Raw genomic sequence first — 138,160 nt, 5'->3', positions numbered from 1 at the left:
CAGTGACAACATCTGATGTATGATTTAAAAAATCATTCTTAGCAATTTCCTGGCGGTCCAGTGGTTAGGCTTTCACTGCCAAGGGTGCAGGTTCGACCAGCGGGTTGGGGAACTAAGATCCCACGAGCCACGCGGGGCAGCCAAAAAATAAAATAAAATAAAATAATTGAAAATAAAAAAGGAAAAAAATCACTCTGGTTTCTATGTGAAGAACCTATCGGAAAGGGCAACAGAGAGCCCAAAGATGAGGTTCTCGTGTGGGTTGTGGTGAGGTGAGGTGGTCTGGTTTGGTGTGAAGCCCAAAGTACAGAAAAAGAGTTTTAGACACAGCAGACAAGACTTTCTGATGGACTGGCTTTGGCACAGGTAGGTTGCTGCTCTGGGGTCTCCTAAGAAGAGCTGCGTCTCTGCACTGAAAGTGGGAGGGCCCCAGTGGGAAGCTCCTTGTGACTGCAATTCCCAAAACCTTGACCTGAGTCTGAACCAAGAAGGCTGGCTCCCCAGCTGAGCAGCAGTTCGGTTTGGCTGGTGTGGAGTGTGGCCTGGCCAGTAGTACCTGTTTAGCTCAGAGCCCAGAGAGGGAGAAAAGATAAGGCCGTAGGGGACTCTAGGGTGGGTGATAAGAGTTCAAGGAAGTGAGCCTTGGGCTGGGAGGTCCTCCCACTTACCCTTAGGAGGAGAGCAGAGCCTTCTTCCCCAAAGCCCAGGCCTCCTGGAGAGGGCAAATCACCCGATCACTCTTTCTGTCTCCCTCTCTGTATCTGGGAAGCCAGCCCATGAGAAAGCGAAGCTGCTTCCAGTTACCCAGACCAGAAAATGTAGTCACCAGAAGTCTTTATCTGGCCTCTAAGAAACCTGCAGAGGGCTAAAAACTGCCCTATGTCCAACAGAAGTCCAGCTGTCTGCTCTCCCAGTAAGAATGTTTTACAGGAGGTAGAGTCCAACAGCTTTGGAAAGCTTTGGTCAGAACACTCCACTCTCAGTGGAATGGCTCAGTTTTCTCAGACACTCACCCCTCATTCCCAAACACATAGTCAAAGCAAACCCAGCTTTAGGATCTGTCCCCCTCTGCAAACATGGCACTGGAAGCCAGCACCAAGCGCTCTGGGGGCTGAGGGCAGGTGCTGCCCGGCCGCTGCGCACCAGCCCCGCTCTGCTCTCCATGCATAAGATTCATGGGCAAACATGAATGGCTAACAAAGTGAAATGGTGTTGGAACAGTGGGAATCAACAATTTTGCACAGGACGCTTTGGGAGATGTTGTTTACTGTAGTCTGCCTGAAGTTGGGACAAAACTGAACCAACAAGAGCAGTTTGGTGCTTTGGAAAGTGTGAGAGCTGCTAGTGAACTCTAGTTTCCTCTATCAGGAGAAGTAACTGAATGAAGTAAATGAATGAAGCTCTTGCAGAAAATCCAGGACTTGCCCACAAATGTTGTTATGAAGATGGTTGGCTGATCAAGATGACATTCAGGAACACCTCAGAACTAGATGAACTAATGGGTAAGGAAGCATATGAGAAATACATAAAATCTATTGAGGAGTGAAAATGGAACCCCTAAATAAGACAGTTTGAACAACTTAAAAAAGATCAGGGACTTCCCTGGCGGTCCAGTGGTTAAGACTCTGCGCTTCCACTGCAGGGGGCACAGGTTCGATACCTGGTGGGGGAACTAAGATCCCACATGACGCACGGTGCGGCCAAAAAAAAAAAAAGTTTTGTCCCCTCATGCCTCTGCCCAACCAGCTTACCACCTATAAGCCCTGCCTCTCATAATTCCTAAGATTTAGTGGGCTCTCACTACATGCCAAAGACCTTTCTAAAGTGCTTTTACATGTATTAACTAATTTACTCTTCACAATGAACCTCTGGGGTAGCTTCCATTACCTTGCCCATTTAAACACTGAAGAAACAGACACAAAAAGTAACATGCACGAGGTCTTAGTGCCATTAAGTGGCAAAGGGGGGATTTGAACCCAAACAGTCTGACTCTAGAGCACATACCCCGAAGACCTAGGACACACTGCTGCCTTATACAGAGCCAAGTGCCACCAATGTCCCAGTTTCAGAAGCCATCACATGGCAGCTCCTCCAAGAACTGCTCTTCCCAGCGCAATGCTTGTGTGCTCATGTTACCTGAGGGCAGAGGCTGTGCCTGAAACATTTGTGAACACTTTTCCCTAAAAAGCCCCCAGTGTCTGGTCTATACCTGAATGACTGGATAAACGTTTGACAGAATCAAAGACAGGCAGTTCCCATGGCCATGCTGGTGGCTCTGCCTTCTCAGATCTTTCCGATTGTGCCTGGTCACCTCCAGACCGGCTAGCTGGCTTTTAAGAATCAGGGCCGGACTTCCCTGATGGCGCAGTAGTTAAGAATCTGCCTGCCAATGCAGGGGACATGGGTTCAATCCTTGGTTCGGGAAGATCCCACATGCCGCAGAGCAACTAAGCCTGTGCGCCACAACTACTGAGCCCACGTGCCACAACTACTGAAGCCCGCGCCCTAGAGCCCGTGCTCCGCAACAAGAAAAGCCACGGCAATAAGCCCGTGCACCTCCCCCGCTCGCCGCAACTAGAGAAAGTGCAGCAATGAAGACCTAAAGCAGCCAAAATAAAAAAAAAAAGAATCAGGGCCGCCTAAGATGGAACATGGCTAGGGCTGCTGTTTGCTTTGTCAAGATTATTTTGTTTCTCAAGCAAGAACTGCCTGTGTGCCAGGGAAAACCCCTGTAGGGGGGACTACGCTCTGCCTCCCTCCTCACCTCCAGGCACTGGAGGTTTAAGACACCAGAAGGGCAGGCAGAGCCAGTAGAAGAATCTGGCAGGGCAGGCCTGAGACGTGCACTCTAGACTCCGCCTCTGGGTCCCTGTGTGACTCTGAGAACATTCCTTCCTCTCTCCAGGTCTCAATTTCTGCATCTGTAAATGGGAGTAGGGTTGGTCTAAGAGATTTGCCTGCCCCTTCCAGAGGCCTCCTGACTGCGCACTGAAAAGTTAATCTGGTTAAGCAGGTTCTTACCTGCTATCCCTTGCAGGGACGTGCGCACCGCGTCCACGCAGCTCTGACAGGTCATCTGCACCGCGAACTCCAGCTGCAAGGACGGGCCGATGAGAGCTAGGGAACCTTCTTGCGTGACCCTGTTTCACTACCTTCCCTGCGACCACCCCCAAAGGCCTGGAGTAACGCCCCACGTGACCCCTCCTCAAGCGCCTTCATTATCACTCACGATCATTCCAAGAGCAACACCCCTCAACATTAACGCCAAGGGCCCTGCTACTCTCACATTCCAGCCTGGATCCCAGGCCCCAACCCAGGTGTACGCTCCTTCCCCCATTCTCAAGTTAACGATCACCCCAGGGGCCGAAGCTCTCGCCCCTGCGAGGCTCCCACACGAGGCCTCGACCCTCACCGTGCAGGTAGTCCCGCGGTCCCCCGAGTCCGATGCCATCCCGAACGCAGTCACCACCGGAGGACCCGAACTGTCCAGGTCCTGTGGCGCCAACCCTGAGACGCGTCGGGAGAGGCGGAGCCCCGGAAGCCACTCCTTGCCCCGCCTCCCGCTGCGAGCGCACGCAAGGCTCTGCATCCCACCCACCCACCCACGGCCACGCTGCGGCGGGCAAGGGCTGCGCAGGCGCACTTGGGCCATCCGGCCCCTCGTTGCCTTAGTAACCGCCGGCGCCGCCAGCGTCGCCTGGTCTAAGATGGAGCCGTATAAGCCCGAGTTCCAGCGGTTTTACCACCGGTTGCTGCGTCCGCTGTCGCTCTTCCCCCGCACGACGACGCGCACAGAGTCTCAGAAGCGCCTCTCGCAGGAGGTCCTGATGCTGCTGCCCCTACCGGTCTCACGGCTGACGGTGGCGTCGCTCTGCCGCCAGGTAGCGGAGCGGCTGGCCAACAGCGGGCTGGAGGCGCGCGCGCCTCGCAAGGTACGACTCCGTTTCACCGAGGTCATCCTGGATGAGCTAAAGTGCAGCTGGCAGGAGCCCCCCACCGAACCTGGTCTGAGCTACTTGAACAATCAGAGGCTGCGGGAGCGGCTCCTGGTCTACGTGCTGCTCAGCAGCGAGCAGCTCTTCGTACGCTACCTGCACCTTCAGAAGATCATGTCGACCCCCGCAGCTGTCTTCACCGAATCAGCCACGCTCACCCGGTTGGCCGCCAGCCTCGCCAGGGACTGCACAGTCTTCCTTACCGGTCCCGAGGTCTACCGTGGCCTGCTCGCCGACTTCCGCGCCCTGCTGAAGGAAGGGCAGGTCCAAGTCTGCGTGTCCAGACTGCGCCCCCTCGGCCCCACTGCGGCTTTCAGGCTCTGCCCTATCCCGTGGCATCACAGCACTGGCTTTGCCCAAGTGCCATATTCCAACCTCAGCCTGAACTACCTCATCCAACTCAGCCGCCCGCGAGAGCTTGTCAGTGAGCCTGAACCGGACCCAGTGAAGGAATGGAAGTCCATTCCCCAGCTGAAGAAGAAGAAGCCTCTCCGCTGGCTGTCCACCATGCAAAAGGGGAGAGAAAGCAACTTCAGTTCACAGATTGCCTCACTGCCTGGGTCCTCTGTGGCTACCCCCAACCAGGTTCCCCCCACCTCCCACTTGCCCCTCTCCTCCCAGCTCCAGAGGGGCCAGTCCATGCCCTCTCTGCGTGAGGGCTGGAAACTAGCAGATGAGTTGGGCCTTCCTCCATTCTCTCCTCGCCCCTTAACCCCACTGGTCCTGGTTGCAGAGAGCAAACCAGAGCTGGCAGGGGACACTGTGGCTGAGGACCTGAAGCAGAGGATGAAGAACATGCAATTGGGGTGGTCTCACTACTCACCGCTGGACTCGGGCCTGCCCCCACTCTTGGGGGCCCTGACCTACCGCCCAGCTGCAGCACATCACATGGAAGAGCTGCAGAGAATGTTGAAGGGCCTTGAGGAGAAGGAAGCCTCAGAGCAGTGGAGCCCCCAGTCCCCCAGATCCCATCCACTTGAACCACAGCCAGTGACTGTTACTTTGAAGCTAAGAAATCAGGTGGTCCAGGCAGCTGCTGTACAGGTCTCAGCAAGAAACTTTTTGGATTCCTTCCACGTTGAGGGGGCCGGAGTCCTATACAACCACCTGGCTGGTGAACTGGAACCCAAACTTATCGAGGAAATGGATACTGATTGCACTTTGGGCAGTAGCATCAGGGAGGTGTACAAGAAGCTGATGAGCCATGTCTCTAAGGACCACTTCTCTTTTGACCAGGGGCCCCTGGTTGAGCCTGCAGCCAATAAAGACTGGTCGGCCTTCCTATTCTCAGTCTTTCTACGTCAAGAAAAACAGCATCGTTTCATCAACACCAAGCTGGCTGGACTTTCTTCCCTGAGAGCTAACACTTTACAGTCCAACCCTGATAAGATGTCCTCCTTCACATCACTCCAAGCACGTAAAAGCTGGGAGAAGTGGTCAAACAAGGCCTCATGGCTGAACTGGTGGAAAACGACTTTGTCTGTGGGTGACTACTTCAAGTACCTCACCACCCAGGAGACAGACTTCCTCCATGTCATCTTCCAAATGTATGAAGAGGAGGTTCCTGTGGAGATCGTGGCCCCTGTCAGAGAGTCCCGAAAGATTCAGCACCCACCTCCCTTGCTAGAAGACGACGAGCCAGACTTTGTGCCAGGAGAGTGGGATTGGGACACGGTGCTGGAGCACAGGCTGGGAACTGAGAACAACAGCCTCCTGGAAGACTCTCACAAAATCCTGAGCCTACAGAAGCGTCTGGAGCAGCTGTGGTCCATGCTTGAGGTCCCTGACAAAGACCGGCTGGACATGGCCATCAAGTACAGCTCCAATGCCCGCCTGAGGCAGCTGCCGTCACTGGTGAGTGCCTGGGAGCAGGCCTTGCAGCCCATTCAGCTGCGGGAGGTATTGCTGGGGAAACTGGAGTGGTTTGAGCGACAAGCCTCCGACCCTAACCGCTTCTTCCACAAGACCGACATGGGCCTGAGTCGCTTCCTGGAGGAGAATCAGATCCGCAACCATCTCCATAAGAGGCTCGGTCTAGTGGAGGCTCCTTTGGTTCCCCTCCTGGAGGAGATCGAGTTAGTCTTTGGTGAGCCAGTGACCTTCAAGGGGCGGCGCTACCTGGACAAGATGAAGCATGACAAAGTGGAGATGCTCTACTGGCTGCAGCAGTGGCGGCGGCTCCACCACCTGGTCTGGGCCAAGAGGGCCTCCCATCAGTCAGCCCTGTCCAGGAAGCTCAGCAGCCAGCCTTTAATAGCCCCTGGGAATACGCCCATTACTCTCTGACCAGGTCAAGTGCCCTCAGGTCCCTCCCTCACCCCCATACACCCAGCAGCTCACCCAGACCTCTGGACTGCTTTGAAAGAAGAAATATCTGGGAGTGCGGGGTTCAGGAAAACTGTGCTTCCAACTACCAGGGGACTGAAATTAGCACTTTATTTTGACCATGAAGTTCTCATAAAAAAATCCACAAGCCCAGTAGTCCCGTTTCTGTCAAGCCATGAACAGCACAGCCAAAAACTCATGCATCAATAGAGAAGGGCAAGAGGAAATAAAGTGTGAAGGATGTAGCTTTATTAGGGTGGTCTGTGTAGGCCTCACGGGGAAGGGGAGATTTGAACGGAGGCTTGAAGGAGGGGAGGAAGTGAGCCCCGTGGACATCTGGGACAACAGTGTTCCTGCCAGCTATTGGGAAGCGTAAGGCAGGTGGGTGCCTGGGGTGTTCCAGAAAAGCAAGGTGGCCAATGCAGGTGGAGCAGAGCTAAGGGGAAAGAGGGATGAGTCAGAGGGGTCGTGACAAGGTGCCAGGGGGCAGGTTAGATTATGTAAGGCCTGTAGGCCATTGTAAAAATGATTTCAGAGATAGCCTATGCATGTATGAACACACATGAATATGTTGTCTATACACATGTCTTTACACCAGCAGTAGCATGCTGTCCCCTGTTTTGCCCCTTTCTTTTTTCCCCAATGAGCTTGCCTCAAGTTCATTCCACGTCGGTACACATAGATCTGCCTTATTCTTTTTGATTGCTATCTAGTATCCCACTGGGTGTTTTTGGTTTTGGTTTTTTTTTTTTTTGGCTGTGCCACGCGGCTTGCAGGATCTTAGTCACCCAACCAGGGACTGAACCTGGGTCCCGGCAGTGAAAGCGTGGAGGCCTAACCACTGGACTGCCAGGGAATTCTCTGGGTGTATTTTTATTTTGTTTAACCAGTCTCTTATTGTTGGACATTTACAAACAAAAACAATGCTCTAAAAAAATCCTTGTTCATCTCTTTAGTATGTGCAGCTATTTCTGTGGTTTAAGTTCCTGGAAGTGGAATTATATCTAAGCATAAGCACTTGTAATTTTGATAGATATTACTGATTACCCTCCACAAAGGCTGTAACCATTTGCATTATTGTCAGCACTGCATGATGATAATAATAATTCCCCACTCTCATCAATAGTGTTATCAAAATTTTTAATCTTTACCATCTAATAGGTGAAAAAATTGCATCTCATTTGAGTTGTGTTCTCATCTGTCTTATGAGTGAAGTTGCATCTTTTAGATATTTAAAAGCTGGGTTATTTTCTGTAAAATTCTCATGCCCTTTGCCCACTTTTCAATTGGTTTTGACTATTCTTTTTTTTTGGCTACACTGGGTCTTTGTTGCTGTGCGCGGGCTTTCTCTAGTTGTGGCTAGCGGGGGCTACTTTTCGTTGTGGTGCGCGGGCTTCTCATTTAGGTGGCTTCTCTTGTTGCCAAGCATGGGCTATAGGCATGCGGGCTTCGGTAGTTGTGGCTCGCGGGCTCTAGAGCGCGGGCTCAGTAGTTGTGGTACACGGGCTTAGTTGTTCCGCAGCATGTGGGATATTCCCAGACCAGGGCTCAAGCCCGTGTCCCCTGCATTGGCAGGCGGATTCTTAACCACTGCACCACCAGGGAAGTTCCTTACTATTTATTTAAATTAACACTAATCCCATTATGTGTTTACAGAGATAATATATGTTATGAAAAACAACTTTTCTTTTTAAATTAGTGAAGAGTGGCTATTTTACTCTTTTGCAAATCTCCTGAATGTCTGGCTTAATAGGAGACAACTGGATTCTCATGTTTCTGCTGCATCTGTTGCGATATTGCACGTCATGCAGCCTCTGGAAAACACTGTACTCAGAAACAGGGAGGGTAGAAAAGGCAAATAACGTGTCAGCAGTATTATGAAAATGTTTTTTTTGTTTTTTTTTTTTTTTTGCGGTACACGAGCCTCTCACTGTTGTGGCCTCTCCCGTTGCGGAGCATAGGCTCCGGACGCACAGGCTCAGCGGCCATGGCTCATGGGCCCAGCTGCTCCGCGGCATGTGGGATCTTCCCGGACCGGGGCACGAACCCACGTCCCCTGCATCAGCAGGCGGACTCTCAACCACCGCGCCACCAGGGAAGCCCTGAAAATGGTTTTGATATCATGAAACCCCAGAAAGGGTCTGGGGTGGCTCTATTTGTATTTTTTTTGAAATAGAGGAAGGGGCACAGGTGGGAGCAAAGGCAGTAGTGAGGGTGGTGTTAAGGAGTGTGAGACATGATTCGGGGGAGTGGGCAGTTGCTGGGGCAGGGGCAGTGAAAGTGGGGGAAGGGTTGGGTGACCAGCTTGTTTGCTTATAAAATGTCAAGCCAGAGGTAAAATACAACTTGAAAAAAGCAATCGGCAATTCTGCAAATTGGTCATTTAGCTGCTGGACAAGCACATTGGCTTCTGGTGATCTGGCCACGCTGGGAAGCTGAGACCCACAGAGCTGAAGTCCAGTCCTGACGGTTCACCAGTGCTGGCGGGGACTGGATCTAGGCCCAGGTGCTTCTGACTTCACTAAGCCTACAGCCCCACCCCCTTGGTCTTGGGGTTTCTGTGCCTGGCCCACCTCTTCCTTGTACTGTTGTTTATCAAACCCTTTTCTTTATGTTGACTCCCTTTTTAAGAAAATTGTATTGAAGTATAGTTGATTTACCATGTTGTGTTAATTTCTGCTGTACAGCAAAGTGACTCAGTTACACACATATATACATCCTTTTTTATATTCTTTTCCATATGGTTTATCACAGGATATTGAATATAGTTCCCTGTGCTCTACAGTTGGACCTTGTTGTTTACCCATCCTAGATATACTAGTTTGCATCTGCTAACCCCAAACCCCCAGTCCTTCCCTCCCCGACCTTGGCAACCACAAGTCTGTCCTCTATGTCTCTGAGTATACTGACTCTGTTTTGTTTTTTGGTTTTTTTTTTGCGGTACGCGGGCCTCTCACTGTTGTGGCCTCTCCCCTTGCGGAGCACAGGCTCCGGACGCGCAGGCTCAGCGGCCGTGGCTCACGGGCCCAGCCGCTCCGCGGCAAGTGGGATCTTCCCGGACCAGGGTGTGAACCCGTGTCCCCTGCATCGGCAGGTGGACTCTCAACCACTGTGCCACCAGGGAAGCCCACTGACTCTGTTTTAAAACTTATTTTAAAAGGCAATTTTAATCACACTAGCTAATACTATATAGTGATTATTAAGTGCCAGACTCCATTCTAAACACTTTTCATGCAGTAATTCATTGAGTCCTCATGGCAATGCAGTGAGGTAGGCACTACTGTTATTTCAAGGCCCAGATGAGGAAACTGAGGCACAGAGTGGTTATGTAACTTGCCCAAGGTCACACAACTAGGAACATGGCAGAGTCTGGATTCAGACCCAGAGGTCTGACTCCAAGTACATTCTCTTAACCACTGTACTGTTTCTTATCATAAAATATAAAAAAAAACAGGTCTGCCCAGTTGAAGTCCATGGGGAGAAGCTGAATATTATCAGATTTTCGGCTTTCATCGTTACCTGTCCCCGGAGGAAATCAGGCTTTCGGACAGCCCACTTGATTCCCAGCAGTGACTCTGAGGCCCACATCATTCTTTTTTCAGGCCCAGAGCACTGAACTCCTCCCAAGTGGCAGACACTGCTTGGTGGGGGGGGAGGGGGGGATGGTGGGAAGCAGAGCCAGAGGAAACCAGAAAGAACCAGTCGCTGTCGCCGAGGAGTTTAAAGTTTAGTAGGGAAGATAATTTCAATAATATGGCAAGTGAAGGGTACGGTGGGAGCCCACAAAATGGATATTCAACAGAGCCGGGGCATAGGGGAAGGGTGATCTGGGAGAGCTTCCTGGAGGAGGCCACACTCAATTGGAGTCTAAATTCTAGAAGGTTGAGTGGGAGTCAGCAGGCACATGGTGGCAGAGGAGAAGAGGAGAGCTTTCCAAGCCCAGCGTGAGCAAAAGTACAGGAGAGGAGCATAGTGTATGGGGGAGAACTACAAGTACTTTGGCATTAATCAGCCTTGAAAAGGCCGGGAAGGGAGTGAGACTGGAGGCGGAGGCGGAGGCAGGGCCAGGTCCAGTGTGGGCCTTGTTCTGTAGGTGTTGGGAAGCCATGTATTCACCAGCAGATACCTACCGAGCACCTGCTCGGTGCCTGGGGCTGCTCCAGGTGCTGAGGACGCCACACTGCACAATACAGACAAGGACGCTTCGTGTTCTGGGGGAGGACACAACAGCCAGGCAGGTAAAACAAATGATACAGGAGGAAAAAGCCAAAATGGCAAGAGAAAATTCAGAGAAAAGCAATTTAAAATAGGGGATCGGGACTTCCCTGGTGGCACAGTAGTTAAGAATCCACCTGCCAATGCAGGGGACACGGGTTCGGGCCCTGGTCCGGGAAGATCGCACGTGCCGCGGGCCGCGGAGCAACTAAGCCCATGCGCCACAACTACTGAGCCTGCGCTCTACAGCCCGTGAGCCACAACTACTGAAGCCCGCGCGCCTAGAGCTGGTGGTCCACAACAAAAGAAGGCACCGCCATGAGAAGCCCGCACACCGCAATGAAGAGTAGCCCCCGCTCGCTGCAACTAGAGAAAGCCTGTGCGCAGCAACGAAGACCCAAAGCAGCTAAAAATAAATAAATTTATAAAATAGGGTATCATGGAATTCCTTGGCTGTCCAGTGGTTAGGAATCTGCGCTTCTACTGCAGGGCGCACGGATTTGATTCCTGGTCAAGCCGGGGCACGGCAAAAAAAAAAAAAGAAAATAGGGGATCAAAAGAGGGAATATTTGAGCAAAGGCTGGAAGGAGTGGAAAGAGAGCTGTGTGATACCTGGGAATGAACATTCTAGGCTGGGGCTAATGTAAGTTCAAAAGCCCTGAGACGGGTGTGTGCCTGGTGAGTCAGGAGGCCAGTGTGGCTGGAGTGGCACGGACCAGGTGGGGAATGCTTGGGAATTAGGTCAGAGAAATAAGGGGGTTTTATCAGGCTTTAGTCAGAGGAGTGACATTTGGCTGCCCCACGGGTGAGGGTTAGGAGGCTGCGGGTTGGAGGCTAGCAGACAAGGGTGGAGGCTGCCACGGTGGGAAGATGAGCCAGGACGGAGTGTTTAGGAGGCAAATTTGGCAGCGTTTGGTGAAGACTGACTGTGGGGAATGAGGGTAGAGAGTCAAGGGCACCTCCTCAGTGTCCTCCTGGGTGTCTGGCTTGGGCCTCTGGTGGAGCTCTTCATGAAACGAGAGGATGGAGGGTTTGGTGGGAGTGCAGTGGGGGGAGATGATGAGTTCAGCCCTGAAAAGGTTAAGTTTGCAAATTCCCTGGTGGTCCAGTGGTTAGGACTCCACGCTTCCACTGCAGGCTGGTGGGGTTCAATCCCTGGTCCGGGAAATAAGATCCCACAAACTTCATGGCCAAAAAAAAAAAAAAAAAGTTAAGTTTGATGTGCCTGCAGGGCATCCAAGTGGAGATCCAGAGGCAAATGTTTTTTCTTAGATGGACAGAAATTTTGCTAAAGATGGAAATCTTTAAACAGCATACTTATATCCATATGTCTTATGTCACTGCTCAGATATCACAAACTAATTTTCTAGGTCAACCTGGGGCCTAAAATATGTAAAAGAATTATTTTTTTACAATTTTACCAAAGCTAAACTTTTTTTTTAAAAGCTATTATTCACTAAATACAAAGTTCACCTAATACCACTGAGTTAGGCATTGCTATGGACTAAATGTTTGTGTCCCCCCCAAAACTCATATGTGATGATGTTCGGTGGTACTTTGGGAGGTATTTAGGGTTAGATGAGATCATGAGAGTGGGGCCCCAGCCCTTATAAGAAGCAGAAGAAACCAGAGCCCCCTCTCTTTCCACCGTGGGAGGATACAGCAAGAGAGCAGCAAATGACAAACCAGGAAGAAGGCCTTCACTAGGCCCTGGTCTGCTGGCACCTTAATTTAGGACTTCCCAGCCTCCAGAACTGAGGAATAAATGTTTGTTTAAGCCTCCAGTCTGTGGTATTTTGTTACAGCAGCCTGAGCAGACAGAGACAGGCATCATCAGGTATATCCCAGCCAGGGAGTCAGAAGTCCCAGGTTTCCCCCATCAACAGAGGGGTGGATAAAGAAGATGTGGTACATACATATTGTACAATGGAATATTACTCAGCCATAAAAAAGAACAAAATAATGCCATTTGCAGCAACATGGATGGACCTAGAGATTGTCATACTGAGTGAAGTAAGTCAGACAGAGAAAGACAAATATATGATATCATTTATATGTGGTCTAAAATAAATGGTACAAATGAACTAATTTACAAAACAGAAACAGAGTCACAGATGTAGAAAGCAAACTTATGGTTACCGGGGGGAAACGGGGGGAGAGATAAATTGGGAGATTGGAATTGACATATACACACTACTATATATAAAATAGGGAATTCCCTGGCAGTCTAGTGGTTGGGACTTGGTGTTTCCACTGAAGGGGGCACAGGTTCCATCCATGGTCGGGGAAGTAAGATCCTGCCTGCCGTGTGGCCAGAAAATAAAATAAAATGAAATGAAAAATATAAAATAAAATAAAATAAATAACATAAAATAAAATCCTACTGTATAGCACAGGGAATTTCTACTCAATGCTCTGTAATGACCAATATGGGAAAAGAATCTAAAAAAGAGTGGATATATGTATATGTATAACTGATCCACTTTGCTGTACGCCTGAAACTAACACAACATTGTTAATCAACTATACTCCAATAAAAATTTTTTTAAAAAAAGGAAGAAGAGAAAATACTTGTAGAAAGAACAAAACAAACAAAAAGAAGTCCCAGATTTCCCATTCATTGTCTGTGACCTTGGGCAATGAATTCCATCTCCTTTTCACCCATTCATTTATCGCATATTCAGTGAGCTATGGCTGTGCTTAGGCACTGAGGAGAAAGCAATGAATGAGCAAAGCTGACGGGGTTTCTGCCCTCAAGAGCGAGTAGAAGTAATGGAGAGGCCTGTGGATCACCCGTGACCTTGAGCCTCCCTTCCTGCCTTGAGAGACTTAGGAGCAGGTAGATTATGTTCAAGCCCAACCAAGCCCTGGGACCTGGGACCTGGGCTTTATGTGCCTCATTTTATTGTACTCTCATCTCGTCCCTGCAAGACATCTATATGCTTACCCTACAGATGAAGAAATGCTCAGAGAAGCAGAGCTATTCGTTGAAAGTCTTATAGTTAATAAGTGATAGATAAACATTTAGAACTTGTGCTTCCCTGGACACCATCGAGAGAGTGGAAGACACCCCACAGGATGGGAAAAGAGATTTGCAAATCACATATCCGATAAGGGAATTGTATCTAGACTATATAAAAAACTCTTACAGCTCAATAATAAAGACAAATAACCCAATTTATTCTTTTTTTTAAATTTTATTTATTTATTTTTGGCTGCGTTGGGTCTTCGTTGCTGCATGTGGGCTTTCTCTAGTTGTGCCAAGTGGGGGCTACTCTTCGTTGCGGTGCGTGGGCTTCTCATTGCAGTGGCTACTCTTGTTGTGGAGCACGGGCTCTAAGCGCACGGGCTTCAGTAGTTGTGGCTCGCGGGCTCTAGAGCACAGTCTCAGTATTTGTGGCACACAGGCTTAGTTGCTCTGCAGCATGTGGCATCTTCCCGGACCAGGGATCGAACCCGTGTCCCCTGCCTTGGCAGGTGGATTCCTAACCACGTGCCACCAGGGAAGCCCCTAGTTTCAGGTTTTAAATCGCGACACCTCATCTGACCAAACTCCCCAAAATAACAACTTGCTGGCTGATTAAGGCAGAGATTGAAGTGGGTTCCACTGAGGGAGTTATTAAAATGTCATCCTCTCCTACTTCAGGACCTTGAAGGCCTCTGGTCACTTGGAGATGACCTTTCTAAATTAAAAGGTAATTCCTATGAAGGGTGTAATATGGGGCACAGAGTAAGCACTAGCTATGCGTTATTATTATTGTTGTTGCTGTTATCGGATGATTCCTAGGAGTTATACAACAGTGAGGTGAGGTCATTCTGGGATTAGGGTGTAACAAGAATCTTCAGGGGGGCTTCCCTGGTGGCGCAGTCGTTAAGAATCCGCCTGCCAATGCAGGGGACATGGGTTCGAGCCCTGGTCTGGGAAGATCCCACATGCTGCGTAGCAATTGAGCCCGTGCGCCACAACTACTGAGCCCACGTGCCACAGCTACTGAAGACCCCGTGCTCCGCAACAAGAGAAGCCTCCACGATGAGAAGCCCGCGCACCACAACAAAGAGTAATCCCTGCTCGCTGCAACTAGAGAAAGCCCGCGCACAGCAACAAAGATCCAACATAGCCAAAAATAAATAAATAAAATAAATAAATTTATTTAAAAAAAAAAATCTTCAGGGGCTTTCTGAAGCTGCTGCAGCCTGAGATCTTAGCCACAAAGCAGTGAGGATATGCATCGATTTATGCATGGAGCTCTAGAGCCCTTGGGGGTGGAGGTGGGGAAGGTCAGTACACTAACCCTAGGCCTAATGATTCAGCCAGGGAGACCTGGAAGTGGACCAGAGCTGCTCATTCAAGGCTGAGAGATGTTCCCTGAGATATATTCACCTCTAGGAAAGGAGTCTGGGCTCAAGACTTTGGGCCCAGAATTTCCATCCATCCATCCATCAAATCATCGAAGAAATATTACAGTAAATCCACTAAGGGCCAAGGCAGGGTCATTTTTTGACCCTTGTTGGTCTTAGTCTGTCAGACTTTTGGGGTCCCCACCCCACATCTTCTCACATCTGATCAAATGCACCTATGTCCCACATCAAATAATATTTTGCTGTAAATTTATTTGAAAGAAATTTTATAGTTTTGCTTTTGAAATTATCTGACTTCATGTAACTTGTTTAAACTATGATTTGCTAGAAAAATGTAAAAATAAAGAAAAAACAAACAAAAAAACAGTCCAATGGGAATAAGCAAAGTAAGGACAGGGTATGATGGATGTTGAAAGATACAGTGTTCTGAGAGAGAGGGAGGGGGCTCCTTTAGACGAGGTGGTCCTTATTCTGAAGAAATAGCATTTAGGCTGAGACAGGAAAGCTGGGAAGGAACCTGCCCCCTACAGAGCAGGGGGAGTCTCTCCAGGCAGAGGGAACAGCCAGTGCAAAGGCCCTGAACCTGGAAAGCACTTAGCTTGTGGACAGGAAGAGGGTCATTGTGGCAGGGGCTGAGTGAGGGGCACGGGATTAGTTCAGACAGGAGGGCAGGGGCCAGGTGATGCCTAGCCGTACAGGCCATGGTACGGAGTTGAGATTTTGTTCTAAGTGGAGAGTGCCAGTTAGGTTTGGCTCCCTGGGGAGCAGATTCAGAGAGGGTGATTGGCGGGCAGGAGGTCCATTAAGGAGTGCTCTCAGGATCAACACGGGTGGAAGAGAGGGGAGGGAGGCAAGACTGAACAGAGGGAGAATTTGATCTGCGTGCAGTCTCAATGGGCACCTCCCCTGACCCAGCAGGGAATTCTGAAGCTGAGATGACCCTTCAGATTTGTCATTAGATGCAGCTGCCTGGGGGAGTGGGCATGACTCTTCAGCCGAGGCCCTGAGGGGTTGACAGCGGAGGGCAGTGAGCCAGTAGCTGGACACCAAGTCCATCCCTGAAGAAGAATCTGGTCTGTGCGTCACAGCCCACAACCTGATCCAGTTTATGTTTAAGGAGGCCCCTCTAGCTGCTGCGTGGAGAGAATTATTGGAGGGAAGAGTGGGTCCAGCCAGGCCAGCAGTGATGGTGGTTTGGCCATGAGTGATGACTGTGGGAATACAGATAAGTGGATGATTCTTGGAGACATTGGGAGGTGGAACCAGAGCACTTGAAGATGGATTAGATGTGAGGCATGCAGGGAAGGGAAGAATCAAGGACGCTTCAGGTCTGTGGACTGAACAACCGAGGGAACAGTGATGCCATATGCTGAGATGTGGGATTCCTGAGGGAAGTGGCTGGGTGGGAGGTGAGAGAGCAGGGAGAGAGCGCCCCTCAACTTCCTTACAGGCTCAAGACCCTGGAAGTGTCCAGGACCAAGCCTCAACAGCGCCATCGTGTGGTGGTAATAAGCCATAACAGCAGTGGACTCCAGACCTCAGTTGCCTGCAAGGTGGGGAAAGAGGTCAGACCACAGGAAATACCCTCAGAAACCAGCGCCTCTTTCGGACTAAATAAATCGCTGCAGATTTTGGACAACTCAGAGTGGGCGGGAGATGAGGAGCCTCAAAAGAAAGAGGTAGCTAGGCAACGGAGTTTGAGGAATTATGTGAGAAAGATAAAATGGTGTTACTGTACCTGTGCCATAAAGGAATCAATCAACATAATAATAATGTTGACAGCTACCATTCAGTGAGCAGATAGGAGGAGCCGCATGATCCCTTGTAATCTACACGCATCAATACAAGGAGGCTCAGAGAGGTGAAAAGATGTGTCCCAGGTTATACAATAGTAGATGGTGGTGGAGTTAGGATTAAAACCCAGGTCAGCCTACCAATGGATCTCAATTCTGTTAGATCCAACACGCCATTTTAACAGTAAATGTTTTACAATGCCCTCTTTACATCCCGACATCTGGATTGTGCCTGATGCATTACTGTGCACTCGGTCAATATTTGTTAAATGAATGAAAGAAAATTCATGGATAGTATCCTACCTAACGACATAATTTTTTAAATCAAGCAAAAAGAAAACGAAAGCAATTTGTGCTAAAGAAATCTGCATTTCCACATGTACATGCTCAGTCAGGATCACATCGGAAGACGTAACAAGGTGATTATTGTGAACTGGGATCACCCCAGATACTGATCTAGGCATGATCTTTTTCTTTTCTTTTTCTAAGTTAATTAATTAATTAATTTTAGCTGCGTTGGGTCTTCGTTGCTGCACGTGGGCTTTCTCTACTTGTGCTGAGCGGGGGCTACTCTTCCTTGCGGTGCGTGGGCTTCTTACTGCTGTGGCTTCTCTTGTTGCGGAGCACAGGCTCTAGGCGGCGCGGGCTTCAGTAGTTGTGGCACGTGGGCTTAGTTACTCCGCGGCACGTGAGATCTTCCCAGACCAGGGCTTAAACCCGTGTCCCCTGCCTTGGCAGGCGGATTCTTAACCACTGCGCCACCAGGGAAGTCTGAAACATGAGCTTCTGAAATGGTGAATGTAAGGCCAACTGGCCCGAGGCAGGGGAACAAAATCAGATTCACAGGTTGCATCAGACCGAAACTCTCCGGACCACCCAGTTCCAGAAACTGACCTGGAGACATTCCGGACCACCCAGTTCCAAGAACTGACCTGGGGACTTTGCACCCGGCCCAGCCTTCCCTGCCTTTCGAGGGGCGGGACTAACGGTCCCCCAGGATACCCGAAAAGACCACCAAATAAGGAATACCCTGCGCCCTCCCAGATTCACCACACCCCTTTCCCTTCTTCCCCTATAAAATCTTGCCCAACCCTCGCCCGGGTGCGACTTCTCTGGCCCCTTTCTCTCGGACCAGTGAACCTCGCCCGGGAGTGCTCCCTAATAAAGCTCACTTGAAGCTTTCCTCTGTTTCGTGGTGCCGTTTGTTAAGATCCGACCTTACAGTGAATGCCCTTTGTAAAGATTTGAACTCATACAAGGAAAATTCTTCCCTGGAGTTTCATTTTAGTAGACTTCCTGGAAAATTTAGTGTATGCTATAACTGCACGTAATATTACATGTTTACATATATAACAGAGTTAGGGTTCTTGGCGCAGATAATTATAAACAGGTTTTTCCTCTTACATAAATGACCAGTGGGACATTAGAAATCTGTGCAGGACACGGAACAATTCTGTTATGTGGGACTGTCCTGAACATTGAACGATGTCTAGCATCTCTGGCCCCTGTCTACTAAGGACCAGAAGAGCCCCTATCAATGGGAAAACAAAAATGCCCCTACATATTTCCAAGTTCAAATTTCCAGGGACAGTAGAGATCCTTTGAAACCTCTGGTGTATGTGAAAGCCTAGCCACCTAAGCTTTGCTTAACTGGCCTTCTCCTCTTTCCGAGCCCCCCCCTCCTGTCCCCCCCCCCCCCAAGGATCTGGGCTTTCACACTCTCACTTCTCATCCCACCCTTTAGGACTCTCTGCAAGTGTTTGTTTGTTGCTAGAAGACTAGAACTGAGGTAATGAATGAGGTACATTTCTATCTTATTTCTGCAAATAGGCTCAGAGAAGTAAAGTAACGTGCTCATAGCCACACAGCCAATTTGAAGTGGCTAAACCAGAATTAAAAGCTAGTCAGTCTGACTCTAAAGCCTGTGATTTTTCCCTCTTTTCTAATCCCTTCTCACTTTCTCCTACCTCTCAGGCTTCGGGAAACAAGTCTTAGGAAACTGAAGTATTTCACTTACTGGGTAAAATTTTTAGAAGTGTCCACCATTTCCAAGGGTCAGGAGGTGAGCTGGAGGGATCTGGAATAGATTCAGACCATACAGCTGTTAACTACAATTTTCATAAATCAGGTGAAATTCCCGGAAGGAAACCCTGCTGTTTGCCCTACCTTGTCCTAGAAAGGGAAGTTCCATTTGGCCAGGTCCAGGGTGTTGGGCCATCCCCTAGACATTTTCATTTCTGGGTAGCATTTGCTTCAGTGTAAATGCAGACCTTCTCAAACCCTAGTGGCAGAAGAGGGTGAAATCAACCCCTTATCCTGGAACCTAGGGATGAGCTGCAAGCAACTACCATTTCATTGAAAATTTAGGTCTTTAAAGAAGTGCTGCTGGAATTCCCTGGCAGTCCGATGGTCAGGATTCATTTGGTGCTTTCACTGCCACAGCCTGGGTTCAATCCCTGGTCAGGGAAATGAGATCCCTTAAGCCACTTGGCACAGCCAAAAAAAAAAAAAATGTAAATTTTACACACCATCCCTAATATTTGGGGGACATTCCAATAGAAAATAAATTTAAAATAAACTTCATCTCAGTGTAGAAATTGCCATATAAGGGCATACTTTTCAAACATAAATGTTTCTAAGATTCACCCACATATTCCAAGTTCCTTACCTAGACCTACTGAAGCAGAAGCCGGGACCATGCATTTTCAACTACTCCCCCATTCCTCACTCCACACCCCCTGGCCACTGGGTGACTGATCTTTTTTTTTTTTTGACCGCGCGGCTTACAGGATCTTAGTTTCCAGACCAAGGATCGAACCTGTGCGCCCTGCTGTGGAAGCACAGAGTCCTAACCACCGGAGGGCCAGGGAATTCCGGTGGCTGGTCTATTTAGTTCATTGAGCTTACTTGGGAGAACAATGCTCTGTTTATCCTCTGGCTTTAAATGGCACCCCTCCTGTACCCCGGGGTCTGCAGAGGCCAGTTTGAGAAGCAGAATCTCTATCTGTATTAGAACTGGATTCAAACCCTGCTTCCATCTTCACCCTTTCTACAGCTTGGGCAAGTAACTGAATCTCTTGTTGCCTTAGTTTCCTTATCTGCATCATAGCTGTTTTGTGGGGTTGTTGTGGGGTTCAGTGGGCTAATACATATGCATGTACTGAGAATGCTGAGTGCCTAGCATGTAGTTAGTGCTCATTAAATGTTAGACATTATTTTTACTGTTGTTAGTATTTTTGTGTACCGGGCTCTCTTCTGGGGAACACGCATGCAGACAGACCTCTCAGGTGGGCCCCATGATCCCCACCTCCTGGTGTTCACATCTTTGTGTAATCCTCTCCCCTCCCCTTGAGTATGGGAGAGACCTGTGACTTGCTTCTAGCCAACAGAAAACAGCAGAAGTGTGAGACTTCCCTGGTGGTCCAGTGGTTAAGAATCTGCCTGCTAATGCAGGGGACACGGGTTCAATCCCTGGTCAGGGTACTAAGATCCCACATGCCATGGGGCAACTAAGCCTGTGCACCACTACTACTGAGCCCACATGGTCTGGTGCCTGAGCACTACAACTAGAGAGCCTGTGTGCCACAACTAGAGAGAAGCCCACACTCCACAACAAGAGATCCTGGGTGCCGCAACTAAGACCCGATGCAGCCAAAAATAAATAAATAGTTAAAAAAAAAAAAACGGAAAGGAAAACAGCAGAGGTGATTGATACAAGTGATTACATGTGTGATTATATTAGCCAAGACTTTAATATCCTCGCTTTCCCTTACCTGCTTTGAGGAAGCAAGCAGCTGTGTTGGGAAGGTCCACATGGCAAGGAGCTGAGGGTGGCAGACAGCCATCAGCCAGCAAACAACTGAGGCCCCAGTCTGAGGTCCCACAAGGAGCTGAGTGCTGCCAACAGCCCCGTGAGCTTGGAAGCAGATCCTTCCTCAGTCCAGCCTCCAATGAGACTGCAGCCCTAGCCATTCATTTTGTGATAATGTTCCACACAGTGATAGAAAACTGATACACCACCCCTCTCTTTTCAAACTATTGGTTCCTACAATTCTCCCCTCACTCTCCTGAATCATCAATATCTCCCTTTCTATTCCATCAACTCATAAGCATACTCCAGTGTCTCCCATCTTAAAAACACGCTTTTTGGCTGTGCCCCAAGGCATGCAGGACGTTGGTTCCCCCACCAGGGATCGAACCCCGGGCTCCTGGCAGTGGAAGCATGGAGTCTCAACCACTGGACCACCAGGGAATTCCCAACTCACCACTCTTTTTTTTTTTTTGGTGGTACGCGGGCCTCTCACTGATGCAGCCTTTCCCGTTGCGGAGCACAGGCTCCGGACGCGCAGGCTCAGCGGCCATGGCTCACGGGCTCAGCCGCTCCGCGGCATGTGGGATCTTCCCGGACCGGGGCACGAACCCGTGTCCCCTGCATCGGCAGGCGGACTCTCAACCACTGCGCCACCAGGGAAGCCCCCAACTCACCACTCTTAATGAGGTCCTCCATGACCTACATGTTGCCCAATCCCAAGGTCACTTCTGTCTCCTCATCTTACTTGCCCTCTCTGTGGCATTTGACACAGCCAGCCACTTCCTCTTTCTTGAAATCCACTCTCTTCTACTTTCTTGACCTCATCCTCTCAGACTTCCTTCTCTCTCAATGTCCATTTCTTCCCAGTCTCCTCTGCTGCCTCCCTCTTTTCAGCTCAGCGCCTGGATGTTGCCATGCCCCTGGCTTCACTTTCCTCATGTGTAATTGTACGGTTTCTCTCTTGAAGGTTGTTGTGAGAATTGCCTGAGATAACATATGTGTGACTTAAAAAAAATTCCTCCCTTTCGTTTGTGAATTACAAGTATGCGCTCTTCCCTCGCTCTGATGAGAAAATGAGGCACCCTTTCCCCCAGACACTTGTTAGGTGGCTCCGGTGCCCAAGGAACAGACTTTGGGGAAGATGACTGTTTCCCACGAAGGTGAAATAAATACGACAGCAATGTGGATCTCTGGAAACCCAGATCTAAGAAAAGTCTCACTGCCCCAGCTGGGCCTTAGAAATTGCTAGACCTTTCAGGAGGAGGCAGTTCACGGGGCTAAGAGTCTAGGAATACAGAGGCAATGGTACTGAGCTCAACCAGGGGCAGTGGGGGTGAAACCGTGCACCTCAGATTGGGATTCGAACCCACACAGCCAGGACTCAAACCCGACCAAAAGCCTTGGTCTTCCAACTGAGGCCATACACCTGCTTTCAGGACTTAATGAAGCTCAGGTTCTTGATGTCTCACTGCAGAAAGAATTCAGTGAGAGACAAAGTGATAGGTAAAAAGTGGATTTATTTAGAGAGAAACACACTCCACAGACAGAGTGTAGGCCATCTCAGAAGGCAAGAGTGGCCCCAGGGTATGGGGTTGTCAGTTTTCATAAGGGTGGGTAATTTCTTAGGCTAATGAGTGGGAGGAGTATTCCAGCTATTTCGGGAAGGGGCCGGGATTTCCAGGAATTGGGCCACCGCCCACTTTTTGATCCCTGTGGTTGGGCTTGGAACTGTCATGGCGCCTGTAGGTATGTCATTTAGCTTGCTGACGTGTTACAGTGAGGTACACTGAGGCTCAAGGTCTAGTGGAAGTCGACTTGTCCACCATCTTGGACCCATTTGGTTCTAATCAGTTTATGTCATGTCCTTGGGCTGTGTCATTCTTTCAGAGGTTGTGCCTGCCCCCTTCCCTCCTGTTTCAGGGGTGGGTCAGGGACGCCTTCCTGAGGAATCATCCTCTAAACCGAGAGCTGAAAGGTGTCTGGGAGTTTGGCCAAGGGAAGAGCAACGTGAAGCTTCCAGGGTGCGCAAGAGCTCGAACTTCTGCAAATAGAGTGAGACTGGAGTGTCAAGTGCACAGCACAAGGTGACGGCCAAGGTGCTTCTGGACCTGAAGGGAGCCTTAGGAGCCAGATTAAGGACCTGGGACTGTCTCCTGCAAGAGAGACAAAGGGAGCCCCGAAGAGCTGCAACTGGGGAGGGCACAAGCAGGGGGAGATCAGCCACTGCTGGGCTCCCTCAGGCCCTTCCCTCTCAGACATCAGCTGGGAGCTTGGAGCTGACTCTGGTCTGGCTCCAGCACTAAGTTTTGAGTAGCTGAAAGTCACTTCGCCTCGATAGCCCTCTGCTACCAAAAGAAGTCAGGTGTGGACCGGATGATCTTTAGGACCTGCTCTCCCCACTCTCCATGCCCAAACTAACCCTCTACCCACTTTTGGGGCTTCCCCAACTCCCTTAAAAACTCTCTTCCCTGTTTCCTGTCCCACAGCTGGTAACATCTTGGAGGAAAATTCCTTTTACTCATCTCTCTCCACTAGACTGGGAGCTCCGAATAGGCAGCACTATGCCTAGTGTATCTGTTCATGCTTCTTCTTGCTAGGCCTTGAACACAGTGGTGAATACTTGGTGGAACAAAAGAACGGTCCCAACCCTGTGCGCTGTTTGCATGTTTGTGTTTGATCCCCATGACTGCCTGAGGCAGTACCAGTGCAGGGAATTTTAGCTGCCATTTTGCTGATGAGAAGAGGGGCTTCGAAGAGCTGGTGGAGCTGTGAACTCAAGCTCTGAAGCCAACTCTCTGGGTTCAAGTCCAGCTCTTTCACTTAGCAGCTGTTTGGCAAGCCACTTAATCTCCCTAAACCTGTATTTTCTCAATTATAAGTCGGGGATAATAACATCTACTTCACAGGATTGCTACAAAGATTAAAGGGAGATGGCATATAACATGTATAATAAGCATGCAATAAATGCTAGTTATTTTTATTCTCAGGCCGGCATCCTTTCTCCTCCCCAAACGTTACCAAGTCCAAGCTCGCCCTGCTCGCCGCACGACAGGCCAATAAATCGGGAGACGAGGTGTTGAGGCAAGGAATACGACTTTATTCACAAAGCCGTCAGACTGAGAAGATGGTGGACTAGGGTCCCCCAAAAAACATCGGGGTCTGGATGCCAGTTTCTTTTATAGAACAGAGACGGGGAGGAGGTGAGGAAGTAAAGTAAAAATACCATTTATCTTGCAAAATAGGAGGGGATGTGTTAATCTCTTCTTTTGTGCAGCCACTCACAGATGGACAAGGTCAGAATGTCTCTCTGTGAGCTGAACAAAGGCACTTTAGTTTAACAGGCAGAGGGGCAGGGTTCCCTGTGGCAGGATGCTCACAGCTATAGACAGTGATTATAATAACAAAAGCAACGAAAAGCAAAGGTTAAAGTAAAAGAAACAGATCCAACAGGGAGTCAGAACTGGCTCTTCCTGCTACACAAACAGCAGCTCCAAGACGTAAGAAGATTACTTCAAGGCTGCGGCTGGGGCCACCCCTCCTCAGACCCGGCTGGTGCAAGGATGCGTTATCAGCGCGGGACTAGCGCCGGGATGCCTGCACAGCCAGCGCGACCCATGAGCCTCACGTGAATAAGCGAGCGCGCAGGCGCCCCCAACCGGCGCCCATTGGCCGGCACCCCGCCGCCCTGGAGCTGAGGGAGGGACGGAGGGAGGGACCCTCAGGGCTCCCCCAACCCACCCCACCCCCCCGACCCCCCCGACTGCGGGCTGCTCAGCCCGGTCGGTTGGGTCGCGCGTCTGTCAGAGCCTGAGGACGGGACGCCGGCTTCGCCCTCGCCATGGCGCCCTGGCTGCAGCTGCTGTTGCTTTTGGGGCTGCTCCCGGGCGCCGCTCCGGCCCCCAACGAGCCCCGAGCGGCCGGCGCGCGGGCCTGGGAGCTGGAGTCCCCGGAGCTGCTGGAGCCCGCCCGCTTCGCCCTAGAGATGTACAACCGCGGCCGGGCTGCCAGGACGCGGGCCGCGCTGAGGGTCGTGCGCGGTCGCGTCCGCCGGGTGAGGACGCGCTGGGGGCGGCGGCGGCGGCGGTGGGTGGGGGCCCGGTGCGGGGTGAGCGGGACTCTCGTCCGAGGGCTGGGAGCTTTGGGGTAGACTTGGGGCGGGGGCGTTGTACGCCTGATTTGGGATGGGGGCGTTGGACCTCTACGGATTGGGAAGGGGAACGGCACGGTGGGGCTGTGAGCCCCACGAAGGCCGGACTGAGGAGGGAGTGGCTGTGCCCGCCTCACGGCGCCCCCCTCCACCCCGATCCAGGCGGGCCGGGGGTCGCTGTACTCCCTGAAGGCGACCCTGGTGGAGCCGCCTTGCAACGACCCCACGGTGTGCCAGCTCCGTGTGTCCAAGAAAACCCTGGTGAGTGATGGGGTTCCTGCGATACCCTGCCCCCAGACTGAGTCTGGCAGTAGTTGGGATGATCGGTCAAGTCCAGAGGGAGGGATCTGAGGCCGCAGCTACCCCACCGTGAGTCACTCCCCAGGCCTGGAAGGCCAGAGACCAAGAAGCTGTAAAAGGGAGGGTGTCTGGGTGCTTACTCCCGTACTGTGCCTCGCTCTCCCCTATGGGGATGGTTGCCTTGGAGGTGGTCCTCACTTGGGGACCCTCCGGCTCCATCTTGCCAAGGCCTTGCTCCTGTCCCAGCCCCCCAACGGTCTTCCTCCTCTTCCTCCAGCTTTGCAGCTTTGAAGTCCTGGATGAGCTGGGGAAACACATGCTGCTGAGGCAGGACTGTGGCCCAGTGGATACCAAGATTACAGGTGCTGGGATAGCCCAGGGATGCTGGGATAGCTCAGGTCAGACTTCCCTCAGGGGTCAGTCCTGATTCTTCTCTGTTCCAACTCTCTCCTCCAGATGACAAAAATGAGACTTTCAGTTCATTCCTTCCACTGTTGAACAAGGATCCCCTGCCCCAGGTGAGGAGCCTGTTTGTCTGGGGAACTGGCTGCTGCCTTATATTCCCTCTCTTCCCCTCACCCTGGCCTGGGGCTCCCGGCTCATTCTGAGAAGGACGCCTTGTAAAGACCCCTCTGCCTTTCCAGGACTTTTCTGTGAAGATGGTTTCAATCTTCAAGGACTTTGTCACCACCTATAACCGGACATATGAAACGACGGAGGGTGAGGACCTAGCCTTGGCTGTACCTGTCCCGATCAGATCAGGACCTTCCCCCCAACTTGGCACCTTGGTGTGGGAGAGGGGAAGGGCACAAGGGGCAGTGCATCCTTTCAAGGGCCCCTAACTCCCCAACTTCTTGCTCAGCCTCCCAGGACTTGGCAGCCATCTCAGGTACCTGGCCCCTTCTCCCATCTGATTTTCCTAGTCAGAAACCATAGGTCTCCATCATCCTGGGTAGAGTGGGATGGGGCAAAGGCCAGATTTTCTCTGCTGGAGGACCCCTGGCATGGTGGCCTTTTCCCACAACCTCCTGTGTCAGGATGTCCTCTGGAGCCCATTTCGGTTCTGCCTTCATACCTGGGAAGTCATCACCCCGGTTTGGCCCCATTGTCACTTGCAGGTCTGGCCCCCTACCCTCACCCACCCCAGGGTTCTGCCCTTCTTGAAATAAGCTTCAGGCCTGATCCAGAGCTTACCATTCCCCGGGGAAACCTCTGCCTCTTATCCCCAAGCACCTCTCCTTTTATGATCTGCCTGGGGCCCAAGCCTCTCTTCTACTCGTTCCTCAGAAGCCAGGTGGCGCATGTCCGTCTTTGCCAATAACATGGTGCGAGCGCAGAAGATCCAGGCCCTGGACCGTGGCACAGCTCGGTATGGGGTCACCAAGTTCAGTGACCTTACAGGTAGGGTCAGAGCCGTCATGGTACCTGGAAGAGACAGGGCCTGCTCCCAAGGCCCCTGGTCAGGACTGGCTTAGAATACTCTTTTCCCATCCCCTGCCCACAGAGGAGGAGTTCCGCACCATCTACCTGAATCCCCTCCTAAAAGAGGAGCCTGGCAAGAGGATGCGCCTAGCCCAGTCCATCCCTGACCTTCCTCCACCTGAGTGGGACTGGAGGAGTAAGGGGGCTGTCACCAAAGTCAAGGACCAGGTTGGACCCCCAAGAAGTGAGGGTGGGACATGAGGACTGCACTGGCGTTTGGAAGGGACCCAGCCCTGACTCTCCCTGTCTCTTGCAGGGCATGTGCGGCTCCTGCTGGGCCTTCTCAGTCACAGGCAACGTGGAGGGCCAGTGGTTCCTAAAACGGGGGTCCCTGCTCTCCCTCTCTGAGCAGGGTGAGCATCCCACTCTGCCCACCCTGTCCCCAGCCCAGCCCCTCCGGAGGGCTCCTCGGGACCAGGCTTCTGTCTCCTAGAGCTCTTGGACTGTGACAAGGTGGACAAGGCCTGCCTGGGTGGCTTGCCCTCCAACGCCTACTCAGCCATAAGGACTCTGGGTATGCATTCATGGGCTTCAGGAGGGGCAGCAGGAGCCCCAGCTCCCTCCACAGGAAGTCACTTTGGGAGGGGAGAGACATGAGCATGGCAGTCACCTGAACTGGGTTCGAGTCTTATTGCTGACCCTTACCGGCTGAAGACCTTGGGCAGGTCAGCTCTTTCAGAGCCTCAGTTGTCTCACCTGGGAAATGGGGCTCCTCATGCCCACTTTGTAGGATCGTCTTAAGTGTCAAGTGAGGAAATACATGTAAAGTTCCTGGTGCACAGCAGGGGGTCTCGGTATTTTCAGTATTCTCGGTATTGCTTGGCGGTCTGTATTTCTATAATGCTGCTAAACCAGGGAGCAGCACACCTCACCCCTGAGAGGGAGGCATTGTCCTAAATTGGCAGTTCAGTTGAGCAGTGGGTCGCAGTGGCAGGAAAATAAGGGCTGAGGGATTGAGGTGGCTGTACCAAGATTGGTGAGGGAGTCTGGCAGGGGTCTGGGCCAGATTGGGAGCAAACTGTCAGGGCCGGACAAGCAAGCCAAGGTCAGGAGTCCCAGGAACGCTGGGATGAGTGAGGAGTCAGAAGCTGGGAGCTGGATTCCATCTCTGCCACATTTCTCACTGGGGGCTCCCCCATCCCTCTGGGCCTCAGTTGTGTCACCTCTAGAATGAGGCCTCCCTCAGAGAGGATGGCCTATAGCTGGGGGTGGATAGAGAACATGAGGCCTTGTGGAGGAGGGGCTTAGCACAGCCCCTGGCTGGGAGCAGATGAGTGTTATGAACTGGGGCCCACGTTTTCTCTAACCCCCAATCTGCCCCCCGCCATTCCCCAGGAGGGCTGGAGACAGAGGACGACTACAGCTACCACGGCCACTTGCAGGCCTGCAGCTTCTCTGCAGACAAGGCCAAGGTCTACATCAATGACTCAGTGGAGCTGAGCCGGAATGAGCAAAGTGAGTGAGGGAGGGGTGCGGGGGTGAGGACAGGCCAGGTGGGGCTGGGGCCTGGGTGCCCCTGACACTGCCCCTCCTCTGTCTTAGAGCTGGCGGCCTGGCTGGCCAAGAAGGGCCCCATCTCCGTTGCCATCAATGCCTTTGGCATGCAGGTAGGACCCCAGCCTCACTGCTGCTCCGGTTCTTGCTGACTCTTCCCCCACTTCTCAGAGCTGGCCCCCTACTCGTCTTCTCCCCCTCAGTTCTACCGCCATGGGATCTCCCACCCACTGCGGCCCCTCTGCAGCCCCTGGCTCATCGACCACGCCGTGCTGCTCGTGGGCTACGGCAACCGTGAGTTCCGCTGACCCTGCTCTGCCCATCCATCCACCCCAGGTCACAGGCAGAGGCTGGACCACAGCATCTCAGGACCTCTGGAGGGGGCATCAGGGGAACACCAAGGAACCTTGTCCTAAACTCTGCCTCGGTCTATGGGCCAGGCAGGATCATCCATCCTCTCTATGAATGGGAAAGCCAAGGCGCTGGGAGGTTGAGGTGTTATGAATGGATACCCTGCTAGAGGCGGGTGGGGGGTGTCCTCCCCAAACCCCAGAGCCGTACCAGGTCTCCAGGAGCGTGGTAGGTGGGCCTGTCTTGCTTTCTGCTCTTTTCCTAGTACCTGTCACACAGTAGGCCCACAGCAGATGTTTGAAGAGTGCAAAGTGCTTGAGGCCCTGACTCCCTGCTCTCTGCACTGCTCCTCAGGCTCTGCCACTCCCTTCTGGGCCATCAAGAACAGCTGGGGCACTGACTGGGGCGAGGAGGTGAGTCTCGCCCGCTTGGCCCCAGCCCTCCAGCCCCCATCCTGCCCCGGTGCCCTCACCAACCCCCCCTGTCTCCCAGGGTTACTACTACTTGCACCGTGGCTCCGGGGCCTGTGGTGTGAACATCATGGCCAGCTCAGCAGTGGTGGACTGAGGCATACCAGCTCCGGGCCTGGTGCTGACCAGAGCAGCCCCTTCCCCTGCCTGACCTGCATGACCAGGCCCCTCCCCAGGAGGCACAGCTGGCTGAGGGACGGGCACCAGGTACCTCAGGGTGAGCAAAGGCCACTGGGCTAGGGGCACAGCCCCTACTCCCACCCTGAAGTTCCCCAACTGCACCTTTGTTGAATTGTGGTAGCTAGGAGGATCTTGGGGTGAAGGATGATGTCTTGGCAGCCAAAGCTGGGGCAAGAACCCTGGGCTCGGGTAAGGAGCAGGGGGAAGAAAATATTCTGGTCTTAAAGCCAGCTTTGTCCTCTGTAGGCTCAGGCTTCCTGCCCCGGCTTTCCTCTGATGCTATAAATTTTCTGGTCCCCCCTGGATCTGGGGACAGTGTTGCCTTCCATGTCTAGAGAAACTGTTGTAACCAACCTTTTCTAACACAATAAAGAGGTGTCCTAGAGCCCAGTGTGGTGTGAATGTCAGACCCTGAGGGCAAGGAGGGGTGGTGGGGACCCCTGGAGGAGGGTCACGGTCGGGCAACTGGTCCTGCCCAGAAGACTGAGGGCCCAGCTTCTGCTTCAGGAAGCAAAAGGAGATGGAGAGGGGCCCACTATGGCTTTTTATTGAGAAACACTTGGCCGGTCATTCTCTAGGGCCCTTGCTCCGAGGGATGGATGGGATCAGCCGGAGGAAGCATCCTCTCTCTGGACTTGCATAGAGAACCTCAGGGGTCGAGGTCAGAGGTCACTCTCCCCGTAGAGGGCGCTGGAGAAGGCCACATAGTCCAGGGCTCCGGCTGGAGCCCCGGCCCCCTTGTAGGGCGCCATGCGGCGGATGCAGTACTCGGCCTGCTCAGCTGGGAGTTCCTGCCGCAGTTCCTCAGGTGTGATGTAGTTCTGGGGAAGAAGAGGGATTGAGGGCCCACAGGTCCTGTTCCCTGCCCCCGCCCGCCAGCCCCCTGCACCACCAGGGACTCACCTTGTCTCCCGCCAGGATCTTGAACGAGGCCACAACCTGCTCAGCCGTGTCGGTCTCGGCTGTCTCTCGGGTCATGAAGTCGATGAAGGCCTGGAAGGTCACGACCCCGGCTGCGTTGGGGTCCACCATGGTCATGATTCGAGCAAACTCCACTTCCCCCTGCAGGGTTAGAGGCCGGGCACCGTGCCCGGGGGTGCTTAAGCCAGGAGGGCTCCCAGTGTCCCCCTGGCCTGACAGCTCCAGTGACAAAGTGCCCCCTTTCTCCATAGACCATCCGCTGCAGCCTTAGCTCTAGGTCTGGGAAATCCTTTCTGCTAGGCTGTGCTCTGCTTCCTGCCCGCGGCAGTGCTTCCTGCTGCCCGTCAGTCCTGACCTTTTCCTGGGTCTCTGTAGTGCCGTTTCTGTGATGTAGAAACGTTGCAAGCTCAGGCTTTGGAGTCACACAGAACAAGGTCCAAATCTAGTGTCTTTGGGCAAGTTAATTTACCTCTCTGAGCCTTTGGTAGCCCCTGTGTGAAATGGGGTAATTCTCCTCAGCCCCAGCGGGTGGGTGAGGAGGAAATGAGGTCGTGTGTGAGGTGGGAGGGACACAGGCACAGGTGGGACGGCTGGGACGCGGCTGGGGGACACTCACCAGGTCGTAGCCCATGGAGATGAGGCAGGCCCGGAAGTCGTCGGGCTCCATCATGCCATTCCGCTTCTGTAGTGAGGGAGCAGATGTCAGGCTCAGTCCCCAACACCCGCCCCCCCGCTGCCCCTAAGTCCACCACCGCACAGGGCTAAACCCCTGCTGACCCGGTCAAAGTGGTTGAAGGATGCCCGGAACTCGTTGAGCTGCTCCTGGCTCAGGCCCTTGGCATCTCGGGTCAGTATCTGGTTCTCCACCTCGTTGATGGTGCGGGCAATGGAGGTGAGCAGCTGCTCCCAGCCCACACGGATGTGCTGGGAAAGCAGAAAACAGGCTGGGTCAGTGGGTGGCCAGTGCCTGGCCACTAGGTCTGGCTCCACCCCCAATTCACTGTATTGACCCTGGGCAAGTCCTCCCCCTTGCTGGGCCTCTGTCCCCATCTGGAGGTTCCACAGAGTGACGTCCAGTGGCCCTTCCTGCCTTAAAGTTTGATGATTTATTATGTATTATGTATTGATCAACCAGCCATGGCCAATCCAGGCCTGGGTTTAGACTGCTCTGTGACTGGCCAGGTCACTTTCACTCGCTGGGTCTCAGTATCCCCACAAGTACTTTGGGGGACCTGGCCACGCTGAACTGGGGCACCCCTGGGGCAGATGTGCTGTGTCCAGCTGTGGCCGCCCCAGGCTTCCCCAGCCAGTGCCGCCTCCCCTCTGTCCTGAGCGGGTGTGATCCCACCTCCATGCTGTAGACGGTGTGCTTATTGTCGAACACCAGGTTCTCCTGCAGCAGCTGGTGGTCACCCTCCAGCTGGTCGATGTTGCTCTTGTAGTTGATGATGTTCTGCTCCTGCTGCCGCAGCCCCGCCATCTGCTCCTCCAGAGAGCCGGCCATTCCCGCTGCCAGGCGCCCCACTTCCTGCAGGGAGAGCCGGGCAGAATGAGGGCTCCCAGCTCCCGGTGGCCCAGCCTTGGCCCTACTCTCCCGGGCTGGCTCCATGATCCCAGCCTTACCTCCACCTTCCCCTGGATCCAGGGCCCGACAGCATTGGCCTGGGCTGCAAACTGCCGCCGGAGCCTCTCGTTCACCTGTTGCCTCGTCAGCTCCTCCTGCAGCGTCTGGTCACGGCTGGGTACCAGCTTTCGGACCTGGGAGGGAGGCTGGTTGTGCCGGGGCAGCTCTGGGAGTGGGAGATGGGCTCCAGCCCCTCACACTGCTCCCGCCGCTCTGAGCCAAGGCCTCAGGGCTCTGTAGGGGCCAAGCTCTGAGCACTCAGCCTCTCTAGGCTCGTTTCCTCATCTGCAAAATGGGGCCCATGACATCATTCTTAATGAACTTAGATTGTTTATAAAGGATGTCCACACACCAGATCTAAGTTTGCTTCAGTCAGGCCTGCCAGGGGCTTCCCTGGTGGCGTAGTGGTTAAGAATCCGCCTGCCGATGCAAGGGACACGGGTTCGAGCCCTGGTCCGGGAAGATCACAAATGCCGCGGAGCAACTAAGCCCATGTGCACCACAGCTACTGAGCCTGCGCTCTAGAGCCCGCGAGCCACAACTACTGAAGCCCGCGTGCCTAGAGCCCGCGCTCCACAACAAGAGAAGCCGCCTCAATGAGAAGCCTATGCACCACAACGAAGAGAAGCCCCTGCTCGCTGCAACTAGAGAAAGCCCGCGTGCAGCAACGAAGACCCACCACAGCCAAAAAAAAAAAAGAAAAAATCACACCTCACAGGAAAATGCTGCTGTTATGGCCATTTTACAGATCAGGGTGGTTAGAATGCATCTGAGTGGGGGGAGGCAGGGAAAGGCCACAGGTGGCACTGACCGTGTCCCACTTGGTGTTGATGTCCTGCGGGCTGAGGGCGATGTAGGGGTTGGCGGAGCTGGGCCGCAGCCCATATGTTTGGCAGATCTTCTGGATCTCACCCTGGATGCCCAGGATGGCACCCCTCTCTCGGTCGGCCTCGGGCAATGTCGCCTTGAACTGCTCGTGTGCTGTCACCAGGCTCTGGGGAGGGCAGGCAGGAAGCATCAACCAGCGCCCCCACTTCCTGCAGCAACAAAGGGCAGCAGCGTGCTCCGGGCCATCCAGTGGGGCCAGGGCAGCACTGGCAGGAGAACCCAGGCCTTCCGTCTCCCAGCACTCGGGAACTGGTGTTTTTCTCTGGCCCCCCATTTCCCAGGAGCCCAAAGGGGTGGCTGACAGAAACAGGCCGCTTCCCTGTCATCCCCTCCAACTGCCCCACACCTGGAACCCCTGCGCCCACCTGGGTCTCCTCCACCGAGTGCACCAGCCACACGTCCTGCAAGTCCTCCACAGCGCCATCCAGCCAGTTGTTGAAGGGCGCTACCCGCCTGGCAAACTCCAGCTGCAGCTGGTCGATGGTCTCTAGGAGCTTCTCCATCCGCTAGGGCCACAGGGATGGCCAGTCAGCAGCCTGCCCAGCAGGCCCTCTCACCTCCTCCAGTGTCCAGCCTCCACCTCCCTGGCCCCCAGCCTCACCTCTAGCGCATCCCGCCTCTTCTGGGTCAACGTGCCCAGGTTGTCCCACTGGTCGCAGATGGCCTGGCAGCGGCTGTTCACCGAGGCCGCCTCGTGGTAGTCTAGCTCACTGGGGGCGGGAAGGGGGGCAACTTTGGGGCCAGACTCCAGCCCAGATTTCTTCCTGACTGCCCTCCAGGGGCTGGAACCTGGGCATAGTGGTGGTGAAGGCATAAGGGAGCCAGGGGAGGTGGGGGCAGAGCGGGGCTTTCCTAGCGCAGGGGCTTCCCAGCGCATTCCCGGGAGAAGGGAGTCCTCAGCTCCAGTCCCTGGAGGAGCTTGGGTGGAGGGGCAGGGCCTGGAGTTTCGGGGGCCGGTTTCCAAGAGGTGGCACAAGGCCCAGGCTGCTGGTGAGGATTGGGCCTGCCTGAAGCTGAAGGGAGCCGCCAGGTTGGGGGGCAGGTCGAGCGCCAGTGTGGGAAGAACGTGGGTAGCAGAGCGGGCTCCGGAGATGGGGAGAGGGTTACAGGAGGAGGGCAGAGTAAGTGGTGACGGGGAAGGACATGGGTGCCAAGGCAGGGTTACCAAACCAGGGAGAGCAAAAGGTCTGGAGGGCTATGGGAGCGGGGAGAGGGGGTGGGGCCAGGTAGGGGCGTGGTCACCCCGGGCTGCCCCGCAGCAATCCACGCCTACTTGAGCTCCTGGGCCAGCGCAGCGACGTGCTCCACGCGGTCCTGGTGCGCCGCCAGGTCGCTCTCAAAGGCCTCGTGGCGCCGCAGCAGCGCCCGCACCTCCTGCAGCGAAGCCGACTCATAGTCCCGCTGGCTCAGCATCTCCTCCTTCCCTGCTCGGAGAGAGGCCCGCCTCAGGTCACCAAGCAGCAGCTGCGACAGGAGCAGGGGGTCCAAGCCGGGCTGTGTGACCATGGAGGGTCCTCATCTGTGAAATGTAGGTGATCACACCTGCCCAGCCTACCCTCGGGGTTTGCTCTGAGACACTAGTATGATGAAGTTAAGTGAAGCTCCTGTTCCAGGGCATGGCCTGTGAGTGATGTCAGGGTCCCTTGACCCTGCACGATTTGGGGTGGCCCTTGGTACACTTTTGGTATTATTTGATCGCAAAGTGCTTTCCAATGACTCTGTGAACCCAGTGAGCCCTTGATCCATTTTCCTTTGCTTACCCAGTGCCCGGCACTTGGTAGACCCTCTATGAATATTTGTTAGATGAATGAATAATGAATGTAAAAGTGCTTTGAGAATGACAGTTACCATAATTATGCAGATAAGACCACAGTCACAGTAATTGCAGCAGCAACCATTTATTGAGTGCCTCTGCATTTTGCAGAGAAGGTAACTGAGGTTTAGAAGTTCAAAGACCTGTCAGGATCACATAAATGGCCGTATATTTAAGGAATTATTCTGTCAAACCATTGCTATCCAATATGTCCATAATCCATTATTAGCGTTCATTATTTTTTTCAGCAGGACTCATTCAGTTATAGGATTAAAATCCTTGATAGAATACAGAGCGAATGTTTGCACCCAGTGATATATTTGATTCATGCAATATTTTGGCATCAGTATACTTTGGGTATAATGTAAGTGATGTTAGTGGAGGGACTCACCTTTGGACACCTGCCACATACACAAATAAAGTGCTTAATGACAAATTAATCAGAGCAGACCTACAGAAGACCAGAGCCAGGAGAAAGTTAGGGGCCTGAGTTTACAGATAAAGAAACTGTGGCCCCAAAAGGGGCAGTGACTTGACTGCACAGCAAGTCAGGGTGGGACTAGAAAACAGATCTCCAGCTTCCTTGCAGAACACCAGGACAGAATCAGGCCCCAGAGGTACCTACCCCGGGTCCAGGCTTCGTGCAGGGAGGCCTTCTGCTGGAACTTCTCTGCCAGGTGCTGCAGCCGCTCCAGGCGCCGGATCTCCGAGAGCAGCCAGTCCTCATAGCCCTTCTCCGCTTGCTCCAGCCCCCGCCATGCGTTGGCTATGTCCTGTGGGGCAGGCAGAGGTGCCCGCCATCACAGTTCACCCGTTATACAGACGGGGACAGAGAGTCCAAGGTCACCCGGAGGATGTGGGCAGGGCCGGGGTCACCACCTCCCCTGGCCCGGCTCACCGAGACCAGCTTGCCCTCAGACGGCATGAAGGCGGGCCGGTGGCTCAGCCGCAGCTTGGTTTGCAGTGTGTTGAAGTTGATCTCCAGCTGGCACTTCTCCTGCACGCGGGGCGGCTTGTGCAGGCGCCGGTAGTCCCGGAAGTCCTCCAGCTTGCGCTGCATGGTGTTCTTGCTGGGCTCGCCCGTGCGGTTCTCCAGCCACGGCACGGTGCGGCGGATCCATTCCAGCAGCTGCGGGGCCAGGCAGGGGCAGAGCAGAGAGCGCTGAGTGGGCCTGCTCACCTCGCCCACCCCTCTCCACCCACACCCAAGCTGTGGCCTGAAGGCCGGGCCTCAAGCAGAGTGGGGGTCCCCGCTCGTCAGGGCAGGGGCAGGACGGTTAACTTCTGAGTCCAGGGACCAGTGTAGGTCGGCAAAGCACAAAGGGCCAGGAGACTGCCTAAAGATGAGTGAATGGAGAAATGAACGAGTAACTGGATGGATGATGAGTGGATGACAGGAGCCTGGGTGGGCGGAAGGGGGCCGGGGGTGGGTAGAGATGGCAGGAGGAGGCTGGGAGAGGCCACGGCTACTCTGAGGAGAGGTAGGCTCTGCAGGTCCAGTCCAGGGCTCAGCTGGGTTGGGAGAGCACAGGTAGGGGAGAGGGGGAGGTCCTCTCAGCCCCAGCCTCACCTCACTGGCCAGCTTCTCGTACTCCTCCATCAGCTTCTCGTTCTCCTGGTTCACGGCCAGCACCTTGCAGATCCTGTTGGCGGCTGTCTCTGCCTGTGGTGGGAGTGGGCGGAAGGGCTGGCGTTAGAGCAAGCTGCCACAGACACCCCCGACCCAGCCTCCCTCTGTAAACCCTTCAAACCTGGGCCCATGCAACAGAGGAGAGGATGAGGGGGCACATCTTGTAGGGTAAGGATGGGCTCCCAGGCCAGAAGCCTCTGCGCCTGAGCTCCCCCAAGGATCGAGTATGTGCGGCTGGGACAGTGGCACTCCCACCCACATGGGGCCTGGCACCTCCAAACGTGGAGATGCCGCCAAGCTTGGGCCCCTGGGCCCACACGCCCAGCCCAGACAGCAGCAGCTGAGCCCCTACCTGCTCCGCCCCCGCGAAGGCGTGGTAGAAGCAGGAAACGTAGGTCATGACGGCCTTCTCATCGGGCTTTGGGGTGTTCACGATGTCTGCGGGATGGCAGCGAGGTGTTGACTGGCCGAAGCCAGGGGTGGGGAGTGGGCTCCTGTCCCCACCCAGGCAGAGAGTTCCCTCGGGACGGTAGGGTGCACAGACATCTAGTCATGGCCACCAGCTGCCAGGTGCTCCAAACCCAGCTCTTCCCTGGAGTCCTCTCGGATCACCCCAGGGCCTAGCAACCTCCCCCGCTATGGGGTGAGGAGAGCATGAGGGTGTGGGTGAGTGAGCAGACACTGTAGCCCTGATGAGGCGCCAGTCCGCACTGCCTGGTGTCTCTAAACATCCCATACCTTGGTCTGTCTGCCTGTCTGTCTTTCTCCTAAGTTCACATCCAGGGTACCAGGCACAGTAGGTGCAAAGAAAATGTTTGCTGGTTCAACTGACTAATGCCTTTACGGGCCCAGGGACAAGAGGCAGGACCCACCGGAGAGCAGCTCCCAGGATGGGTGACCGTCATGCCGCCAGGTGACCCAGGTTACTGGGATATGGGGTAGAAGATGGAGCCATTACATAAGGCAGAGGCGGCAGAGCCTGGTTCCACTGGGTGGAGAGGGATGGGGACCGGACACGGGCTCCTGGAGAAGGGGGCCTGTTGGCAGGGAGGATTCTGCCCAGGGAGCAGGGTGAGGGGCAGAGCATTGCAGGATGAGGGAGGAGCAGGGACAAAGGTGTGGAGGTAGGACCGTGCCGACTGGTGCGTAAGGGGAGTCCTCGCCCAGGCGAGGCTTACTCTCACCTTCTGCATCCAACATCTTGGGGATGTCCAGGTACTTCTCTGCCACCTCGAAGGCAGTGTTCAGGTTGCCGATGGGGTCATCCTAGATGGTGTGCGGGGTGGGAGGGGAGAGGTGAAAGGTCAGCTGAGGGCAGAGACTGGGGAGTCGGGGCTGCGGGTGGCGGAGGCCTACCTTGCGCAGTTTGGCGTAGTCAATGAGGTCGGGGCGGTGCCGGTGGATGAGAGCACAGAGGGCCAGGCCATCCTTCCAGCTGCACAGAGAGAAGGGGGGTGTGGGCGTCAGGCCTGGGTTCAAGCTGCAGCCCTGTCCTACCCTCGTCCCAGGAGCACCCCTATCAGAGCGGCCTCATCTGTAAAATGGAGTAAAGTCCAAACTCCTTGGCTTGGCATTTAAGGCCCTTGATTGCCAACCTGGGACCGTTTCCTCCAAGCTCATCATGGTTCCTTCACATCCTTGTGCTTAAGCTACACCAATTTCTAGGTGTTTTTGGTCTCCAGGTCTTTGCTCACAAGGTTCCCTCTGGCTGGAACACCCTTCCCGCGATGTCTCCTGTGCTCCCTCCTCCAGGAATTTCCCCCTTGCCCTCCTGGATTCGATTCAACATTGACCGAGTCCTCCTATTTTCAGACACTGTTGCAGGAAGTTGGCTGTGACCTCTCCTGCCCTGTGGCTTATGCCAGGGCCCAGAGCCCGGCTAAGGCCCCACACGCTGATGGGCAGACGGACCTGGTGTGGAAGTTCTGCACGTTGACGTTGCGGTATGGCGCTGTCTTCCGCTGACACCACAGGAGCAAGCCCTCCTTGGCCGAGGTTTCTGGGCGGGGACGGGGGTGAGTGTTGGTTGGGGAGGGCTTTGGGCCAGCCCTCTCACCCTACCTGCCTCCTTGCCGCTCACCTTCCACGGAGATGTCCTGGATGGCGAAGCGAAGGATGATGGTCCAGATCATGCCCAGGGTCATCTTCAGGTTCCCGTCGACAATCTCTGCAGGGTGGGGGGGTGGAGACACACTCCACCTGGCACTTGAGGCCTTGGCTGCCCTCCCCCTGCTCCGCCCTCTGGCCCTTGTCCCCATCCCAGGGCCGGCACCTAGTAGGTAGGTGCTCAATCATTTTCCTTCAAAATGATTCATTGAACACCTACTGGGCGCCAGGTCCTGAGCTGGCACTTTGGGTACCTTCGCTCCGGACAGTCCCTCCTGCGAGGCACGGACGGTTATCCCCATTGTTGAGATGAGGGACCGCACCCCCGGCCCCTGCCCAGGCCTCCTCCTGCCACCGCCTCACCTTCGGCACCGATGGACACCAGCTTCACCCCCTTGCTGGCAATGAAGTCCAGGGCCTTGTTGACATTGGCGATCTTGTGGAAGCGCATCTTGCCTTTGTCTGGCCTGGGCAGCCTCTCTCCTGGGTGTGAGGAGAGAGGTCAAGGGTCAAAGGTCATGAGAGGAAGCTGAAGACATGGTCCTCAAACTTCCCCCTCCCTCAGCAATCCCCCTCCAGCACTCTGATGCCACTACTCCCCCAGCTCTCTGGGTTTTCCCCTGTGTCCTGGGGTCCCCGTGCACTGATTTGCACCCCTCACCTGAAATGACCTCCAGGAGCAACATGAGTTTGAGGCCATTGCGGAAATCCTCCTCGATGTTCTCGATCTGGGTGCCAGCCTTGCGCAGGTGCGAGTTGCACCAGGCAGTGAAGGTCTGGGGGCAGAGAACAGTGCTCAGACCCTAGTGCTGAGGACAGCGCCCTGGCTCCTCTGTCAGGGCAGATCTCAGAGCCCAAGGCCCTGGATTCAAGTACCGGCTCAGCCACTGACTTGCTGTGCATCTGGGGCCAGCCCCTTTCCCTCTCTGAGATTTAATTCTCCTGGAAAAGGAGAAATGGGGTCTGGGGCCCATTCAGGTCCCAGTTTGGACTTGGGGTGCCTCACTGCCGGCACAACAAGCACTGAAGGGGGAATTAGAAACCTGTAAAGCAGACACTCCAAAGTGTGGGGCTCTCTGAGGCACAAGAGTCAGTGCAGGTGATACTGCCTCAAATCTGAAAAATTCTGTGTTGAAGGACAGATGGCTCTGAGGGACTGTGCACCCGTGTTTTTATTATCTCAGGCTCACCGATCCCTTAAGGCTGCTGTGAACTGGCCTTCAAGCAGACCCTGAGGCTGCAAGAGCTTTCTGCAGGCTGTAGAGGATCAGCTGGACACTCAGGCCCAGCCTGACCTAGTTCCTGGAGGAGACTGCCCTCCCTCGCCGGCCAGAGCGTGCTTCCGCCTCAGCCTCTGTCTGAGATGGGAGGGGTGGTATATGGCTGCGTGTCTTTGGGGGATGGCAGTAACCTAGTAGTGCACAAGTTTCTACCAACCTACCAAGCCTCGAGGCCCTGGATTCTGCCATCAGCAGTCCTTGGTGGAATCCATACTTGGGCTCCAATCCCAGCTGAGCTACTCACTCTCTGTGACCTGGGATGTGCCCCTTGACCTCTCTTGGGCTCAGTCTCTCCATTTGCACAATTAAGGGTTCAGACTCAGTGATGTCTCAGGTCCTTCTTCCCCTGACCTTGCAGGATTCTGGAATTGAGAGCATCCCGCCGCCACCGCAAAGCAGATACTCCAGGGAGGTGGCCCTGGAAATCATTTGGAATTCTTTCCCTCCGCTGTGTAAGTGGGTGCTGGGTCGAGATAGGGCAGGAGGAAAGGCAGGACTGGGTGAGGCCTCCGTGGTGGAGGAAGGGGCATTTTTCATTTGACAAACATGACTTTTAATGAGATTTGCTCCTTGCCCTAAAGGAACTCACAGTCAGTCAAAGAGTCCTGTTGGTCTGAGAAGTGCTGGGAGAGACTAGTATTGGGGAGACTAGGGGAGGAGTTCTTCATATCAAGTGGGGGACCTCTTGGGGAAGGTTAATAATTGATCAGAACTGTGATGGAAGAGTGGGAGTTACTCAGGCAGGGAAGGGCAGGCAAGGGCATTCCAGGCAGGGGCAGCCACACGGGCAAGTGCTTGGCGATGAGAAACAGTTACTAGGTTTGCGGAGCTACAGCTATCTGGGCACTGCTCTGGGGGTGTTGGGGTATACGTGGTGAGAGGCAGGCCGGAGGGGCGGCAGAGGCCAGGTCACGCACGATCTTGAGTGCTAAGCCAGGGAGTCTGAACTTGATCTTGAGGGCAACAAGGGAAGCTTTCAGGCACAGGACAGGGAGGGGCAGCACTGCGTTTTAGAAAGCTCATTCTGGTTGCAGAGGGGAGACAAATGGCTTCGCAGAGCAGAAGGGAGAAGTGAGGAGGTGCCGACTGAGACCAGGGTGAGGGAGGAAAGGTGTCAGTGAGTGGGACAGGGCAGGATCAAGTGGATGAGATGAAAACATTTGTCCTTGCTAGAATATAAGCTCCCTGAGGCGGTGTCTTTAATTTTGTCCCCTGCTGAATTGCTGGCACCTAAAACAGTGGCTGGCACATACTAGGACCTCCCTAAGAAACAATGAATGAATGTTTGCAATGAGGTTGAATGAAGAGGACTCGGTTATCAGGTGGGAGAGGCAGGAGGGCTTCAAGACATGGAGGAGAAGTAGGCATGGGGGTGGGACCAAAGCTGAGCACAGAGATGTTCATTACATTGTAATAAACAATGTTAGATGAGAAACAACCGGAATGTCCAGCTCCAGGGGGTGCTGATGAATTTACAGAGCGTCTACTCTGTGCAATCATTGAATGAGTCAGTGAGGTGGGTGGCTGTAAGTTGGGTTGGAAGGATGCTCCTGATATTTTAAGTGATGAAAGCAAGTTACAGACTAGCCTGTATCTTATGAGGGGCATGTGGACCTGGATCTGGGAGAGGCCTGGGTGGGTGGGTGGGGGGGATAGGAGTTGTTGCAGAGCAGATGGCAGCTGGAGCCAGGGGCAGGGATGACATCACTGGGAGATTGCTGGACCCAAGGACCACAGCCCTGCTTGGAGACAGGTGCAGAAGGAGCCTGGGGGGAGGCGTGTCACCCCGGGCACCCTAGCCGAGTCAGCTGAGCCTCCCAGCCCCTGGGGTCATCTCCTATCAACTAACCCAGAGGAAATGCTCTGATTCTAAATTCTGGGATTCTCAGATCCTGCAAATTCCACCAAACACCCCTGTTCCCCTGCCCTTTCCTGGACTCATACACTGTTGGCAAGTGCTGAGCAGGGTCTAATGACCTCGTGGTACACTCCTACCGCTGTCCTGCCACACTCCCCAAAGTTTCCTCACTCCAGCCTGGATCATTTTCTCTTTTGGGTCCCCAGGTGTCCTGCCCCCTCCACTTGGGAAAGTCTGCGAGTGAAAATAGATCGGGGAGGGGAGGCCCGAGTGCCTTACAAGGCTGGGCCTGGGCAGCAGCTGCCCATGTGCCCCTCTCAGCTCTCCAAGGTGCTGCCTCAGCACGAAGTGTCTATCTGGCCAGAGAGTCAGGTTACCTACCTGAAAGGGAACCCAGGGCTCCCCTCCTCCCTGACCTTGTGGCCTTTTCAGCAGATTTAGGGCCCCTGGGGTAAAGAGGGGTATCTTGGGAAAGAATGGGGGTGGGGCAAGCAACGGGCAAAAACCCTCAGGTTGCGGGGCGTCCTGTTTTCTGACAGCATATGATTTGGCTCCTATCTCAGCCCCAGTTTCCTCATTTAACAGTTGGGATAGAGTGACCACGGACACGATGCTGGAGAGAACATAGAGAGGGTGGGGAAGGGGTCTGCGACGGTTACCCCTTCCCCACACTCCCAAGTCCTCTAGCTGCCTGGCTGCAAGTCCGCAGGTGGGGTCTGGGAATATTTCACTAGAGAGTGGGGTTGTGGAGACAAAGATCATTCTTCCCAACCCCACCCACACCCTGAACTTGGATCTCCCGGGCTTTGCCCAAACCATATTCCTTAGCAGAAGTGGAGCAGTGGGCCCAGGGGAATGAACCCTGTGGGGTGGGGACCCCTGAAACTCTTCTTGTCCTCCTAAACCCCTCGTGAGGGTCTCCAGCCCTCTCTTCGGGCCCTGGAGGACAGCAGAGGACTGATGGTCAGAGCCTGGGCGAGGAAGTGGCACTGAGGGTTAAGACAGGCTCTGCCCCTGATCTGCTGAGATGCCAAGGACAAACCGTCTGGCTTCTTAGGCCTCAGTTTTGCCATCAGGAAATGGGCTAGCACTCACTTTCCGCTGCTGCTTCTCCCAGGCCGGGTCCAGCAGCAGGTCGCGGTCCCAGTCCTCCTCCTGTTCCATGTACTCGCCGCCCCTGCCGCCGCCGCCCGCGAAGGGCCCCTCCCCGGTCCCCAGACCCTCGGGCTGCATAACCATCATCATCTCGCTCGGGCTCCTGGCTCCGCTCCGTTCGGCGCGCTCCAGAACACGGGGGCCGCGTTAAGTAGCACCCGGCCCAGCCCCGGATCGGATTCCTGCTAAATATGGGAGAGAAGGGAGGGGCCGGATGGGGGCGAGGCCACTCGGGTCGGGACCAGGCAGCAGGTTGTCCTGAGGCTAGGAGACTGCAGAATTTGGGGGCACTGGGATGTACCCCGTGACGGAGATCCGGGGTTCGCGTTCCGGCTCCGCAGCTTGGGCGCTGTGTGACTCTTGCGAAAGCCACGGGGCCTCTCTGAGTCTGTTTCCTCACATGTACAACGAAGATGACGATAATAGTGGCTGCACACTGCTCTAGAAGCTACCTTTTGGGCCTCATGACCCTTTTCCTGCGTCGCGCTGGTGGGAAACAGGGAGCACTATTCCCATTTCACAGTCAGAAACACCGAGGCGCCGAGCTGTTTTGAATGTTTTCTGGGGTGATGAAGGGAGACACTAGAGCATGGGGAGGGGCTCCAAGCCAGCTGGATGGGCCGAAACAGGGCTATTAATATCGGGGCGACTAGAGGGAGAGGGGGAATGTGCTGAGCCGCGAAACACCAACAGCACCCAAACTGCAACTCAATCCTCCCGGAGTGCGGGCCAGCGGGACCAGCGTGAGGAGCGTCTGCGGGAGGGGCGGGGCCTGCGCGGGTGGGCTGTAACCGCGCTGCCCTACCGGCTCTAGCGCCAACGAGATTCCAAGCATCTCTTTGGCTCGTTCGGCCGTTCAATCACATCTCCGTATCTGCGGGCCCTCCCCGTGAACCTCAACGCTCGCTCACCCCCTTCAGAGCTCCTATTGGTCGTAGCAGACATCCGTTTGCCACTCTCCCCGCCCCAATACGGAAGCGGAGGGGTACCCGGGATCCGACCGCTAGTGGGTCCAGGCCATGGGGCAGCCCAGGGCTGTGGGGAGCGCGGAGGCGGCGTCCGCGCGGCTTCCTCTTGTGCTCACCGCGCTGTGGGCCGCGGCCGTGGGCCTGGAGCTGGCCTACGTGCTGGTACTGGGTCCCGGGCCGCCCCCACTGGGACCCTTGGCCCGGACCTTGCAGCTTGCGCTGGCAACCTTTCAGCTGCTCAATCTACTGGGCAACGTGGGGCTCTTCCTGCGCTCGGACCCCAGCATCCGGGGTGTGATGCTGGCCGGCCGTGGTCTGGGCCAGGGCTGGGCGTGAGTGGGGCACGGGATCTGGCGGGGGGAGAAGCGGGAGCTTTGGGCAGGGGGAGGGCCTCAGGACCTGAAGATGTTAGAACCAGTTTACAGTAAGATCCGCTTGAACCAGACGGCAGAAGGAGTATCATTCATCCACTTACAAATATTTGAGTACCTACTACGTGCAAGGTACTATTCCAGGCACTGGAGGTACAATAAAACATATTCCTGATTTCAGGGAGGGGGCAGATGATAAACTTTAGGCGTAATAAATCAGAAAATAATGTAGAATGTTAGAAGGTGTTGGTGGTAAGGAAACAGAAAGAGCAGGATAAAGGAGACTCAAATTGCAGTTTGAAATAGGGTGGTCAAGGTAGGCCTCATTGAGAAGGTGGCATTTGAGCAAAGACTTGGAGGGGGGAGAGTTAGCCACAGTCATCTGGGGGAAGAACGTTCCAGGCAGAGGGAACAGATGATGCAAAGACTCTGAGGCATTTGTTTGCCCAGCATGTTCCAGGAACAGCAAGTGTGGCCAAAGTGGAGTGAGGGGGGAGAAGTCAGAGACATAAAGACCTTGTTAAGACCTCGAAGACTTTGCTTTTTACTACAAGTGAAACGGAGAGCCATTGGAGGGTTTTGAGCAGAGGAGGGACATGACTTAGATTTTATTTACTTGATTTATTTTTTTCTTGGCCGTGCCAGGGATCGAACCCGGGCCCTCGGCAGTGAAAGCGCGGAGTCCTAAGCCCTGGACCTCCAGGGAGTTCCCCTGACTTAGATTTTAAAAGGATCAGTCTGGCTGCTGGGGTGAGACTACACCAGTTGGGACAAAGGTGGAGTCAGGGAAGCCAGGCAAGAGGCTGTTGCAATAATCCAGGGGGGAGCTCATGGTGACTTGGACGGAGGTGGTAACAGTGGAGGACAGGAGAAGTTTGCTTCCAGATGTTAGAGACCAGAGAAAGGCCTCAGTACTGGGGCTCTCAGAGCTGGAAGAGCCCTCAGACCTGCTGTGCCAGGAATGGAAGGGCCTGGGAAGTGGTGTTTAGCCTGCATTTACCTGTGAAGAACCTGAAGCTTAGAGAGGGCAGGGGCTGTGCCTGCTTCCCCAGGATGGGCTCAGGGGCTGACCGGGCATGAAATGGGGCACTCAGAGCTGCTGGGGGAACTGACCCTGTGGTTCCTTCCCTGCAGTTACTGCTACCAGTGCCAAAGCCAGGTGCCACCGCGCAGCGGGCATTGCTCTGCCTGCCGCATCTGCATCCTTCGCCGGGACCATCACTGCCGCCTGCTGGGCCGCTGCGTGGGCTTCCACAACTACCGGCCCTTCCTGTGTCTGCTGCTTCACGCCGCAGGCGTCCTGCTGCACGTCTCTGTGCTGCTGGGCCCTGCCCTGTCGGCCCTGCTGCGAGCCCACACACCCCTCCACACCGCCGCCCTCCTCCTGCTGCCCTGGCTCATGCTGCTCACAGGTGGGGGGCCGGGGAGGCCTCCACAGAGAGGCAGAGGCCCATTCTGGTAGGCGATGGGATTTCCGCCTGGTTCTCCAGGCAGCGCCCTGGGGACCTAGTCCCCACGTCAATTACGGGAGGTGAAGGGAGCCTGGTATTCACTTGGGTGTGCCGTCTGGTAAAATACAGGGCCTCAGCATAGGTACAGAGTTCTGGCTGAGAGACTCAGGGGAGGAAAGACTAGTGGGATTTCACCTAGAGGGGGATGGGACGGTGAGAGAGCATTCTAAGTGAGGGGCATTCGGAGCTAGGGGAGCAGTGTGAACAAAGGCTTGGAGGTTGGGCACGGAGTAGTGAAGGCATTTGGTGGGAATTGTGAGAATTAAGGCTAGGGCAGTAAGTGAGGACTGGATGGTGGAGGGCCTTGAATGGAGTGTGAGGAGTTGGTCCTTACTTGACTGGGCAGTGGGGAGCCAGTGAAAGTTACAGGCAGGGGAAGGGCCAGTCTTGGGAAGTGGGGAGGGGATGTTTTGAATCAGGAGACTGATTGAGAGGCTGTGTTCTGGTTGACACTTTCTTCTGACACCACCCAAGGTAGAAACCCCACTGTTTTTTTTTTTTAAACATAATAATAATTATTATTATATTTTTGAAGATGTTGGGGGTAGGAGTTTATTAATTTATTTATTTTATTTTTGCTGTGTTGGGTCTTTGTTTCTGTGCGAGGGCTTTCTCTAGTTGCGGCGAGCGAGGGCCACTCTTCATCATGGTGCGCGGGCCTTTCACTATCGCGGCCTCTCTTGTTGCGGAGCACAGGCTCCAGACGCGCAGGCTCAGTAGTTGTGGTTCATGGGCCTAGTTGCTCCACGGCATGTGGGATCCTCCCAGACCAGGGCTCGAACCCATGTCCCCTGCATTAGCAGGCAGATTCTCAACCACTGCGCCACCAGGGAAGCCCCCCACTGGTTTTTTATACTTTGTTCTCTGCCCCCCAAAACACTTCGGGCTTGCTTTTCCCTGACTCCTTCCTCCTGACCTGTCCACGGTCCTCTCTGTAACCTTGTCCTGCAATTACTAAACTCCCTGACAACTCTGAATAGTGGCTCTGTCTCATCCTATCCAAGCCCGGCTCTGTCCCCAGGACCCCCTCCCTGCAGCCCAGGGGGCGTCTTGGGAGGCCCAGTGGGGCTGTCAGGGTTTTCCTGTGCCCACACTGGCTTCCTGAGCAGCGCTCTGCCCTCCTCATGACCCCCCTGCCTCCACTGAGACTCAAGCCCTCCAGCTGCTCCTGTCTGCACGCTCCCAACCCCCGGTCATCCACAATCTCCCACTCGCTCCCCGCAGTCACCGAAGACTTGGGCTCCGGCCCCTCGTCTCCCTCTCAGCCCTGGGCCTTGCTGAAGGCATAGGTATCTGAAAGCGTGGGTGAATGGCCCCAGTCGCTCAGCTTCTTGACCTTCTCCTCCCCTCCTCCCTTCCCCTACTCCCACATCCCCACCCCAGTCGTGTCACCTCCCAGAGCACCCCATGTCACCCCTCTCTCTGCCCCCACCGCCTCTCCTATCTATCTCTCATTCTGTGCTCCGCGACCCCCCTCCGGAGCTCCTGGCCCTCACCTTTCTGTCCATCAGCAGCTTCCCCCTTCACCACCCCAGGTCCAGCGTAGGGCCCTCATTTCCACCAGCCTTCCGCAGCATCTCATCTCAAGACTTTTTGCTCCGTCTTCCTTCCGCTGTGCCTTCCTGGCTTCTCTGTGTCTGCCCTTGGCTGCGGAGAGCTGCCAGAGATGCCTGGTACTATGTGGCAGTCGGTGTCATGTCACGTTCATGGCTGCTGACCTCAACAGGCCCTCAGCGGTGCCTGGCTGCCCTGGTTTCTCATAAGCTTCCTCCCCTAATGGCTGCAGCTCAAATCTTCCCACTTTCCTGTCCTCCAAGCCCCAACCTCTCCTGAAAATACATCACAGAGGAAATTAGTCATCAGATGGCACGTCCAGAATTGGCTGTCCCGTCCTGGAGGCAGAAGCTCACTGCCCCGCCTTCTCCTGGTGCCCGACCCCTCCTCCCTGCTGGGAGCCCTCACACCGTGGGTCGCTTCTCCTCCTGACACTCCAGGCTCCCTCCACTGGCTTCCTTTGGGTTTTCCCAGCTGGTACAAAGCCTCTCTTCACCCCACGTCCTCCTCTTCCAGCTCATGCCTTCGGGCTCTTCCATCAGCAGCCAAGTCAAAGGACTTGCCTGGGCTATAGGCTGCTTTTCCTTGCCTCCCACCCATTCCTCCACCTGCTCCAAACTGGCTTCTGCCCCCACCCGTCCTCCGAGACTGCCACAGTCCCCAGGCCTCTGTCTCCACAAAACCCGGAGGACCCTTCTGTGTTCTTTTCTTGCTTATGAGACCTTTCAGCCTCATAAAACTGCTGGCCTTCAGCCTCCTTAAAGGGCTCTACGCTTGACGTCCCCGACGGCTTGTACTTTGGGGTTTCCTCCTTCCTTCCTGGTTTCCCTATATCTGATCCCTAAGGACCTGGTTTCCGGGCTGAGGTCGAGACGCCATTCTCATCTCCCTACACACTCTGTCGGGTCTCGGAACCGCCCGGGTACCAACCGCTCACAAATCTACGTATCCAGCCTGGGCTTCTCTCCTGAGCTTCCAGAACTGTCCACTCACTTGTCTCGCAGGCACCTCTCCATCCTGCCTCAGGACCTTCACACAGAATGTGTTCTCCCCTCTTCACTTAGCAAATACCTCCTTAACCTTCAGGCATCACCCAAAATATCCCCGTCAAAATAGATGAAGTTTATTTCCCTGAGCCTCTTAATAAGTTGCCATGTCATCTCCCCACCAGTAGGCTCTCTTTTTTTATTGGAAAAACATTCACATAATATGAAACTCATAATTTTAACCATTTTCAAGTGCACAGTTCAGCTGCGTTTAGTATATTCGCAGTGTTGTGCAGCCATCACCACCGTCTAATTCCAGACCCTTTTCATCGCCCCCAGTACCCGTTAAGCAGTCACTCCCTATTTCCCCCCAGTGCCCCCAGCCCCTGGCAACCACTAATCTTCTGTCTCTATGGATTTGTCTGTTTGGGACATTTCATATAAACGGCACCATACGATACATAACCTTTTGTGTCTGCCTTCTCTCGCTTGACATCACATTTCATGGCATCTTGTAGTTCATTAGTTCACCTGATATTTACTACCTTCTGTGGGTCAAGATGATGCAAGATGCTGTACTTTTGCATTGTCACACACATCACAGCTGTAATTAAGTAACTGAGACATGATCTCTTGAATGTCTGTGAGCTCCCTGAGGTCGGACATGCTACCTGCCATTCATCCTGGTATTCATAGGAGGTGCTCACAAGTTTGTGATGCATGAGTGAAAGTCGCATCTAGGGCAGGGGGCTGTGTCTGCCCGTTTCACTAGTGTGTTCCCATCAGCCGGCATGGGTTGACCAGGGAGCAACAACTCAGTGTTTGCTGAGTGGAGGAATGCGCCCTGCTTCATGGTGGAGTAGGGGACGGGAGGAGGGCAGAAGCTGGGCTCTGGGACGGCTGGGGCCTGCTGCTTCTCCTTGACCCTCTCTGCTCTCTCCTTGCAGGCAGAGTGTCTCTGGCGCAGTTCGCGCTGGCCTTCGTGACCGACACGTGTGTGGCGGGTGCACTGTTGTGCGGGGCTGGACTGCTCTTCCATGGGATGTTGCTGCTGAGGGGCCAGACCACGTGGGAGTGGGCTCGGGGCCAGCGCTCTTACGACCTGGGCCTCTCCCACAACCTGCAGGCGGCCCTGGGGCCCCGCTGGGTCCTTGTCTGGCTCTGGCCCTTCCTGGCCTCCCCGTTGCCGGGGGACGGCATCACGTTCCAGACCACAGCTGATGTGGGACTCATGGCTTCCTGACTCCAGGAAGAGCCTGAGCTGTACAAGGAGTGGGGAACAGGAGAGGGGACTCAGATAACTCATTTCAGGCCCACCCCCAGCCTCAGAAGGGGCGGCAGGCTGGTACGCTGGTACTTGATGCCTGCTTTCGGCAACTCCAGCCCCGCCCTTAGCCTTGCCCTTGCCCAGCTTGGACTCCTAGTGTCCAGGGCTTGGGCCCTGCGGCTCTGCCTCTATCAGTGGCCCCTGAGTACAGCGAAGGGTCTGGCAGGGGGCTGCTCGGCCTGCCCAGCTGCCCCTTTGCCAGGTTAATAAAGTGCCCACTTGGTTCTTGGACTCCCTCCGTCTCTGTGGGTTTCTGGACCTTCACTGTTTCCAGGGTTGCTGTTTTTGGTTCCTCTGATTGGCAGGCCTGGGAACCACAGAATGCCTGAGGGTGTGAGCAGCCAGGGCTCTGCCTCCTGCGGCCTTGGGGCGGGGGGGGGGTGGCCAGCAGCTTACGGCAGAATGTAGTGTTCCAGGGTATGAGAACCCAGAATTCTTCCCCAGGTTCAGTGCTTTATAGTTAGGAACATTTCACAGCAACAATTTCAGTGAACTTCTCTCCAGCTAACCTGGTGCACTGGGCAGCAATTTTGTGGGTGATAAAGCTCTGAGAGTTGATGTGATAAGATCACGTGGTAGTAAATGGAGGAGTCCAGATTTGAACCCAGACCTTTGTGCTTTCTCCTTCACCCTTGAACAGCCGAAAAAATCAAGGCAGAGAGATCAGGTGGGGCTGTTCAAGCATCTGTGCTGGCTGGGTGGTGCTGAGACTGCTAAGCTCCTCCTCTCTGGACGCTTCAGGAGCTACTTGTTAAACACTTCTATTTAAATATAGTAAATAGACATTTCCAGTTAAATGTGGCAGGTTTAAACATGTGAGTTTGTTTCCTCTTAAAATCTAAAATGATAGTAAAGAAATTAAAAATGATGTAAATTTACAAAGACAAAGAAAATAGGAGGGAGACAGCACTAGACCAAAGAGCCTGACAACATTCTGAAAGATGGAAAGTGGATAGAGGCTCATTTACTCTCTTAGAGAATTAGAAGTTGAAATTAAGCGTTCCCTTCTTGGAGGGGCCAAGAGGCAGCCCGATTACCCCCAGGAGTCCTGGAGAGGTTCACCGTGGAAGGCAAGGTTTGGGGCTGACAGAAGGGCCGGGACTGATTCAAGGTCTCTATGAGAAGCAGCTAGGTTGCCCTGCCCCCCAGGACCCACCTGACCCCTCGCTACCCCACTGGGGTGGAGGTGGGGGCTTTTCGAAGAAGCTTTGCATCTCGGGGGGCCCTGGGGAGGGTGGGGGTGAGGGACTGGACCAAAAATGGAGTTAAGTGAAAACCTACAAGTGCTGCTGGGGGAGGGGGGTAGTCAGTCCTTCAGTGACATGGCAGGCTTGCCTTCCAAGAACCCGCAGAGAAGCCCACCCTTCTGACAGGCCCCGCCCATGCCCACAAAGGTTTGAGCTGCTAAGACTTCTTTGTTTTTCTAAACAGCATGCTCTATTACTATTTTTTAACTCTGTTAGGAACTTGGTGTACCTATCACTTTGTGCCGTACATAAGCATTGGAAGACTTCTGTTTCCTCTACTGCTTTACCCCTCACCCTCCAGAATATCTTTTCTTGTTGTTTTTTTTTTATAGTGAAAAGATAAGGAAATATTTATAAAATAGAAACAACACCCTCCCCACCCCCATTTAAGAAATGGATACTATTTCCTTTGAGGTCCCTGCTGTGCCCCTCCCTGGTAGAGGAAACACTGTGCTGTCTTCATCGTCCCCTTGCTTTGTCCTGTGATTTTATTAGCTATGTTTGTACTGGTTTTGCATGTTTTTGAATTTTATATAAACGGAGCCACGCCATGTTTATTCTTCTGTGATTTGCTTTTTCCTTCAATATTTCTAAGATTTATCCAAATTAACGTGTGTGGCTGTAGAGCACTCCTTTTCCTTGCTGTATAGTGATCCATTGAATATACCACAATTTATTTTTCTCTCTTGTCCCACTGATCATTTTATCTACCCCTGTGTATGATCTCCTAAGATCTACTTGGCCCTTGCTCTTCCATATAAATTTTAGAATCAGCTTGTCAAGTTCCACCAATAAACCCCCCCCTTGAAATTGTGACTGGAACCCAACTGAATCTATAGATCAGTTTGGGGAAAATCAACATCCACATGAAATTGAATTTTCCAGTTCGTGAACATGGTGTATCTCTCCATGTAATGTTTTCAATAAAGTTATGTATGTTTTCTCGTAAAGATCATGCCTTTTTGGGTTAGATTTATTCTTATGTATTTGATATCGTGATGCTATCATTCATAGTTTATGAAAATAATTTTATGTCCAGCAAATCTAAAACTTATTTATTTCCTTGAAAATTCTTCTGGGTTTTCTGTATTTATAATCATATCTATGAAAAATAGTTTTGTTCTTCCTTTTCAATTTTTATATCTCTTATTTTTAATTTTTTTTTTTGGCTGTGCCACGCGGCTTACAGGATCTCAGTTCCCCGACTAGGGATTGAACCCAGGCCGTGGCAGTGAAAGCCCAGGATCCTAACCACTAGACCACCGGGGAACTATCTCTTATTTTTCTTGCCTCTGTCTGGGTGGAAGAAAGGGTGGCTACCCTTGACTTGTTTCTCACAATAGAGGGAATGATTTCAATATTTCACCATAAAATATGTTTGCTGTGTTTTTTTATTTAATAGATGACTTTTATTAGGCTGAGAAAGTTCCCTTCTATTCCAAGTATGTTGAGTTTTGATTCTTTTACTTTCATTCTCTGCCTCTTAAGAATGGCCTGTAGACGGATTGTTTAAATCTTTGTCTTCTAATAACTGAAGTACAGTCCATTCTTTTTGGCCACGCCACACAGCATGTGAGCTCTTAGTTCCCTGACCAGGGATCAAACCTGTGCCCCTTGCAGTGGAAGCACAGTCTTAACCATTGAACTGCCAGCCAGGGAAGTCCCAGTATTTAGTCATTTTTATCTATTGTAATTAACGTTCTTGGATATATTTCTACTCCTTTATTTTGTGCTGTTGTCCTATCTTGGCTAGTGTTTTACCCTTTTAAGTTATTTTTTTGCTGGGTGTAGAATTCTAGGCTAATAGTTATTTCCTGTCAATATACTGAAAATTTTATTCTGTCTTCTGGTGTCTATTGTTGCTGTAAGTCAGCTGCCATCTATTTCATTGTTTTGTTGTTACTGTTCCTTTGAAGATACTTTCTGTCTCCAACTGCTTTTAAGATTTTTTGTCTTTGGTATTCTACATTTTACTGTGATGTGTCCAAGTGTGGTTTTCTTTGTATTTATCTAAATGGGATTCCTTAGGTTTCTTGATTCTATGAATTGATGTCTTTCATCAGTTCTAGCACAGAGTCTTAGCCACTGGACCACCAGGGAAGTCCCCCTCCTTGTCTCTTAATAGTGCCTATTTTCTCTGTTTCTGGCATTCTGAATAATTTCCACAAATCTATCTTCCAATTAAGTCTTTCATCAACTGCTAAACCAATCTATTGAAGTTTTTTTGGTTTTTGTTTGTTTTTAGTGGTTGTACCAACTCATCGAGTTTTATGTGTCAAATGTTTTATTTTTCATTTCTAGAGGTTCTGTTTGGTTCTTTTTCAAGTTTGCCTGCTCATTTTATATACTCTTGCTTACATTTTAAGTTTTTTTTTAAATTATTTATTTATTTGTTTGTTTGCTTATTTATTTATTCATTTATTTATTTATGGCTGCGTTGGGTCTTTGTTGCTGCCCACGGGCTTTCTCTAGCTGCGGCGAGTGGGGGCTACCCTTCATTGCAGCGTGCGGGCTTCTCATTGCGGTGGCTTCTCTTGTTGCGGAGCACGGGCTCTAGGTGTGCGGGCTTCGGTAATTGTGGCTCGCGGGTTCTAGAGTGCAGGCTCAGTAGTTGTGACACATGGGCTTAGTTGCTCTGCAGCATGTGGCATCTTCCCGGATCAGGGCTTGAACCCGTGTCCCCTGAATCGGCAGGCAGATTCCTAACCATTATGCCACCAGGGAAGCCCAAGTGTTTTTTTCAAATTATTATTATTTGGCCATGCCATGAAGCATGTGGGATCTTAGTTCCCTGACCAAAAATGGAAGAATTATGAAAAAAGACATGGGGGTCCAGGAATTAGGGAATCTAGCCCAGAACATGGCAAACAGAACTCCCAGGAGAAGTGCTCGCTGCAGTTCTAGAGAGCCAACAGCATTCACTTAGGCGGGGGATGAACAGAAGTGTACAGAAAAAAGAGGAACCGTCGGCCTGGGAGGAGGAAGAATTAGCAATCGGTATAATATAGAAAACTAAGCAAATGAAAAAAACAGGGCAATTATTAACTCCATGAAAAATAAGTACACAAAAAAGGTAATTTAATTATAGCCCAATTCTTGGCTCTGTAATAATAAGCAGATAACTTTCACACAGTAATCCAAACAGTGAGTATGAATTTACCTAAAAACTGGGGAGAAAAGGAGAGGGCAGGGTGCTCCCACAAGAGAGCTATAAGCCTCATCTATTACGATAGGGAGCCAAGAAATAATGTCTAAGCATAAACATATTTAAAGAATAACTAAGAGAACTGTAGCATGGGGGCAGTACTGGGGAATGGGGAGAGGCTTGCAGGATCTTAGTTCCCTGACCAGGGATTGAACACGGGCCGCTGCAGTGAAAGCGCGAGTCCTAACTGCTAGACCAGGAAATTCCTGAGAGGCTGTTTTCTTGTTATAAACTGCCTAATTCCATAGTACCAAGTAGGTACATGTTTTTAGATACTTAAAAAAAAAAGGCAGCACCACTCTCCTCATCCTTAATGTACAGTTTCTTGGAGCTCTAACTGGTGAGGGCATTGGGTATCATGCACAGTTTCTTGCTTTGTATTGCTTTATTTACACTGTCCAGACCAGTACAATTCACATATTTTTTAATAATAGGTACATTGTATTATATCATATAAATTCACGTTAGGTTGGGCTTAGGAATAGTTTCTCCGCTTTCATCATCATGAATAACTATGAGTTGAACCCAGATCAGACTTCTTTGTTCACACAGTTCATCACTTCACTGGGGTGAAAGGGATTGTGAGGTCATCTGGCCCAGCCCCAGTGACACAGCTCCAGTGACAAGGGGCCCAATACCTGCTAGGGCAGGCCCTTCCATCTCTGATAAGCTGTCTCAGAAGACTCTTCAGGTTAAGCTGAAATCTCTCTGACAGCGACACTCGTTCTACCTGTCTTTCCATTTCCAGACAAAACGTCCTGCTTATTCCAACTGTGCCTCAGTCAGCTCGATCTAGAAAGTCTAGACCACCCTGATCCAATTGGTTTGTTTGCGAGTGGCTGGACTCTGCAGAGAGGAGGGGGATGGGGCTCTTTCTCTGGTCCAGTCCCCTTGCTTCTCTTAACCTGGCCCCAGAATGCATTGCCTGGGGAGGACAGGGGGTGACTGTGGGCTGTCCCTCACTGTCTCCGGCACAGAGGCTGTTGCCCGGCAGAATCAATCAGCTTGGGGCCCTTGGTCTCAAGAGCAAAAGCTCTGCACTTACTCCTGCACTTACTTTCTGGAGTTGACTCCTTGTTTCCTCTAGAGGGGCTGCCAACTCTAGGATGTTAGAGCTGAATCTGGTCAAACTGCCTCATTTTACGCTTGGGGAAACTGAAACACACAGGGATTTGGGTACTTCCCACAAGCCTGAGCTGTCTGCCACATGCTAGCCTGTACCTGGTCAGACAGAAGATATAGGTCCTTCCTCAGGCAGTAGGGTTCCTGGCTCACAAATGGCTCAGGGCGGCCCTGGTAGCGCTAACTCAAAAGAAGACTGTGAGGCGGGCCAGGCAGACTAGCCAGGGGGTTCCAGGAAGCACCAAGGGCCCAGACTGTGGGTCTCTGATGCTTAAGGTCTAAACATGTACTTTCATTCAGTCTTCAACCTGACTCAACACCTATGGTCCATGCCTTTCCAGTGAATCTCACACTGTGGCCACTGCCCAGTGAACCTGCCACTCACCTGACCGATCTGGGCTCCGGGGCACAGAAGAGCAACTTGACTGGCAGTTCTAGGCTTCTGCCTCCCAAAGCCCCTCCCCAGGACCCCAGAGACGCCCCTCCTGTGTGCCGCGGCCCCACCTCTGCTCTGTCTCTCTGAGCCTTCCTCTCCTGGGATGCTTTCTGGGCACGAGCATCCAAGTCAGGAGCAGCAGCTGTGTGGTCTTCAGAAGCCTGGTGGGGGCTGGGGCCACTAGCTCCTGCACGGCGCTCTCTGCCCCCCGCAGCAGCTTCTCCCTTGGTGATCTTCACAGAGCATCACAGGCCTGAGACCTTGGCTGAGCCCAAGACTTCCGGTGGGAAGGCAGCTATTCCCAGGGCCCCCTGCTGAGGTCACGAGGGGAGATCAGAGCATGTGTTTTGCCTGCAAGCTGAGCTGGGAGGAGCCAAGCCTTTGGAACCCCAGGGAGCAACAGGGGGCTCAGTCTCACCCAAGAAGAGCCTCTGATTGTCTCAGGCAAGGCCCCAGCCAATTCTGCAGCAGCAGTAGAGTGACATGCCTAAGGGAAGCGGCAGACGAGGAGGCTGGGCCTATGCCCTCATCTCACCTTGAGCACTTCAGAACTCTGCCTTCAGACCTGGGAGTGGCTTCTGGGGAAAAGTGGGGAGAAGAGAGAGCCCAAAGGGCCAATGCCTGGGTTTCCCTGAGGAGGACGGAGCCCAACCTCCTGGGGACTCACTGACCTGCTGCTACAGGTCACCCAGTGGTCAGGGTGGTGAGAAAGGGGCACTAGGAGAGGAGAGGGAGGCTGTTGCCCAGCACACTGCTGCACTGGAGTGGGCCTGGGGCCGTGGACTCTGCCCGGCTCAGTGGGAGGGGCTGGAACTCCCTGGTCCTGATTCCACAGGGGCTTTAACACGGGCTCAGGCGTCAGGCAGCTGCCAGCCCCTCACTCACAGGCATGTTGATATGGGCGCTGAGCAGGGGTGCGCTCTGGCCTTCTCGGAGCACCAGCACCTATGGAGAAGGTGCCCCAGGTAGTAGCGGGCATTCCCCCTTTACCCCTGCTCCTGCAAAGGCCAAGCACGGTCTGGTCTGCACTGGCCCTAGTGCAGGGCTCTGTCAAAGGGGAGGGGGAGGCTGGGAGGCCTCTACTGGGCAGACACCCACCCCATCCTGGCAGCCACCCAGGGGCCTTGTCCGCACTCACTCACACTGACCTCCCCAACTAGTACCAACCGGCAACCTACCTTGATAATGTCTGAGATGCCCTTGTCACTAAGACTCTCCACAAAGGTCTCCAGGGGGTAGTTGAGCCCTGGCACCAGCAAGGGGACCTAAGTTTGGGGACAAAGAGGTAAAGAAGTCAGCCCTCACGCCTAGACAGTGTTTGGTAGATTCCAAAGCACTCTCATACCTGTTGTCCCAGCTGAACTTCAGTGTGCCCTGGCAGGGTGGGCAGGGATGATAAGCCAGTTTGAGGAGGATGTGGGCTCAGTGGGGGGAGTGAATGCCACAGGGCTGCATGCATGTCCCTAATTAAAGCTAAACCTTTTTTTTTTTTTTCTTTTGGCCACACCGCACAGCAGGCGGGATCTTAGTTCCCCGACCAGGGATCGAACCCGTGCCCCCTGTAGGGGAAACGTGGAGTCTTACCCACTGGGCCACCAGAGAAGTCCCTAAACCTAAACCTCCAACCAAGTCCAGGGCTATTTCTTTCACATCCCAAAGTCTTTCTCAGTTTCTGGTCCTTCCAACTCAGGGTCAAACCTGGACCTGGGGGGAAACAAGGCTCTTCACTCTGGAAGAGTCTCCGTGGGGCTCCCATTCCCGCTGCAGGAGTGGCTAGAAAACAGGGCGGGCTCTGGGACCCCAGAGCACCAACAGGCTTCTGAGAGCAGCACCGGTGAGGCCTGGACTCTCACTGTTCTCCCAGAACCTTCGGTGTGCCTCCCTGAGACCTCTCACAGGCTGGGAGAAAAGCAGCTGAGGCAGGTCTCGGGGGCTCTCCCCAGGGCCCCTGCTGCACCCTAGTCTGGTCTGTGGCTGTAGCCACTTGCCAGCTCCCTCACCTCTGACCTGCGGACATCTAATCCGGCCCCGCCCACCCTTTCTCACTCCAGGTCTCAGTAAGGTGGGTCCAGTACCTTGAAGAAGGCCCGGGGCAGAGCATAGAGCCCCTCGTTGTACAGGAAGCAGACCAGCAGCCCCAGGATGGGTCGGGCTGTTGAGGTGTTCTGCAGGTGAAGGGTGAGCTTAAAGGTGGGGCCCAGGCCCTGAACCTGTGCAGAGGGTGGGGTGGGGAGAAAGCCCGTAGGACCTAGTGGCCTTGGGGGCCGAATACGGCCTACCCCGGCCCTGCCCGCCCGCTCCCCCATCAGCGCCCTCAAGTCACCTTCCTCGAACCATTCTAATGCACTGTCCATCCGCCCCTAAAAAGGCACAGAGCTCAGAAGCTTGGCTCCGTGTGCAAGGAATGAGCAAAATCCCAGAGTGGAGAAGGGGCTCGACCGAGACCACTCAGCAAGTTGGTCGGAGGCACAGTTGGCCTGGGGAAGCCGGCCCTGGCTCCCACCTGTGTCCGTGCCCTGCCCCACCCCGCTCTTCGCAGGGCCTGGCCCAACCTACTCCTCTCGTCCTCTGGTGGCTGCAAGGATTTCACTTTCCTCCCTCTTATCCTCGACTGCTCTGCAGCCGCTTCCTCTCTGTATCTATCCACTTTCTTTAAGGAAAGAGATATCAGAAGCCCAATTGGATCAGACAGCACACCTCAGGGACCCATTCAGAGCCGGCTGGAGCACTGACGACCTTGAGGTCACTTGTGTCTGAGTACAAGGGGCCCTCATCCTCCTTGTGCCAGTGTAAGTCTCAGGATGGCCCCTTCCCAGTACTGGGCAGTCCCAACTCCTTGGGCTGCCGGCAGTTACCGAAATGAACAGGTTTCTTCCCTGTACCACAGCTGTAAGAGTCCCTCAAGGCTCCTGGGAAGAAACAGCCCAAGGTGACCACCTGTGTGCCCTGCCCCAAGTCTGGGGGCTCATCTGAGGCACCGCATGGAATAAGGGGGCTGGAGAGCGTGCCCCACTCTGCGGCCAGCCAAGGGGAAGAGGCAGCACAGGAAAGAGGTGAGAGCGCTCTCACAGAGGAGGACGTGAGCCTTGGGCCCTGGGCCTGTGGGAAGGTGAGAAGGGGCACGGGGCCTAGTTGCCTTGGGATCCGCTCCTGGGCCGAGGGGTGCCCGCACAGCCCTGACCTCTGCCCTTCTGGCCCTGAGGTGGCCTGATGCCCCCCGCCACGTGGGTGCTCACCACAGCGTGCAGCTTGAGCGGCTCCCGCGCCGTCGCAGACACGGGGCTCAGGCTGGACTCGAGGGCCTGCGCGTAGGCACGGGCGGCCCGGAGGCGCAGCAGGTAGAGGTCTGCCTGGAAGGTCCGGTGCATGGCTGAGGAGGCACACAAAGGGCCGATGCTGGACGTGAGCATGCTGGACGTGAGGCAGGAGGAGAGGCAGGGCTGGGGGAGAGGGTGCTGCTCAGGCGGCCGTGGGGAGAGTGCGAGAGGGAGGCACAGTGGGCAGAGGCTGGGAACGTGGGCAATGGGAGGACTGAGGTCCCACAGCCAGCCTCTGGTGACACTGGACGCTGCGGACCACTCCCTGCTCCTCCTTCCTGGTTCTCGCACCACCTGGCTGCCCACACAACCGCAGCCTCCTTTGCTGGCTCCTTCTAGTAAGGGCTGGGGTTCCCTCGAGTTTTGTCCTTGGTCTTCTCATCCTCTGTCTTCCTCGCTGCCCCATCCATGTCCTGCCCCGGCTGTGACCACCCCAAAGAGGAACAACCGCGAGCTCCTGAGGGCAGGGGTGCATCAGGGTCTGGCCCGCATCTGCACCTGGTACTGTGCACTCATCTTGGGCAGCTCGGCGCCCGGCCTGCCTGCTGCTTCTAACTGCCTGATGGGCACCTCCACCTGGACGTCCCATCAACCCCTGGAGCTCAACGCTGCGGAAACCAACCTCATTTCCCTAACTCCGTCACTGCATCCCCATCCATCAAGTCACCCAGGTTCACCCCTCACAGCTAATCATTGGCCAAGGTCGGATGACCCTTCCTCAGGGCCTCTCCAGAGCCCGCTCCCTCCCCTCCATCCCACTGTCCCTACTTTCCAGACTGAGCACCTTGGTCAGCCAGTCTGTCCTTGCTCCTTGTGCCTGCGAGGAGCCTTCTGCCATTCAGAAGCTTTCATCTTTATGTTACCCCATCCTTTCATCTTTCCTTTTTCCTCTAATACGTTCACAGTTTATTTTAAATTTACCCAGAATTAACTTTTGTGTTTGGTATGAGGTAGAGTTCTAACTTTTTTTCTAGAAACAAGTTGTCCTAATTATGTTTCTTGGACAGTCTCTCCTTCCCCCACTAATTTGAAATGACACATCTATCATATACTGACTTTCCACGCGTACAAGCGTCTGTTTCTGGACTTCCTAAACGTGCCACTGAGCTGTACCAATTCCCATACTGATGCCACAGCTGCTAATTCCTACAGCTTCATAGTTCATTCTGCTATCTGACAGGCTGAGTCTCCTCATTCTTATTTTCCCCAAACTTCTTAGATTTACTCTTAGAATCAACTGGTCAAGTCCTCAAAATAAAACCCATAGGGATTTTAACTGTAACTTTGCTATGTTTCTAGATTAATTTCAGAAGCTGTTAACTAATCAACAGCTTTACAACTTTAGGTCTTACTACCCTGAGACTTGGTAAGTCTCATCATTTAAATATTCAGGTGGTCTTTCCTGTTCTTTAAAGCAGTTTTATAATTTTCTTTATTAGACTTTGTATGTTTTCTTGTTAAGTTTACGTCTAAGGATTTCTTTGCTATTGTGAATGGAAACTTTCTCTTCTCTAACTGGATACTGTTGGTATATACAAAAGCTATTGATTCTTGCTATTTTCATTATACCTTAGAGAACTTCTTAATTATTTCTCTAATATATCAATTGCTTCTCTTGGGTCCTCTAGGCTACAACAGCCTGCTAGCTATTTTCTTTATCCTGTAATTTATCCTTTAAACTGTAAGCCAGATTCCTTTCAAAGACAGAGGGGGTTGAGTTACTGTATTTTTCTGCTTAACATCTTAACTTTGCATTCCAGACCCTTTCGGAGCCAGCTGACCTGCTTTCCCAGCCTCCCCGCTGGCCACTGAGCCTTCCTGCACTGCACCCGCAGCTACATGACGGATGCTGCTTAGATCCACGTAGGGCCCTGCGCCTTTTCCCAAGCCTCTTCCTAAATCGCCCTCCCCTCTCCCTCTCTGGCTGGTAGGCTTATAATCAGCTTTTGGGGTCAAATCCAGTATCATCTCTCTCTGAAGCCTTTCCCAGGCTCCCAGGCAAACGCACTCCCTTGTGTGTCTCAACAGCCCTCTGCAGAGACTTATTCTACACCTGTCATGCAACATGAAGTTAGCAAGGTCTACTGAGCTCTTTAGGTAGGGACTGGCCTAATTCTAGGCACCTGGCACAAGGCCTGGCATAATCATAGGTATTAAGTGAATGTATGAATAAATGAACAAAAAGAGGAGGAAAATCAAATAGGATAAGGAAGAACCTCGATCAGATTCTACTTCTCTCATGAGAATTCCTCCATCTAAAAGTGGCTGCTCCCTCCTCGAGTTCTAAGGGCTCTCGCCCTCACCCACAGCACCTTCCCCCTTGAGCTGTAGCTCTTTGTTGGCAGGGTGTACCTGCTAGGCTGTCTCTGGGCTTCCAGAGGCATGAGACCCACCCGGTTCACCCAGGTCTCCTCCCACTGCTCAGGGCACCCAGGCGGCATTCACCCAGTTCCTGCTGCTTTAGCGCAAGGGAGGAGGAAGAGGAAGGAGCCAGCCTGAATCTCACCGGTGCCGGCTTCCCGCTCTCGCAGTGTCTGATCCACGTAAAGCCGGGTCTTTCGGGGCATGTTGAGTTTCATGGCCTGGGCTGGTGGGGGACCTGCTTCACCTCCCCCCTCCACAAACACTGCTGTGCGCTTCAGGATCTTGATAATCAGGCCACCACCTAGGGAGGAGGACAGGCAGAAGCAGATTTGTCCTCCCCATTTCTACCCTACATTCCCATTCTTTCTTCCCAGACAATCTGTCTCATATCGACCCATTTCAGTCTTCCTGCTGAGACTCTGAGTTTCTGGAAGGAATGAAGTGTGTCCTACCATTAATTCAAACATTCATTTAGCAGCTGATTTACTTGTTTATTTTTGGCTGCGCCACTCTGCTTGCGGGATCTTACTTCCCTGACCAGGGATCGAACCCGGGCCCCCTGTAGTGGAAGTGCAGAGCCCTAACCACTGGACCGCCAGGGAATTCCCTAGTAGTTATTTATTGACCACTGTGATGTTCCAGTTCCGCATTGTGGCGGATACTGGGGTGAACTGGAGACACAGCCAGGGCCTGGCCCCCAGGTAGTGACATCAGACTGCTGGTGAGCTGTCCCCAGTGAAGGCCCAGCCCAGACAGGACGTGTCTGCAAGCCCTGCTTTCCAAACCTAGGCCCACCAATGTTCCACATCCGCCTCCTCTTCTTTCCCAGGATCTGGCCTATCTCACTGACTCCCAACTTTAAAACCCCTGCCAGGCCTGACTTGTCTCACCTCGTGTAGTCATGATGAGGGTGTGATCTTCCCGCCCGTAGCGGCCAAAGCAAAGGCTGGTCACTGCATCCTACGGTGGCGATGTCAGAGTTTAGCTGGGAAAATGACTCAGTGAGGAGAGCAAGTCTGGGGGGAGGGGGATAAGGCTTGGAGACCCCAGATATGATGTAAGAGGTGAGATGTGAGGCGAGGCCTGGAGCCACGCTGCCTCTAATCCCAGCCCCCTCCTCACTGCCACGGCCACAGTTCCAGACTGAACATCACTGGCTTTGGGGTCAGCTTTCTAAGAGGTCTCCCAGCCTAGTCTTCCTCCCCAGTGTCTTTCACACTGCTGCCTCTGCTGCCTTTCAAAAATATAAATATGACCACACCTATTCCCTGCTGAAAAACCTCCAGTGGCTTTTGCCCTCCTTGTCAGGACATTCAAGGCCTTCCGCATCTGACGCCAACTTGCCTTTTCTATCAGTTCTCTCCCTGCCCTTTCCCCAACCCACACACCACACCGCCTGCCCTCCCAGCAGCCTGTGGTCCAAACCAGCTGCTTTCCAATTTTACATTGTGACATATGACACTTTATACATACAAGTACACAAAGTTTCACATGTGATATATTCTGAACTTCTTTTTTCTGGTTCTGTTGCTGGCCTATTAAATTGATTTTGTTTGAAAAAGTCTGGTCCAGATTCATCAAACTACCTGGACTCCTTTAAAGAACACTCATGCCTCTCAGCCTTTGTTCATGTTATTTCCAGTCTGGAATATTCTATCTCCATTTATCCACTCCATTTATCGAAGCAGACTGCTTCGAGGCCCAGCTGAATTGTGGTTTGCCCTGTGAAATGGCCCCTGAGTTCCGTCCCTATTTATCCTTCACCCCCCCCCCCCGCCCCCAGTCACTGGGCTGCCTCTGTGCTTTTTCAGTGCTTTGCTCTGCTTTAGTCTGCCTTGTATTTGAATCGGCTGTGTCTCTAGCTGGCTATCACTTCAGACTGTAAGTTTCCCAACAGTAAGGATTCAGTCACTGATTTATCCTTCTAATACAGTGAGTTGTGCATATGGGATGCTCAACGAATGTTTTCAAAATGCATCAGAAGTTAAGGGTGGCAGGTGGAGTGGGGTCAGGAGAGGCAGCGAAGGGGCCCCACAGGCGGGAGCGGGGCAAGGAGGAGGCAGCAGCTCACCGGCGTGCGGACGATGCTGAGCAGGGCCTTGTCGCGGTAGATGCGGACCTCTCCGTTGGCCAGTCCGGCCATGACGGCCTGCAGGCCCCGGGAGCGCTGCTCCAGGAGGTTCATGGTCAGGATGGCCGCGGGCATCTGCACTGTCCACAGCCTCTTACCCTGCGTGGGGAGCAGGGGACGGCTAAATGTCTGCAGGGGGCTCAGGGCTTAAGAGTGGAAAGAAGGGGTGGCTGGAGTTGCTGGGAAGGGAAGGCCGGAAGGGCTCGCCTGCTGAGGGGGACTGAGGAGGCACGGGTGGAGGGGCTGGGGCTGGTGCTTGCCCAGAGGCCACACCTTGTGGGTGAAGCCATGCAGGCTGTCTTGGTTGCTGCCCACCACCAGGACCTTGTGAACCCGGACAAGCCCCACAGGCTGGGCACTCAGCTCGATGCAGTACTTGGGGCGCTTGGAGTCTCTGTGGAATAAAGACACACTCTCCCAGCCCCAGAGGAACCTCTCTCCTTCCCCGGCTGACCCTCCTCTTTCCAAGCCCCACAGACTCTCCTGGCAGGAACCTTGGCCCACAAGCAGATGACTGCGCTATTAGTTCCACCTCTGTGACTTAGTAGCTGCACGACCTTGGATAACAGGAAGTGTGTCTTCCCTCCTAGTCTTCCTCTCAACTTTACCACAGTAATTTGTGTGATAACCTGGCACTTACCAGTTTACAGTGAGCGCACTGCAGGTTAGACAAAGTAACGGACTGACGCAGTTTAGTAATTCATCAGAAAAGCATGAGGAGTTTATTCTGTGTAAATGCACTGTTCTCAGTTTCCTGGCCTCTGAGTCTTAATTTCTCTTATCAAGAAAGTAGGGATAATTCCTGTCTGTCCATCACAGGCTCTAGCCCACCTTGCTTAAGTCTGAGCCAGAGTCATCTCCCACCTAATGACTCCTCTGAGAGCTTCCCCACTGGTCTCCGGGACTCCTTCCAATCTACCCTCCACCCAGCACGGTAATCTTTAAAAAATGTAAACGGGTCATGTCATTCTTCTGAGTAAAACCCCATAATAGTTTTCTACTGCACTTCGGATAAAATCCAAAATCTTTACCATGTCCCACCAGGTCCTGCATGAGCCGACCCTGGTCTCTAGGTCATGTCTTGCCACCGAGCTTGAGTGGCACAAGATAATGTCTTTCCCACCTAGAGTTCGCTTAAATTTCCTCTGCCTGTAACACTCTTGCTTCACTTTTGCGGAGCACAGGCTCCGGACGCACAGGCTCAACGGCCATGGCTCATGGGCCCAGCCGCTCCGCGGCACGTGGGATCTTCCCGGACCGGGGCACGAACCCGTGTCCCCTGCATCAGCAGGTGGACTCTCAACCACTGCGCCACGAGGGAAGCCCTTGCTTCACTTTCTGAACAACTGGCTCCTTCTTAACCTTCAAGTCATCTCCCCAGACAGACATTCGCTGATCACCCTGACCCCATTGTTTTTTCCCGTTGAGCCTATATTTTTCCTCCATAGCATGCATCCAGTTTGCAATATTACCTTGGTTTGTTGACTTTAATATCTATCTTCCCACAAGGGCAGGGACTTTGTTAATGTTTTGTTCAGCAATATATCCCCAATACCTTATACAATGCTTCATACATAGTAGGTGCTCGAAAACATTTCTTGAATTAAAAAAAATGACTGTTGAGAAATATCAAACTAACGCATAAGGAAATTTCACATACCTATAAAAGCAACAGAACAAGTATGAGAGACTATTTTCATTTCTTCTAATATCTGATTGCATCACTCGTGTTACGGCCACCCGGCCCAGTCTCTCACTTTGCCAGGCCCCATCGGACGAGCCTCCACATGTCCCCTGTGCTCAAGGGCTCTGCCTCCTATATGAAGTTCTCAGCTCTTTCCATTCCCACATTCCAGCCCCAAAGCCCCCTGCTCATCTTACAAGCCCTCAAGACCACCAGGTTTCTGAGATGTTCCTCTAGCCCCAGAGACCACGGATGTGGCTACCTTCTCAGCATATAGATGTTCCCGTTGCGGCAGGCAGCAGCAAGACGGAACTCCACATCGAACTGGCCAGAAACCTCCAGGAAGACGGGGACGCTGGGTAGGCTCATCTGCAAAGAACAGACTCAAACATCCCGATTTCCCTGGAGCCCCAGCCCTTCCCTGACCTGAAGTAATTCCTCCAAGTCCCAATCTCCTCACTCACACCCTGCTGGTCACAGTTTAAACTTGTACAATTTTTCTGGAAGGAAACTCGGCAACATGTAGCCCTTTGACTAAACTCGGCCACTTCTAGGAATGCATCGTAAGGAAGCATTTAGATAAGCACGCAAAGATGTTTGGGCAAGGAAGCCCACTGAGGTGGTGTTAATAATAGCAAAAAACTGCAAACCAATGTACAATAGGTGACAGGGTACATCTATATAATCGATGTGTGGCCTTTGCAAAGGCTGATGTGGTTTTATATAGATACGGAAAGATATTGATAAGCTTCTGCTACATGAAAACAGTAGCTTACATGATCCTATGCCAAGAGGCCATATTTGTAAAAAAAAAAAAAAAATTACGTAAAGTTATATATCTGTGTCTAAATATGAAAATGTCTGGAAAGACTTATGCCAAAGACTTATCTGTGGGTGGTGGGATTTGGGGATATATATCTTTTTCTTTTCTTCTTCTTCTTTTTTTTTTTTTTTTTTGTGGGCCCATCACATGGCATGCAGGATCTTAGTTCCCCGACCAGGGCTTGAACCCGTGCCCCCTGCAGTGGAAGCGCAGAGTCTTAACCACTGGACCGCCAGGCAAGTCCCTATATCTCTTTCTTTACGCTTATCTACATTTTATAATTTTCCACAGTGAACACATATTACCAAGAACTAACTGGGGGGCAGGAGATATTGGGGAACAGGGGAGGGAATGGAGCCTGGGCCACGGGTGTGCCCACGGCCAGGCCCCACACTGACCTTGGCCAAAACAGTGAAGGCTTCTGGGTCCAGCACCAGGAGCTCCTTGTTCTCAGTGCCCAGCACCAGGCAGGACACAGCGTCCTCGTCAGCCAGGTTCTTCTTTAAGGTGGTCATGGTGGTGATGACTGTCTGCAGAGGGACTCCAGGGGTCACCCAGTAGCTCCCCTCACACCATCCCCCCAGAGACTCCCAGGACGCCCCAGGAAGAAAGAGGGCAAAGGAGGAGGAAGAGTATCAGAGATGTGACAGAAGATTTATGTACAAAGGTGTTTACTGCAACAAACCTAACTTTCTAACAAAAGAGGATTGTCTAAGTCAATTATAAACTATCTGTAGGACAAAAACCCGTGCAGTCATTTACAAAAATCACATTTTACAAGAAGACTCAGTGACAGGGAGGATGCTTCTAACGTGTTAAGAGAAAACACAGGTAAAAAGTTATGTTAGTATTATCCCAGTTTAAAAAAAATATATGAATAAAAAAACATGCTGGAAAGCTAAACCCTTAAATACAAACACTGGTTATCTCTGGACAATGAGATCATAGGTGATGTTTAATTTCTCCATTGTGCTTTCCTACAGTTTCTACAGTGGGCATATGTTCTTTTTCTAATTGTGATTGGAGAGAAAACAAAAGAGAAGGGGATGATCCCTTTTTTAGGAATTTCTCCTATGGAAGTAACTTAGCGGGACTAAAATGTTTCTTTGGATAAAGCTGTTCATTGTGTGACTATCTTTAAGATTAAAAAAAAAGGAATGATCCTCAATGCCTAGTGGAAGGAGAAAAGTTATAGAAACATGGACATTAGTGGCTCCCAATCATGTAACCATGCACATACTTGGAACGATGGCCTCCCCAAAACTGCATCTTCTAAGCAATACTTACTTCATTTACTTCCTGATTTTAAAAGTACTCAATGATAGTGACACCTGTGGACCTCAGCTGCTGCTCGGCAGGAGAGAACAATGTTTCTCACAGAATTGTCTAAGGCTAGCCAAAGGCTGAGGTACGTGTTGGTCAGTGTGTTCGGCTCACGTGGCCTCTACAGGAAGTAGCCGGTTCCCCTGCGGCTTTCTGAAATGCAGGGACAGCTATGGGAGCCCATCCCTGGGCTAGGGTCAGGAACCCCTAGGTCAGGAACCACTGGAGTTCATCAACGAATAGGATCATCAATAAAGCCATTAAAAGCATAACTAAGAAAAATATGAAGTGCATAAAAAGGAGACATTTCTTCTCCAATGACCTGCATGTGAATAGTTACATAAACTATGAATGAAATAATGAACAATCAATGAAATAATCAAGGGGTCACTTGATTAAAAATGGAGTTCTTCAAGACTAATGCTCAAGATATATGTTATGTACTCAAGGGAAGCAGGATATAAAAGCATATTTATAAAGGAAATGTACCAAACTGGTAAGAGTACCTCTGAGTAGTGAGTGTAGTCACTTATATTTCTCCTTTGTATTTCTCTTTATTTTCAAAGTTTTCTCTAATGAAAATATATTACCTTTACCCCCGAGATGATAAAAGTTATATAAAGCTATATAACTGTATATCAATTCAAAGCTGTCACTGTGGGGCTTCCCTCGTGGCGCAGTGGTTAGGAATCCGCCTGCCAGTGCAGGGGACATAGGTTCAAGCCCTGGTCTGTGAAGATCCCACATGCCGTGGAACAACTAAGCCCGTGCGCCACAACTACTGAGCCCGCGCGCCTAGAGCCCGTGCTCCGCAACAAGAGAAGCTACCGCAATAAGAAGCCTGCGCACCGCAACGAAGAGTAGCCCCCGCTCACCGCAACTAGAGAAAGCCCACGTGCAGCAACAAAAACCCAATGCAGCAAAAAAATTTTTAAATGAAAATAAATACATTTATTAAAAAAAAAAAGCTGTTACTGTTAACTAGAAAGTAGAAGCCCTGCAGCTTTGTGACTATATATGTGGAAGGGTAACTGCAAAGTAAAACTAGTCGCATTTGGCTGTAGAATTTACCACGAACGTTACATGGTCTCTTTAAAAAACTGTCCATATTTTTTCTAGGGAAATAAGAAGAGAGGGGCAGTACCTGCCGCCTGATGGACTTGGACTTGTGCTGGTTCACAAATGCCTCCATTTCACTCAGCTCCATCTGCAGAAACCTGGACACACAGAGCACTGACACCTGCATGCCTTGGGCCTGGCTGCCCTCCCCAGGCCACTCCAGGGCCGCTCCCTCCCCGCTGGGAGCTTCTGGAGCCCTGGCCCTCCAGAGGGCCCTTACCTGAGTGACTGTACAGACAAAGGCACCTCTGCCTTCTCCCTGTAAGGAGAGGGACCATCATGGCAGGTTTAGTTAAGGAACAGGGCCTGGGGTTCAGACTGCGGGCTCTGGGATGAAGGCGTAGGGGTGGGGGAATGAGGGAGGGGTAGGAGGCATACGAAGGGGGAAGTGGGATCTCACCGGATGCCCTCCAGCATCTCCTTCAGGGTCAGGGGGTCAATCCGGTCCTGTGCCAGCATGGGAAGAAGGTACAGCCTGTGAGCACCAGAGCCAGGCAGGGAACGAGGACAACCCCAAGGCTGCTACCTTCGCCTTCTTGTTCTCATCCCGCACATCACTCACCTCTTTGGCCTGGTTCCAAAGGTCCTGTTCCAGGGGGTTTGGAGGCAACTGGGGCAGGCTGAACTTGAAGTAGGGCCTGAGATTCTTATACACATACACACAAGGGCCTGACGCGAGTGCCAGCGCTGGTGTCCGGGGTTCGTGTTGCTCCATGAGGAAGGTGGCAGCAGCGGCTGGCAGGGCAGGTAGCGGGCTTTCGCTCAGCACTGTGGGCCCTTTAAGCACCTTCAGGCGGGGCTGCTGCCCACCTGGGCCAAGGTCCCCCACCACCAGCTGTAGAGAGAGGCGGGCCGATTCCTGGCTCAGGGTCTAAAGACCACCCCCGCGACGCCCCTCTTCTTGGGCTTAGCTTTTCGCTGGTGCGCATTCATATACGCTCACAATGCACCACGGGTGGGTGGGGGAAGGGCAAAGGCTTGGCAAGAAGGCTTGTAAGCTGTGTGACCTTGGGAAAACTGATGCAACTTCCTGAGCCCCAGTTTTCCCACGTGCAAAAGGGGAATACCTACCATACGACACTTGTAGTGAAAATCAAATGAGGTAATCAACTAGAGAACCTAGCGAGGAATAGGTGGCAGCTCATGTTTTCATTGCTTGTTCAGTAAACGTTTCTTCAGGGCCTGCTCCACGCCAGGCACTGTTCTAGACACTGGAACAGTTGCTGAGGTCAGTGGGGGGCCTGAAACTCATATCTGGGCTCTGAGGCCTGGCTTCCAAACGGGAACAGAGCTAAAGATGCAGAACCAGTCACGCAGAGCAGGATGTGCTCTACGGACCCAGAGAGGAGAACCAAGCTCCTCAGCCTGTCTTTTCCACCCTCCAAGCCACCGTAGCTGTCATGCAAACCCATTCTCCTGAGTGAGGCCTTCAAGGCCCCTCTGATCTGGTTCCCAACTTGTTTTCTAACACCTCCCTATCCATGCTATGCTCCAGCCAGAATGCAGGCTGCCACAGAATGCCCGAATTCTGCGCATGTAGTGTGCTAGGAGCCACACCAGTAACTTCATGCATCCTTTCATTTAATCCTAGCAACAACCTGTGAGGTAGGTATGATTATTAGCCTCATTTCACAAATGAGGAAGCTGTGGCTTAGAGATGTTAGGTAAAAGTCACCCGGCTAGTCAGTGGTAGAGCTAGGACCTGAACCTAGGTCTGTCTGGATCCAAAGCCGGTGGTCTTAACTATCATTTCATATTGGCCTCAACTTTCTAATTTCAAATTTGCTCTTTCCAAATATGCTGTGAACTTCCAAGCCTCTCTGCCTCTGCTTGTGCTGTTCCCTCTGCCTGGAATGCCCTCCTCTCTTCCATGCCTTCTTGGGACACTTCATTCATCCTTCAGCACCAGTTCATGTTACTGCCCTCTAGTGCCTCCTGATAGAGTCACTGTTCTTTCATTGGTGCTCCCGTAATAATTTCCATATATTCTATTTTAGCATCCACTCATCTACCCCAAAAATATTTATCAATTATCTAATTTGTGCCAGGCACTGGGTTAGATGCTTGGAATCGACAGTAAGCAAACTAGCCATTGAAAAAGTTATTACACAAAAGCATTACCATTTCACATTAGTTATTGGGTCTGTGATTTCTCCACCCTTCACTGCTGTCAGCCCAGCGCCAAGCATACACTAGGTGTTCAGTCAACATCATGGATGAATTAAGGGCATTGTCTATATCTCCTCTGACTATGGACTGGCTCATTTCTAAGTTTAGTGTGTGCACAACACCTGACACACAGAAGGGGTTCACTGTATGCTTGCCGAATTGTTGAATGATTTACGGATAGGAATTTGGGGGCCAAAGTCACCAAATCCGACTGCACAGTCCATGTAGGGTATGACTCCCTTCAAGCTTCCCACATAACACACCCATTGTGGGTTCACTGCCCTTGCTGAGGGCTGAGCTGACAGACCCAGGTCTGCCACCTTTTACAAACTCGGTAAACTCAGCCTCTCAGAATCTATTTTCCCACTAATAAATAATATCTATGTATGTGAAACTGCCTCAAAGAGAGTCTACTCCAGACATGTTAACTTCCTTTATTTAGCCCAATATATATCTCAAACTTTTAAAAACCTGTGCCTTCAAAATTTTTTATCTATTTTTCTTCTTTTTTTTTTTTTTTGCGGTACACGGGCCTCTCACTGTTGTGGCCTCTTCCGTTGTGGAGCATAGGCTCCAGACGCGCAGGCTCAGCAGCCACGGCTCACAAGCCCAGCTGCTCCGTGGCATGTGGGATCTTCCCGGACCAGGGCATGAACCCGTGTCCCCTGCAACGGCAGGCGGACTCTCAAACACTGCGCCACCAGGGAAGCCCTATTTTTCTTCTTTTTTTAATATTTTCTTGACTACCCCGTGCGGCATGTGGGATCTTAGTTCCCCGACCAGGGGTTGAACCCACGTGCCTTGCATTGGAAGTGTGGACTCTTAACCACTGGACTGCCAGGGAAGTCCCCCAATTTTTTATTTCTTTATTTATATTTTATTTACTTACTTTTATATTTTAAATTAAATTTAAAATTTAACCTTTTTATTATGGAAAATTTTCAGTCATATACAAAAGTAGAGAGACTCATATAATGAACCCCCAAATACCCATCATCCAGCTTCAACAATGATTAGCTCATGGCTAATCTTAAAATCTATACCCTTTTCTTAAAAAAAAAAAAAAAATTATTTATTTGGCTGCACTGGGGTCTTAGTTGTGGCATGTGGGATCTTTAGTTGGGGCATGTGGGATCTTTAGTTGAGGCATGTGGGATCTAGTTCCCTGACCAGGGATCACACCCGGGCCCCCTGCATTGGGAGCATGGAGTCTTAACCACTGGACCACCAGGGAAGTCCCTATGCCCTTTTTTTTTTTCTTTTTTTGCTGTACGCGGGCCTCTCACTGTTGTGGCCTCTCCCGTCCTTTTGATAAACATAAAACTCTCACTCTCCTCCCTTCTACTTTCCCTCCAGAGTAACGCCCCACCCCCAACCAAGGGATGTGCCCTTCCAGTAAAGAATTACTTCAAGTTAACAAAATTAAGATGCTTTATCTTAGTATAATTTCCGGCAGCATTTTGCTCTGCTTTACTTTCCGCAGTCTGTACTGTGAAATCAACAGGTTCTCTTCACTTTCCACATTAAAAATAAAATTTAACCCTAAATGTGCTTTTTCAAAGTACACGTTAATTCCAGATTATGCTGAGCTTCTTTGGAGCCATCGGGAAGTCTCACCTCTGGGGTGATATGCTTACCTTGTACTCCCCGTCACCATGCAAATCTGCCAGCTCTGGAAAACATAAAACAGCCATAAGCCAGGGTCTCAGAATTCTAGAGGCTTCCCTACAGAACCATCCGACTCCTCCGTCCCCCAAGAACCGGGGTTCCTGGTCCCAGAGACTCACGCAGGCAGGCGGAAAAGGTGTGGATGTTGGCCATGGGGTCGTAGTGTGCATCCAGCCATTTCGAACTGGCTTCACTGCTGGGAGAAGAGGGAAAGAGTTGCGGGGGGCGCGGAAGATGAATCCCAAGGAAGGGGAAGAAAACTTGCCGGAGCTGGTTTCTGAGAATGAGGTGTGTAGGCAGCTTTGAACTAGGGGTATAGAACATCTGGGTCCAAGTCCAGGCTCCACCACCGGCGCACAGTGACCTCGAGTCACCCACACGCACCCATTCACTCCTTGGGCCTCAGTTTCCCCACTTGATCTCTAAGAGCCCTTCAAGGACCGCCAGGGCTGCTGAGAACCGCAGGAGCCCAGATCCCGGGGACCAGGGCACCCTCTTTACATAGGTAGGAAAAGAGGCCTCAAGGACCCCAGCCTTCACCTCTCAGCTCTGCCGCTGTCGGAATCCGACGAAGACGCAGCAGCCATCTTCTCAGGCGTCACCCTGGCAACCAGCTCCGGCAAGCCGCCGCGCAGCGCCTAATAGAGCCCGGGTTCTGGAAAGCTCGCGTATAAAGGTTCCGGGTGCTCAGCTTTCCGGCCCGGGACGCAGAGGCCAGCGAGCAGGATGCTCTGGCTTGTGCCGGGTTTCTAGCTACTGAGATGCAATCCCTCATTCCAGCTCATATCATTTATCCTTGATCCTTCCAGTAGGAGCTTTTGGGCCCTGCAGCTCAGAGTCAGCAGCAGGGCCCTCTGGCTTTGAGCCCTGGAAACGAGCCCCTGTAGTGTTTATGAACAGCAAAACTAACTCCTCCCCTCTTCATCCTCATGGTTAACCGGGTGGAAAAGAGGCCACTCCTTTTCTCCCTCCTTACTCTAGAGGTCCAGGCTCAGAGAAAAAACACAAAGGGTAAGAGATTAAATCCTAGGATTGTGGCTGAAGTTGAGGCTTTCCAGGTTTTAGGTTCCTGGAATATTTTAAAATAGAAGAAAAGCCACGAAGGAGGACGGCAAAAATTGTGCTACGTTCATCTCTTGACTCTTTGTATATCCACATTTAGAGGTGATGTCAAAATCCCGTTGTGGATGGGAGCCTAAAAATAACCCTCCTTCTCCCTCCGCAGGCCTTGATCCCAGCACCTTGCTGGGAGCAAATGAGAAGTGAGGTAAAGGCAAGGAAGAACCACACAAATTGCAAAGATGGTGGTGGTTTCTAATATTTATTTTTCTGGTTATAAAAGTAATACATGAAGAGCACTGGACTGGGAGAGGTTTTGAGTCCTGCAGGATGCCAGGTCACTTTCTCAGAACCTGCATTGCCTCATCTGGGAAGCCGGATAAGGAGTCCTGCCTTGCTCACCCCACAGAGGGCAGTGCAGATCAGATGAGATAACACAGGGGAAGCACTTGGTAAGCTGGAAAGTGCTGTCAAATGGAAGGGCTTAGTGTCGCCACCCTCGGCTGAGGTAGCACCAAGGTCCGAGCTCCTGCCCCTCCCCTAGCCCCTAAGACACGGACAAAAACGGGGCCACTTGCAGCCTTGGTTTAGTGGAGTGGGGGAAGGGCCATGCAAATCTGCCTCAAGCCTGGCCAGATGGGGTTTCACTGGGGCACTTCCAGAACCGGGCATCAGCTGTGGCCAGCTGGGTGAGGATCTCCTCCAACTCGGGCCCATCCTCTGGGAAGCGCTCAGAGAAGGATCGGATGAGGCCAGCAGCTGAGGCCTCATACTCAAGAAGCTGTACTTCTGAGCCTGGGGAGGAGATGGAGAAAAAGACAGCAGCAGGAAAAGGTCTTAATAGGGAAGCAGAATCACAATCATAAGCATAGGAGCAGCTAGTTCTTCCTGAGCTCTTACCATGTGCCAAAAATTGTGCTCAATATTTCTTTTTTTTTTTTTTTTTTGCGGTACGCGGGCCTCTCACTGCTGTGGCCTCTCCCGTTGCGGGGCACAGGCTCCGGACGCACAGGCTCAGTGGCCATGGCTCACGGGCCCAGCCGCTCTGCGGCACGTGGGATCTTCCCGGACTGGGGCACGAACCCGTGTCCCCTGCATCGGCAGGCGGACTCTCAACCACTGTGCCACCAGGGAAGCCCCTCAATATTTCTTTATCTAACTGAATCCTTAAAATAATCCTATGAGATAGGAAATATTAAAGGGGGGGTATTCAGTGAATTGCTGCACTCATTCATTCACTTAATAAAGATTTACACCAGTGCCATGTTAGGTAAAACAGACACAGTCCTTGGCCTCCAGGAATTGCCTTATCTCTGTCTACTGCTGGGCTCTGGGCAAGTTTCTCATCCTCTCTAAGCCTCAGTTTCCTCATCTGTAAAGTGTGGGCAAGCACAGTGCTTGTTGTCTCAAGAAGCTGTGGTGATTAAATACAAGAATGCATTGAGGGAATGCTCACCAGGCGCCAGCTACCACGAGCATCACGACCCCTGAACCTATTACTCACCTGTTAAGTGAGGCTGTTCCCAGGGTACCCATCTCACTTATGGGGTGTTCCTGAATACTCCTGGGAAGCACTTCCCTCTAACATCCCTCCACTGCTCTACCCACTCACAGCACCTTGTTGTGCCCTGTGGCATCATGGGATGTACGCAGCTAAGAGCACAGGCTCTGAGTTCAGATGGCCCAAGTTCAAATCCTGGTCCCGCCACCCACTAACTGTGTGACCTCAAGCAAGTACATTCCCTTCTGTGTCTTAGTTTCCAGCTGAAAAATGGGGATAATAACTTCCTCATTGAGTTGTTGGGAGTTGATCCATGGAAAGTTTTTACCCAGACTCTGGCACATGGGAGCCCTCAAAAGTCGGCTACAATCATCATCAGCATCTTCATCAACATCACCACCACTACCTTAGAAAATTCAACCTGTTCTTCAGGCCTTAAAGTTTTACCCCCACTTCCTCCCCAGACCCTTCCCTGAGTCCCTCAAAAGTAGAGGTGATCTTCCCTTCTCTAAGTGTTCAGACCACTGTTTGTGTCTCTTGGGCACCCATGAACACTTCCCTTATAAGATCATTTCTCTCTCTGGCTCACTCCTAATGGGCTGTGAACTACTTGAAGTGAGTAGTCCAACCCCAATGCCTGCCCAGGGCTGGACAGTCAAAGCAATGACGATATTGTCCATGTAATGAGCACTGACTATGTGCCCGGCATGATCCATTCTCTCACTCATTTGACAGGCATTGAGAGGCTCCTGTGGGCCAGGCCCTGTGCCAGGTGTCAGGGATGTGCTGCTCTTGCTGCCATGGAGATGAGCAGACGAGCAGACAGGAAAATGGCAGAGTGACAGCCGTTTGAAGAAGAGGAGGTTGGGTGATAGCTCAGGGGGTGTGCCTGTAGGGTGGGGAGCCGGGGAGAGGGTTGCCAAGGGGTGGGGGCCAAACTCCTCTATTTTATTTTTTAAATGAGGTGTATTTTCATTGTTATTAATTTTTTCTTTTGGCCGCACCACGCGTCTTGCGGGGATCTTAGTTCCCTGACCAGGGATTGAACCCATGCCCTGGCAGTGAAAGCGCCGGGTCTTAACCACTGGGCCACCAGGGAATTCCCCAGAGTAGAGTTTAGAATAAACCTTTTAAATGCTTTTTCCACACCAGGAGGAGGTAATTATTTCATTTAACCCTCACAACTGCCCATGACTATGGCAGTGAGGAGCAAACGCTCTTAATACAAAAGCGCCTTTAATACAAGAGGTACAAGCGCAAGGCAGACGGGGCCAGGGATTCTGGCAACGGCATCATTGCTTGAGGAGGGAGAAGGACCACGGGGGTGCTGATCTCTCTCCGGGCTCTGCCAAGTCCTGCTGTCCCCTGGGCTCAACTCGGCCTGCTGGGTGCCAACTCTCTGCCTGAGCTGACCTCACTCCTGGGCCCCCGACAGGCCTGATTCTCCGGTATGATGCCTGGCCTCCTCACAGGCCCGGGGTCTGCCTGTTCTACTAGCCCCTGCTCTGCTGGCCTGCCTCAAACCTTCTGTTGCCGTCTGAGAAGCAGCTTGACCCCGTGTGTGTGGGGGGTGGAAGATGCCAAGGTGTGGGCCTGAGGGTTGGCATGGGGAGGAGGGCCACCCCAGGTAGCCTTTCCTGAGCCCGCGTTGGTTCCAGGCCTTCTCTGTGCTCCCAGAGGGCTCTGCACGGCCCCCATCAGTGAGGGCTCAGGAACCCATTACCTTCGAGGCGAGTGTTGGGCTGAACGATGAGCTTCCGGGCTTCCTTACGGAGCAGCACTGTGTCCCTGAGGGAGAGGAAGCACTCGGGGGGTGCATCGGTGACCGCCGCATACCCCTCATACAGGGCCCGGCCTCCAGCCACGTCCCCTGTGGACTTCAGCACCTGTGGGAAGGCAGCAGTTAGTGCCTATCATGGGCGCCCTCCCGGCATCCATGGGGCTTTGCCAGGGGCTACAGCCAACGGCGCCCAGCCCTGGACTACATCTGCTCTCTCGCAGCTTTCCTGTGCTGAATACGCGAGGAATGCGGATCACGTGCTAGCACAGAGTAAGTGCCCACACTAAAGTGAAGCTAATTGTTCTCCTCTGCGTGTCTCACTTGAGCTGTAGACAAGGAAGGTATTATCATCACCCTCTTTTTTTTTTGAACATTTTTAGGGACTTCCCTGGTGGTCCAGTGGCTAAGACTCTGCGCTCCCAATGCAGAGGGCCCGGGTTTGATCCCTGGTCAGGGAACTAGATCCCACGTGCCGCAACTAAGACCCGGTGCAGCCAAATAAATAAATAAATATTGGGCTTCCCTGGTGGCGCAGTGGTTAGGAATCTGCCTGCCAATGCAAGGGACACAGGTTCGAGCCCTGGCCTGGGAAGATCCCACATGCCGCGGAGCAACTAAGCCTGTGCACCACAACTACTGAGCCTGTGCTCTAGAGCCCGTGAGCCACAAGTACTGAGCCCACGTGCCACACTACTGAAGCCCGAGTGCCTAGAGCCCCTGCTCCGCAACAAGAGAAGCCACGACAATGAGAAGCCCGTGCACCGCAACGAAGAGTAGCCCCTGCTCACCGCAACTAGAGAAAAGCCTGTGCGCAGCAACAAAGACCCGACACAGCCAAAAAATAAATAAATACATTTATTAAAAATAAATAAATAAAAATAAATAAAAACAGTTTTATTTTCACCATGACAAATGTTCAGGCAATTATCCTTAGTGTTCAACAAATACTTCTCCTTGGCTGCATGGCATGCGGGATCTCGGTTCCCCAACCAGGTACTGACCCTGCGGTGGGAGCTCGGAGGCTTAACCACTGGACCGCCAGGGAAGTCCCCACCCTCTTTTTTTAGTAAAACATTTCACACACCCAAAATATATAGTATGTATGTTATAAAGAATAAGACACCCGTACGACCACCACCCAGCTTAAGAGTCAGTCCAGTCGCCCCCTCCTTGACTGCACCCTGTGGTCTCCCCCATCTGACGAATCAGCACTCGACCTGGTGCTCATTAGTCCCTTGTTTTCCCCGAGTTCTACTCTCAACCATAAATTTCGCCCACATCCTGTGACGTGCTTTTTCTGCTCGAGTTACATCTGAGATTCATCTGTGTTTGTGCGTGTAGTTATAGTTCACCCTTCTCAAAGCTGTACGTATTCCACTTACAAACACGCCACAGTTTCATCTCTTCCACTGTTGCTGTGTAACCTGTGCTTTTTGCCCTTTGGGGCTGCTGGGGACATCCTGTACGTCTCCTGATGCTCAGAGGCAGGTTTCCCCAGAGAATCAAGGTCTGGAGGTCAGATGAATGCTCATCCTTAAAGGACGATGCCCACATTGTTTTCCAGAGTTGTTGCACCTGTTTACATTCCCAGAAGCAGGGGCTGGCAGTCCGTCCTGCTCGGCACACCAGGGTGGCGTTGACAGTTTTTCATTTTGCCAAGATGGTGGGTGGAAATCTCACGTTGTTTAAGTTGTGCTTTTCTGATGACTAACGAGATGGAATAGCATCCCACAGGTTGGTGGGCTACTTATTTTCCTCTTCTGTTCATGAGTTTTGCCTATTTTTCTGTTGGGTTGTCTTTTCCTCCCTTTTTTTTTTTTTTTTTAAAGTTCTTTATATATTTAGATGCTAACCTTTTGTTAACACATATGTGGTAAATACCCTATCCTAGTTTAAGACTCATCTTCTCACCTTCTTTATGGTAAGTTTTGATGAATAAAAGTTATTATTATTGTTATTATTTTGGCTGCGCCGCATGGCTTGCGGGATCTTAGTTCTCTGACCAGGGATCAAACCCAGGCCCACAGCAGTGGAAGCACAAAGTCGTAACCACTGGACCACCAGAGAAGTCCCTAAAAGTCATTTTTAATGTAGTTAAAGGGATCGATCTCTTCCTTGATGGCCTGTGCTTCTTGTATGGGGAGAAATTCTCCTCCACTCTGAGGTCATAAAGATATTCTTTTCTCAGTTTAAAACTTTGCCATTCATGTGTAAGCCTTTAATCTCTCTGGGATTGAATTCTGTGTGTGGTATAAAGTAGAAATCCAGAGTGTCTCTCCATAAGGATAATCTATTGTCCCAAGGCCACTATTAAATGGTCCCTCCTTCCCCAGTGGTCTGCAACACCACTTCTGTCATATACCAATCAAAGCTCTTGGTTCTGTTCCACGGGTCAATTTGTCTATTCCTGCCCCAGTGCCACACTGAATTTAGAAGTCTCAGAATAAACTTTGGTATCTGGTGGAACAAGTCCCCAGCCTGTTTTGCTTCAAGCGTGTTGTGGCTCTGATTCACGGTCCTTTACGCTTCCATCTAGATTTTACCATCAGCTTGTAGAGTTCCATGAAAAACCCTCTTGGGCCTTTATTCAACCTTGCTGAACTCTTTTTTTTTTTTCTTTTTTTGCGGTACGCGGGCCTCTCACTGTTGTGGCCTCTCCCGTTGCGGAGCACAGGCTCCGGACGCGCAGGCTCAGCGGCCATGGCTCACGGGCCCAGCCGCTCCGCGGCATGTGGGATCTTCCCAGATTGGGGCACGAACCCGTGTCCCCCGCATCAGCAGGCACACTCTCAACCACTGCGCCACCAGGGAAGCCCCTGAACTCTTTTATTACTTTCAATAATTTATAGATTCTTTTGGCTTGCCTACGTAGACAGTCATATCATCTGCAAAACGATGGTTTTTTTGTTTGTTTGTTTGTTTTTTGCGGTACGCAGGCCCCTCACTGTCGTGGCCTCTCCCGTTGCGGAGCACAGGCTCCGGACGCGCAGGCTCAGTGGCCATGGCTCACGGGCCCAGCCGCTCCGCGGCACGTGGGATCTTCCCGGACCGGAGCACGAACCCGCATCCCCCGCAACGGCAGGCAGACTCCCAACCACTGCGCCACCAGGGAAGCCCAAGGTTTTTTTTTAATTTTTAAAAAAAATTTTTGCTAGCCCACATGGCATACGGGATCTTAGTTCCCCGACTGGGGATAAAACCCGTGTCCCCTGCAGTGGAAGCACAGTCCTAACCACTGGAACGCCAGGGAATTCCCAAAACGATGAGTTTTGTTTCTTTCTAATGCCTAAACTTTTTACTTGTTTTTCTTGTTTCCTTCTAAAAGCTAGGACCTTCAGTACACTGTTGATCAGAAGTGGAAATAGAAAGTATATTTGTCTTCTTCCTGATTTTAAAAGGAATGTTCTAGTGTTTCAACAAATGACATTTACTGTACTTTCTTTTTTTGAGACACTCTTGGTCGGGAACCAGCTGCAAGCTGACAGTTCTTGCAGCTTAAAGCATGGCAAAGTCCTGCTTAATTCTTGACAGGACCCGAAAGATTATTAGAGAAGATATGAGTCTTGGCCCGTGAGGCTGCTTGCGGTTTCTCTAACTATAGTTTGTCCTTGGCATGTTTCGGTAATCACAGTCTGTTCTCATGCATGTTTATATTCTGGTTCGCAAAATGTTTTGTACTATAACTTCAACACTAAGGAAATACTGTCTGATGATTCTGTCTTGTGATTTTAACAAAAACATGTATTGCCTACTGCAATATATAAAGAGTTTTGATAGGAAATAAAGTGTGTGTGTGCTTGTACACCACCCTCCTGACCTCATCTCTGCTTAATCCCCTCACCTGCTCTCAGGACTTGTTCCTCAGTCTAACAGCGACTGACAACTCTTATCGGTTAAAGAAATTCTTTTTGACTCTGAGTTTCCTGAGCGTTTTTTATCATAAATAGATATTGACTTTCAAGAACTTTTTCTAAATCTATTGAGATGATCATGGTTTTTCTCCTTTAATATGGTGATTTTCATAAATATATTTTATGATGTTAAATAAACCTTTCCTTTCTGGGATTAAACCCAAATTGATATTTTCTGGGTTTGATCTAAGATTTTGTTTCAGAATTTTGGCATTTACATTTTCCCTTCCTGAACTATCTTCGATTTTGGTATCAAGATTAAACTGGCAACTTACAAGGAGGTAGAGAACATTCTCTCTTTTTCTATTGTATGGAAGAGTTTATATAAAATTGATACCATCTGTTACTTGAATATTTCGTAGGATTCATCTGTAAAACTCTGTGAGCTTAGCATTTTTAAAAAATTAATTAATTATTTATCTTTGGTTGCGTTGGGTCTTCGTTGCTGCACGTGGGCTTTCTCTAGTTGCGGCGAGGGGGGGCTATTCTTTGTTGTGATGCGGCAGGCTTCTCATTGCGGTGGCTTCTCCTGTTGCAGAGCACGAGCTCTAGGCACACGGGGTTCAGTAGTTGTAGCTTGTGGGCTCTAGAGCGCAGGCTCAGTAGTTGTGGCACACGGGCTTAGTTACTCCGCAGCATATGGGATCTTCCCAGACCAGGGCTCGAACCTGTGTCCCCTGCATTGGCAGGTGGATACTTAACCACTGCGCCACCAGACAAGTCCCAGCTTAGCATTTTTTGTATGAAGATTTTAGACCACCGATTTAATTTCTGTAATGGCTATAGGATTATTCAAGCTATCTATTCATGAGTCAATTTTAATGTTATTATTTTTCTAGGAATTTGTCCATTCATCCAAGTTAAAAAGTTATTGCCATAAATTCCTGCTATATTTACAGTTATGTCCCCCTTTAAATTTCTACTCTTATTTTGCCTTCACTTTTTTTTTTTGGCTACGTAGTATGCGGGATCTTAGTTCCCCGACCAGGGACTGAACCTGGGCCCCCTGAAATAGAAGCGCAGAGTTCTAACCACTGGACCACCAGGGAATTCCCATTCTATGATGTTTCTAGACAGGGGTTCCAATTGTCATTCTTGGTATCTCTAGAGCTTCCTGGATTTATGAATTGGGTCTTTAATCAGTTCTATAAAATTCTCAGCCATTATCTCTTCTAATATTCCCTCTTTTACCTTTTCTCTCTCCTTTCCTCTTGGAACTTCAGTTTATGTACATTAGACCTTTTCACACTATCCTCCATGTCTCTTAATCTCTCTTTTAAATTTCCTAGCTTTGTGTCTCTGTGCTACATGCTGTATAACTTCCTTTATCTTCAGCTGGATTTAAACCCTGTTTCAGCTGCCTATTTTTAGTTTCAGTGATTATAAAGATTATTGCTAGGAGGTCTATGTAGCTCTCTTCCAAATATCTGACATTTTGTGGCTCTGATCCTTACTTCTTTTGCCAATTTGCAGGTGGCAAAGTAGGATTCCTACTAGGGCACCCTCCAGGTAAGCCTCCCCCTCTTAGACCCAGGGTTAGAATGATTTTCCCTAGCTTTGGAGTAATTAAAACCGACTGGGAACTCCTGGGGGAAGGTTAGAGAGAATACCTCACCTTTCTCTCTTCTGCATGATATTCAACACCCAGAATGTGAACACACATTCATCAGGTCGACAGGTTAGACCCCAGGAGCTTAAACCAAAGAGTTGGCAACAGGGGTGCTGACGGGACCCAGGTGTTATCATGAACAAGTGAGTAAGGCAGGTAGGTAGTGGACCCGGCAAACTGGAGAGTCACGCCATGTCCAAATGTCCAAGTGTGCAAACGCAGTGGCTGATGCTCAGTTCCAGCCCATCGTTCACGTGGGAATTACGTCTATTGATGTCAGGCCTTCAAAGAAGTCAGAAATACACATTTGTGTCTCACCTCACCAACTTTTATAATACGGGTGGGCCAAAGCTATGACTGTGTTTGTGACCCATGGCTGAAGCCTTTCCCTATGGAAAAGACTTCATCTTCCCTGGGGCTGGCTCCTTGCTCTGCTCTTGGCTTTTCCTGGGGGCTAATAAAAGAAACAGCAACACCAAAAATGCTTCCATATTCCGTATCTTCTGTAAAACTACTGCTGCAGACACTGTCCATTCTGCTGAATGATTCCTCTCGTACAGAGACCCACCTGCTTCAGTCTCTAGAACGGAATGCTCTGCGTTCACTCCCTACTAAGTCACAGTTCGATACTGGCTGGAGATGTGGCAGATTTGACTCCTTTATCTAGTGACTTATTATTATTATTCATAGACTGTTTTGGAATAATTTTAGATTTACAGAAAAGTTGCCAAGATAGTACAGAGAGTTCCCGTGTGGCCCTGGCCCAGTTTTGCCTGTTGTTAACATCTTACAAAATTGGTACATTTGTATTAACTAAACTCTAGACGTTATTTAGATTTCACTAGTTTTCCCACTAATGTCTTTTATCTATTCCGGAATCTGACCCAAGACACTGCACTGAGTTTTGCATCTAATGATTTTTAATTTCTAATTTTATTTTACTTTAATGGCCAAACATATCTTTTTAGGAAAAATGCCTAACATCCCTTCTGGAAATAGGTGGGAGTACAATCATAAAGAGATATTTGCTGAATTGAAGGCTGGGCCTTCTTCAGGTTGAAAAAGCCAGCAGGACCCTGTTCTGATGGAATGCACTTCCCGGTAAGGAGTGGGTCACCATCGGTGGTCCTCCAGCTTTGTTGAGTGTCAGAATCACCTGGCAGGCTAGTAAACGTGCAGGTTCCGGGGCCCCGCACTCAGAATTTCTGAATCAGGAGCCCTGGGGTGGTGCCTTTGAATCTGCATGTCCTGGGCAATGCTGCTGCTGGTCTCTGGATCACACTTTGTGTCACACTGGCTTGGATAACACGACATTCTATCGCTCAGTTCCACATATATGTTGTTTCATTTAATTCCTACCAGGTGAGGCAGGTGATGTACCTCATTTGACAGATGAGAAAAGTGGAGGCCAGCAAGGCAAAGTATGTTACCCCAATTACACAGCTGGTTAGTACTGGCACCAGAACCCCAAAAGGTCTACTGACTCTAAACATCCCTACCTGGGAGGGACGTCAGGGCTGCAGTGACCACTGTCCCTCCCTCCTTCACTCACCAAGCTCCAGGCTTCCTCCTTCTGTCTCTCAACCCACCAAGCTCCTTCCAGTCCCAAGACCAGGCTTTACGCTTTGTTTCTTCTGCTATCAGATCTTCTAATAGCTGGTTCCTCCTTGGCACTCAAATTCCAGCTTAAATACCACCACCTCCAAGAAGCCTTCCCTGTTACAGGGTGGGGAGACAGGGTGAGGCTGGAGGGGGCCTCCAAGGTGAGAGGCCCCTGTTTACCTGGAGTCTCCGCAGGAACCTCTCCAGGGCGGGCTTGCCCACGGTCCGGATCTTGTTGCGGTCAAGGTGGACCTGGGCATCTGGGCGCCCATCGGAGCCTGTGGTGGGAGTGACGGTAACAAGTCCCTCGCCGGCCTCCAGCAAGACCCTCAGGATCACAAACCGGGCCTGCATGTGGGCCTGCCGGGGCCAAAGAGAAAGGAATCATTTGCAACCCCGAGGCAAGAAGTATCAAGAGCTCATTCCAAGGTCTGATATATCATATGTGCGCACTAATTGTCAATTATTATCGTCGTTTTATTCTTCCCCAGCCTGTGGGTCCTTTTGTGCCTATTCCTCTCCCCTCAAATGCTTCCCTTCTCCTCTCACAAGGGAGGGCAGGCTGCCCTGGTAGACAGGAAGGCCATTTCCAGGCAGGACCCAGAGCCCCATGTTCCCCCTTGTCACCCACCATCCCCTCTGCTGCTCCACAGCCCACCCTCATGACAACAGTTACCCCCAGAGGGCCCCTCGCCACCAGGACCCCGAGCACTTTCTTCTCCACAATCCTGTTTGCATTCAACAGTGGGATCAAGAGGGCACCGTTATCCACAGTTTACAGATGACAAAACAGAGGCCCAGAGAGGTGAAGTGACTTGCTCAGGGTCACACAGCTCGTAGGAGAGAGCAAGGACTAACCCAAGTTTCCTGACTCTAAAACGTGTGTTCAGGGCTTCCCTGGTGGCGCAGTGGTTGAGAGTCCGCCTGCTGATGCAGGGGACAGGGGTTCGTGCCCCGGTCCGGGAAGGTCCCACATGCCGCGGAGCGGCTGGGCCCGTGAGCCATGGCCGCGGAGCCTGCGCGTCCAGAGCCTGTGCTCCACTACAGGAGAGGCCACAACAGTGAGAGGCCCGCGTACCACAAAAAAAAAAAAAAAAGTGTTTTTTTAAAAAATAAATTTATTTTAAATTTATTTTTGGCTGTTTTGGGTCTTCGTTGCTGTGCGCGGGCTTTCTCTAGTCGCAGTGAGCGGGGGCTACGCTTCGTTGCGGTGCGCGGGCTTCTTATTGCAGTGGCTTCTCTTGTTGCGGAGCATGGGCTCTAGGCATGTGGGCTTCAGGAGTTGTGGCACGTGGGCTCAGTAGTTGTGGCTCACGGGCTCTAGAGAGCAGGCTTGGTAGTTGTGGCACAGGGGCTTAGTTGCTCCACGGCATGTGGGATCTTTCTGGACCAGGGCCCGAACCTGTGTCTCCTGCATTGGCAGGTGGATTCTTAACCACTGCGCCACGAGGGAAGTCTCCGTGTGTTCTTTTGATGACACAATATTGCCTCCTCAAAACAGACTTACTTGACTTCTTAAAAGATTTCAATTGCTTGCCCTATCTCTAAAGTACATCTCATCACCGAACAGTGTAGCCTAATAGCTCTGGAGGCAGGCTGCTTGGATTTGAATTCTGGTTCTGTTACCAGCAAGTTACTTAATCGCTTTGTGCTTCAATTTCCTCATCTCTAAAATGAGGGTAATAACAGTACCTACCTCCTGGGTTGACACTGGGGACAAATGGGTTAATCACATAAAGCACTTAGAACTAAGTGGCACAGAGTAAGTCCCATGCAAGTCATCTGTTAGTGATCATAGTAAAATCATCTCATCTGATTCACCCTCAAAGGTGGGCAAGGAGATTATTACTCCCATTTCACAGACAGGGACACCGAGACTCACAACAGTGACCTGACTTGCCCTCATATGCAGTGGACTCTGGGATCAACCCAGTTTATGTGCCTCGTAGGTACGGTTGTCCCTTCCCTACACCCAGAATCCTGATCTTGGTCCCCACCTAAGGCTCTTCCCTCCTGAGGGGTCCCCTGGCCCCCACCTGTCTCCAGCTGGAGGCCTCAGGGGTGTAGAACTCCAGAGCAAGCAGCCCGGCCCGAACCATGTTGAGCCAGTTCACGTAGACCACATCTTCTGCATCAGCCCCCTCAAAGCCAAAGATCCTGGGGGAGGGAGGGGAAGTGGCAGGGGGGAGGGGGGCCAGAGGCTACCCGGGCCCTGCCCTCCCTGCCAGCACCCCCTCCATCCACAGAGGAGGCCCCCCCACCCAGGCCTGCTGCTCGTACTCCAGCACTTGGGGGTTGAGGCAGAGGTAGAGGCCCACGCTCTCTGCCCGGCACTCTTCATAGCTGGAGGCAATAGTGCTGAACTTGCTGTCCCAGGTCTCCCCGCTCCGGTACCAGCTCTGAATCTGGGAGGGGAGGCCCAGGAAGCAAGCTTAGGGGTGCCTGCCATCCCCCTGGGCCGCCCCAGTCCCAGCACCCCAAGGCTCCGCCGAGGCCACCCTCACCTGCTCCCCTGTCTCTGGGTTGATCACTGTCTCCTGGTCAAAGTTGAATGTTCCTTTCTCATCCTGCAGGAGAATGGTCATGAATGTGGGGCAGGTGAGGGCAAGGTGCCCCTGCCCTGGGCCAGGCCTTCAGCCCTGGATCCAAGTGGCTCAGAAAGGTGCCGGGAGCAGTGAGTGGATGGCAGGAGCAGCAGGTCCACTGACACACTGCCGCCTCCAAACCTGTCCTGTGACACATCTCAGAAGCCCCGGAGGTAGGAGAACGTCAGGCACCTACCCCTGCACAGACAGTGACACTGCAGGCCAGACGGGGAGGCACACGCCCAAAGTCACATGAAGACTTGGACTCAGTATCTCCAGAGCCCAGCTGGAGATGTCCCAGTGGGTGGACCAGAAGGCCTGGCCGCTTCTCACCTTCCTGGCCCCTCTGCTGGCAGAGGAGGTCACAGCATGTGACTCTCTGCCTCAGAAGCATCACCCTCACCGTCCTCTCCATGTGCCAAGTGTCTTTCGTGCACCATCCATTTCACCCTTGCAACCACCCTCCAAGGAACATTCTATTACTACCCCACTTCACAGAGGAGGAAACTAAGGCTCAGAGACTAAGAACCCCAAAGCCGAATCAGAGCACATAATGTCTGTGCACACTGTCTCTTAACAATAACACCCATTTTCAGAGGGCCTATCGAGTGCCAAGCAAATCCCAGGGCTTTGCCTTTATTCCTCACAAAAGCCATACCATAGGAGTCAGGAACCCCATTTTACAGATGGGCCAACTGAGGCTCAGGGAGGGGAACTGTCTTGTTGTGCAAGGCCATCGAGGGGCCACATGTGTCCCCGCTTCCCTGGGACTTCAAAGCCTGGACAAAGCCCAATGCCAAGCTGTGCCCCCATCAGCTGCTCTCTGGATCCTCCTGACTTCCAGGCCCAGCCCATCCCCATTTGGAGAGGCAGCTCCACCCCACAAGGAGCAGGCCCAACGCTGCACTCTCTGACAGCCCTGCCCCACCCACCCCCAGTCATGTCATCCATGCAGCTCCGGGCTGGGGGTCCACAATGGGCTCTTCCCGGCCTGCCAGAAAGGCTGTCTGTCTTCTCATATTCCCTGAGTGGGTGCTGAGGACGCTCCAGTCACTCTGGCTGGCCAGGAGGAAGGGGCAGCTCTGGGGAGAAGGGGCCCCCTTCAATACCTGGAAAGGTACAGGCTCCAGGGAACAGCAGTGCAAAGACAGACAGTGCTGCAGCCTCAGGACTAGGGGCTCCAGACACTGCCCCCTCCTGGCCTCTCTAGCCCTGGGGCTGCCTGGGTCACACCCTCAGGGCAGGCTTCCCTGGCCTGAACCAAGCAATTCTTCCTGTGGGGGGACCTTAGCTGGATAGTCCTGCAGGTCCCACTCAATCCTGGGACATCTTGGGGGAGGCTGAGACACTGAGGGCCAAGACTGGAGCAGCTTCACCTCTGAGGGGCTGACTGTGGAGGAGGGGAGCCGTAGGCCTGGCTCTGCAGAGGCTCCTGCGGGCACCACGGCCAGCCCCGTGTTCTTACCTGCACAAAGAGCTTGCCGCTGCCGTGGCCCAACAGCTCGTGCAGCCCCACCTGCACGTCAAAGGAGGGTCCCTTCCAGCGGATGTACAGGTCCTGCCGAGACAAGCAGAGACCCATGCTGCCCACTGTCCCACCACGGTCACACGGCCTGCCCACACCCCCCGTGCCAGGCCGAGGGCCCATCGTGATGCACACATTTGCTAAAGGCCTACTACACTGGGCACCGCAAAGCCCATCCCATCCTTGCAGCAACCTGCGAAGAAGGGTCTGCCTCCACTGTTTGCCAGCTGGGGAAACAGGCTCCAAAGACACAAGGTCAAAGGTCACAAGTGGGGAAGCAGCAGAGCCAGGCCCGAAGCCACGTTCTTTCCTCTCCTCTGCGCTGGCCTGTCCGCCTTCCTGCATCAGCTGAGGTCAGGCCAGGCCCAGCGCCGGCCCTTGGGCTGCCGGTGCCCACCTTGTCCTCCTCCTCCAGGAAGGTGAGCTTCTCCCGCTGTGTGGCATAGGCCACGGCCAGCACGTTCCCCAGCGACACGTTCTTAAAGCCTTCCGTCTGCCTTAGGTCGTCATCTGGAGAAGGTGAGGGTGGGGACCAGGGAGAAGGGGCAAAGGTCAAGGGTCACAGACGAGGAGTCTGGACAAGAGGGACAGGCCGGGATGGTGAGCGGAGCAGGGTGATTTGTGGTCAGGGTGAGTGTGTGGAGGCGGAGGGTGCGACTCTCAGTGGGGTCTCCTGGGGGTTTGGGCCATCCTGTCGTGTTCGAGGGGCAGGGCCCACGGAAGCTCACAGTTGGGGATGTTGATGCCGGCAGGGATGCCGGAGCCGGCGAAGGTGAGAACATCCAGGGAGGTGAAGTCGGGGGTGAGGAACTTGTCCTTCTCGAAGGCTGGGGGCCAGGGAAGCTCCTTCAACAGCTGCTCCGCACTTGCCACTAGCCACTCAAACTTGGCACTCATGGCCTTGTTCACCATGGCCACGAAGCCTGTGGGGGGACAGAGTGGGCTGTGGGTTGGCAGGGTTTGGAAGGGATCTCACACCCTCCTCAACCCCTCTAACCCTCCAGCCGTCATGCAGGTATTGAATGCCTGCTGTGCACAGTGACCCTGTGCTGGCCACTCGGGAGGACGGTGACCCAGGCCTGGGCCCTGCCTCCACGAGGTCACTGTTTTGGGATGGGTGGGGAACAGAGAGAAGGCTTCGCTGAGTAACACCTGAGGTGGATCTTAAAGGAGATTGTGGGGAGTACATAGGGGATGATGGGGAAAGGATCAGATGCCCAGTGGAAGGGACGACGTGAACAAAAAAAGATGCTCTCCTTTTTGGGGGAACTGTGAACTGTCCTGCACGGCTAGTGCACCTGGCTTATGCGGTGGTGAGTGAGGCTGCCGCACAGGCGGCTGGGACTGATCCTTTCAGATTCAGTGCAGTTAGCGTTCCTGGCTCAAAGCAGTACAATTTCCAAAATTGTACTCCATAGAACACATTTTCTATGAGAGCCTTCATAAAGAAAGAGCTCCCTGGTCAGATAATTTTGGGCAAAACTATACACTCTACCTCCATCTTCTTAAAGGTTCGCAATGCACATTTGCACGTTAAAGAGTCCTGCAAGCAGAGACTCCCTGCTGCTCAGCAACAAACCCTTCTTGATGTAATTCCTGCTAACCCTACAGGGACTGTGCGCTGGAAAGGCCTGACCTAGACCGAGGAAGGGGTCAACCTTAACCTGGCCGAGGGATGGGCTTGGCAATGCCTCTCCATCTGGATTCGCTCTGTCTGATGAAATCCTCACACCAGGGCAGGAAGAGAGGATGATTAAAATAGCAAAGAAGGAAAAGCGACCTAAATAAATGTCCAATGATTGGGGATTATTAAATAAATCAGGGGGCAGCTATGTGATGGCATGCCATGCAGCTGTTAGATATGTAGTACAATATCAAATGCTGTGGGGAATTATTTATGATATATTGTGAATACTATACACCTATTAAAAAGAATGTGGTAGGTCTATATATACTGATAGGAAAAGTATCCACTATACATGATTAAGTGAAAAAACCAAGTGACAGAACAATACATAGAATATAAGCTCATTTACCTAGATGAGTTAAAAGGAATGTGTGGGGACGTCCCTGGTGGCGCAGTGGTTAAGAATCCGCTTGCCAATGCAGGGGACACGGGTTCGAGCCCTGGTCTGGGAATATCCCACATGCCACGGAGCAACTAAGCCCGTGTGCCACAACTACTGAGCCTAGGCTCTAGAGCCCGCGAGCCACAACTACTGAGCCCACAAGCCACAATTACTGAAGCCCGCGTGCCTAGAACCCGTGCTCCGCGACAAGAGAAGCCACCGCAATGAAAAGCCTGTGTGCCACAATGAAGACCCAACGCAGCCAAAAATAAATAAACTTATTTAAAAAAAAAAAAAAAAGGAATGTGTGTGTGTGTGTGTGTGTGTGTGTGTGTGTGAATGCTTCGACAAAGGCCTGGAAGGACCTGTACTCAACTGCGAGCTGTGGTGATCTCAGGAGGGGTGTGACATAGGAGAGGATAGTAAAGGAGGGATTTCACATTTTATCCTACATACGTCTGTACTGTTCCAATTACTTGCAACAAATGCAGATTTTAAATCACACACACGTTTTTAAGCACAGCACTATATAAAAACAGAAGACAAAAAGTACATTCCAAATTTTAACCTTGGGGTGGGTACAATCCCAGTTGATTTGTTTTGGTCTGTATTTTCATAATTTTTGACCACGAACAGAGACTACTTTTCTAATAATCACAATGAGTTGTGTAAAAAGGGGGGGACCTCTGAGACTGAGGCTGCTGAGGAGGCCCTGGGGTCTTGGCCCTCAGAGCAGGCCTGGCAAATCAGGCAGGAAACCTGTCTCACCCTCCGGCCCCTGGACTGCCTGTCCCTTCTGCCGTGTCCCTGGGCCTGGATCTCTGGGCTCAGATCCAAGCCCTCATGGGCTGTCGGGGCTTTCCTCTCTCCTCCAAGGCTAATCTCGCGGGCTTTTGGCAGCTGGATGCTCCAGACTCTCCATCCAGGGGCTGGGGAGGATGAAGCTTGGCAGAAACAAGTCTAAATCCTCAGGCTGGATGCCCTGCCCTGCACTAGTGGTTCCCATGGGGGCTTGGACACAAGGGCCGAGGCAGCCTGCCACCTGTCCTGAGATGACAGCAGCCGAGTCAAGTTCACAGTCCCAGTGTTAATTCTGCTCCCATCAACTCAGCACCATTTCCACGCCTGGCATTGTGCTGAGCTGTCTGCATATAATACCTCACTTCCCACGACACCCAAAAAGGAGTGACGGATGCGCAGAGGTGGGGTTAAGTGGCTCAAGGTCACACAGCCATTAAGTGACAAAGCTGGAGCCTATGCCTGGACCAGACATGAGAGGCAGCACAGCAAAGTGGCTCAGAGCCAAGGTGCCTAGACTAGGCCACCCACGACCTATGCCTCAGTTCCCACAACTGTGAAGTGAGGAGAGACATTCTCATAGGATGATGGTGTCAAAATGAGCTACGTGTCCAGTACATGGCAAATCATCAATGGCTGTTGTCATTGTTATTATTACTGCTGAGGGAGGAGCGGGGAGGGGAGAGTCCTCAGGGGACAAGGGTAAGGGTTTCCATCCGACCGCCCACCTCCCAGAAGTTACCTTCAAACTCTCCGCGGGAGCCAAAGGGGTCTCGGTAGCTCTCGATGAACCCGATGTAACTGGGGGAGAGAAGGGCTGAGATGGAGGCGGGGCGGGGGGAGGGGGCAGGGTGGGGTGAAGGCTGGCGCCTCACCTCTCCACGATGGGGGCTTTGTCCTGGATCCAGAAGCGAGAGCCCTTCTTGTGGGCCTCGATAGAGCCGTGGGTGAAGCTTTCTATGTACTGGGCCAGCATCTGCTCCTGGTGGCTGGTGGCTGCATAGGCCTGGGGGTGAGCAAGGGTTGGTCAACCTCAGGCTACCCACCCATCCCCATACCCACCTCTGCTGCCCAGAGGGGCCTGGAGAAGCACCTCAACCCCTAGCCAGCCCTACCTTGGCTTTCTCCAGGTGCTCCACTACCTTCTGGAGGATGGGTGCATAGTCTCCCCGGGTCACCCGGAAATTGCTTCCCTGGAATTCATAGCTCTTCAGCTTGGAATTCATTTCGGAGTCCAGAATAGGCTCTGAGGGAAAAAGGATGGCTCAGGGAAAAGGCTAATACAAGACACCCCAGCAGGCTTCTCGCTGTGACACTCCTTTACTCGAAGATCTTCAATGGCTCCCCACTGCCCACAGAAATTAGTATAAACTTTCATCTTCAAAAATATAGATATTGGGTTGGCCAAAAGGTCGTTCGGCTTTTTCCGTACCACCTTACAGAAAAACCCAAACGAACTGTTTGGCTAACCCAATGTTATGTTACATGAAATGTTCTAAGTGATTTACATGTTAACTCATTTGAGCCTTGTATCAGCTCTGTGGGGAGAGGGAAATTATTATCTCTGTTCTACAGATGGGGAAGCTAAGGCACCGAGAAGTTAAGTCAGTTTTTGAAGGTCACACAGCACCAAGTAGCAGAGTCGGATTCAAACCCAGTGTGGCAGATTGTATTTAAAAAGCTAGCCATACCCTAGATGTAATCACAAGAGTCCTTATAAGGAGGAGACAGGAGGGTGAAGGGAGGTAGGAGATGTGATGAGAGAAGAAAGAAGAGGGAGAGATGTGAGGAAAGGGCCACAGGCCGAGGAATGCAGGCAGCTTCTAGAGACAGAAAGAGGCAAGGCAACAGACTTCCCCTGAAGGCTCCAGAAGGAACTGGAGTCTTCTTTTAGACTTTGGACCTCCAGAACTGTAACAGAATAAATTTGTGTTGTTTTATGCCATTAAATTTGTGGTGATTTGTTACAGAAGCAATGGGATATTTTTTTTTAAAGGATTTTATTTTTTTCGCTGTGTTGGGTCTTTGTTGCTGCACTTGGGCTTTCTCTAGTTGTGGCCAGCCTTCGTTGTGGTGCGCGGGCTTCTCATCGCGGTGGCTTCTCTTGGTGCAGAGCATGGGCTCTAGGCATGTGGGCTTCAGCAGCTGTGGCTCGCAGGCTCTAGAGCGCAGGCTCAGTAGCTGTGGCGCACGGGCTTAGTTGCTCCACGGCATGTGGGATCTTCCCGGACCAGGGCTCGAACCCGTGTCCCCTGCATTGGCAGGCGGATTCTTAACCCCTGCGCCACCAGGAAGTCCGCAATGGGATATTAACACTGTTGTATTTTGCCTGTTGTCTCTGATCCATACAACATACTTCTAGCTTATATTTAAGAAAAAAGAAAAGATGGCCACAGTATCTCCCATCTCCCAAAGTGACTTCTCCTATCAGGACTTCTCCTCTTGAAGCGGGGCAGGCAGGCTTGTGGCTACAGCAGAAGTGACGCCATGTGACTGCCGAGGCTAGGTCACAAACGGCGACACGGCGTCTGCCTGGCTCTCTTGGGGTGTTCGCTCTGGAGCCCAGCCACCACGAGCAATGTGAAGGTGCTGTGTGAGGTGTCCTGGTTGACAGCCCCAGCGAGGTCCCAGCCAACAGCTAACATCTACCACTGGACGCGTGAGTCGGTGAGCAGGCAGAGGACGCAGCCCCTAGCTGTTGAGTCGCCCCCCACCTCTAAGTCTTCCCAGCTGAGGCCTCAGACATTGTCAGCCAGAGACATGCTGTTCCTAGCGTGCCTCATCCAAATTCCTGACCCACAGAGCCCAGGAGCATGAAAAGGTGGCTTTGTATCACTAAACAAATGGGGGCGCTTGTTACGTCAGGCAGCCTGGCTCCAGAGCCACACTCTTAACCACTGTCCTCTGCTGCATCCTAGAGGCCCAGCTCATACTCCCGTGCGATCCCCTCCTATTCCCTGGAACCCTTATCCTCTTCCCTAGTCAAATCGCACTACGTACGTGCTGCTCCCTAAACCTTCCCACCACCTTGCTTTGGCTCATGCTGTTCCCTCCACCAGGAGTGCTGTTCCCGACCTGTCCTCCTTTGCTTGGTATCTGAGGATCAACGAAGGGAGAGCTGCTGGGAAGGCACCGGTGAATGAAACACAGAGTTCCTCCTCTCAAGGAGCTTGAAGTCAACAGAAAAATAACTGGGAAATTACTGGGCGTGCTGATGAGCAAAGAGGCTGTGGGAAGACAGGGACAGGTCCAGGGAAGGTGAGGTCCAAGCCTGGCCTACAGGACGATTAGGGTTCATCAGTGGAACACCTAGAGAGGAGGAAGGACATTCCAAGCGGCAATGGGGAACAGACCGTGCAAAGGCCTGGAGGGGGTAGGTGAGAACATGGGGTTTTCAGGGAATTGGAAGCTGCTGAGCGTGGCTGCAGCCCAAAGTCTAAGTGGGATGCTGGGGCTGGGAGGTGGGAGGTGGGTGTGGAAGGGAGGACGGGGTTACAAAGGTCCTCACAGGGGCCTGGATGCTTCTCTTAATGCTGCATCTGTATCCCCCTCACCTGGTAACAGACGCCAGTTTTCTTTTGAGAACCACCCCCTCACAACCACCCCGAGTCCAGGTGGTGGGTCCACCTGGCTGTGAGTCCACCTGGCTGTGAGGTAGGCTTGGGACCAGGGTCCCTTAACCACAAGGACCCGAAACAGAGAAACCTGAGCCACTCCCAGACGTTAAGACACTACTTCGGGGAGAAGAGGGCTCTCTTTGCTGGAATGGCCCAGCTGGTGGGCCAGGCTGTGTGTTTTGGTTGACAGCCCCAGCCGAGGCCCCAGCCAACAGCTAACACCTACCACTGGACATGTAGATGGGAGCAGCCTGCTGTGGGTGAAGTCAAAGAGAGCTGAGCCAAGAGACAGAGAGAGAAATTTCTGAGAATACTGTCTGAGCAGCTGGATCCAGCTGTGCCTGAAGCTACTATATTCTGGGCTTCTTAATTACTCAAGCCTACGAAGTCCCCTTTGCTGTAGGCAAATTTGAAATAGGTTTCCTCACTTATAACCAAGAAATTCCAAATGATGGAGCCCTTAGAAGTGCATCTGGGCTTTGCCTTGAAGGTACTTGGGGAGATATTTAGGAAGTGGATTTTAGTAAGTTCACCACCCCCACCTTTCTGTATTGTCCCCAACCTCCAAGACACACGTGGTCACCTTTTTTTTTTTTTGCTGTACGCGGGCCTCTCACTGCCGTGACCTCTCCTGTTGTGGAGCACAGGCTCCAGACGCGCAGGCTCAGCAGCCATGGCTCACGGGCCCAGCCACTCCGCGGCATGTGGGACCCTCCCGGACCGGGGCACGAACCCGCGTCCCCCGCATCGACAGGCGGACTCTCTGCGCCACCAGGGAAGCCCAGGTGGTCACCTTTTCCATTAAGCCTTCACTGATGTGCAGTTTGGATTTCTCCTCTAGGCTGTCATGGGACATATGGTCCAGCCTCTACTTCCATTGTTTACATGGATTGGTATCTTCTGCGCCACTGCCTGGAGGATGAGGACCATGGCCAACACGTGGCCCCTGTCAGAGGCTTGCAGCAGTGATGTTCGCCAGGTGGAACAAAGGCCCTTCCCCTGCCCTTGAGCCTCCTCTTAGGTTTACATCACCACCAGCAGCACCGGGGCTGGGGACGCTCACCTCACAGGAACACCATTTGCTGAGCACTAGGGCTTGCACCTAGCAAGCCTTCGATCAACGTGTGCCGTAACTATTACAACTGTGGTTACTGCCTGCAGCTACCATAGTCGGCTAACCCTGTCCTGGGTTCTGGCCCCCTCCACGCTGGTCCAGGAACACAGGAAGGAGGAGAAGGGGCGTGAGCTCACCTGTGCTCAGCACAGAAGCCAACCGCACCTCGTAGCAGGGCTTCCCATCCTGGCCGACCTCCTTGAAGAGCCGTGTGTTGTAGGCACTGAGGTTCTGGAAAAGACCAGGGCAGGGGTTTGGGGGAGAGTAAGTCCAGAGCGGGCTGTGGGGTGGGGGGAGGGAAAGTGGGTCACACCAGAGAGAGAAGATACACAGGTAAAGCAGTCCGGGGCCTCCGGTGGACGTGCCTGAGTTGTCTGCGAGGGGAGAGAGCAGGGGCAGGCCAGGGCAGACTCTCGCTCTGCTCAGTACACTAAGCGCTAACTTTTACTAAGCGCTGTGCAAGACACTTCGTGACCTCAGCTAACCCGGGGTACAGGAGGCAGGTCCCATTCCACAGATAAGGAAATGTCGCTGTGCGGCTGAGCTGGGAGGTCAAAGTGACACATGGATGCCCCAGCCCAATCCAAGCAGCTCTGATGTTCTGTGTCCTCCTGCCCTGAGGCTGTCACAAGGCCCTTCAGCCCAGGGTGGGGCAGGGGCAGCTCCATCAGGGCACACACGGGGACATCTTCATTCACGCCAGGCTGACCCTTAGACGAGGATTCCCAAGTCTTCTCCACCTCAAGGACCCAAGATGCCCATGCCTCTGGGCCCAAGCTGAGACACAGGAGTGAGCGCCAGTGCCAAGGGGACCCCAACAAACCACCACCCCAAGTTCCCCAACCCCCAAACCTGTGAGTCCAGAAAGTCTTGGGCTAGTTTGGCATCTTCCATGGTACAGTTCCCAGAGAAATAGGTGGTGATTCCCTGTCGGGGAAGGGGCAGATGGGAAATAGGAGTTGCTGAGTTGGGTTGGGGAAGCTGGTGAATTCCTTCCCAGCCACCCTCTCCAGCCTCTGGCTTCCTCCACTTCCTCTCAGCAGCCTCCACTGTCCCTCTCCAACTCTTTCCAGGGGGAAAAATTACAACACAAACAACAAACAGAGGCCCAAGTCCAGCCTTCCTGAAGCTCTGTGCCAGCCTCTTGCGGGCCCGCCCCTACGGTTTGCTGCATCCCTCACCCCACGCAGCTCCCAAGCAGCCTCCAGAGGTGGGAAGCTTTGGCCCCCTCCTTTCCCATGCCCCCTCCTCAGCTCCCTCCAGCTCTCAGCTTCTCTCCTTCCTTCCTCCTGCACATGGCATCCCAGGATGTCAGAACTGGGAGGGCATTCAGAAAGCATTCCATCCAACCTGCTTACAAATGATGGCGCTGAGGCCTGCAGTGGAGGGCAGCTTGGCCTCAGGCGTGACGGACAGCCCGCTGCCTCCCCATCGGGTGCCCCTCCCTCCATACCAGGCGGCCCCCAAGGATGCCCTCCACTCCCCAGTGTGGTTGGGGGGGCCTCACCTCCTTCCCCAGCCCGAGGTGTCGAAGCCTCGATTCCAGAGAGAACATGAGCTCCCCGCAGGTCTGCCAGAGGCCCCCGACTTCCTCCGGGTGCTGCTCCGCGGCCTTACTACCCAGGATCACACGTTCCAGCTTCTCCTGCAGGGGAAGGGAGGCCCGTGGCCTGGCCATACCACCCGAACCTGCCTCCTGGAGTGCCCCCCTCCCTGCCCCCATCGACCCCCAAGCTCTTCTCCCACAGTCTAAGACCTTCTGGCCCAGAGTGCAGTTGACAGACCGGCAGCACTGACTTTGCCCGAGAAATGCAGACCCTCACGCCCCACCTGCTCAGGCCTGCTGGGTCAGAAGCTGCATTTCAACAAGCTCGCCAGGCAATTCGTGCACTCAGCAGGGGCTGAGAGCCCTGGTGTAAGAGCTGCCTCTGCCCCAGATGGGCCTGAGCCCCGTGGTCCCAGAGAGGGACTCCTCATGCCCAGGCTCCTCCGCTGTCCTCAGTGGTGACAGGCAGGCTCCACCTCTGCAGCACCTAACAGCGCACAGAGCCCTTTCACAGCCTCCGCTCATTCGTCCCTCGGGTCAGCAGGGTCAGGAGGTGGCTGCAGCACCCAAGGCCATGCAGTGTGGTAGTGACAAGGTCAAAGCTCCTCTCAGGGCCCGACTCCCACTGGGGCTCCATCTGCTGCATGCCCCGCCCCCCCATCCCACCAGCCCCAAACTGCCCACCTTTCCCAGCCGTCTTCAGCTCACCTTGGGCAGGTTGGGAACAAACTTGGTGTCACCAAAGGACTTGTAGTTGCCCATGTTGGAGTAGACACCTGCAGTGTACACCAGGAACGCCTGGGGGAAAGGGGGTCAGAGGAAGCACAGTCTCCCTACCCCACGGAGGTTCCCTCCTGGGATATTAACACCCCAGAGGAAGCAGTATGGGTGAGGCTGGGAGACTGGCGGGGCAGGACCCACATCCTGGGAGGCCCCAGTCTGGCCACAACATGCTTTCACAGCCCAGTCTTCACACACTCATCGTCCAGCCAAACTGGTCTTTTCAACAGCTACCAAATACATCCAAGCCCTCATGCACCTTGTTCCCTTTACACCAGCACCCTCCCAGCCACCTGCCGCCCTCTCATGTGACCCCCGAGGCCCAGTGCAAACACCACCTCCTTCTGCAGGAAGGGCTGTCCACAGCCCTCACCTGGCAGGCAGCCAGCACCGGAAGCATCAAACGTTAGGGCTGGAGGGGCCTTGGTCAACTACTCTGTGGTTTTTGCCGGCCCCAAATCTAGGCTCCCTTCCTCTGGCAATAAGGCCTCACATTTTCCTTTTGGGATAGGGCGAAATCTCCCTTCCCCAACTCCAGGGCTGGACACAGGCCCAAGGTGGCCAATAAGAGCCCAACCAGGACATTTCCCAGTGGCAACGAGCCTCCGGTTTATACCAAGACTCATCAGGCCTGAGTCCCCTGGAGGTGACGGAAGAAAGCAAAGCTGAGAGATGAAGACTGCATCACCATGGTATCACCGAGCCCCTGAATCTGGTCGTGCCTGAAGCCTCCCTAGCCCTGGACTTTTCAATTATGTGAGCCAGTAATTCTCTCTTTTTTTAAATAGACTTTATTCTATAGAGTAGGTTTAGGTTTCCAGCAAAACTGAGCGGCAGGCACAGAGATTACTCCAAAGTCCCCTATCCCCACACAGGCACAGCCTCCCCCATTTTAATAGCCCGCACTAGACTGGTGCATTTCTTACAACTGATGAACCTACATTGACACCTCATCACCCAAAGGTCATAGCTTACATTAGGGTTCACTCTTGGCGTTGTACATTCTATGTGTTTAGACAGATGTATAATGACATATATCTACCATTATGTATGATACATTACTCTGTATTATACAGAGTAGTTTCAGTGTCCTAAAAATCCTCTGTGCCCGTCCTCCCTCCCAACGCCTGGCAACTACTGATCTTTTTACTATCTCCATAGTTTTGCCTTTTCCAAAATATCATATAGTTGGAATCATACAGTGTGTACCCTTTTCAGATTGGTTTCTTTCACCCAGTAATAGGCATTTAACTTTCTCCATGTCTTTTCATGGCTTGATAGCTCATTTCTTTTTAGCACTAGATAATGTTCCATTGTCTGATGTACCACAGTTTGTTTATTGAGTCAGCTACTGAAGAACATCTCAGTTACTTCCAAGTTTTGGCAGTTATGAATACAACCGCTATAAAAATCGTGTGCAGGGGCTTCCCTGGTGGCGCAGTGGTTGAGAGTCCGCCAGCCGATGCAGGGGACACGGGTTCGTGTCCCGGTCCGGGAAGATCCTACGTGTCGCAGAGCGGCTGGGCCCGTGAGCCATGGCCGCTGAGCCTGCATGTCTGGAGCCTGTGCTCCGCAACGGGAGAGGCCACAACAGGGAGAGGCCCGCGTACCGAAAAAAAAAAAATCGTGTGCAGGTTTTTTTGTGGACATAAGTTTCACTTCAAGTTTTCACTTTGGTAAATACCAAGGAGCATGACTGCTGAATCATATGGCAAGAGTACGTTTAATTTTATAAGGAAGTGCCAAACTCTCTTCCAAAGTGGTTGTACCATTTTGCATTCCCACCAGCAATGAACAAAAGTTCCTATTTTTGCCCATCCTTGCCAATATTTGGTGTTGTCAGTGTTTTAGATTTTGGCTGATCTAATAAGTATATAATGGCATCTTGTTTTTTAAGTTTGCAATTCCCTAATGACATACAATGTGGAGCACCTTTCCATACGATTATTTTCCATCTGCATATCTTCTTTGGTGAAATATCTGTTAAGGTCTTTGTCCATTTTTAAATCAGGTTGCTCATTTTCTTACTGTTTTGTTTTTTTTTTGCGGTACGCGGGCCTCCCACTGCCATGGCCCACGGGCCCAGCCGCTCCGCGGCACATGGGATCCTCCCGGACCGGGGCACGAACCCGCATCCCCTGCATCGGCAGGCAGACTCTCAACCACTGCACCACCAGGGAAGCCCTTACTGTTGAGTTTTAAGAGTTCTTTGTACATCTTGGATAACAGTCCTTTATTAGACATATATTTGCAAATATTTTCTCCCAGTCTGTGACCTATCTTTTCATTCTCTTGACAGTGTCTTACACAGAGCAGAAAACTTTAATTTTAATAAGTTCAGCTTATCAATTATTTCTTTCATGGATCATACTTGGTGTTGTATCTAAAAAGTCACCTGCATACCCAGGGTCATCTAGATTTTCTCCTATGTTATCTTCTGGGAGTTTTATAGTTTTGTATTTATATTTAAGGTTGTGATTCATTTTGAGTTAATTTTTGTGAAGGATGTAAGGTCTGTGTCTAGATTCTTTTTTTTTTTTTTTAACATATGGATGCCCAGTTGTTGTAGCATCACCTACTAAAAAGACTATTTTTATTTCATTGTACTGCCTTTGCTCTTTGTCAAGGATTTGTTGACTATATTTATGGGGGTCTATTTCTGGGCTCTCTATTCTACTGCACTGATCTATTAGTCTATTATTTTGCCAACAGAACACTGTCTTTTTTTTTAATTAATTAATTTTTAGTTTTGGCTGCATTGGGCCTTTATTGCTGCACACAGGCTTCCTCTAGTTGCGGCGAGCGGGGGCTACTCTTCATTGTGGTGTGTGGGCTTCTCACCGCAGTGGCTTCTCTTGTTGCGGAGCATGGGCTCTAGGCACATGGGCTTCAGTAGTTGCGGCACGTGGGCTCAGTAGTTGTGGCCCACAGGCTCTAGAGCACAGGCTCAGAAGTTGTGGTGCACGGGCTTAGTTGCTCCATGGCATGTGGGATCTTCCGGGACCAGGGCTTGAACCTGTGTCCCCTGCATCAGCAGGCGGGATTCTTAACCACTGCGCCACCAGGGAAGCCCCAGAACACTGTCTTGATTACTGTAACTTTATAGTAAGTCTTGAACTAGAGTACTATCAGTCCTCCAACTTTGTTCTTCTGCTTCATTATTGTGTTGGCTATTCTGAGTCTTTTGCCTCGCCATATTAACTTTAGAATCAGTTTGCCGGTATCCACAAAACAACTTGCTGGCATTTTGACTGGGATTGCATTGAATTTATAGATCAAGTTGGGAAGAAGTGACATCTTGACAATATTGAATCTTTCTATGCACAAACATGGAATTTCTCTCCATTTATTTAGTTCTTCTTTGATATTTTTCATCAGAGTTTTGTAGTTTTCCTCATATAAGTCTTGCACACATTTTGTTGGATTTACGACTAAGTATTTCAACATTTTTGAGTGCTCTTGTAAATGGAATTCTGTTTTAAATTTCAAATTCTACTTGTTCATTGCTGGAATATAGGAAAGCAATTGGCTTTTGTGTATTAACTTTGCATCCTACAAACTTGCTATAATCACTTATGAGTTCTAAGAGTTTTGGGTTGATTCTTTCAGATTTTCTACATAGACAATCATGTCATCTGTGAACAAAGACAGTATTAAGTCTTCCTTCACAATCTGTGTACCTGTTATTTCTTTTTCTTGTCTTATTGCATTAGCTAGGACTTCCAGTACAATGTTGAAAAGTAGTGGTGAGAGGGGACATCCTTGCCTTATTCCTGATGTTAGTGGGAAAGTTTTTCACCACTAAATATGATGTTAGCTGTAAGATTTCTGGTTTTCTGACAGTTTTTATCATGAATGGGTGTTGGATTTTGCCAAATGCTTCTTCTGCATCTATTGATATGATCGTGTGATTTTTCTTCTCTAGCCTGTTGATGTGATGATTTACATTTATTGATTTCTGAATGTTGAACCAGATTGGCAGGATAAATCCTACTTGGTTATGGTACATGATTCTTTTTATATGTTGTTGGATTCAATTTACTAACATTTTATTGAGGATTTTTGCATCTATGCTCATGAGACATATTGGTCTGTAGTTTTCTTTTCTTTCATTGTAATTTTTGTCTGATTTTGGTTTTAGGGTAATACTGGCCTTACAGAATGAGTGAGAAATTATTCCCTCTGCTTTTCTCTTCTGAAAGAGATTGTAGAGAATTGGTATGTTTAGTATCAATTAAGTTAGTACTACTAACTTAAATGTTTAGTAGTGAACCTATATTGGCTTGATGTTTTCTGTTTTAGAAGGTTGTTTATTAATTATTGATTCTATTTCTTTAATAGACATAGGCCTATGTAGATTATCTATTTCTTCTTGTGTGAGTTTTGGCAGATTATGTCTTTCAAGGAATTGGTCCATTTCATATAGGTTATCAAATTTGTGGGCATAAAATTTTTCATAGTATTCCTTGATTATCATTTGAATGCCCATGGATCTGTAGTGATGTCCCTTCTTTCATTTCTGATATTAGCAGTTTGCGACCTCTCACTTTTTTTCTTAGTTAACCTGGCTAGAGGTTTATCGATTGCTATGATCTTAATGTTTGTGTCCCTCCAAAATCAGTATGTTGAAACCTAACGTCCAAGGCCATGGTATTAGGAGATGGGGCCTTTGGGAGGAGATTAGATCATGAGGGAATAGCCCTCCTCATTGAGATGAGTGCCCCTACAAAAGAGATCCCAGAGAGCCAGCTCAAATGATCCATCATGTGAAATCACAGTGAGAAGTCAGCAGTCTGCAACCCAGAAGAGGGCTTTCACCAGAACCCAACCATGCTGGCACCTGTCTTCCATTCTTTTTCTGCCTTCTGTGGTTTTAACTGAGCGTTTTATATGATTCCATTTTCTCTCCTTTCTTAGCGTATCAGTTGTACTTCTTTTTCTAGTTTTTTCAGTGGTTGAGTTTGCAATATACATTTACAACTAATTCAAGTCCACTTCATGGGCAGTTTGAGTACCTTATAATAACAAAAGGATCCTAATTCTTGCCTCATCTCCCTCATATCACTTCTGTCATTCATTTCACTTCTACATAAGCATACATAAGCATATACATACATGTACACATAAGCACACATAGTTGGATATGTTGCTGCTATTATTATTTTGGACAAACTGTTATCTCTGAGATCAATTAAGAATAAGAAAAATAAAAGGTTTTATTTTACCTTCACTTATTCCTTCTCCAGTGCCTTTCCTTTTTTTACTGTACATCTGAGTTTCTGACCTATAACATTTTCCTTCTCTCTAAAGAACTTTTATCATTTCCTGCAAAGCAGATCTATTGGCAACACATTCCCTCAATTTTTGTTTGTCTGAGAAAGTCTTTATTTCCACTTTACTTTTGAAGGATAATTTCACAGGGTATAGAATTCTAGGTTGGTGCCTTTTTATCTCAACACTGTAAATATTTCAGCCCACTCTTCTTGCTTGCATGATTTCTGAAAGGTCAGATGTAATTCTTCTCTTTGTTCCTCTGTAGATAATTTTTCCTTCTGGGTTTTTTCAGGACTTTTTCTTTCTCTTTGATTTTCTGTAGTTTAAACATGATATGCCTACATGTAGGTTTTGTTTGTTTTTCTTTTTTGTTTTGCACTTACTATCCTACTTGGTGTTCTCTGAACTTCCTGGATCTGTGGTTTGGTATCTGACATCAATTTGGGGAAATTCTCAGTCATTATTATTTCAGATATTTCTTCTGTTTCTTTCTTTCTTCTTCTGGTTTTACCACTATATATATGTTACACTGCTTATAGTTGTCCCAGTTCTTAGATATCTTATTCTGTCTTCTTCAGTCTTTTTTCTCTTTGCTTTTCAGTTTTGGAGGTTTTTATTGAGATACCCTCAAGCTCAGAGATTCTTTCCTCTGCTATGTCAAGTCTACTAATAAGCCCACCAAATGTGTCCTTCACTTCTATTAGTGTTTTTTTGATCTCTAGCACTTTTTGGATCTTTGTTGGAATTTCCATCTCTCTGCCTACATTGCCCATCTGTTTTTTTTTTTTAATTGAAGTATAGTTAATTTACAATATTGTGTTAGTTTCAAGTATACAACAAAGTGATTCAGATATATATATGTATATATCTATATATGGATTTTTGGGGGGTTTTTTTTTGCAGTACGTGGGCCTCTCACAGCTGTGGCCTCTCCCATTGCACAGCACAGGCTCCAGACGCGCAGGCTCAGCGGCCATGGCTCACGGGCCCAGCCACTCCGCGGCATGTGGGATCTTCCCAGACCGGGGCACGAACCGTGTCCCCTGCATCAGCAGGTGGACTCTCAACCACTGCGCCACCAGGGAAGCCCTATATATGTATTCTTGTTCAGATTCTTTTCTATTATAGGGTATTACAAGATACTGAGTATAGTTCCCTGTGCTATACAATAGGTCCTTGTTTACCTATTTTATATATAGTAGTGTATATATGTTAATCCCAAACTGCCCATCTGTTCTTGCATGCTGTTTCCATTAGCACCCTTGGAATATTAGTCATAGTTCTTTTAATTCCTGGTCTGATAAGTCCAACATCCCTGCCATATCTGAGTCTGGTTCTGATACTTGCTCTGTCTCTTCAAGCTGTGTTTTTTGCCTTTAAGAATGTTTTGGAATTTTTTTCTTGATAGCCAGACATGATGTGCTAGGTAAAAGGAACTGTCATAAATAGGCCTTTATTAAGGTGATGGTAAGGTGTGGGGGCAGGGGAAGCATTCTAGAATCCCATGATTAGGTCTCAGTCCTTTAGTGTGCCTTTGCTGCTGGACTATGAACTTCACATGTGCTTCTCAGTCCCATGTTCCCACCACTCCTCTTAGGTGGGACAGATGGTCAGAGCTATGGAGCTGGGTATTTCCCTTCTTCCAGATCAGTTAGGCTCTGATAAAACCCTAGCAGGTTTGGTTCTGGTTAAACAGTTTTTCCTGAGGGCAGACTGTGTTAGGAAGAACAGAATGTTCTAGCATATTTCAAAAATGGTTCCTTTTCCTCTCCTCCTGTGAGGAGCATGAGGGACTTTTTCTCTGAAATTCATTATGAGAACCAGGTCAAGCTCCTGGACGTAATTTCCCCCAAACTGTGGGCCCCCCTTATGACTGGGTCCCCTTGGAGTTTTTAACTCTTAGAATTGTCCACATTGAGCCTCCAGCAATTCGTCAGTTACAGTTCAGGTTTTCCTACCCCAGCACTGGTTCTGTGGAGGTTTCTGCTCGTGAATTTTTGCTCTGGTAAGTTGTGATTCTCTGTACCTGCCTGTCTGTCTCTCCAATTTTGGGGGCAGCAGTTTGCCCTGTGACCTCACTTCTCTTAAGGATCTAAGAAGAGTTGTTGATTTTTCAATTTCTTCAGCTTCCTTACATGCCAGACCAGACTGGGAGTCAAGGTTTTTTTTTTTTCTTCATTTAAGCCAATTTGAGGTGGGTTTCTGTTACTTACAAACAAAAGAATCCCACTGAAAATAATGAATACTTGGGTAGCACTTTTCCATTAATAAGTACTTCCCCAGCTATTAGCTCTTTTAATGAGTAAATCAAGGCCTAGAGACGGGATGTGATTACTCACAGTTCAAAAAAACGTAGAAGAAACAGCCTGGGCCTCAGCGCAGAGATAAGCAATCCAATCCCTTTATTTTACATATAGAAAGACAGACCATATCCTCATACATTCTTGGTGAAGCTTTTTCAGAGGATGATTTAACAGCACCAATCAATTGCCAATGTACAGAGCCTTTGACCCAGCAATTCTACTTCTACAAATAGATCCTACTCACACATGTGCGTAAGTATGCTCATCGTGGTATTGTTTGTAAGAAGAGTAGAGAAAAACCTAAATGTCCATCAATAAAGAAAAGATTAAATTGATTATAGTGTACATTGCTGTGGAATGCTTCACAGCCAATAAAAAAGAATGAGGTGGATTTATACGTACCCCATGTAAGTTCTCCAAGACATGGTGTTCGGTGAAAAAAGCAGAACTCATAAGTATACATAGAATGTGATCTCATATGTAAAAGAGAAAATAAGGAACTAATACATGTGCATATGTACATGTACAGGTATGCGATACAGGCAGAGGACTGAAAAGGTTATATATCCCACCATCTTCAGTGGTTACCTCTGGGGAGGACACTGAGAACAAATGATCTTTTTGCTTTGTTTTGTGTCTTTCTGCATTTCTGTAATGCACTAAGAATGCATTAATGTATTCCTTGGCCAACAGACCCACAGACAGACAAAAACAAGGGGACAGGCAGAACATTCTGCCCAGGGACACACAACACGGTAGAGGAAGATATGGTCAGAACACAGACCTCCTGATTCCTACACTGGACTCATTCCTCTACCGCCTCCGAATCTCCACAGCTGTTTCCTTTACTCCACAGCCCTTGTTATAATCACAGCAGCCACCACTTATCTTGGCATCAGGTTGCTACAACCCTAAGAGGTACAGACTATCCTCACGCATATCTTGCAGATGAGAAGACTGAAGCTCCAGGAGGGGATGTCCCTGCGTTTGAAACCTTTCGTCTAATGCAAAGAGACAGAAAGTCCTTTGTACCCCTGCTTCCTGGCCTCTCACACCCAGAAGCCACTCAGGAAATGCAGGCTGGCCTGAGAGAACTGACCTGATATTCCTCTTCGGTAAGGCCCTCAGCCAGGGCATGCTGGCGCAGCTGGTCGGGGTCCTGCGCACGGAAGAGGCGGCTGAGCAAGGCATAGATGTAGGGGGCCTCAGGGGAGGTCTGCAGCAGCACGGCCAGGCCTCCATACCAGGCAGCCCGTGACAGGTGGTGGGCATAGAGGCGCTCTGTGGGTAACAGCAGGCGGAAGGCCTCGCGGCAGTCCAGGCTAGACACGCCGATGTCATTGGGGAGGATGTACTGGGTGTCCGCCATGGGCCCTGCTGAGAACCATCACCATGATCACAGCCATCATTTATCGCACGCCAACTGCACACCTGACTCTGCACTCTCACAGTCTGATTTAATCCTCTCCAAAGTCCATGAGGAAGGGAATACCACTGTACCCATGCACCAGATATGCTAACTGAGGCTCAGCCACGGTTAGGTGACTCACCCAAGGAGATTACAAAATATTCTGGTAGGCAATGTTTGGCCCATGGCCTCTCAAACTTAAAGACTGAATCCAACTACCTAGTATTACAGTTGGGGAAACATGTCCAGAGAGGCTAGAGCTTTGCCTAATAACACAAGGGAGAGGTCAGAAGCAGAGATCTGCATCTCTGGATTCCCAGCCCCAGGCCTCACTCCTCCCCTCCTCCTTCTCTGACCTCCTAGCCTCCTCCTTCAGAATCATCCTGCAGGTTCTTCAATTCTGCCCACCACTGTGCTCATAAGGACAAAGTCCCAGTTGGAAGACCCAGGTTCCAATCCTGGCTCAGCCCCAGACTCCTAATATCAAGTCAATTGTTTTACTTTTCTGCCCCTCCATTACAGCCTCTGTAAGATGAGATTGATAGTAACCCCAGCCTCACCAGGTGGGTATGCCAATTAGATGAGGTCACGAGGTCACAAGGTCACCCCTATCGAATGGAATGTACCTACAGCAGTAAACGATTTTCCCTGAACTCTTCCTCTCTCACTGATCCCAGGATCTGTCCCACCCTCATCCCTCTGCCTTTTCTTCGGTCCTCCGTCCTCCTGTCCTCTCCCTGTACTGAGTCAGGGGAGCTACCCTAGCTACAGAAATTCAGAGTTGGGAGAAAACTCATTTTACAGTTAGGGAGATTGAGGCCAAGCAACTTACCGAAGGTCTCACTGCCCGGTTGGGATCCGGGTGTCTCCCAACCCAGAGTATACTCCACAAAGCCCTCTCTTACTAGGAATGAGTTTCCAACCTCCCCCGCCCCTCCCGATGCTGCTCCCCAATAGCACAATCCCCTGGGCTCTAAAAGGAGTGTTAACCCTTTGCTGCCTGGAGCATTCCTTGGCCTCGGGGCCGCGATGAATTTGGCAGGGGTACGGGATGGGGGGCAGAAAGAGAATGATCTTGCGCTCGGCCCAGACTCGCCCTGTCCCCCGAGGATGACACATTGTGACCCTGAATCCCGGGCGCCGCGCCTCACCTCACCTGCAGCAGCTGCTCCGATCGCAAACTCACTTCCTGCTTCCGGCTCCCCCCCATTCATTGGGGCTCCGCGAACTCCGCCCCCACCAGCCAATTGCCGGGCCTCGGGGTCCGGACGGGCATCGCCTTCAGCCAATAGGCGCGCCGAGGCGAGCTTCGCCGGCATGCCGGCTCCCCGCCCCAGGCACCACGGCGTCGTAAGCAGAACGGCCCCTGTGGCCTTGGCCTTTTGTCAGCAGGTGGCGCCCGCGCGGGGGTCAGGAACCTCAGTGGCCTGGCCGGTGGCGGCCTAGTTCCGGCAGACGGGGCTGGCAAGGGACCCCGAGTCCAGGCGGGCACTGTGGGGATTACCCCCCCCACAGTCCTGACCTCCGCTCTCCTTTGGGGTTTCTCCCAGTCCCCCGAGCTCAGTTTTGTATGGGGGAACCTGCACCGTGGGAGTGATGTGGTCCTTCCTCGGTGGAGTCGAGGGCCAGGGGGCGGAGACTCTTCCGAGACTGCAAAACCCTTCGCGCAGGGAATCGAGGCTACAGGTGAGCGGGCTCCTGCCAGGGCTGACATGGTCCTACCGTGTGGGGGGCGCGGAGAAACGCCCCCAAGTACTTCCCTGCACCGCTACCGACTTACCGTGGGCCTGATGGGGGCTGCAGCTGAGTATCTTCGAGCCTCAGTTTCCTCAGCACAAAGGGGCGAGGGGCCTGGCAGTTCCCTGGTGCTTGCCGGGTGCCTGACGGATGAGAAAGCCGCCTGTGACCCCAAAAGGCTGCCCAGGGCAGAGCCGAGCCTTGGATGTCTGGAGAGACTCACAGGAGGATGGCCTGGGCGGGGAATGGCATGTGGAAGGGCCAAGCGCCCAGCCTGGGCGACGTGGGGAACATGGTGAGGGTCCCAAGTCAGAGGTGGGGCAGAGCCAGGCCATCTACGGTCCAGTCAGGCCTCCCCTGCCTACTGGCTGTGTGTCCTTGAGTGGGACACTTTACCTCTCTGAGTCTTGGCTTCCTCAGCCAGAGAACCAGGCTAAAAATCGTCTTTACTCGGAGGGATGTTGTAGGCTTGAGTGAAGTGTTGACAGGGTAGTGCTGCCCCCTAGTGTTGTGCAGAGAGGGGTGGAAGAGAGGGGATACCCTTCTTGCCAGCCTTGGCCACACCTGTGTCTCAGCCCAGAGCAGCAGCTACCCACGAGTGGCACCAGTTTCTCATTCACAAAAAGTGCCCAAGGCCCTGCTTGGCACAGTGGTGTGAACTGTTGACTCTGATGGTGATTTTCATTGTAGGGAGGAGCTCAATAAATTGGTCTGTGTCCTTAGAAAATCACTTTTCTTCCCTGTGCCTCGATTTTCATTGTCTTTAACATGCGTGTAAAGTCTTCCTTGACTTGGGAGAGGTTGAAATGTACACAGATAAAGAAGGAAATGCCTTCCATGGACACCAGTGGGCAGCTCAGGCCAAGGAAAGATCCCAGTACTCCTGGGAAACCCCCAACCGAGCTGCATTTTTATCTTCACAGCTAATATGAGCACTTCCTGAGGGTCTGTGCTAGCAGCTTGACATGGAGGATCCCATTTAATTCTTGCAGAAACCCTGAGATAGGATATCATTTTACCTGTTGCACATATGGGGAAATGGAGGCTGATGGATTCATTGACTTCCCTAAGGCCACCCAGGAAGTCCTCAGGTGTCCCTGAACTGGGGTCTAGCCTTCCACCACATTGTCCCCTCTACCTCTCCCAACACACACACACACACACACACACACACACACACACACACACACACACACACACAGTGTCACATGCAGCAGTCTAATCCCTGGAGTCATGACCATCCCCAACCTTGGCTCTTGCCCATGGGAATGAAGGAGAAGGTGAGGAAGTAATATTAAGTACATACTATGTTACAGGTGTCCTCCATACATTCACAACCACCTGGCAACATAGGGACTGTTATTCCATTTAACAGCTAAGGAGACTGAGGCTCCAAGAGTTGGAAAGGGGTAGAGCTGAACCAAGACCAGGGCTGTCTGACCCCCTCCACCAACACCTCTGAGTTCTCCCGCGTGTGGCACGTGTGCCTTTTGCTTGCCTCTCCTCCTAGAGAGTCTGAGGTTCCCTGATAGAAATGGCGTGGGAGTGTTCCCCCGTTTGGTTCTCAAAAGAGTGAGAAGAGAGAAAGAGTTGGATTCTTACTGCTCTGGGTGTGTGTGTGTGTGTGTGTGTGTGTGTGTGTGTGTGTGTAGTTGCAATGCTCCCATCCACCCCGGCATCCCCATCTGGGCTCCCCCTCTGCGACAGTGTGATGCTCTAGAAGCAAGAGTCTGATCACCTCCTCTCACCACCAGCAAGTGCCCTCTCTCCTCTCAACAGTCCCCGGTCTGCTCTCTGTGGCTCCAGCCCACCGTGTGGATTAGGGCAGGTCCCTCCCCTTGGAATCTGTACTCCCTAAGGCTCTGTCTTCCACTGGGGATGATGCCCAGGTCAGGCTGGTACTCAGAGCCTCTTCTTCAGATTTTTATATTTCCAGAACCTCCATCTACCTGTCTTTCCAACTTGCTTGCCCCAGGAAAGCTCTGGGACAATCCCAGCAGCACCCCGAGCTTGCCTTGGCTCTCAGGAAGAGGCGACACTTAGCCAAGATGAATAGGGATCCAGTTCAGACTTGGCCTCTATGGCGACCAAGGCCCACCAGACCCCAGCCCAACATTCCCAGCCTTCATTCCTCTTTTCTGCCTCCTCCACACCCACCTCATTGGTCATCAAGCATTTTCCCTGCCACACCTTTGCCCATGCTGTTCCCCTTACCTGGGTTGCCCTCCAGACCCCTCCATCCCTGTCCAAGGAAAGCAGCCCAGTGTGATGGGGAGAGGGCAGGCTCTGAGGCTAGGCAGTCAGCTGCGGATTCGAATCTGACTTGGCCACTTTCCAGCTGTGTGACTTGGAGCATGTGTTTTAATCTCCCTGTAAACAGAAATGGTAACACCTCCCTCCCTGGGTTACTGGGAGGATTAAATAATAAAACCTCTGAGAAGCAGAGCCTGGTGCCTGGTGAGTGCTCAATGAACATAGTTATTATTACCATTAGCACAGTGCAGGGCACACAGTGGGCATTCGGTGATGGTAGCCCTTGTGTCACAGCCAACACTCTGGAACCACGAGTCCTCTCCCCGCCCCCCCGCCCCTGCTCAACTCCTGACTGTCCAGAAATGAGAATCGGAACTTTCACCCAGCATCTTCCCCGTCAGCATGGCACCAGCATCTCGTTCCAGCCACCTTTCTGCCCCCTGAAGCCCATGCTCCAGCCACTCTGAACCTCTCACTCAGTTCCCTGCATACTTACACCTGAGCCTGTGCTCGGCCTCCCTTCTGCCTTAAGTACCCCCCCACCACTTCCTGTGGATCCTTCCTGTGGGGATTCCCAGCAGTCCAACGAGGCGGAGCCCTTATGCACCTCCTCAGTGAAGCCTCTCTCACTCCTCACTTTTCTACCCTCCAGTGAGACCAGCTTCACAGCTCCTGGTGATTCTCTGATCCCAGCACACAGGAAGCCATGCTGTCCTTCAGTAATTGGTCTGTCATCCACTAGGCTGTGAACTCTACCAGGCAGGGAACCAGGTCTGACTGTCTCTGTCTCTGTGTCCCCAGATCCCACTTGGCAAGGAGTCCTGCCCACAGTAGGTATCCGCAGATGTCGGTCCCAGCCTGCTGCCCACCCGGCACTCCCTTAGGGGCTGGAGGCGTTGCACACATGCAGGACACGAGGGATTTGTGAGGGCAGCTGAGCAGCAAGGTTTATAGAGGAACCCAGGGCAGCAGCAGGGTGATTATCTGGAACTGGGTCGGCAGGCTCAGGGCACAGCCAGCCTAAGCTGGGGGTCAGGGGCCCATGGCCCCTTCATTCCCCCAGGGGCACAGTGTAGGTGGCATGATGTGGGATGCCCCAGGAAGGGCCAGGGCGTAGGGGTGAGCCTCCCTCCATCAGCCCGGGACAGAGCTGGTGCTGAGGGCCCCATCATTCTGACCAAGGTAGGGGTCCCAGAGACCCCCCTTTGGAGCCAGAGTTAAGAGGGGAAGGGCACCATCCATCCAACCCGTCCATCTGGTGTGGCGATGTGCCAGCAGGTAGAGTCCCACATGCAGAGCTCCCTCTGGGCTGCAGGAGGTGGGGGACCTGGGTGGGCAGGCGGGCGCGGCAGCAGGGGGCCCCCAGGGAGCCTAGTCCAGCGGCCCCTGGAAAATGAGGCGGACACAGCCATGCTCGCCGGTGAGCCAGGCCCCGCAAAAGGGACAAGCAGCGTGGAAAGCGTGGGTGCCATGGGGCAGTGGCGTCTGAGCCCAGTAGCGGGCAGTCTTCTCAGAGCAGACGTGGCCACAAGGTGCGAAGGCGTGGCTGGGCGGCCCGGGGTCCAGGCAGAGGCCGGCCTCCTGGCCGAGCCACAGGGGCACGTAGGGCCCCACGAGGCGGCAGAGAGGACACTCGCGCTCCTGGGGGCCCCGCTCGCGTCGGCAGCCCCAGCCGTGGTAGCCGTGGACGTGGCCACAGCGGACGTAGACCCAGGGCTGCTGCTTGTCAGGTGCCGTGCGGCCACGGGCCGGGCTGGGGAAGGCGAGGGTGCTGAGGCCCACGGGACACTGGGGCCGCGCTGCATTCGCCTCCTGCCTCTGGGCCTCCAGCTGCTTCAGCGTGGGCGCCCGCAGCAGCCCCGCCGGCGTGCGCCACAGCAGCGTAGCTCCACACAGGTCAATGAGGGAGCCGTCCTGCAGCACATTGGACTCGTTTTCCACCTGCAAGGGCAGCAGAAGAGCCTTATTGCCCAAGAGGCTCCTGAACCCCCTGCCACTGGGCCGCCGTGACCCCAGTCAAGCCACCCATCCATCCCACTGAACCTCCCTAGAGAGAGCACTCTGGACCCGTGGGGTTGGCTGGGGCAGAGGAGGGGGTTGGACTGGGGCAGAGGAGGGGGGAGGGTGGGGGCAGAGCAGCAGAAAAGACTGAGAAGCCACGTGGGAGGGGAGGCAAGTGGTCCCAGGCAGGCACTGTCCGAAAAAACAGCAACAACAAAAAACACCCAGGCAGGCACCATTCCTTACACTCAGTGGAACGTGGGCCTTGGTCACCTCATCTGTCAAATCAGAAGGCCTGGACCAAAATGGGAGTTTTCTAAAACATTTTCCCAGGCTCTCCCCTAATGGCAGAGGCCAGAAACTCCTCTGTCCAAAACGCTGGGACTTAGCCCAAAGCAGGGGTCCTAAGGGTTGAGGTTAAAAGCAAGGACTCTAGCGCTAGATCATCGGGGTGTGAATGCTGGCCTCAGTATTGACTAACTCTGTGTCCCTGGTCAAGTAACTTATCCTCTCTGTGTCTTAATTTCCTTATCCTCAAGATGGATTTTACTTCCCTGTATAGCAAGTGGTTTTCATGAATCAATGTAAACACTTGGAACGATGCCCAGAACATAGTAGGTGCTCAATAAGTGTGTCCTAGTGAAACGTTCAAAAGCATAATTTTAAAAAGTAATGTTTCCCCAGATCTCCCAATAGAATTGATGCTCTGGAAAGATAAGCCATGCTTTTCCTCGAGGTTTGGCATCTCCTTGCCTGAGGTGCTCATACCTAGGAAAAGCTCTGCGTGGCCCATTTGAGGATCTTCGCCACATGACGTTGGGCAAAGCCCCTATGTCTCTCTAGGACTCTCCCAGCCCCTAACATTAGTTCTCTGGTCTGTACCACATGGAGCGTTCACTGTCACCTGTGTCAGAACTACTCCAAGGCCCTTTCCTGCTGGGAGAGAATAAAGCTAAACCCGTGTGAACGCGACAGACATGTTACAAACTGCCAACATTTCAGGCTACAAACTGCTCACACACAGGCCAAGTGTCACCCTCATAGGAGGGTGTGAATTTTTCAGCTGCTGGCATCCTCAAAGCCACTTGGTACTGCACGGTGTGTTTGTGTGGGTGCCACTTCACATCACCCCAGGGACCTCCGGTAGTATGTGGGCTACACTTGGAGATGCTGGTCTGTTCCCCTCTGTGGTGCAAGTGGCACGTGCCCCCAGATGGACCCTGTTGGGGATCCCTTGTGCAGCAGGACTGGAGATCATCTGTCCTGGCTTGGGAAGGGGGAAGGGGAGATTGGGAGGACCCAGGAAGGATGAGGGGGTGGGGAGGAGGGTGGACAGGCCACCTACCAGCTTCCCCCGCTGCTGTGCCGAGCGGCTGTCCCTCAGAGTATATACATTCCCACAGACCGAGATCTCCCGCCAGACACCCGGGGCCGAGTCCTCAGAGAAGCCGCCTGCTGGGTGCATCACCAGGACCCCGTTGGTGGTTAAGCCGTCCATCAGGCCGTCAGGGGTCCGCCATTTGGCTGCCCGCTCCTGGGACCACACGTGGGATCAGATCACATCCCCGAGTGGCCCCCAGCAGGCTGCGAGCCAGGAGTGCTGCCCCTCTACCCTCGAGCTCAGAGGTGGCCCGGAGAGGACTAGAATTGGCGCTGCGTGACCTTGGGCGTCACCTGACCTCTCTGAGCCTCGCTTTGCTCATTTGTTAAGTGGGGCTGCTAATCCCCGCATAGGTCATGGTTATGATTACTGCAGGCTGGTCCATCACCCCAGGATGCTGCCCCTCCCCAGCCTACCCCTCGGCTCACTCTCAGATGTAGTGCTGGTCCCTGCCCGGGGGGCTCACTCACTCCAAGGAAGATGTTGCTGGAGGCATCGAAGCCAGCGGCATAGATGCGGGCGGTATAGGGCAGCCGGCGGTCACAGAGGATGCGGCAGGCATAGCGGGAGATGGTGCTCTGGGCAGAGGGGCCCTCGGCAGCCCCTCCTCCAGGGGACGTGTCTGTTACCACAAAGTCGATCATGTTCTCCGTGGAGCGGCCAATCTGTGAGGGAGGGGAGGGCAGGCACAGGAATGCTGTGTGCACAGGTCAGTCCTGCGGGCTTCCCATCCCAGGGTTCCCAGCAGCTGCTCTGTGTGCAGGGTCAGCAAACAAGGAGGGGACAGCACCATCCCAGCTCCCTGGGGGTCTCCACATCCAATCACTGGTGTCTGTGTTTCTCCTTCTCTGTCTCCCCCCCAGTTCCTGGAAGCACCCCACTCAATTAAAAACTAGCTGATTTGCGGATAGAACAGTGAAAGGGTAACGGACACCCATAGTCTGGGAATGTTCAGATGTTAGTAGAAAATAGTGAATTTTTGGTAAATATTTACTATATATCATGTTAAGCATTTCGTGTGCAATATCTCAGTTAATCTTCCCAACGATGCCCTGGGGTGGGACTATAATGGGCCCCACTTTATAGATGAGGAAACCAAGGCCCAGAGAGGTTAAGCGACCCTTGCCCAAAGTCATCCAGCTACTAACTGACGGAGCTGGGAGCAGAAGCCAGGCAGTGCGACTCTCACAACACACTCTGAACTCCTAAACTGTATGCCTCCCGCAGGTGGGAGTCCAGGCTTGGGTCTGAATCTTGATCCAGCCACTGACTTCCTGTGTGACTGGGAAGTCAACAACCCTCACTGGGGTGTCCTGCTTCCTCATCTGAAGAGTGATCCACTGCACTGAGGACACAAAGTACCTGCCCCGTGGCCACGAGCCACCCCCTGGAACACCTGCAGAGCTGAGTGTCCAGGCCTGGTGGTCCAGTGGCCAAGGCTTGTGGAGGCACCCGAGCATACCTGGAACATGTCTGTGTCACTGTCATGTGTGTACTCGACTATGACCGAGTGGCTCCGGGACAGTGTGTACGAGATGCTGTGCTGGCCACGGTTGCTCAGTGCCTGGTGACAGAAAGGAGAAGTCACTTTCCCGGGCATGTGGCCAGGAGAAGGGTGAGCCTCTAAGCCAGAAGCTGGAGCCCAAGGCCCAGTGGCCACTTCCTAGGGAAGGGGCGGCTCCACCCTTTGCAGAGGGTGTATTGTGCAGTTGACACTTTACACAGGTTACCTTGTTTGATCCCTAAAGCCACCCGAAGGAGGCATGGTTATCATTCCCGATTTACAGTTGAGGGAACTGCAGCTCCAAGAGGAGAAGAAACTGGCCTAAGTTCTAACAGCTGGAAACAGCAGAGCCCGAATTCTAACCCAAACCCTCTGCAGCCAAAGGCCTTTCCTTTGTCATTGCTTTGTGACTGTCACATCCCCTCTCTGAGCCTTGGCCGCCTCTAAAATGATGCTGACCACTTCCATCCAACGAATGGGGTCTGGTGGTCAAGGAAACACTGTGCAGACTGTAACACATGGCAAGGGATCTCCCACCAGCACCATTTCTCTGGGGCAGTGAGTGAAGACACAGTGGGCTCCCCTGCTCCAGCGGGGCTGTGGGCAGGTAGGACTGGGAAGACCAGCACCCAGGACTGCTAGGACAAGCTGCTTGCCTTGGACACAAGCGGTGTGGAGATATGGTGCATGACGTCCGGCTTCACTCCATTGGCGTGTGGCCGGCGGTTCAGTGCCAGGCGGCTTCGGCGGCGGCCCTTGTCCCCACTTGCCAGACACCCATTGTAGCTGTGGATGTGAGGGATAAGAAGAAAGGGTTGCAGGGAGAGAGAGAGAAAGTGAGCCCCTGAGAGACTAGGAGGAACTGCCAACTTCTGGGCAGATCCTACCTTAATAAACAAGCCCTAGAACCACCCACAACTAGAAGACCCTACTCTATCCAATTGGTGCCTTCGGGGAGTGGGGTGGGGGTCAGAATATCCTCAAAAGGCCTTGCATCCAATTAACCAGTGTTTTCTGGATTCCTGAACCATGCCTGGCCGGGTGCCAGGTGCTGGCATGGTATAGTGACACACCACAGTCAGTTCTGTGCCCTAAGTTTTTCAAGGAACCTGGGTGCCACCTGCCATGATCCAGGCACAAGCCAAGTGTGCCCCAGGCCCAGAGACAGGAGAAGGGAATTCTGGCCCCAGGATCAGGTTTCTAAGAGAGGGGACACCCATACTGGGCCTTGAAGAACTAGAAAGGATTCACCTTTAGCAAACTGTCATTAATTATATCACAAGTACTACCGGAAACCAGAATGAAAGAAAAAAAACAGACCCACAATGCCACTACCTCCATATCGCCACACACATCAAATTTCTACCTTCCTTTCCAGCTCTCGTCCGGAGGGAATGATTGTGGAAGGCAAAGATGGAGTGAGTCATAACCTTGATCGCTGCCATGTACCGGAGCCTCCCGTGTTCTTGGTGCTTCGCATTATTAATTACCTAATGGAACGTGTGCAACGTCCTGCCAGGCAAGTATCTTTCTTCTCATTATACGAATGAGGAAAATTGAGGCTCAGGGAGATAAAATGACTTGCCTGAGGTCCCAGGCTAGTCAGTGGGAAAAGTCTAGATGTGAACTCGGGTCTGTCTGACTCCAGCCTCTTCTGCAGAAGACTTTCTGTAGGAGGGCTCACCCTGAGCAAAGGCCTTGAGGCTGGAAGGGTTTGGTGAGATCACAGAGTGATGATTTGGGTGGTAAAGTGCAGCAGGGGAAAATGAACTTGGTGGGAGGGCCCTGAACACCAGGCTGAGGATTCCGGACTTTATTCCATAAGCAGTGGGGAGCCATGGAAGGTTTGGCGGCAGGAAGTGAAAAGGATGAATAGCTGGCAAATACAGCTGAGGACCACTTGAATCAGAATCTTCCCCGGCCTCACACATGGAGATTCTGATTCTGTAGGTTTGGGATGGGCCTGTCAATGGGTATTTTCCAATGTGCTCGCCAGGTGGCTCTGATGTCCAGCCAGTGTGGGGCTTCACTGCCCTGCAGAGAACAAATGGCAGTCAAGAGGGCCTGTCCCCTTAGGTCTGAGCTCTCCCTCATCAGTGGCCTCACCCTCAGCTGCAATGCCAGCTCTTCCTTTGGGACATCGAGCAGCTGCTTTTTTTTTTTTTTTTTGAAAGTGTGGAGTCCTAACCACTGGACCACCAGGGAATTCCGAAGCAGCTGCTTTTCTAATGCAAGCACCCCTGAGAGGGGCATCACTTTTGCCCTTGTAAGCTCTTCCCACATATGGGGGGTGGGACAGTTCAGGACACAGGCTGGGGGCTCAGACTGGCCTGGCTTAAATCCTGGCTTTCCCGCTTATCATATGACCTCTGTAACATGGGGTTAATTTATCAGGACCTACCTCACAGGTTCATTGTGAGAACTAAAGGAGATAAAGCATTTAAAAATGCTTGGCACAGAGTTTGGCATATATATAGCAAGCCCTTGGTAAGTGTTAGCTATTATTATTATTATTACTGAAAAAAAAGTACATGGCATGTACATGTCAACAAACAGTAGCCATTATTATTTCTAAATAATCATCACAATGATAACATAGCTTATCATATACTTTCTTTGGGGTAGAGAGAGAGGCCAAAAGGAGGTACAGACAGGGGAGGAAGGAGAGGAATTTTTGCCTGGGGCAAGAGCTAGGTGGGTGGTGCAGAGATCCTGGTCAGGTGAAGACCAGGAAGGGATGAGCTCTACTCAGCCACCAACTCATGTCTCTTCCTCTCTCCTGGCCTCAGTTTCCTCATCTGTAGCATGAGGGTCAGCTGTAGCTTAGCAAAAGTTCACTAGACCTAGAGTAAAAAGCCCTGGGTCCAAATCCCAGCCCTGCCACTTACCAGCTGTGTGCCCTTGGGCCAGTCACTTCCCCTCTCTGAGCCTCGGTTTCCTCACCTCCTTCCTCACAGCATCTTTGTGAAGATTGAAATGAAATAATGTCCATGAAAGGGCTCGGCACAGGCCTGCCTCCCAGAACACTTGGTGTGTGCCAGGCACTGTCCTACGTGCTTTACAGAAATCACCTCATTCATTCCTTCCAACAACCCTCTGAGGTATTATTATTAGCATCCCTATTTGGAAATGGGAAAACAGAGGCACAGGGAAGTTAAGCAACTTGCAAGGCAGGATTTGAACCAAGCAGTTTTGCTGGAGAACCAGAGTTCTTCACCTCAGACTACACACACTAGGTGCTTTATGAAAGGCAGCTGGTGTTACTTTCTTCTGCTCAGAAACGTGGGTGGGCAGTTAGAGTTGTCTCAGTAATTTATGAAAAATGGGAAGATAAAATAATAATTATGAATTGAGGTGGGCTTGGTCAACTTTGTCTCTCAGCTGGGAAGGTGAGGAGGGACAAACAGCAGAAGGCCCTAAGTGGGGAGAGCCGGGGCCCTTGGTCTGGCTGTCCTGTGGGGTGCCTGGTGCCCCGCCCCACCTGAACCAGGGAGGCTCACCCCAGAACGATGAGTTCACCATACTTGATGGGCTCCTCCCCTGGCTGTGCATCTTCACTGGGAGAAGAGAGGACACAAGAGTCCTGGTTCTCTGGGTGCTGGAGGTCTGAGGTTCGGGGGGAGCCCACTTCAGGGTTTCCTTCCAACACCATTCTGGGCAGAGTGGGAGAGGAGAAAAAGAGCTTTGCAGCCTTCCACCCCAGCCCCCTCAATGCCAGCTCCAGCCTGCTGCAGGCCACCTAGGCTAACAACAGAGTGACCTTTCACCCACTCTGTTGCTATGGCAACCACCTCACTTCTGCCTCCCCTAAACTGACAGGGTTGCTGGGATACCAGGGAAGGGAGATGGATGGGATGGAACCAAGAGGGTGGGGCTGCACAGAGGGTCAGAATATTTGGCAGGGGCAGAAGGATGGACCAACTTGGGGTGGCCAGAAGCTTCTTTTTGGCCAGGACCTCAGTCTGGGATGTGCTTGGAAGAAAGTCACCCCAGGAGTTGGGGGCCCTTACTGCTCATCCTTCACTCAGTTCCTGGGTTTGGCTCTCAGCCCCAGGACCTCTGAGTAACACTTCTGTCAGGTTTTTGGAATCTACCTGTCCATCTTAATCTTTCTGCCCCTTTGCCGGTCTAGGCCTCTGTCTGTCTGTCTGTTTTCTCAGTGACTCTCTGTCCCCGCCGCTGTCCTTTTCGCCATCTCTCTACCCACGCTCCTCCCCATCTCCGCCTGTCTGGCCACCTCTACCTCCCCATCCATCTGCCCCAGTCTCCCCATCTTGTCCTCGCCCTGCGGGCAGGCCTCTGGACCCCTCCCCGGTGCACCCCCCTCCCTCCCTCAGGTGTCAGTCTGCAGTCCCCGGGCCGCCCGGGTCTCTGGAGGCCTGTGGGGGCGGCGCTCCCCCCTCCCGCTCGGGCTGCAGCAGAGCCGGTCCCCGCAGGAAGCCTGTTTGGAAAATATCCCAGCGCAGGAGGGACTGCGCCGGGGCAGGCCGGCGCCCCGCGCCCGGGTTAGGCACAATGACAGCCCAGCACATACGCAGATACACACCCGGCGGCCCCTCCACACAAACACGCGCGCTCACACCTCACACACACAGTCCAGCACAACCCGAGCCCCGCGGGCAGTGCCCGGACGGGCGCAGAGTCCACCCTCGACCCGCCACAGCAGGCGCGATCGCGCAAAGAGCCACAGGCGCCCGCCCTCAGACCAAGTACCCCTGCCACCCAGACACTCAAACACGCCCCCAGCGTCCGCTGGGGCCCGCCCGGCGAAGCCCCCGCCCCCTCCGCCCCGGCGGCCTCACCTGGCCGAGCTCCGGCCTCCGCTTGGCGCCTCTCCCTCCGCGCCTCCCTCCTGCTCGGCCCTGGGGCTGCCGCGGCGGGATGGGCCCGGCCCGCGGCGGCTCCGCGCTGCCTCGTCACGGAGACACCCGGAGCCGGGGGAGGGGTACAGGCGCCAACAGCCACGCTCCGCCCCCTGTCCTTATGCCCCGCCCCGTGTAAGCCCCGCCCCACTCAAGACTCCGCCCCTTGCGGCGAAGCTCTTCCCCAGTCGGCGGAGCCCCGCCCTTTCGCAGGAAACCACGCCCCTTATATGGCCCCGCCTTCGGGCCCTTGGAAGCCCCGCCCACCACTCTATTTTAGGAACTCCCCCGCCCAACTTCGCCAGCTCTGGGACTCTTAGGTAGTCTACGAGACCCCTCCCCCAGTTCGGGCTCCCCTGACCCCGCCCTCATTTCTGGGGACTCCCGAGTTCTCCTTGAGACCCTGGCGCCCCCTCCCCCACCGCGGTCTAGGACCTTCCCACTGGACTGGAGGCTTCTTTCCCCACCTTAGGCCAGGGACTCTCCACCTCCTGCCCGAGAACTCGCCTCCCAGATGGGGAAGCTGCGGAATTAGAGGAGAGAGGCAGGGGCGGGAAGGAGAGAGAAGGAAAATACTAGAGGAGGCGGAGGAGGGGGTGTGCGTCAGCAGGAAGGAGAGGAAAGCCGCCGCGTTTGACTCCAGTAGCAGACCTGTCTTCCCCCACCAAGCTCGGCTGCTTTCTCGCTGAGCAACCTCCGGCTGACTCGGGGCCCCCCAGGTGTCTAGGAACTCCTCTCTCTCTCCCGCCAGCTTGCACACACTACCTGAGATGCCGCAAAGGGGATGGAGACCTTTGGGGATTTGCAGTCCCCTCCGGTCCTGGGCTTGCAAGAGATCTCGTCTGTCAGTCTGTGCCAGGTGCTATGTGCTGTGCTTTGAACAAAATAAGCCCTTTAATTCTTGGGAGACAGGCACTATAATCACCCATTTTACAGATGAGAAAACAGAGATTTAGGAGCCTGACTTGGTCGTGGTTATTTTCCTAGAAAGGGCCCAAGAGTGGATCTCAGCTATGTGACTCCAAAGTCCGGACTCCTAACTTCTATACCTTGTTGTTATGACTTGGGAAGGCTGGACAGCACTCAGAGGTGCAGAGCCAGAGAGACCCAGAGATGCATCAGATAAGACCCCTAGAGCTCATTATCTCTTGATCTGTTTGGAACTATAACCAAGAGCTGGGGGAAGCCCAGAGGGTGGACCTTTCATTTGCATCTTTGGAGTGCATGTTTTATTGAGGAAATCAAGGAAGGCTGCACAGAGGAGGCCACCTTTGGCCCCAGTCAAGAAGGATAAGTGAAAGTTTGCCCACACATTCCTGAGAGGGGGCACACTTCCCCTCCGTCTCCCCAACTTGTTGTTTATGAAGCTGCCCGTCTCCAAGACTCCTCCTGGGCCCCACCACATCCACACACCCCACTAACTCCGCCACCTAAAAATAGTCCAAGATACCAACTGCTTTGCCAACTGTTCTGGGGCCCCAACAGCCAGATGAAACAAGAAAGCAGCTGACAGCACACCCTTTGAGGACAAAAGCAGTCATTAATCAAAGAGAAACTCCCTGAGAGGCCACCACAGGGCAGGCTGGACTGCTGAGCTGCCGGCAGCAGGTCATACAAATCCTGCACCACAGGGTAGCTTCCATCCCTGACTGCCTACAGTATGCCCACCTGCATGCCAGGTATGCACAGCCATAATAGAACACAGGGACACTGCAACAGTCTTACTCCCCTTTGCACTCCCAGCTTCCAGCACATTTTCTGCCAGAGCAGGCCCTCTGTGAACACGTACTGAATTACTGTTAGAATTCCCAGTTTACAGATGAGAAAAGTGAGGCTGGGGTGGGGGTGGGCAGCCAGGTCACACAGCCAGGCAAGTATGGAACTGACGTTTGACCAGAGCCCCCGTGCTACGACCCGACACCAGACTGCAGGAAGGGCTAAGAGAAGTTCCAAGGCTTTGTCCCAGGAGGCAGAGATTTCTCCTGTGGTAGAGCACTGGGCTTGGAGCTGCATGGTGGGTACAGCCAGACCAGGAGGGACCTCTGGGAGCACGTGATGAGCCTGATTGAAGCATTGCATTGTCCAGGTCAGGGAGAGGAAGGGTGAGTTGGAACACCACCAACAGACACAGAATCTCAAGTCCCAGCCTTGGCTTCTGGCTCTAAGGCCCATGCTCTGTCCTAAGAACTCCAGCTTCGGGACTTCCCTGGTGGTCCAGTGGCAAATGCTCCGTGCTCCCAATGCAGGGGGGTCTGGGTTTGATCCCTGGTCAGGGAACCAGATCCCACGTGCCGCAACTAAAAGATCCTGCGTGTGCCGCAACTAAGACCTGGTGCGGCCAAATAAATAAATAAATATTAAAAAAAAAAAAAGAACTCCAGCTTCTTAATCTCTCTAGGCATCACTTCCTGTATTTATAAAATGGGAATAATAATAGTACCTTCCTGAAGTGGGATAAAAATGTGCAGTATTGTTTTGAAAACCTTTTTGTTCAGCCCCTCCCTTCTCTCTTCAATCTAGATCTTGACCCTATTGCTTCTTTTTTTTTGGCTGCTTTGGGTCTTAGGCGAGTGGGGGCTACTCTTTGCTGCGGTGTGCAGGCTTCTCATTGTGGTGGCTTCTCTTGTTGCAGAGCACGGGCTCTAGGCATGTGGGCTTCAGTAGTTGCAGCATGCAGGCTCATTAGTTGTGGCACGTGGGCTCTAGAGCGCAGGCTCAGCAGTTGTGGCGCACTGGCTTAGTTGCTCTGCGGCATGTGGGATATTCCCGAACCAGGGCTCAAACCCGTGTCCCCTGCATTGGTAGGCAGATTCTTAACCACTGCTCCACCAGGGGAGTCCCAACCCTATTGCTTTTTAAAAAGGGGACAAAGAAAGGAACAAGATACAGCCCGTATTTCTTCAATTCTTGGGTTCAAGTGCCCAGAGATAGGGGCTGGCATAAACAGTTTGGAAGAGTATTTGTGCATCTAGTTGAGAAAGGATGTTGAAAACAAACAAACAAACAAACCAACAACAAACGCTTTCTGGGCTAAGAGATTTGCAGAGGAATGGATAAGGAAGAGCTAAGATGCTGAGCTGTGCCTTTGAGGCCTTGTTGTAGATAGAAGCGTGGGGCTGGGAAAAGACAGACCCCTCAGATAGATTTAGGGATCCAAACCCTATTCCTTCAGAGTCCAAACTTGATTGGATCAGCTTGTGGAACAATTTATGTTCTAGGACATTGTTGAAAACAATAGAGAACTCAGCTGGCAATGAGTGGAGTTTAACAGCTGGGTGTGGTCAGGGAGAGTCAGTCAAGGAGAGCTCTGCCCAAATCAGTCATCCTAGGTGACTGCGGTGGGCATGCAGACTGAGGACCAAGGACAGAGGCTTTAAACTCAGGCTGTGGGAAAGGGGGATGGACTTTACTAAAATAATCCACCCAGTCACTAAACAAGCAAATAACAATAGTAAGCCCTTGGGGGGTGGCAAATGCAAAGGTGCCACAATATATTATCTAAAATCTTCAGTTTCCAACAGGAAAGGATGACACATAGACTAGGAAAAAACCAGGCAGGTGTTGTCAGGATGTGGGGAAATCGGCACCCTCACACACTGACCGTGGGATTGTAAAATGCTGCAGCCACTTGGGAAAATAGTCCAGCATTGCTTCCGACAGTTAAACATAGTTACCATGTGACCCAGCAACTCCACTCCTAGGGATAGGCCCAAGAGAAATGAAAACATATGCCCACACAAAAATTTTTACACACATATTTATGGTAGCATTATTCATAATAGCCAAAACGTGGACAACCCAAGTGTTCATCAATTGTTGAATGGATAAACAAAATGTAGTATATCTATACAATGGAATATTATTCAGCCATAGAAAGGAACAAAGTACTGATATATGCTACAACCTTGAAAACATTATGCTAAGTGAAAGAAGTCAGTCATAAAACACTACATATTGTATGATTTCATTTACAAGAAATATCAAAATAGGAAAATCTATAGACAGAAAGTGGATTAGTGCTCATTTAGCCCGGGAGGGATGGTGGAATGAGGGGTGATAGCTAAAGGGTATGAGTTTCTCTTTGAGGTAATGAAAATGTTCCAAAATTGACTGTGGTGATGGTTACATGTATCCATGAACATACCCAAAACCACTAAGCTGTACACTTTAAATTGGTGAATTGTATGATATGTGAATTATATCTCAATATAGCTTTTACTAAAAAAGAACAAAATAGAACAAAACAAAACAAGCAAAAAATAATAACATTGAGTAGAAGAAGCTAAACAGCAGAATTCATACTCTATAATTATATAATTATATTGATTATATTAATTATATAATCATACTCTATAATTATATTGATATAAATCTCAAAAATAGTCCAAACTAAGCTATGTCAGTTCAAGATGCTTACTTTGGTGGTAAAACTAATTAGAAAGGCAAGGAAGTTAACACCCTGAAAATCAGGCTGGAAGGAGAACAGCGGGCGCTCTGGGGTGCTGTCTGGGGTGCTGTCCAGGTTGCTGTTTGGTGTCTTGACAGAGTGGCACTCACCTGAGTGCTCGTTTAATGTTTGTTAAGCTCTACATTTATGTTGTGTGAGCTTTTGGTTTGTTTATTGTATTTTATAATAAAAATGTTAAAAATAAGATGAGTTGGTTCAGGGGCGTCCCTGGTGGCTCAATGGTTAAGAATCCGCCTGCCATTGTTGGGGACATGGGTTCAAACCCTGGTCCGGGAAGATTCCACATGCCGCGGAGCAACTGAGCCGATGCGCCACAACTACTGAGCCTGCGCTCTAGAGCCCGTGAGCCACAACTACTGAAGCCCACGCACCCAGAGCCTATGCTCCACAACGAGAGAAGCCACCACAATGAGAGGCCCATGCGCCACAATGAACAGTAGCCCCTGCTCGCTGCAACTAGAGAAAAACCTGCACACAGCAACGAAGACCCAACACAGCCAAAAATGAATAAAATAAAATAAATAAATTTATTTTAAAAAAGAAAGAAAAAAGAAGAGTTGGTTCAATCAAACCCTCACATTCTGTAATTTGAATGGGTAGGGAGTTGTTCCAGCTGAAAAGTCAGGATGTAGAGGAGGCTGGTGAGGCTGAGATAGCCATGGCCAGAGTGAGTGAAGAGGAGCTGAGGAAGCCAGTGACAGCAGGTGCACAGACAGAAGAAAAGCTATGGGAAGGGATAAGAAGGGCCCCTAGAGCTTCAAATGTCGATAGCTTGATTTATTCATTTATTTACCCACTGATCAACAGTGTTATTAAGTACTTGCTTTGGGTCACACCAATGAACCTACTTCTCCCTAATCCCTTAATCCCCAGTGCTGCATCCCCAGAAATCATGTTTATCTTTGTGATATCATTCCCTGGCCACAGCTAAAGGGAATAGGGGTGCCAACGTAACCCAGGCTGGGCCAATCACATTATGTCTGTTGGGAATTTGGAATGGAGACTCAGAGATAGCTTTTTTCTGCTGTAGAGTTGGAGAATCATGGAAAACTGGTTTTGCTATGCCAAAGCTTCACCCTTGGTGGGCACCTGACCTAAGTCTCAAGAGACACTGGGGGATAATTGAACTAACTGCTTTGCCACTGGATACAAGAACTGCCACTTCCATCCTAGGTCATGAAAATTATCCCTACTTACAACTCAGCCTCTACCATATTTGGACAGTTCCATAGTTTTTATGATTGTTACTTTCAAACCCCACTCCTGGCACCAATTTCTGTATTATTTATGGGTTGTATATGGAGGAAAAAAAAGAGGAGAGATTCCATAATTAGATGCAACAGGGTATTACAGAATCCTAGTGTGAGAGACATTTGATATATTTTTGGCTGTCCATAATCTGAAACCTTTTCCTGTGTGTGTGTGTGTGTGAACCCAACTTGATGAGACAGAGACTAGTTCCAACTATAAAGGTTGAAAATGCCAGGTATTCCCTTTCCCAGCATCCCTTGCATCTAGGGTGCAGACACATGTCTTAGATTCTTCCAGGCAGAGGCATCTGCTTCAGACTGAATCAGAGGCTATTTCCTAAAGAAGCAGATGTGGAGGAGACAGTGGCTATGTCCAATTTCAGAAGTAGCAGTAAAAGTATTTCCAACGGCAGAATCTGCAGCCCTCCGCCAGCGGTGCCAGTGGTGAAGATGCTATGCCCAGCGTGGGCAGTGGTGTATTCTTAGGACCAGTTCTGTGTCACGATTTTGGGTGTGTTCCCACTTGCCTAGCTACTGTGCCTAGTTCCCTGAACAGCCTGGAGATCCTGTGAGTTACTGAGTATCCTTCATAAATTTTCTTCCTGCTTAGGTTGACCAGAATTGGCTTCTGTACTTGAAATTAAGAACCTTGACAGACACCCTTAGAAACCTGAAAGCAGTTCTTCCTGAGGAGTGGCAACAGACAGCAGGAACCTGAAAGGAACCGTCTCTCCCCACTTTTTGTCTCTTTGTCTCTCTGTATGTTGGCATCACTCTTCCCTCCCTTCAAACCAACATACTTGTTCTGAGGTAGGAAGTGGCTGCTCCACATCTCCCAAGTTTTGATATCTTCTCCTTTCAGGAAGCCAGTCCAAATTGAGAATAGAATTCCTAACTTTTGATGAAAAATCACAAGGGGAGGAACTCTGGCCCAGCTTGGGTGAGATGCTCGCTCCTGGCCAGTCAACTACAGATAGGCAGGATCACGTCATATAAAAATAGTTGCTGGGTCCAACCCCATGGATTGGAGGTGCATTTTCAGAGAATGGGGGAACATCAAGGTCATGGATTGGACCTAAATGTGTCCACTACAAAAGGCAGTTGGGGGCTTCCCTGGTGGTGCAGTGGTTGAGAGTCCGCCTGCCGATGCAGGGAACACGGGTTCATGCCCTGGTCCGGGAAGATCCCACACGCCGCGGAGCGGCTGGGCCCGTGAGCCACGGCCGCTGAGCCTGCGCGTCCGGAGCCTGTGCTCCGCAACGGGAGAGGCCACAACAGTGAGAGGCCCGTGTACCACAAAAAAAACAAAAACAAAAACAAAAACATATGATCATCTCAATAGATGCAAAAAAATCTTTTGACAAAATTCAACACCCATTTTGATAAAAACTCTCTGGAAAGTGGACATAAATGGAACCTACCTCAACATAATAAAGGCCATATATGACAAACCCACAGCAAACATCATTCTCAATGGTGAAAAACTGAAAGCATTTCCTCTAAGATCAGGAACAAGACAAGGATGTCCATTCTCACCACTATTATTCAACATAGTTTTGGAAGTCCTAGCCACAGCATCAGAGAAGAAAAAGGAATTCAAGTGGGAAAAGAAGAAGTAAAACTGTCACTGTTTGCAGATGACATGATACTATACATAGAGAATCCTAAAGATGCCACCAGAAAACTACTAGAGCTAATCAATGAATTTGGTAAAGTTGCAGGATACAAAATTAATGCACAGAAATCTCTTGCATTCCTATACACTAACAACAAAAGATCAGAAAGAGAAATGAAGGAAACAATCCCATTCACCACTGCAACAAAAAGAATAAAATACCTAGGAATAAACCTACCTAAGGAGGTAAAAGACCTGTACTCAGAAAACTATAAGACACTGATGAAAGAAATCGAAGATGACACAAACAGATGGTGAGACATACCATGTTCTTGGATTGGAAGAATCAATATTGTGAAAATGACTATACTACCCAAAGCAATCTACAGATTCAATGCAATCCCTATCAAATTACCAGTGGCATTTTTTACAGAACTAGAACAAAAAAATCTTAAAATTTGTATGGAGACACAAAAGACCCCGAATAGCCAAAGCAGTCTTGAGGTAAAAAAACGAAGCTGGAGGAATCAGACTCCCTAACTTCAGACTATGGTACAAAGCTACAGTAATCAAGACAATATGGTACTGGCACAAAAACAGAAATATAGATCAATGGAACAGGACAGAAAGCCCAGAGATAAACCCACACACCTATGGTCAACTAATCTATGACAAAGGAGGCAAGGCTATACAATGGAGAAAAGATAGTGTCTTCAGTAAGTGGTGCTGGGAAAACTGGACAGCTACATGGAAAAGAATGAAATTAGAGCACTCCCTAACACCATACACAAAAATAAACTCAAAATGGATTAGAGGGCTTCCCTGGTGGCGCAGTGGTTGAGAGTCCGCCTGCCGATGCAGTGGACACGGGTTTGTGCCCCGGTCCGGGAAGATCCCACATGCCGCGGAGTGGCTGGGCCCGTGAGCCATGGCCGCTGAGCCTACGCATCCGGAGCCTGTGCTCCGCAACGGGAGAGACCACAACAATGAGAGGCCCGCGTACCCCAAAAAAAAGAAAAAAAGGATTAGAGACCTAAATGTAAGACTGGACACTATAAAACTCTTAGAGGAAAACATAGGAAGAACACTCTTCGACATAAATCACAGCAAGATATTTTTTGATCCACCTCCTAGAGTAATGGAAATAAAAACAAAAATAAACAAATGGGACCTAATGAAACTTAAAAGTTTTTGCAAAGCAAAGGAAACTACAAACAAGACAAAAAGACAACCCTCAGAATGGGAGAAAATATTTGCAAACGATTCAACCGACAAAGGATTAATCTCCAAAATATATAAACAGCTCATGCAGCTCAATATTAAAAAAACAAACAACCCAATCCAAAAATGGGCAGAAGACCTAAATAGACATTTCTCCAAAGAGGACATACAGATGGCCAAGAAGCACATGAAAAGCTGCTCAGCATCACTAATGATTAGAGAAATGCAAATCAAAACTACAATGAGGCAATGAGGTATCAGCTCACACCAGTTAGAATGGGCATCATCAGAAAATCTACAAACAACAAATGCTGGAGAGGGTGTGGAGAAAAGGGAACCCTCTTGCACTGTTGGTGGGAATGGAAATTGATACAGCCACTATGGAGAACAGTATGGAGGTTCCTTAAAAAACTAAACATAGAATTACCATATGACCCAGCAATCCCACTGCTGGGCATATACCCAGAGAAAACCATAATTCAAAAAGATACATGCACCCCAATGTTCATTGCAGCACTATTTACAATAGCCAGGTCACGGAAGCAACCTAAATGCCCATTGACAGATGAATGGATAAAGAAGATGTGGTACATATATACAATGGAATACTACTCAGCCATAAAAAGTAATGAGATTGGGTCATTTGTAGAGACGTGGATGATCTAAAGACTGCCATACAGAGTGAAGTAAGTCAGAAAGAGAAAAACAGATATCTTATATTAACGCATATATGTGGAACCTAGAAATATGGTACAGATGAACTGGTTTGCAGGGCAGAAATTGAGTCACAGATATAGAGAACAAACGTATGGACACCAAGGGGGGAAAGCGGCATGGGGTGGGCGGTGGTGTGATGAATTGGGAGATTGGGATTGACGTGTATACACTAATATGTATAAATTAGATGACTAATAAGAACCTGCTGTATAAAATTCAAAAAAAAAACTTTAAAAAATAAAAATAAAATGTTTCCACAACCTACTCCTTGGGTTCCATCATTTGCTAAAACTGCTCACAGAACTCAGGAAAACAATTTACTTATACGATTGCAGTTTATTACAAAGAATATTTCAAAGGGTACAAATGAACAGCCAGAAGGAAGAGATTGCACAGGGCAAGGTATGGGGATGGGCCATGGAGTTTCCAGAGACAAGACCCTCCCAGCAGCTGCACACGTTCACCAAAAGGAAGTTCTCAGAACCCTGTCCTTTTGGGTTTTTATGGAGGCTTCATTAAGTAGGCATGATTGATTAAATCATTGGCTATCAGTGATTAAGTCAACTCTTTATCCCTTTTCCCCTCCCCAGAGGTCAGAGGTTGGGGGATGGGTCTGAAAGTTCCAATCCTCTAGTCACGTGGTTGGTTTCCCTGGCAACCAGTCACCATCCTCTGGTTACCTAGAGGTTTTCAGAAAATCACCTCATTAACATAAAGTCACCAGTTGTTGAAAGGGGATTATTATGAATAACAAAAGGCTCTCCTTTCACCTTTATGGCTCTTATCACTTAGGAAATTCCAAGGGTTTTAGGAGCTCTGTGCCAGGAACAGGGACAAAGACCAACCTGGATTCTACATCGAATCTGGAACTGAAAATATTTGTTTTTTAGAAATTCCAGAAAGTTCCAAAAAGCAAAACTTGAATTAGCCTTGCACCAGCAACTATTTACATACTATTTACATTGTATTTACAACTACTTGTAAGGCCAACTGGCCCGAGGCAGGGGAACACAATCAGATTCACAGTTTGCATCAGAAAGAAATTCTCTGGACCACCCAGTTCCAGAAACTGCCCTGGCGACATTCCGGACCACCCAGTTCCAGAAACTGCCCTGGAGACATTCCGGACCACCCAGTTCCAGGAACTGACCTGGGGACTTTGAACCCAGCCCAGCCTTCCCGCCTTTCGAGGGGCGGGACTAACGGTCCCCCAGGATACCCGAAAAGACCGCCAAATAAGGAATACCCTGCGCCCTCCCGGATTCACCACACCCCTTTCCCTTCTTCCCCTATAAAATCTTGCCCAAGCCTCGCCCGGGCGCGACTTCTCTGGCCCCCTTTCTCTCGGACCAGTGAACCTTGCCCGGGAGCGCTCCCTAATAAAGCTCACTTGAAGCTTTCCTCTGTTTCGTGGTGCTGTTTGTTAAGATTCGACCTTACATTTGGTGCCGAAACCCGGGAGGGGGTACCAAGCCCCGCGGGTTACCGGGCGGGCCGCTCCTCCCCTCCCCCAGGAGACAACCAGGGAACCTCTACTCATCCACCCGATCCGGCAGAAAACGGGGTAAGTCCCCCTCCCTTGTTCCCTCCGACCCTCAGAGTGCCTGCCCACCGGACTCCCTGTCCTTAATCGCGGCCGCGTCAGGGATTCCTCCGTCCTCTCTCCGGGCCTCGGGCAACTGTGGAGACGTCCCAATTGCCTGACCGCTCTCCGACCCGCCGAGCCTCGGGTGATTGTGGAGACGTCCCAATCGCCTGACCGCCCTCCGACCTGCCGTGAATTGGAGACTGAGACCAGGGACGCCTCTCTCCCTCTCCATTCACTCAAGGACAGACTGGGGGTCATGGGAACATCACAATCGAAACCAGATCCTAAGACGCCCCTGGGGTGTCTCCTAGCCAATTTTACAGCCCTCGGTTTCTCCCAAGATCTCCGTCGCCGACGGCTTATTTTCTATTCCACTGTGGCCTGGCCACAATATCCTCTAGACAATCAATCCAAATGGCCTCCTGAAGGGACTTTCGATTTTAACATCCTCCGTGATCTAAATAATTACTGCCGCAGGACGGGCAAATGGTCTGAGGTCCCCTATGTCCAGGTTTTCTGGTATTTGCGCTCCCGCCCCTCCCTTTGCGTCAATTGTTCTACCTCTCAAATCCTCCTTGCCAAACAAACATCTCCTCCATCCAAAACCTCAATCCCCTTGGATTCCTCCCCACTAACCGACCCTCCTGAATCTCTTACCACTCCCCCCTTCAGAACTCCTCTCCAACCTCCACCCTACCCTGAAGCGGTCCCTCCTCCTCCCGAACCCGCTCCGGCCCCTCCAACCGCTCCCCCGCCTCCCTCAACGAGTTCTCTTCCCACGCCCCTTGCTTACACGCTCTCAAGACTCCCAAGATCCAAATCTCCTCTGCCCTCTGAGAGGAGCAGGAGCGGAAGGACTGGTCAGAGTCCATGTCCCTTTTCCTCTCCAAGATCTCTCTCAAATAGAAAAGCGATTAGGCTCCTTTTCTGCCGACTCTTCCCGCTACATCAAAGAATTTCGCTATTTATCTCAAGCTTACCATCTAACCTGGCACGATATCTTTGTGGTTCTGTCCTCTACCTTAACCCCTGACGAAAGGGAAAGAATTCAAACTGCTGCCCGAAACCATGCAGATCAGGTTCACCTTACCGACAGCTCCATGCCTGTCGGAGCCACTGCCGTACCTGGCACCGATCCAGGCTGGACTTATCAGGATGGCCAAGATGGCCGTCGTTAATGCGACCTCATGATCCAGTGCCTCCTGGCTGGCATGCAGGCTGCCGGTCATAAGGTAGTCCATTTTGAAAAACTAAAAGAGATAACCCAAGAACCTAACGAAAATCCAGCTATCTTTCTCAATCGCCTTACAGAGGCCTTAACTCTCTACACCCGGCTGGATCCCGACACCCCGGCAGGGGCAGCGGTCCTAGCCACCCATTTTATCACCCAATCAGCCCCGGACATCCGAAAGAAATTAAAACGGGCAGAAGACGGCCCTCAAACCCCTATTCGAGATCTGGTAAGAATGGCCTTTAAAGTCTATAATGGCCGTGAGGATTTGGCGAAATCCAGCCGACAGGCTCGGACGCACCAGAAGGTGGCCCTCCAAACCCAAGCTCTTGTAGCCGCCCTAAGGCCGGCCATCTCCCATGGATCACAGCATCCACGGGGTCCGCAAAGGGCAACCCCGCCGGGGGCCTGCTTCAAATGCGGAAAAGAAGGCCACTGGGCTCGCCAATGTCCCAATCCCCGACCACCTTCTAAGCCCTGTCCCAGCTGCGGGCTAACGGGCCACTGGAAGAGTGACTGCCCTACGACTGGCCCTCCCTCAGCGTCTCCACGCGGAGGGCAGGCGGACCCAACGGCATTACCACTCGAACTGCTGGGATTGGCTGACGACTGACGGCGCCCTGACTCGAAGACCCCCATCACCCTCGCCGAGCCCAGGGTAACGCTACAGGTAGCGGGTAAGTCCATCTCATTTCTGGTGGACACGGGGGCTACCTATTCGGTCCTGCCTACTTATTCCGGGCCAGTTTCTCCTTCCCAGATCTCGGTCATGGGTATTGATGGCAAACCACCCTTCCCACTCCAGACCGGTCCACTCCCATGTCATATCGAAGGACTCCCTTTTACTCATTCTTTCTTAGTCATACCATCCTGCCCAGTTCCCTTGCTAGGCCGAGATGTCCTTTTCCACTTAGGGGCCTCCCTCCAGCAGGTTAGACTTGACCCTAAGGTCCCCTCCTCCCAACTCCTGCTTCCTCTTCTCGGCCTGTCTCTAGAACACTCCCCCTCCTATCCCCCTCTTCCAATCACACCGAACCCAATCAATCCCCAAGTCTGGGATACTTCTAAGCCCATAATAGCAACCCACCATTCCCCCGTCCTCATCCGCCTAAAGGACCCCTCCAAATTTCCATCAAGGCCCCAATTTCCCATCTCTGAGACTCACCTTAGGGGCCTACAACCTATTATCACCAGACTCCTAAACCAGGGACTCCTTATCCCCACTGACTCTCCCTGCAACACCCCCATCCTGCCTGTCCGCAAGGCCTCTGGGGATTATCGCCTGGTCCAGGACCTCCGAATAATCAATGAGGCCATGATTCCTCTCCAGCCAGTAGTACCAAACCCATACACCTTGCTCTCCCATATCCCCCCATCCACAACCCACTTTACGGTTCTGGATCTCAAAGATGCCTTTTTCACTATCCCCCTACATCCCGACTCCTATTTCCTCTTCGCCTTTACCTGGACGGATCCGGATACTCATACTTCCAGTCAGCTCACCTGGACAGTTCTTCCCCAGGGCTTCCGCGACAGTCCTCACCTCTTCGGTCAGGCGCTGGCACGGGACCCCACTTCCTGCTCCCTTACCCCCAGCACACTCCTTCAATATGTAGATGACCTCCTCCTCTGTAGCCCGTCTCTCAGCCTCTCAAGACAACATACTGCAGATCTCCTCAATTACCTTGGCTCTCGCGGTTATCGGCTCTCCCCAGCCAAGGCTCAGTTATCTGTATCTTCTGTAACCTACCTGGGGCTCCACCTTACCCCTACCACAAAAGGTCTAACAGCCGACCACACCCGGATTATCCGTGAACTCCAGCCTCCGGAAACAGCGGAACAAATTCTCTCCTTTTTGGGCCTTATAGGATTTTTCCGACACTGGATCCCTAACTTTGCTCTCCTCGCTAAACCCTTATATTTAGCCGCTAAAGAAACCCCTCAAGGACCCCTCACCTCTCCTTCCGCCGTTCGACAGGCCTTTCTCACCCTCCGTAACGCTCTGATATCTTCTCCTCCCCTTTTTCTGCCCAACCCAAACCGACCTTTTCACCTTTTTGTGGATGAACGGGCCGGAATAGCCACTGGACTCCTTGCCCAGCCTGTAGGGCCTTCCTACCGCCCCGTGGCTTACCTCTCCAAACAGCTAGACCCAACCAAGCGGGGATGGCAACCATGCCTTCGGGTCCTAGCAGCGGCAGCCGAACTGACCAAACAAACACTCAAACTGACTCTGTCCCACGCACTAACCGTGTTTTCCTCCCACCGGCTGGTCGACCTCCTAGGCCACAAGTCTCTCTCCCTCCTGGGCCCCTCCCGCATCCAGGAGTTCCACCTACTATTCATTGAAAACCCAGCTATTTCTCTTGATCTCTCCCCTCGCCTGAACCCGGCTTCCCTCCTGCCTATCTCTGGCACCGGGGGTTTTCCATCCCACTCCTGCCCTCATGTCATAGAACCCTTCAAACCACCAAGAGAGGGACTCTTTGACACCCCTCTTTCAAATCCGGACCGCACCCTCCTCGTAGATGGCAGCTCAATACTCGGTCCTGACGGACGCCGACGGGCAGCCTATGCGGTGGTAACTATCTCAACTATTATCAAGGCTAACAGCCTCCCAGAAGGGACAACCTCTCAAAGGGCTTAACTGATAGCACTCACGCGGGCCCTCTACCTAAGGGCCAAAGGGCCATCTTTCTCCCTATGGTCGCAGGCATTTCCCTCGCCTCCTCTCGTTGCTGCGGGCATCGGGGGAGGAGCCCTAACACACAGTGTCTCAACATCCCGTGACCTAGAACAGAAACTCCAGCTAGCCATCGAGGCTTCTGCCGCCTCCATCACCTCCGTCCAGCGCCAGATCACCTCAGTAGCCCGAGTTGCCCTCCAAAATCGACGAGCCCTTGATCTCCTGACGGCCGACAAAGGAGGTACCTGCCTCTTCCTACAGGAGGAATGCTGCTATTACATCAATGAAACAGGATTCGAAGACAACGTAAGACAACGTAAAAGCCCTCCATCGCTTAAGAGAAGAACTCCAACGCAAACACCAACAGTCCGCCTCCCCAATTCCCAATTGGTGGCAATCCACCCTCTATACCTGGCTAACACCAATCTTAGGCCTCTTAATTCTCATCTGTATCTTGCTCATGCTTGCTCCCTGTTTTCTTAGGTTCCTTCGCAGGCACATGGAGGAAGTCTCTCGGGTGGCCACAAACCAAATGCTCCTCGGTCCTTACACCTTGCTTCCTACAGAACCCCCCACTGGTCTCCCCTAAGCCTCGGACCTCTGGTCTCCCGACTCCCCTTTCGATGCCCCCATTCAGCATGAAGCAGCCAGAGATCAGAACGCCACCCCATTACACCAAAGATGTCGGGATGTAAGGCCAACTGGCCCGAGGCAGGGGAACACAATCAGATTCAGTTTGCATCAGAACGAAATTCTCGGGACCACCCAGTTCCAGAAACTGCCCTGGCGACATTCCGGACCACCCAGTTCCAGAAACTGCCCTGGAGACATTCCGGTCCACCCAGTTCCAGGAACTGACCTGGGGACTTTGAACCCAGCCCAGCCTTCCCGCCTTTTGAGGGGCGGGACTAACGGTCCCCCAGGATACCCGAAAAGACCGCCAAATAAGGAATACCCTGCGCCCTCCCGGATTCACCACACCCCTTTCCCTTCTTCCCCTATAAAATCTTGCCCAAGCCTCGCCCGGGCGCGACTTCTCTGGCCCCCTTTCTCTCGGACCAGTGAACCTTGCCCGGGAGCGCTCCCTAATAAAGCTCACTTGAAGCTTTCCTCTGTTTCGTGGTGCCGTTTGTTAAGATCCGACCTTACAGTACTTACATAGCATTTACATTGTATTAGGTATTATAACTAAGTTAAAGTATATGGGAGGATGTGTTATATGCAAATACTATGCCATTTTGTATAAGAGACTTGAACATCCTTGGATTTTGGTATCTGGGAGGGGAGGGTGAGGTAGGGTGGAGGGGGCCTGAAACCAATCCCCGTGGATGCTGAGGGGCGATTGTATATATTCCTCATCATAAATCACAGTATCACAAAGAACAAGGAGGTCAGTGTGGCTGGAGTGGAATGAGGGAGGGAGGGAGGAGAAGGGCCTTATAGGGCAGATAAGGATTTCAATTGGGTTCCAGCGCGAAGTCACTGGAGTAGGTGAGTGGCATGATGACTTTGGGGTGACAAAACCTGACAAGCTTTAGAAAGACCCCTTTTGGCTGCTGAAGGAGGGCCTGCAGAGGAGCCAAAGTGGAAGCAGACACCTGTTGGAGGCTGTTCTCATCCAGGTGAAAGATTTTGGTGCTGAGACTAGGGGCACAGAGGTGGAAGTATTCAAACAGGCAGTTAGCTAGATATGAACAGAGAAAGGGGAGCACAGGCCAGGTCCAGGAAACCATACATCTTGTGAACGCCAGGGGTCCTAGAGGCCAACAAAGAAAGGTGGTAAAAGGCAGGAATCTCCGGCATCTGAGTGTAACCTTTTGCTCACTACCCTCTCATTACAATAAAATTAGCCTTGCAAATAAGGAGTACCCATCACGCACCATGACACCTGTGTTGGACCAAGAAATACCCATGAAGACTCCATGACACTTCTGATCAAGACCAAATAAGGGTAAAAATCCCTCCTCCCCTTGGGAAGGTGGAACTGGGATGAGATTCAGGCAATATGAACCAAAACCCCTCCCTCCTCAATGAATATTCTGCCCAGTCATTTTCACACCCCATATAACCAGCTTGCCAAAGAAACTCAGGGCAGCTGCTCACCTGAGCCTGCCTGCTCTCCCTCCTGACAGTGTACTATTGTACTCGCTTTGCTTTGTTGGCCTCCGTGTCTCATCTCTGAATTCTTTCTGTGACGAGACAAGAACCTACTTTCTTGGAACCAAAATAGAGGAGGTAATATATGCAAGGATCATTGCACTTGCCCCACAAGTATTTCCCAAAGACCTAACCACGAAGACCTGCCAGGTGCTAGGTCGGGCATTGGACTTGTTTGAAAAACAAGACAACAGGCCCAAAGTGGAGTCACTTATGCTAAGTCTCACATCACCAGACTTAATTACAATATCCACTCTCCCAGAATCTTAAACCAGTCAACAGAAATCACCTGACCAGCACTAGTGAGACCCCTGATAGATCCCTGCCGTCCCCTAAAGGAAGGTGACCTTGCAAAAACCAACCCACTTTTTTGCCTCTTATAACCTCCTTGTTCCTGCTCCCTTCTGCCTATAAAAGTCCTTCATTTTGTACTGCTCCTCGGAGCTCCTTTCTATCTGCTAGATTGGATGCTGCCCAATTTGAATGATATTATGCTCAAATAAACTCTTAAAAATTTTAATATGCCTTAGTTTATTTTGCAACAGAAACACAGAAATGAACAAGGTAGGTGCAACATTATTTTTGAGGGTCACCCAGGCCACTGCAATGACTTTCTATATATTTTGGCCATGAGCATGTAAGAAATACATATTCAGGAATTCCCTGACGGTCCAGTGGTTAGGACTCTGTGCTTCCACTGGCCGGGGCCTGGGTGTGATCCTTGGTAGGGGAAGAGCAAGGCCAAGAAAAAGAAAATGAGTTACAACTAACTTTTTTTAAAAAAAAGGGCTTCCCTGGGGGCGCAGTGGTTAAGAATCTGCCTGCCAGTGCAGGGGACATGGGTTTGAGCCCTGTTCCGGGAAGATCCCACATGCCGCGGAGCAACTAAGCCCGTGCGCCACAACTGCTGAGTCTGTGCTCTAGAGCCTGTGAGCCACATCTACTGAGCCTATGTGCCAAAACTACTGAAGCCTGCATGCCTAGAGCACATGCTCTGCAACAAGAGAAGCCACTGCAATGAGAAGACTGCGCAGTGCAACAAAGAGTAACCCCCGTTCGCTGCAGCTAGAGAAACACCGTGCAGCTACGAAGACCCAGCGCAGCCAAAAATAAATAAATTAAAATAAATAAATTTAAAAAAAAGAAATACATTTTCATTGTGGCCCAACACACACACAAGGGAAACACAGGTTCCATGAGATAACATGTACCTTTACTCCATGTGATGTACTCTGCTGTTTTCTGTTTTGTTCTTTTTTGTTAAAAATGCTGGTTGAGGGCTTCCCTGGTGGCGCAGTGGTTGAGAGTCCGCCTGTCGATACAGGGTACACGGGTTCGTGCCCCGGTCCGGGAAGATCCCACGTGCCGCGGAGCGGCTGGGCCCGTGAGCCATGGCCGCTGAGCCTGTGCGTCCGGAGCCTGTGACCCGCAACGGGAGAGGCCACAACGGTGAGAGGCCCGCGTACCACAAAAAAAAAAAAAAGAG

At 51.7% G+C, this 138,160-nt stretch overlaps 8 protein-coding genes across 12 annotated transcripts in view; 3 read left to right on the top strand and 5 right to left on the bottom strand.

Moving 5' to 3' along the window:
* CCS (copper chaperone for superoxide dismutase) overlaps positions 1-3,528 on the bottom strand; it is a 13,267-nt gene extending 9,739 nt beyond the window's left edge. The window contains exons 1-2 of the mRNA XM_082660528.1: positions 3,413-3,528; positions 3,022-3,094 (exon numbers count right to left, since the gene is read on the bottom strand). Coding sequence (XP_082516654.1) covers positions 3,022-3,094; positions 3,413-3,451 — 112 coding nt within the window. The 5' untranslated portion in view covers positions 3,452-3,528. The remainder of the gene's footprint in view (positions 1-3,021; positions 3,095-3,412) is intronic.
* Positions 3,529-3,707: 179 nt separating this feature from the next.
* On the top strand, positions 3,708-6,249 carry CCDC87 (coiled-coil domain containing 87; the record flags this gene model as incomplete). The annotated part of the gene is given in 2 exon segments (XM_082660369.1): positions 3,708-6,227; positions 6,229-6,249. Coding segments are annotated over 2 exon segments (2,541 nt in total).
* An 18,009-nt stretch (positions 6,250-24,258) lies between these two features.
* Positions 24,259-29,301, top strand: CTSF (cathepsin F). Of its 2 annotated transcripts, none has more exons than XM_082659880.1 (14): positions 24,259-24,549; positions 24,808-24,906; positions 25,223-25,307; positions 25,402-25,463; positions 25,590-25,665; positions 26,236-26,346; positions 26,450-26,595; positions 26,684-26,780; positions 26,861-26,941; positions 27,763-27,882; positions 27,970-28,034; positions 28,125-28,215; positions 28,627-28,685; positions 28,765-29,301. In XM_082659880.1, the coding sequence occupies exons 1-14, from the start codon at positions 24,337-24,339 to the stop codon at positions 28,837-28,839; spliced, it is 1,380 nt and encodes a 459-aa protein (XP_082516006.1). In that variant the 5' UTR covers positions 24,259-24,336; the 3' UTR covers positions 28,840-29,301. The 2 variants fall into 2 exon arrangements, with proteins under 2 accessions (XP_082516006.1, XP_082516005.1); XM_082659879.1 differs by having other exon boundaries at positions 26,233-26,346.
* Positions 29,302-29,460: 159 nt separating this feature from the next.
* ACTN3 (actinin alpha 3) lies at positions 29,461-42,339 on the bottom strand. Its single transcript, XM_082659609.1, has 21 exons — positions 42,138-42,339; positions 38,566-38,680; positions 38,268-38,387; positions 37,879-37,965; positions 37,710-37,797; positions 37,155-37,233; positions 36,983-37,064; positions 36,151-36,236; positions 35,739-35,831; positions 35,067-35,297; positions 34,794-34,941; positions 33,629-33,779; positions 32,957-33,065; positions 32,721-32,861; positions 32,279-32,461; positions 31,467-31,601; positions 31,192-31,371; positions 30,621-30,767; positions 30,460-30,525; positions 29,826-29,984; positions 29,461-29,743 (listed from the first exon to the last, which is right to left on the bottom strand). The coding sequence occupies exons 1-21, from the start codon at positions 42,285-42,287 to the stop codon at positions 29,585-29,587; spliced, it is 2,709 nt and encodes a 902-aa protein (XP_082515735.1). The 5' UTR covers positions 42,288-42,339; the 3' UTR covers positions 29,461-29,584.
* Positions 42,340-43,187: 848 nt separating this feature from the next.
* Positions 43,188-49,272, top strand: ZDHHC24 (zDHHC palmitoyltransferase 24). 3 transcript variants are annotated; one of them, XM_082660167.1, is made up of 3 exons: positions 43,188-43,497; positions 44,671-44,948; positions 48,535-49,272. In XM_082660167.1, the coding sequence occupies exons 1-3, from the start codon at positions 43,217-43,219 to the stop codon at positions 48,828-48,830; spliced, it is 855 nt and encodes a 284-aa protein (XP_082516293.1). In that variant the 5' UTR covers positions 43,188-43,216; the 3' UTR covers positions 48,831-49,272. The 3 variants fall into 3 exon arrangements, with proteins under 3 accessions (XP_082516293.1, XP_082516295.1, XP_082516294.1); XM_082660169.1 differs by lacking the exon at positions 43,188-43,497 and adding an exon at positions 43,537-43,668; XM_082660168.1 differs by lacking the exon at positions 43,188-43,497 and adding an exon at positions 43,537-43,689.
* A 4,552-nt stretch (positions 49,273-53,824) lies between these two features.
* On the bottom strand, positions 53,825-72,146 carry BBS1 (Bardet-Biedl syndrome 1). Its single transcript, XM_082660170.1, has 17 exons — positions 72,063-72,146; positions 71,642-71,718; positions 71,492-71,526; positions 68,248-68,520; positions 68,086-68,132; positions 67,906-67,944; positions 67,711-67,783; positions 65,642-65,773; positions 64,683-64,789; positions 63,010-63,130; positions 62,677-62,835; positions 61,496-61,565; positions 60,748-60,906; positions 58,161-58,294; positions 57,000-57,134; positions 56,103-56,189; positions 53,825-55,869 (listed from the first exon to the last, which is right to left on the bottom strand). The coding sequence occupies exons 1-17, from the start codon at positions 72,107-72,109 to the stop codon at positions 55,783-55,785; spliced, it is 1,782 nt and encodes a 593-aa protein (XP_082516296.1). The 5' UTR covers positions 72,110-72,146; the 3' UTR covers positions 53,825-55,782.
* Positions 72,147-72,833: 687 nt separating this feature from the next.
* Positions 72,834-107,206, bottom strand: DPP3 (dipeptidyl peptidase 3). Of its 2 annotated transcripts, none has more exons than XM_082660986.1 (18): positions 107,160-107,206; positions 105,695-105,969; positions 96,947-97,036; positions 96,200-96,337; positions 95,545-95,619; positions 94,830-94,923; positions 91,077-91,207; positions 90,837-90,967; positions 90,704-90,762; positions 87,823-88,017; positions 87,492-87,604; positions 87,035-87,127; positions 85,489-85,551; positions 85,265-85,389; positions 85,021-85,141; positions 83,165-83,344; positions 75,806-75,968; positions 72,834-73,376 (listed from the first exon to the last, which is right to left on the bottom strand). In XM_082660986.1, exons 2-18 carry the CDS (start codon positions 105,962-105,964, stop codon positions 73,204-73,206), a joined length of 2,214 nt encoding a protein of 737 aa, XP_082517112.1. In that variant the 5' UTR covers positions 105,965-105,969; positions 107,160-107,206; the 3' UTR covers positions 72,834-73,203. The 2 variants fall into 2 exon arrangements, with proteins under 2 accessions (XP_082517112.1, XP_082517113.1); XM_082660987.1 differs by having other exon boundaries at positions 107,155-107,174.
* A 3,131-nt stretch (positions 107,207-110,337) lies between these two features.
* PELI3 (pellino E3 ubiquitin protein ligase family member 3) lies at positions 110,338-119,795 on the bottom strand. Its single transcript, XM_082659608.1, has 8 exons — positions 119,682-119,795; positions 118,380-118,532; positions 117,768-117,839; positions 115,536-115,665; positions 114,838-114,939; positions 113,846-114,040; positions 113,340-113,528; positions 110,338-111,934 (listed from the first exon to the last, which is right to left on the bottom strand). The coding sequence occupies exons 2-8, from the start codon at positions 118,529-118,531 to the stop codon at positions 111,365-111,367; spliced, it is 1,410 nt and encodes a 469-aa protein (XP_082515734.1). The 5' UTR covers position 118,532; positions 119,682-119,795; the 3' UTR covers positions 110,338-111,364.
* Between the last annotated feature and the right edge of the window lie 18,365 nt (positions 119,796-138,160).

This window comes from Grampus griseus (genome assembly GCF_964374135.1).
Source record: "Grampus griseus genome assembly, chromosome: 8".
Classification (NCBI taxonomy): domain Eukaryota; kingdom Metazoa; phylum Chordata; class Mammalia; order Artiodactyla; family Delphinidae; genus Grampus; species Grampus griseus.
Note: the sequence above shows the minus strand (reverse complement) of the source record. Positions and strands in the feature narration are given on the sequence as shown.

Excerpts from the sequence above, each read along its gene's own strand:
- ZDHHC24 (XM_082660167.1), top strand. The coding sequence starts at position 43,217 with ATGGGGCAGCCCAGGGCTGTGGGGAGCGCGGAGGCGGCGTCCGCGCGG. Across the intron at positions 43,498-44,670 it reads GGTCTGGGCCAGGGCTGGGC|TTACTGCTACCAGTGCCAAA; the intron begins GTGAGTGGGGCA and ends CCTTCCCTGCAG. Across the intron at positions 44,949-48,534 it reads CTGGCTCATGCTGCTCACAG|GCAGAGTGTCTCTGGCGCAG; the intron begins GTGGGGGGCCGG and ends CTCTCCTTGCAG.
- DPP3 (XM_082660986.1), bottom strand. The coding sequence starts at position 105,964 with ATGGCGGACACCCAGTACATCCTCCCCAATGACATCGGCGTGTCTAGC. Across the intron at positions 94,924-95,544 it reads AAGACTTTCTGGACTCACAG|AACCTCAGTGCCTACAACAC; the intron begins GTTTGGGGGTTG and ends GGTCTTTTCCAG. Across the intron at positions 85,390-85,488 it reads ACCCAGAGACAGGGGAGCAG|ATTCAGAGCTGGTACCGGAG; the intron begins GTGAGGGTGGCC and ends CTCCCCTCCCAG.
- PELI3 (XM_082659608.1), bottom strand. The coding sequence starts at position 118,531 with ATGGTGTTGGAAGGAAACCCTGAAGTGGGCTCCCCCCGAACCTCAGAC. Across the intron at positions 114,041-114,837 it reads GTGACACAGACATGTTCCAG|ATTGGCCGCTCCACGGAGAA; the intron begins GTATGCTCGGGT and ends CCTCCCTCACAG. Across the intron at positions 111,935-113,339 it reads CACAGCAGCGGGGGAAGCTG|GTGGAAAACGAGTCCAATGT; the intron begins GTAGGTGGCCTG and ends CTGCCCTTGCAG.
- ACTN3 (XM_082659609.1), bottom strand. The coding sequence starts at position 42,287 with ATGATGATGGTTATGCAGCCCGAGGGTCTGGGGACCGGGGAGGGGCCC. Across the intron at positions 37,798-37,878 it reads CCAGGACATCTCCGTGGAAG|AAACCTCGGCCAAGGAGGGC; the intron begins GTGAGCGGCAAG and ends GTCCCCGCCCAG. Across the intron at positions 33,066-33,628 it reads GCGCTGGCCCAGGAGCTCAA|TGAGCTAGACTACCACGAGG; the intron begins GTAGGCGTGGAT and ends TCCCGCCCCCAG.
- BBS1 (XM_082660170.1), bottom strand. The coding sequence starts at position 72,109 with ATGGCTGCTGCGTCTTCGTCGGATTCCGACAGCGGCAGAGCTGAGAG. Across the intron at positions 68,133-68,247 it reads TTTGGAACCAGGCCAAAGAG|GACCGGATTGACCCCCTGAC; the intron begins GTGAGTGATGTG and ends ATGCTGGCACAG. Across the intron at positions 60,907-61,495 it reads CCTCATCATGACTACACGAG|GTGGTGGCCTGATTATCAAG; the intron begins GTGAGACAAGTC and ends CCTCCTCCCTAG.
- CTSF (XM_082659879.1), top strand. The coding sequence starts at position 24,337 with ATGGCGCCCTGGCTGCAGCTGCTGTTGCTTTTGGGGCTGCTCCCGGGC. Across the intron at positions 25,308-25,401 it reads AGTGGATACCAAGATTACAG|ATGACAAAAATGAGACTTTC; the intron begins GTGCTGGGATAG and ends TCTCTCCTCCAG. Across the intron at positions 25,464-25,589 it reads ACAAGGATCCCCTGCCCCAG|GACTTTTCTGTGAAGATGGT; the intron begins GTGAGGAGCCTG and ends CTGCCTTTCCAG.